The sequence below is a fragment of the Myotis yumanensis genome, unplaced genomic scaffold (assembly GCF_028538775.1).
Source record: "Myotis yumanensis isolate MYYU_CA2020_CCGP unplaced genomic scaffold, mMyoYum1.0.hap1 SCAF_1, whole genome shotgun sequence".
NCBI lineage: Eukaryota > Metazoa > Chordata > Mammalia > Chiroptera > Vespertilionidae > Myotis > Myotis yumanensis.
The window spans coordinates 141,022,880-141,133,950 of record NW_027223752.1 but is presented as its reverse complement, the minus strand read 5'-3'; the positions used below and the strand labels follow the sequence as shown (position 1 = coordinate 141,133,950).

Genomic DNA, 111,071 nt, shown 5'->3' with positions numbered 1-111,071 from the left:
CCTGGTACTTCAATTCTTTATTTTTTCTTACACACTAATTGCTATTTATTTATTTTTATACCTTATTGTTATTTTGCTGGTCAGGAAACTAACATGGCAATATAAACCTATTATCGGGATTAACACGGAGTTAAGAGCTATTTACATCTAGCCCAAAAGCACATCACATGCTTAAAATACAATTGTTTCCCTGAATATCCTTGCGTAGCACCTGTGACGAGCACTTTGCTAGGTGCTGGGGTGTGAGGATGAATGAGTGACAGAGGTTCCTGCCCTGAAAATGCTCACAGTCCGCAGGAGGAAACAAACCCCTGAGCAACAAAAAGTAACTGAGTCAGAATCATAAGCTAAATGCTATGGTAACACAGCAGAGAACTTCCTCTTTGGGCTGTGGGAAGGGGAGGGAACGAGAAGGACGAGGAGGATGGGGAGTAGGCATTGGGTGGCAGTGGCATTTCAGGCAGCAAAAAGGAGCCAGGAGGCTGGAATGGGTTACAGAGTCCAGTGTGGCGGCAGGAAACGGGAAGGTGATGTTAGAAAAGTCAGCTGGGGTCAGAACGTAAATGTCCCATAAAGGATTGTGTGTGTGTGTGTGTGTGTGTGTGTGTGTGTGTGTAGGCAATTGTTTCTGAAGAGGAGTCACTGAATCACCTGGAAAGGGGAGGGCGTGCAGGTGTGGAGGAAGGGCGGGGGCGACACTAATCTGGAGGCAGGAAGCCAGCTGGGAGCAATGGAGGAGGAGCGGGGGTGCTGAGAGGAGCTGCACCACAGACACGCACTCGAATCCTCCCACATGCTTGCTCTTCAGACGGCCCTGTGCGCCTGCTGTCAGCCTGGTGCAGCCGATATTCCTCTGGGCTCCTCTGTCCCAAGGCCCTTTGCAGAAGGGGCCCTGCACTGTCTGGCTGTCCGGGTGGACCCGGGCTCTGGTGCTGGCTCTGAGGAGTAGCACCTGCTGCCCTCCCGCTGCAGGACTGGTCAGCCAGTGCCTCAAGCTATCTCGTATTTTATTTGAACTTGAAGTTTGAATTCCCTGACGTTTGGCAGAAGTCCTCTCAAAGAAAAGAAGAGATGTGGAGGAATGGTGACGAGGATATGGAAGGATGGGGCAGGAAGACATCTGAGCAGCAGTTCTGCGGCCAGCTCTTTCCAATATCATGTAACTGACATTAATGCTCTATATCATCCCTAACAAAAATGTGCTTTAAAAGATGCTAGTGACAGTGGCGAGGGCGTGGGCCCCCAAACTGAAGGGTTGCAGGTCCATCACTGGCCCAGTCCAGGAGCCTGTGGAGATACCAATTGATGTGCCTCTCTCACCTCTCTCTCCTCTCCTCTCTCTCCTCTCTCTCTCTCTCCCTCTCCCCCCGCCCCTTCCTTCTTTTCTCCCTCCCTCCCTCCCTTCCACTCTCTCTGAAAAATCAATGGAAAAAAATATCCTCAGGTGAGGACTAACATAAAAATAAATTATACTAGTTACAAATTATGTTAACCTACTAAACCTCTGTCTTGAGTCATCAATGCTATATTGTATTACAATTTCTTATACACACTTTATGTATTAATAGGAATTGTGACCTGATCATTTGAAGACAGTTGCTGAATAAAAATATCCTGGCTCCAGGGAAAAGAAACCTTGCCCAGGTCTGTAATTACATACTAAATGCTTACATTTTATTTCCATGTATGGGAATTAACAGTGACACTCACTTTATATTTCTTACCTATAAATCCTCCTCTGGTTCCTGATCTCTCTCCACCTTTCCCTTCAAAGACCACCCAAGAGTGTGAGCATTCCTGTGATGAGATCTGCTGCTCTCCGCCACGCGGGGTGCTGTGAAAACTAGCTGTGCTTTCTCTGAGTGGGAGAGAGGTTTGAGTCTCCCCCACTGCCCGCCATGAGCCCAACTCCATGTAAAGGGAAGACTTGTTAACATTGTTCTTTGAAAAGTAATTGTGTGCAGGTCATGGTAGCCACACAGTTAGTATTGACTTCCACTCTGGGTGGGGAGATGACACAAATGCACAGATCAGGCCTGAGAACATTTACCGAGTGAGCCGGACAGGTTAGGTCTGTGAAGGGCTTTCTCCAGCCACATCAGGATGAACAGGCTCTGGGCCACAGAATGTCCGGACATCTAAGTACGGCCTAGCATAAACTGGGCCAATCGCTTTCCCTTAGGAATTTGAACTAAGAAACATGGGGAGAATTTAATAAGTGGAATTAAAAGAGGCCATGACTTTGATCGAGTTAGGATTAGAACAGCCCAAACTATATGTGCTAGAACCACTTCCAGCATGCCAATGACACTTGGTAACTACTTGCTAACTGAATGAATGAAGCAATGAATGAATGAATGAATGAATGAATGAACAAGTGGAAGCCAAATGGTGAGGGAATAGAAGAGTTGGTAGACAGAAAGACAACTGGAACAAATCAACAGGGAGATGCAAGAAAGACCAGTCCCTCAGCTGAACTTTCCAGTTCACATGCATTCTTACAAAACGGGGACTTTGCTCTTTGCAACCAAAAGAGCTTCAGTATAAGACAAAAGAATATGTTTACAAGCAGGGGGCAGGTATCATATGGAAACTATATGCAAAACTACTGATGATTCAGAGGAGAGGACTGACCAAAAAAATCCAAATACAGTTGATCAGAGAAGGCCTCTGGCGGAGGGGACCTTATGGTGTGCTTTATTTTTTTGTTACCTCTCCTCCACTAATTTGTTTTACCTAACCTCTCAGTAGAAGCAAAAGAAACAAATTCCACTTCCACTTTCTCTCTTTAAGGGCGTACTAAAGAGCAGTGAAATAGCCAGGGGCAAACGGAAGAGGGGAGAAGGCCTGGAGGAACCCTTTCCTGGCTGGGCATTTGGGTGTGAGTTTGCCTTCTGCTCTCACCCGAGAGGGTGAAGGAGAGCCTTCGCCCTCAGTCCTCAGTTAAACCCGGTATGAATCCTCTCCTTGCTCGCCCTCTCCCAGCAGAAGTGAGCATTTCCTCCTTTATGTCCACACATCTGCTGAATACTCTGTATCTTTCAGGCTTCTGCTGCAACGCTTCCCTCCCTGTTGTTTGCGCACTGGGTCCCCTGCAAAACCCAATGCTCTTGGAAGGCAGAGAACATCTGCTTTCAACTGCGTGTCCTTCTGTCTCCGCACAATGCCTACCACCAAAGCATACCTGTGGGAGGAAGGAGTAGATGGAGGATAAGAGGAGTGGTGGGCAGTGGGTCTGTGTTAGGCTTTGATAGTGGCTAACTCATCTATTCCAAAGGAATGCTGTCCCTTTCAGAAGGAAATCACATACAACCTGTCACAAGACAATCTGTTCATTTGGGAGCTTCAGTTTCCCTGCGTGGTCCCGATTCCAGCCCCCATGCCTCCTTCCTCCGTGGCCATGGCTTCTTAGAGTCTCTCTAGAGAAGAGAGGAAAGAAAAGCCCCCAGGGGTGGCAGTTTCTTACTCGCATCATGCGTGTTAGGAAAAGACCATGCCCCTTTGCACTCACAAAGACTTGAGGAGTCCCCGTGTTACAGTATCTTCCCCAACCTTTCAACCCACGTGTCCTCAAAAAGGCGTGTTCAGTAATGGATCGATCCAAAGGCCGCTGGAGCGGACTGTCTAGTATTTGTCCGGTTCAAGGTACAGCCTTCAGTTATTTTGGTCCTCAGTCCTTCTGGTGTCATTTGTCGACACTTTCCATAACAGATGCGAGGCAGGGAAGGTTTCTTCCTGAGGGATAGAGGAATACGCTAGCTTGGCAAAGGGAAAGACTGCCATTGCGCCATCATGCCAACATTACACTCCTGGGAGGAAATCATGCCAGACCCTAGACGTGGAGACAAAGGCCAGGGGAGAAGAAAGAGGGTTTAAAATCACCTACCCTTCAGTTTATGCCAATCCCGATTCTTTCCCTTCTAAGTCCCCTGACGAGTCCACCATGCAATTACACCTCCAATAATTGGAAGGACATGAAGGGGGACATTTTCAAACCACCCTGATTCTTTACTTAGACTCATCCAAGACTGACTCAGAAAAATTGTGCCCCTCGTCTGCTCTGCAATGCTGGGTTTAACAACTTCCTGGTAGGAAGCATAGCTGGCTTTCTGAAGCTGGGCCTGTGCTGGAAAGACTGAGTCTTGCGGTTAGCGTGCACTTCCATGTGGGAGTGTTGATGCAGTGCTTTTTATTTTAGTAAGCAGAAGATATGCTGTCCAGGGAACACCTGTTCCCCACACTCCCAGCTGTCATTTCCTTCCTGCGGGCAGGAAGTCAAAATTGAAAGTCTGAAACTGTTAGCAAGACCATTTGTAATCTCAAAGTTTGTTCATTGTTTTCGGTGTAGCGTCTGTGAAACAAAATGTACAAACTTCCAGGAATGTCCTGGCATATTCGCGGTTTGTTTCCTGTGATCCTTTGGGGTTGATGTGCAAAGAGGCAGGAGACGGTGGCAGCGAGACTGCTCTGAGGATCAGGCTGGGGAAGAGGTGACAGTGTGTCCCTGGGCCTAATTTACTGGTTATTTACAATTTCCAAAATATATCACTGATTCTCACAGGCAGGTGTCACCAAATAACTCCCTTGAAGTGAATTTGGTAAGATTACTTCACCATTTGATACAGGCCCCTTTTACCAATTTATGTTATCATAGTCCAGACTACACTAAATTTATATTATATCATCTCTCTGGCTATTAAATACATTTGTAAGATCAAAGGTGTCACTTTTGAAACCCTTTTAATATCCTGTACTTATCTAGGGATTCTATTCTTGAATTTAACAAAATGTAAAGAGTGTCTTTACTTTTTAAAAATAATAATGCTCCCTTATATATGCTTTTCTATTATAATTGTTCAGATCTGAAATGGAAGGAAGGGAGAGAGGAAGGAAAAAAAGAAAAGAGAAGAAAGAATTAAGACTTCCCATCATACCACATAGCCATCATACAAATTGTGTGTAGTGGTTATCAATGAATGAGAGCTGAGAATTAGAAATAAAATTTTTAAAGGAGCATTTAAGATCTTGCTTCTCAGCATGTCATAAGTTTGGCTCAAATAAAACCTAATTTAAATAGAAATAGAGTATTAAAGAAAAGAGTGACTTCATTTGGTACAACAATTCTCAGATTTTATTTTTCAGGAGATTATAATAATCCAACTATCCCAAAGTAACAAATTTAAGAAAAAAAATAAGATCTACTTAAATATAGATACAGTCCTAATTATTCAGTGTACATTCATCCCAAAGTTCACAAAAATGATTTAACCTAAACTTCCTGAATCTGCACTGTTAAGAATTTTATATGTCTGCAGCACTTCAATTTTTTCCTTACTTAACATAAAATAACTTGATATTAATAGTTGTGCCCATATCCTCACAAAGCACTCAAAAATTACAGCTATCCAGTTATTTTGGTTAATGTAGATAAAAACATTTCCAAGTGGTTTACTAACTGCAATGCTCCCTAACTCCACTGGGTGGTGCAGATTTTGCTTTACTGGCAGTTTTTAAGTGAATATTTTAAAAGATATTGAGGGTATAGAATCTCCTAACCTGAATTACCCTTTTAAAACTTAGACTCTCAAGGTATATAAGTAATATGTCTTCTTATACTATGTATATTTGACCCACTTTGTTTTACAAACATTGAATAAGTACGGTCAACTTTTCTCTTCTCTGTCAAAAGACCCCAGTGGCTTCCCATCTCATTTAGAGTAAACGACCAAGGCTTTCCCAGAATTTTCAATATTCCACACAATATCTCCCCCACCACCGCTCTCTCCAACTTTTTGTCCTATTACTCTCACTCTCATTGCCCTCCTCAATATTCTTTAAACACACATTCTTTACCCCAGCCTCTGGCCTACTGTTCTTTTCCCCAGATATCCAAAAAGCCAACTACTTTCTTAGGGTTTTATGTAATGACTTTCTCAGTAAGACTGCTTACCCCAAATTTCCTATCCTTCTCTCTGATTTATTTTCTTCTTATTACTTAACAATAAAAAAAAATGTCTATTTGACATATTTATTACATTAATTGTCTGCTTCTCCAACTAGAATATCAGTTTTTTTTATGGCAAGAATTTTTACCAGTTTTTATATCTGTTTCCTATGATCCTATGGGGTCATATTTAGTGCTCAAAACAGAGTAAGATCTCAATAAATACTTGCTGACTGAAGGAGTGACAGATGAATTCACAAATGAACTGAGTAGACTCTATCCTAGCTACTATGCTAAGGATTGGGTGAAAAAAAAATGACCAATACACTCTCTCTGCCTTTACAGGCTTACAGTCTAGTGGATATTTCCATTAGTAATTCCAAAAAAAGCACAATGAGAGATGTATGCCCAAATCATTTGGGGAGCAAAGAAGAGAGGCATATGATCAACCTAAAGGTTCAGATAAAGTTTCCTGAACAGCAAAAAAGGCCCATTCGCTGTGCTCAAGACACGAGTCTAGGTAGCCAACTATAATATTCAAATATAAGAATCAAAAGAGAAATTAAAAAATATCTTAAGACAAATGAAAACAAAAACATGACATACCAAAGTTTATGGGATTCAGGGGAATTTATAGTGATGCACAACTACATTGAAATAGATCTTCAAGATTCAACCTAACTTTATATAACTCGAGTAACTAGAAAAAGAACAATAAGCCCAAAGATAGCAGAGGAAAGAATATAATGAAGATTAGAGAAGAAAAAAATGAAATAAAAATAGAAAAACACTGAAAAAATAACAGGTTTTGTAAAATACAAACAAAATGAACAAACCCTTAGCTAGACTTACTATGAAAAAATAGTGAGAAGACCCAAATAAATAGAATCAGAAATGAGAGAGGAGATTTTACAACTGATGCCACAGAAATAAAAAAGATCACAAGGAACTGTTATAAACAATGACACACCAACAAATTGAACAACTTAGAAGGAACAGATAAATTCCTAGAAACACAAAACCTACCAAGACTAAATCAAGAAGAAATAGAAGGACTGAACAGATTGATAACAAATGAGATTGAGTCAGTAATTAAGGACCTCCCAACAAAGAAAAGCCCAGGACCAGGTGGCCTCACAGGTGAATTTTATCAAACACTTAAATATTAATACCAATTCTTTTTAAACTCTTCCAAAAAAATAGAAGAGGGAAAACTTCCAAACTTATTTTATGAGACCAGCATCACCCTGATATCAACACCAGACAAAATTACAAGAAAACTACAAGCCAATATCTCTGATGAACATGGATGTAAAAATCATCAACAAAATATTAGCAAACTTAATTCATCAGCACATTGAAAGCATTATATATCATGGCCAAGGGGAATTTATCATTGGGAGGCAAGGATGGTTCAGCATACATAAATCATTCAACGTGACACACCACGTTAACAGAATGAAGGGAAAAAATCACAAGATCTGTTCAATAAATGCAGAAAAAAAGCATTTGATGAAATTCAGCACCTTGTCGTGACACTCCCCCACAAAAAAAAAAAGTATAGAAGGAACTTTCCTCAACTCAATAAAGGCCACATATGAAAAGCCTATAGCTAGCATCGTACGAGATGGTGAAAAACCAAAACCTTCCCCCCCTAAAATCAGAAACAAGACAACATCTGTTCGGATGCCTATTTTATACATATTGTTTAGGATGGACATGGAGAAATTGGGACATCTGTACACTACTCCTGGTCATGGTCCAGCTGCTATGGAAAAACAGTATGGGGTTCCTTAAATATTAAAAATAGGACCACCATATAATCTAGCAACCTGCTTCTGGGTATACATCCAAATGAATTGAAATCAGGATATTGAAGAGATTATTGACTCCCATGTTCATCACAGCATTATTCACAACAGCCAAGATATGAAAATACCCCAAAATGCCCATAATAGATGAATGGATATAGAAATTGTGGTATATACATACAATGGAATATTAGTCAACCTTAAAAAAAAAAAAAGGAAATCCTACTACTTGCAACAACATGGTGGACCTGGAAGACATGCCAAGTTGAAATGCCAGTCACAGGACAAATATGACATGTTCATTTCACATGAGGCATCTAAAATAGTCAAATGTATGGAAGTAGGCAATGGTGGGTATCAGGGGATGGAGGGAACTAGGAGGAGTTATTGTTCAATGGGTAGAAAGTTATAGTTACACAAGATGAGTAAGTTCCAGACAGCTGCTGTACAACATTATGCCAATAGTCAACAAGATATTGTACACTTAAAAATTTGTTAAGATGACAGATCTCATGTTAGATATTCTTACTACAAAAACAAAACAAAACACAAGAAACTTTTGGAAGTGATTGATATGTTTATTAACTTGACTGTGGTGATGGTAACATGAGTGTGTACATATGTCCACACTCACAAAATTTTAGACATTGTGTGCAATTTTATATACCAACTAGAGGCCCAGTGCACAAAATTTGTACGGGGGGGGGGGGGGGGGTGGTCCCTCAGCCCGGCCTGCACCCTCCCGCAATCCGGGACCACTGGCTCCTAACTGCTCACCTGCCTGCCTGCCTGATGGCCCCTAACCACTTGCCTGCCTGCCTGATTGCCCCTAACGACCCTGCCTATCTGCCTGATCACCCCTAACCACTCACCTGCCTGCCTGATTGCCCCTAACTGCCTCTGTCTTGGCCCCTGCTGCCACAGCTTCATCCAGATGGACGTCCAGAATGACATCCGGAAGGTCATTCAGCTGTCTGGTCTAATTAGCATATTATGCTTTAATTATTATAGATTATTTCAACAAAGTTGCCCCATTGAAATGACTAAAGGCTATATCAAACTTCCCAGCTGTGAGCAACATTAGTCCCCACCTCTTCTTATAGTACTTAATATGATACTGTACTAAATCCTACCCTGTGCTGTACTTTTAAATGTAGATGTTTTTATTCCTCACACAGCTATGACTTCCTTAAAGGCAGTGACAGTATCTTGCTGTGTTGCAGAAACCCCAACACCCCCACTCTAGTTTTGATGATTCACCAGCAGGACCCACAGGGCTCAGCGTACCGTACTCCTGGATATGATTTATTACACCAAAAGGACACCACACGAAATCAGCAAAGGGAGAAAGTGCATGAGGTAAAGTCCAGGGGAAACCAGGTACAAGCTTCCAAAAGTCTTCTCCCAATAGAGTGACGCAGGCTGCGTTTAATTTCCCTAGCAACAAGCTGTGACATGTGACATGTTGCCAACCAGGAAAGTTCATTAGACTTAGTGCCTGGGGCTTTTATTGACCATGTAAGCACTCTTTGCCTGTCAGGTACCCAAATTCCACACTCCCTGAAGGAAACCAGGTGTTCAGGATAAACCACATTGTTTGTGCAAACAGTTTGGACACAGTGAGCCACTCTTATCAGTGCTGGGAATGGTGGAACCCTCCCAAAATCCAAGTTCCCAAATGCCAGCCAAAGGCCAATCTTGTCAACATGACTTTCAAAAACAGCAGTCAGGCCTGCTATGCATGCCCTTTCCTGTCCACTTAGTCACTACGAGAGCTACTAGTGCTCAAACACCGGCTGCATCCATTGTCAACTACGTGCTATTGCTAAACTGCGACACCGGGAATGAAATAAAAATGTTTACAGCTGAAACTGACTGCGGGTGTTTCCAAAACCATGTGGATTCCTGGCAGGTGTGGCTCAGTGCCCGGCAGGTATGGATTGCCCCGCAGGTGTGGCTCACGAACCAGGAAATCAGGACACATGTCCAGGTTTCAGGCTCGATCCCCAAAAGGGGGCATGCAGGAGGCAGCTGATCAATAATTCTTTCTCATCGTTGATGTTTCTCTCTCTTCCTCTCTCTGAAATCAATAAAAACATATTTTTAAAAACCACATGTGTCTTGTCACTTTATGAGTTATTTTTCCTATATTACTTAAGCTTGGATCAATCAATTTCATGTAAATAGCTAATCACTACACTAAATACAGAAGTAAACAAAATGTAACGGTTAAATCACCCCCACAGAGGTAATGGGCTAGATATGACTTCTGTTTTTAACATCTATTTAGGATCTGACCTCAGGTATTTCATTTCATCTCTATGACCTTCTTTTGTAATACTTTGAACTTACATTACAGTCATTATCAAACTGCTGATAAACCAACTCAGTCTAGTAACAAACCTATTACTTTCAGTCATTAAAAACCTTTGAGCCCTGGCCAGGTGGCTAGGCTGGTTGAACCATCATTATATACACCAAGAGGTGGGGCAGGTTCAATTCCCAGTAGGGCACATACCTGGGTTTCGGGTTCAGTCCTTGGTAGGGGCACATATGGGAGGCAACTGATTGATGTTTCTCTCTTACATCGATGTCTCTCTCTCTCCCCTCCCCCTTCATCCCTCCCTTCTTCTAATATCAATAAAAAACAAACAAAAACACCTTTGAGTGACTTAACAATATACCTGCTGGTGGAATCAGGCCTGATGCTGAAGGATGTTTTTCTGGAAGGCTGTGAGCTCCCGTGCTGCAGGAGTGACGTTTAATGTGGTATAATATACCCCAAACGAGAGGCTTAGCTTTGAAAATAAAATAAATTTAAACACACACCTTGACAGATCAATACAGTCTACTTTTGTTTTTTTCTGGAAGATGCCAATGACCTCAAACTATGAAATTTTGTCTGAGCATTTTCTTAAACTATATTCTGTGTTGTTAAGAACTCATACAGGTCCCTGGATTTTATTTTTTTATGTGTCCAGGAATATGAATGGTAATATCTATTCATCTCCATAGCTCCTGACTATGATGGGCATAGTGGACAAAGACTTGATCAAGGGTGGACCAAGGTTATGAGGACATGCCCGGCCAGTGTGGCTCAGTGGTTGAACTTCAACCCATGTACCAAGAGGTCCATGGTTCAATTCCCCGTCAGTGCACATGCCTGGGTTACAAGTTTAATTCCCAACAGGGGGCACGTAGGAGGCAGCCGATCGAATGATTCTCTCATCATTGATGTTTCTATCTCTCCCTCTCCCTTGTTCTCTCTCTAAAATCAATAAAAACATTTTTTAAAAGATTATGAAGACTTAAAATGTAGGCTTGGCAGTTTCAAATTGATTCAATAGGACAGGGGTTCGTGAGCTAGGATACCAAAGAGTCTCTAAAGCGCCCAAAATTACATGTAAAACTCTGTGTAGGAACATATTTCTGCGGGGAGGGCCCGTGCCATTCTTCACCTTTGCAAAGGTGAGTGTGACTCCAGAAGGCGAGGGCCAAGTGCTTATGGAAACTTAGATCAAAAGGAAGTTGCACAGTATCACCGTTTCCCAAACTAATGTGACCATGCGGATCACTTGGGGTACTTGTTAAATTAAAGATTTCCTGTCCTGTCCCAGAGCAACAGAATCAGAAATGGCCTGGGGGTCTGTATTCTACCAGTTAACCCCGTGATGTAATTTGGGGGACAGAAGACTGAAGCATCATTACAGTCCATGCTAGGTTAGATATTTTTAAATGCCATGATTTTTATGGGCCTATTACGATCTCTGTTTGCTGGGGTTTTACAGGAAAGTGGTACCTCCCAGTGTCATCAAGTCATTGCTCATTTTTGTCTCATGAGATGATGCTAACAGAATATAAAGCTGTGAAGTTCCTTGCAAGTAGTTCTCTTCTCCAGGAAATGGAATCACTTTTGAAATCTCGACACATGCCCATGATTTACTACCTATATCTCTAAAAGTTAATTAGAGCAAGAAGGCAATAGTCACCCTCCCAATACAGCATGTCAGAAAATTGTCCATAATATATTCTATAGCAGGCCCATCTTTCCGATTCTGTAAAGATACATCAGTTGCTGCTGCTTTGATTGTTGGGCAAGTCCAGAATATTCCATCTATTAAGTAAATCAAAACTGTAAAAAGTAATGCTTTACAAATGTCACGAAAAACAGTGAGTTATAAATTGACTACCCTATTTTTCCCAAATGACCTGTCTGAATCCTACGAAATCTTCAGTTAAATATCTATTTTAGATTTTTCAGGATTTAATCTCAGCAGCACCACCTACTGATAATTTTAATTCAGTACTTTATGTAAATTCTTAGTCATGTTAATATTAAGCAATTCACTTGAAAACACCTAGAACATGTTGGCTTTTCATAAAATATGCATATTTGATAGAGGAAGATTTTAGTTACATTTGCAGGTGGCAAATCAAATTGCATTAGATGACAGTACATGCTGCAGTCCTGCTACAGAATGAATGTTTGTGCCCCCCCCCCCCCCCCCCCCAATTCATGCTGAAACCTAACCACCACTGTGACAGTGGAGCTCTGGGGAGGTGCCTTTATAAAAGAGGCCCAGAGCATTGCCTACCGCGTCATTCTGCCACGTAAGGTTTACAAACCAGGAAGTTTGGCTTCTCACCAGACACTAGAACTGCCAGCACCTTGATCTTGGGCCTCTAGGCTTCCAGAATGGTGAGAAATAAATTTCTGTTGGTCATAAGTCAGCCAGTCTATGGTATTGTTTAGTAGCCTGGACTAAGACATGTCCAGATATTGTCCTAGGATACTGGCTCTTTTCCTTTTGTCCCACTACCCCTAGATGCATTCTCCATCACTTGGTATTTCAGTTGGGTTCATCCAATGAGAGGATTGGCAGCAGGAGACCCTGAGATATTTGTTCCCTTGTCCCTTTGTCCTGCCTGCTGTGCTAGTTCTGTCACTCTGTCCCTCTCCATAAACCCCAGCTCCCACTGGGCTCCAAGCAGTTGCTGTGTAACTCTAAACAGCTGCCCCTTAGGCCTGGGAGTCATGACAGTCGCGGGTGTTCGTCCCTTTAGTCCTCAGGAAATAGTTCTTTCACGAAAGTGTGTTCAGGTGAACCTCCTGAGTGTAATTCTGCTTCCTGCCAGGGCCCTGACAGATACATAGAGCTCTGTGGAGAATCATCTTGCATACAATAAAGCTGAATTGATCATTCACTCAACACTTACTAATAAGTGAATACATTGAAAAAATATTATTCTAGGACAATACAGATACAAATATGAAAAATATCCCATTATTATCTTCAAGAAGCTCACATAGATAAGGAGATTTGAGTTGAGTAGAAGTTTTCATGAAAATGATTCAGTATAACTATTTAATTTCTGGAATTTTATTAACCTTGGGCATCAATTAGGTAACCCTTTGGCTAAGTATGTCTCCATAGTCCCCAGATTAGAATGTTAAGGTTTATTTAAATAATTTAAATCAGTTAAAAACCTGGAACCAATTGCTTAACCTGAAAGCGTATGCTTTTGTATTCCCACGCACGAATGATTACCTGGGAGTCCTTCTGCGGAAAGACACACACACAGGAGCACAAAATTCTCCTAGTGTGAAGATTCTGGAGAGCAGGCACCTGCCTCATTCCCATTCTTCCCTGTGGCTTCCAGCATTCTCAGGTAGGGAGGGAATCATTTCCCAATGACAAGCAGAGAGCAGTACAGCAGAGCGGGTGAGAACATGAACTTTACCTAGACATGAACCCAGCTCCGCCACTTTCTAGCTGGATGACCTTGGCAAGTTTTTAAACTCTCTGCCTCTTTTTTCCTCTCCTATAACATCACCCTGGTTTGAGTGAGTTATTTGAAAAGCATTTAGAGTGGTATCTGTCTCACAGTAAGTACAATGTCCCTGTTAATACACCAAGTTGAAGTGGTGTTTTCACATTGCCTGCAAGTGCTGTAGCTGCAAATGACATTAATTCTTTCATTTTATAGATGATACTAGAGGCCCAATGCACGAAATTCATGTAAGGGGCTTGGCCCTTGCAGCCGCTGAGGCTTGCCTCAGCCCTTGCAACCCCAGCTTCATCTGGAAGGTCGTCCAGAAGGATGTCCAGAAGGTTGTTCAGCTGTCCGGTCTAATTAGCATATTACGCTTTTAGTATTATGGATAACTGAAGCCCAGGAGAAGTTAATGCAATAAGCTAGTGTAGAAGGTGTCACTGCCCCAGATAACCTCACTCCTAGGAAGATCTACTCACTGACACAGGATGCTTCGGAAAGAAATGGCGTGATCTTATCCAACAAAATAAACACATCTTTTTCTCTCGGAGTAGAAAAACACATGGGCACCAATCCATTCTGGAAAAGGTTTGGTCACAAATGGATTAATTTCTATTCCACTAGAAATGTCTTAACTTTATTATTATCCAATGCAAGTGTCAGTCACATGAAGACTCTGAGATTTTACCTTACTTGCAAGCTAACAGTGAGCCCTGCACGATTCCATGAATGCTGACAGAGATACAGGATGCATGGGTCCAAAACTAAGGGCTGTATTATTTATAGCATTAGCAGTAGCTAAAATATCAGCATTTTCTTGTGCCAGTTCCCTGAGCACAGGAATGTAAGAAGACAGTCAGCTGACACCTGCACATGAGTGAGTTGCAAAACAAGAGAAACCCTGAGATTAAGGAACCCCAATATTTTACACCGGTGAGCTTGCCTGCACTTTGCTCTAAACGGAGACACCACCTCTGTCTTCTGAGGCTGTGTGCAATATAAACATCCTTGAAAAGGTAGTTTAGAAAAAAGTCAGTGTCTCTGCTTGCTAGATATGCAGAAATAGGAATTATCTTTAAACTAGAGGCCCAGTGCACGAATTCATGCATGGGTGGGGTCCCCCAGGGTGGCCTGTGGGGATTAGGACGAAACCCGAAGTCCAACACTGCCTGCGGCTCCTACCTGCCATTCCCACTCATCCTGGCCCCACTGCACCTGCCTTGGGCTCATGCCCAATCAGTCCTGATCAGGGAGAGGCTTGCACCGCCACAGCAGTGCTCACCAGCCGTGAGCCCTGCGTCTGGCGCCCTCCCTAGGGGAGTGGCTTGCGGGATCAAGCCGAAACCGACTCTCTGACGTCTCTCGAGGGGTCCTGGATTGCAAGAGGGCACAGACCAGGCCGAGGGACCCCACTGGTGCACGATCAGGGCTGGGGAGGAACCGAGGGGGGGTTCCAGGTCGTGTCTGGCCCACCCTGCTAAGTTCTGATTGGCTGGACCCCAGCAGCAAGCTAACCTACCGGTCAAAGCATCTGCCCCCTGGTGGGCAGTGCACGTCAGGGCAACTGGTTGACCAGTCAACTGTCTGCCCCCTGGTGGGCAGTGCATGTCATAGCGAGTAGTTGAGCAGCCTTAGCATATCAGTAGCATATTATGCTTTGATTGGTTGAACAGTCGACCGGTCACTGGATGACCGGACACTTAGCGTACTAGGCTTTTATTATATAGGACTAGAGGCCTGGTGCACAAAAATTTGTGCACTCGGGGGTCCCTCAGCCTAGCCTATGCCCTCTCACAGTCTGGGACTCCTCGGGGGATGTCCACCTGCTGGCCAGCACAAACGGAGACATAGCATCAAGTCCCCCTGCACCAGAAGACCCAGAGTCAAGTCCCCACCCATCTGCATGTGCCCCCTGGACGCAGCAGTCAGCCTCATGGAGGGGCTGACAGGCCCGGACACTGCAGGGGTTGCGGCAGAGCAGCGAGGCTACATCGGCCTGCCACAGTGGCTGCGTCATGCCTTCCTGCTTGCCCCTGTGGCCCCCGGCCGGGTCCACAGGCCCGGACACTGCTGCGATTGGCCCACCAGAGTGGTGACAGGCCTTGACACTTCAGCGGCGGGGCTGAGGGGACTGGGTGCCGCCATCTTTGTGACTGCATGACAGAGTGATGAAGTGACAGTTAATTTCCATACTGCTCTTTTATTAAATAGGATAATTTCCAGCCTTTATTTCTACACCATCTTAGTTTTTGGCAAATTTTCATGAATATTAACATTCCATCGATCACTATGGTTAATGTGCCTGACAGAAGCTGGGATCAATCTGTTTGCCTCATGCCGCATTTAATTAAAACTATAGTCAGCAGGAACCAGGCAGCAGGATGAGGCCAATTACAACCAGGTCCCAAGAGCCTGCGGTCAGTTAAACAAATTCTGCAAACTGGAGCTTCACCGCCAAAAGTCTGATGAACCTGAACTTCCTCTCCCTGAAGGGGGCCTACACCGGGAGCAAGTAATAATCAACAAATTGTTCTGTGCACATGAAACCAAAACAAGGCAGGTAAGCTAACCTGAACCAAACCTTATGCACGACCAGAAGAACAGTTTAGTTAAGGGGCTAGGACACTCCAAATATCTGACTAAGCTTCACTCTTCCCAATAGATTCCTCCTGCTAGGCTTCCATAGTTCCACAGGGCCCCCTACTTTCCCAGGCTCTGTTTCCCATTACTGAGTAACAAATTAAAGCGAATTTAATGGCTTAGGGCAGTGGTTGGCAAACTGCGGCTTGCGAGCCACATGCGGCTCTTTGGCTCCTTGAGTGTGGCTCTTCCACAAAATACCAGGTGCAGGCGCGCATGTACAGTGCGATTGAAAGATCATGGCCCATGCGCAGAAGTCAGTATTTTGTGGAAGAGCCACACTCAAGGGGCCAAAGAGCCACATGTGGCTTGTGAGCCGCAGTTTGCCGACCACTGGCTTAGGACAACACACAGTATTATCTCAGTCTCTGTGGGTGAGGACCCTGGTACAGCTGAGCAGGGTCCTCTACCCGCTGCACAGGAGATGGTGGCCGGAGCCAGGTTATACTCCAGAGACGCACGTCAGGAAGGGTCTGCTCCCAAGCTCCACCACCTAGCAAGACGGACTCTACATAGCGCACACACAGGAACAATAGTCCATAGCAAGTTTTGAGTCCTGTCCGCATTTAAAGGAACAGGATTAAACAAAGGCATGAACATCAGCAGGATGAGATCATGGGAGATCCTCACTCGAGTCTATCTGCCACATCGCACCAGGCACCTTCTTGAGAATTATATGGTCAGGTCCTGGAGGCCTTACATCAGCACTGTCCAATCGGAATAGAATGTGAAGCACATGTGTGATGTTGTTTTCTAATTGCTACATTAACAAAATTTAAATGCACACATAATACTAATTTATGTGATACAATAGCTGCAGTGAAATATAGTCTTACCAAAATGATAGTTAACAGAAAAACTATTTTCACACTGCTTCAGGTTTTAAATTTAATTTAAGTTAAATCAGATTTATAATCCAGTTCTTTAATTGATATTCCACTACAAGTCCTCAACAGTCCAATGGGACGGTGCTTTGGATTCCCCAGGTCAGTGGTCAGCAAACTGCGGCTCGCAGGCCACATGCGGCTCTTTGGCCTCTTGAGTGTGGCTCTTCCTAAGCCTTAGGAGTACCCTAATTAAGTTAACAACAATGTACCTACCTATATAGTTTAAGTTTAAAAAATTTGGCTCTCAAAAGAAATTTCAATCGTTGTACTGTTGATATTTGGCTCTGTTGACTAATGAGTTTCCCAACCACTGCCCTAGGTGAATATACAAGGTGTAGCCTCTCTATGAAATAAAGGTAAACAAATTTAAGCATCATGTTGAACAGACATCAAACTAGCCTGCCTGGGGCCTCTGTTCCAGTTCAGCCTTGGTGCTTCTGGCTGCAATCGGAAAACTACTTAAAAAGGTGCTTTGGAGCGAGGGAGGAGCTGTGAGACATTAGTCCTCCAATAGGTCAGGTTAAGAGAAAATGTGACCTGGAGCTGCAAGTTGTACGAATGGGGGAAGACAGGTAGATTCATCTCTGCGACTCTCCAAAAGAACAGGAGAGCAAATGGGGCATTCTGAGGGCTGGAATGAGGTAAGCCCCACTGCTTATGAGCCAATGAAGTCTCAGAACCCACCAACGGGAAGTAGGAGATATGCTCCAGGCAATCTAAATTCAGACTGAGTGTCTTCCTATAAAGCAACCATCTATAATAATAAAAGGATAATATGCTAATTAGACCGGATATCCTTCCGGATGAAGCCAGGGCTGGAGGGAAGCCCAGGTCCTGGGTGCCTGCCAGCAGCCGGAGGGAAGCAAGCCCGGATCCCAGGTGCTAGAGGGAAGCCGGTGCTGGCAGCCAGGGAAAGGCCTACTCTTGCTTGAATTTCATGCATCAGGCCTCTAGTCCTATGTAATAAAAGCCTAATATGCTAAGTGTCCAGTCGACCAGTTGGCCGTTCAACCAATCAAAGCATAATATGCTATGATATGCTAAGGCCTCTCAACCACTCGCTATGATGTACACTGACCACCAGGGGGCAGACAGTCGACAGGTTGCTATGATGTGCACTGACCACTAGGCAGCAGATGCTCTGACTGGTAGGTTAGCTTGCTGCTGGGATCCAGCCTATCAGGACTGAGCGAGACAGGCCAGACATGCCCTGGAGCCCTCCTGTGGTCCATCCCTGGCTGGCCAACCTCCCCATCCCCTATCATGCACCAGTGGGGTCCCTCAGCCTGGTCTGCGCCCTCACAATCTGGGACCCCTCAGGGGATGTCGGAGAGCCAGTTTCAGCCCAATCCCGCAGGCCAGGTCGAGGGACCCCACTGGTGCACGAATTCATGCACCAGGCCTCTAGTGATAAATAAATTCAATACACCATTAACAAAATGCTGCACTTTGGTTAGGTTTAGGTATTAGCCTGTCATTCTAATCACTGGTTCAACATTGTCACTCAAATGCTTCTCAGTACTAGGTTACAAATAAACTCAGGAAACATAAATTAGGTAAGACGTGTAAAAGACCTCATAACATACCTATATCAAATTTTGTCAAGACTGGGCACATTTAGTATGTGTCTTTATTGTTTCTTAGTAAGTTTATCTATTGATATCAAAACAAATTTGTAAATAAACTGCATTCATATTTTCTGATTTATAAAGGTATTTAAATAAATACCTATAATATTTATTTTATGACATGTAAAAATTTTGAAAGCAATTAGTAAACCTTGAAAATCTGGTATACACTCAAAAGTCAAGCAAATTAAAGAATAAATCAATAGTTAAATAAAAATCAATGAAAATAATGATGTAATATCTATGCCCACTTAACTCAGAAAATTATTATCATTAATTTTGCTCTTTACTTTTTTAGGAGGGTGGGGAGAGGGCAGGATTTTAAGGCATAATTTCTCACAGGCTGTATTTAAGCAAAATATACAATTCTTTGAATGTGCTCACCTGTTTAATTGGGATATTTTCAGATCTGATAAGAGGGAGGTTTTATATTCTAGATGTCCTTAATTCTTATCAATTGCTTAAAATTAAAAAAGGTATTTTTCTAAAGTTAGAAACAAATGGTGAGTAGCAACTCATTCTCCATCTCTAAATAACTTTTAGAGTCAGTTTTTATATATTTGTTTGGAAAACACAAACATGTTGCAGATTGATATGCTAGGAAACATCAGTAAAATGCAAATTTCAGTTTGTGCAAGATTTTGTCCAGAAGAAACATTAAGTGAAATGTAAAAAACCGTATGTAGCTGAAATGAGCTGTGCAGGAACACACAAAACACAACACACACACACACCAACTCCCACCAGCACCAGTATCCTCAGTTCACTGCCAAGGTTGAATAAACCTCACTCACATCCAGTGTCACAACCTGACCTCCAATTTCAGCAGTCCTTCCTCCCACCTTCACAATAACTCATGAGTTACAACTTTTCAGGACCCATTTCACTAGGCACACTTCAGGTCTTTTACAAGGTCAAGTGTCATATTTATTACTAGAGGCCCTGTGCACGAATTCGTGCACCAGTGTGGTCCCTTGGCCTGGCCTGTGGGATTGGGCTCAAATCGGTTCTCCGACATCCCCTGAGGGGTCCTGGATTGCGAGAGGGTGCAGGCCAGGCTGAGGGACCCCACCAGTGCACAATCGGGGCCAAGGAGTGACATGGGAGGTTGGCCAGCCAGGGAGGGACCATGGGAGGGCTCCAGGGAATGTCCGGCCCAACTCACTCAGTCACGATCAGTCGGACCCCAGCAGCAAGCTAATCTACCAGTCGGAGTGTCTGTCCCCTGGTGGTCGGTGCACGTCATAATGAGAGGTTGAGTGGCCTTAGCATATTGTTAGCATATTATGCTTTGATTGGTTGAACGGATGACTGGATGACTGAACACTTAGCACATTAGGCTTTTATTATATAGGATAATACTAGAGGCCCGGTGCAAGAAATTTGTCCACTCGGGGGAGGGTCCAACTGATGGCTGTCTAATATCCTTAGCATTGCCGCAGAGTTGAGAGGTGAGAGAGGCTCCCACCACCACCGCTGTGCTCACCAGCAGTGAGCCCGGCTTCTGGCTGAGCTGCACTCCCTCCTGACACCCGCCCCCGTGGGAGTAAACTGACCACCAGGGGGCAGCTCCTGCATTGAGCGCCTGCCCCCTGGTGGTCAGTGCACATTATAGCAAGCAGTTGAGCAGCCTTAGCATATTACTCTTTGATTGATTGAACAGCCGACAGGATGACCAGACACTTAGCATATTAGGCTTTTATTATATAGGATTCATGTATTTATTAACACATTGGATACGGGAAACGTATTCATACGTTTTACGTTGACTGGTAAACACAATTTTCCAGTGAGTTTTCCAGTATTTGTCTGTTTAAAATTTAAGAAAAATAATTCAGTATACATTTTATAGTAAATCACAAAAAGTTTCATTGAAAAAAAATATGTAAAACTAAAGTTATCGTAATTTTACTGAATGTTGCCATTTGCGCAAAAAATTAAGCAAAAACGGCCCGCATACAATGTGTTAACCATCTAAGATGTGTAAAACTGTGCTTTTTATTAGGTACTGATCTTTATTGTTAAGTGTGTCATTGATGAAATTTTGATATTGTGCCTCCATACCTGTTGTCCCCATAAGCCTTAAGGTTTTTTTAATTTCACAACTATGCACAACACAGTGATATTTAGAACACAGAAATATCACTTTCAACAGACATTAAACACAGTAATTTAGATCAGGCTACTTAATTTTAATTTAGTGATACTTACCTCCTAGTCAAAAATGGAAAATAGCACTTCAGAGTTTCTAATCTCAGTTTTCCTTTTAAAAAACTGCTAAAATATATTATTACCTAAACACAGCTCCTTTAACTATTAACCTATCCTCTTTGGCTTATGTTTTGAGAAATAAGCAAAAGCACAATAATTTAACTTACAGCCTAATTTCATTTCATTCCAGATACCAGAAGTCTTCATATTTCAAATACATATTTAATTTAACCTGAAGAGAATCCACTGGTGTGGCTATACCACCCCTCCCCCCACCAAGTAAACCAGTATTTGGCAACGACCTGAATAAAATTATCCTGATGTTTTGATATTAAAACATTTCACTAAGACCAATTAGAATCTAAGTAATCTTTTAAGAAGAACATTAACTGTAGAAGCACAAAATTGTTCTTTACTATGACATAAAAAACATTTTTTTTTCTGGAGAGGGGTTGTAAAACCCAACCAGGATTCATTCCTAGAATTATTCTTTAAAAATTTATTATGAGATAGCAAAAAAGATTCTAAGGAAGTGACTATCCCACTTACACAGGGAGAACATAACACAACCAGTGATAATTAGAAAACAATTTGTCTTTCCCCCTCTACTAAAAAAGCTTACTTTAGTCAATACCTGATAAAGCCTTCTTTATAAGATTCCATTACATAACAAAGTAATTTAGGAAACTATTTTTATTTTTATTTTTTTTACTGCAAGCACGGTATCTAATTTTCTAAAGTAAAACAAGAAAATTAAAAACAAACATTTTATTCTGGTAATTATTTTATATAAAAACTAGAGGCCCGATGCACGAAATTCGTGCAAGGGGCTTGGCCCCTGCCACCGAGGCAGCTGCCTCAGCCTCAGCCCCCGCCCGCCGTAGCTCCATCCAGAAGGATGTCCGGAAGGATGTCCGGTCTAATTAGCATATTACGCTTTTATTATTATAGATGTAAAATAATAAATACATGTAACTAACATGTAAGAAAAAAAGTTGTTGGTTAGGAAAAAACTAACCTTTCTTTAGCTAGTTAATGTTTACTTATATTAGTAACTTTTAACTAGCCAACATTTAATGGCATTTTTTCTAAGCCAAATATTTGTGATGAAAAAAATGCCAATGCTGACTTTGCACCTTCTTTGGAATATTACAGAAAGACTCTCATAGCCAGTACCAAAGATGGAAATTGCTGGTTTCCACGGTTTTCTAACACCTCAGGCAATCCAGATTGCCTGAGGTGTTAGAAAACTGTGGATGGCTGTAGTGTGGTGCCTCTATCACCATTATCAGGTCAATAAGACCAAGAGTACTTCTTTGCCTGCAAGAAATCAAGAACAATAAAATTTCACATAGTCTGTATATTGCTTGAAGCAATATACAAAAACATAACAGCTTCAGAGCTGTAATTATTTGTTTCTCCCAAATCAGCACCAAAAAAGTGAAAGCATTATCAAATTTGTATTTGTACCTTAAATGCAGATGTTCCTGATAGGATCAAACCTAAACGAAAGGCTTGAGAGATTACTATTGAAAATAAACTACCTTTGGATTACTTGTAGGAGGTTGGCTAGAAATCACAAGTTTCAGTACCAGAGTCCTCAACCCCATTCCCATGCCTTTTCCTCCTCTAAGCTACGAGAGTAAGTTCAGTGGCATCAGTCAGCTATTCAGGCTGAACGGCACAGATATTCATGGTACACAGAGGCAGAGGATCTGAAGCACAGAATTTCTGCAAGCTAGGAAAGATCATGTAGTTACACTGACGACATCAGTTTATAACTAAGTAGAAGGCCCAGTGAAATTGATGGGCCTGCTCAAGATCATACATTAGCAAGATATTTTTTTGACAAAACATATATCTGGGCTAAAACCCAGTTCTCTGCCTTGACCAGGTATCTCAGGTGGTTGCAGCATCATCCCGTGCATCAAAAGGTTGTGGGTTCAATCCCCAGTTGAGGCACGTGCAAAAGGCAACCGGTCAATGTTTCTTTCTCCTTGTCCCTTACTCTCTTCTCTGGAAATCAATGAAAATTTATCCTCAGGGTGGTTTGTTCTGTGGTGCAGTTTAAATTAAGAGCCATACAACACTTACAAACTAAGGAAAGCCTATTGAGAACAACAGGGTTTGTCATGAGGCAGGTCAGATTCCCATTTGACGGGCAGCCAATCAATGAAACAGACACACCTGCACAGTTGGAAATGGAGGAAGAAGATACAATTGATGTGTCCCAGCAGCAGACAGGAGGGGGTCTACTAAAAATGAACCTATTTTACTCCAGAACTCTGTGCCTCCAGACCAAGAAGACATTCTCAATTAGAAAACTGCAATTTGGTTTCAACACTTCTGACTGCTAGAGTATAGTTTTCTCTATTCTTTCATTTTCCCCTTTCCCATTCCTTTATCGTACATAAAGTAACTGATGTACATGCACAAGCATTTGCATTTTTTTTAACTAGATGGGCAATGGTATGTTTTGATTGACATCAAATGGAGATGGGATGGGAAAAACACTGGTTCTGTGAAACACCCCCTTTCTCCATTAGTGGCATGATCATTCAGCTCTTATCTTTATATTACAGTAAGTTATTTTGCTCTCAGTTTAATAAAAAAAAGATCATAAAAATTCTTGCATACCTGGTTTGGAGAATTTTAATGCTTTTCATTTATCATTGTTAAAACCACGAACAATTTTATAACTTTTTTGTATGTAGCTGTTAAATGTAGAGCAATCTGTCTTTAAGTAGGGATAAATTACTCTAAAAAATTAATCCTAGTCTTCCCTTCAAGTCAAGTGTCATGTTGTTTAAATAAACTTGTTTAAAAAAAATTAACATGATTTTTTAAGAGTCTCTGATCACCAAATGATCATTAAAACCAGTACTTTTTGCTTTTGTTCAGGAGTTTGTTGATTCTTATTAATTTAATATGTAATCCTTATCAGAAACTCTCTGCATCTATAAGAAGCAGCAAACAGACAATAATGGTAGTGAGAAGTATAAGCATAAGCTAGAACCTGAAAATCATCTAAATTCAGTATGACCACAAGTTATTGCCAATAAAATGTTGTATTTTGTTCAGCAAGGAAATAGATTTTAAATATTTAAATAGATTTTAAATCTTGCATGTGCCTCAAGATTTTAAATATTGAGATTTAAAATGCTCTAGAACATCATAAGAAAAAATATACTGTGGAAGCTAGGAAAGCTTCAGAAAAAATTTACTAAGTTTTGTAATTTTAAAGAAAGATCATACTAAGAAAATATATATAAAACTCAGACAGCTTTGCTTAAAAACCAGGAGGCATATGTCATTACATATAGGATAGAAAATAATCTAGATACTTGACAAGAACATTTAATCAAGTCATGATTCTAAAATAAAAGATGAGATTCTTATAGGAGTATGTCATAGGCCTTTAAGATTTAGGTAAGTTTCTCCTATATATTTTATTCAAAGGGGTATAAGCAGTTAATCACCCAAAGAATTAAAACAAACAAAAAAAACACAAAAATGATACAAGAGTGAAAATTTTAAACTATAGTTCATAGTTTATCATGAACAGGGCAATAATGTGTCTTACATAAACTTGAAGCTTTGGACTAAAGATATTCTCAAGCTGAATTATATATGTCATATATGAAAGCTATATCAAAAATAATACTAGTTGTCAAGTATTTTAAATACAAAAATTAAGAGGTATAGAAACAAAGCTCCAGAAGTTTTTAATAAAAAGAAGGAAATGTCTAGGCACATAAAAAGATCCCTCACTGAGGAGAGACAGGTAAGTGGAAGAGGACCACAGAATTAGAAACGACTGTCAAATCACAGCATTGCTCCTAGGCTAAGGGCAATGCTCTGTTATGACATCCTATTGACCATGGGGTTTGTTGGCTATTTATGCTAGATAGTAAATGAACTTGAATATTTCCAACTAGATGTCACTGGTTTATAGAAGATACACACTCAAACTTTATAAAGAAAATAAACTAAGACGTCAAACTTGCTTCACAGAAATTCACATTTTAATTAGTTCATTTTATAAATAATTGCATTCCTTAAAAAAAAAGACTGTCATATTTTAAAGGAATATATTTTTAAGTACAGCTCGTACACTAGTTTCAGAACAAATCACTGTGCTAACTGGTCCTTTCCTATTTCTGCTCTTGCCATGTCATCAAAAAGAAGAAAACCCAGTGGTTCCTTGTCATTGGAATTTTTCCATCTGGTATTAAAAGCACAAACTGATGTGTCAGTTTTAAGTATTCATCATTAAAACCTTTATAAACACACTAATATAATAGGTATGCATTGTAATAAGGGTCTTTTTTTTCATTTTACCATTCTTTTGACTTTTACAGGGCAAAAAGCAAATAAGAGAATATGTAATTGATCTTACACCGTGAAGAATATCAAAATAAAATGGGGAAATGATACATTTGCCATTGGTAAACAGAAATTTATCAAAAGACAAAGAGAAAAATATAGTATGATAGGGGAAAGTATATCAGTTAAACTAGAATATTCAAAATGAAATAAAGATTATGATTTGACAACGCCGGTCAAAAAATAATATAATAAATTTTTTAATCTAAAGGTTGAATTCAAATTTTAAAATTTCTATTCGAGGGCGACATATTCTAAAGTCAAGAAAACACAACACCAGGTAAAACACTTACGTTGAAGACAGCGCTTTAAATTTGAAACTATAATTAGATCACCATTAAGTTTTCTTGCCAAAGATGGAATCATTTGTCCAAAGGGAAAGGAACAAGTTATCTGATTATAATAGTCTTAGAAAATTCAAATTAAATTTTCATTTATGGTATGAAATTTGTTAAATCAACTCATTTAATATGATGCTGAGCTCAATGTTTCAGTTGTTTAAATAATAGTGTTAAATAATAGTACAGCACAACCAAGAAAATTGTAACTATTTAAGAAGATTTAAATGTCAGTTGAAAACATATTTCATGTAGATTAAAAAAAAAAGTGTTCACTGAAAAATTCCTGAATAGGAAGCCAATATAATTCTATTAGAACTTCATAAAGAGAGAACAAACCCATAACCCAGTTTGAAAGATAAGAATAAACATGCAAACTGTTAAGCAAAGTCAGGAATATTGATTACTTTGAAACATCTGCTAATATCCATTTTAATGAAGAATTAAGGAATACAATGCGTTAAAGACATATTTAAAAGACTAGTAGTGAGATAAGGCAAATGAATCAATTTTTTAATATCCTAAATAATTACAAGAGACTTTGAGAATGTAGTGTTATTTATGGTTTCTTTCCAGTTTACAAATTTCTATCCACTGCCTCTATCTTTGGTGTCACTGCCACCAATAAACACAGTATACAGTTTATAAACCTAATTACTATCTTCAACTAGGAAAAAGTAAATCAACATTATTTCTTTAAAAATAAGATATAAAGAACATGATCCTAACTTAATTTTGTGTCATGGTCCCACAATATTCTGAAATATCATGCCAAAATGTAAAAGTTTCAAAGGGAACATTATTTGTTATAACTGCACCAAAAATTTAGCTACTGTATGCTGGTGTGATGACAGCTAGTAGTATGCAGAGGCTACAGAAAGACATAATGTACATATGTTTAATTCACAATCAGTAAAAGGAAAGTTCAGTTTAATGTAAAACCAAAACACTAATATAATACTTTCATGTAAATATGCTACAACTTTGTTCTCTTACACTTTAAAAGGATAGTGTAATTACCTTAAATTTACACAAAACATTATGAAACATGGTAGTTGTTCATGATTAAAATAAAATAGCAATGTAAATTAATTTAACAGTGTTAAATATATTCACATGATCACCACTGTGATTCAAAAATGGCCACTAATGAAGTTACACAGCAATATATGTACATAATATTTGCCACAACAATTTTTGTTAAGTTTGACTTCTTGCAGACCAGGTAATTTTATGAGACAAATAATCTTATATCAATTCTTTCATATGATGAAAAGAATTAAATGTTGTAAGTAGTTTCATTCCTTTGGGAGAGAGGGGGGGTTGGAGAACCTCTGAAAAGTCAATGCAAACTGAAGAGAGTTCTACCTTCTTGACAACATAATCTTGAATATTTGAACTTGTTGACCACGACAGATTCCTATAAGCTGAGGATAAACAAACCTTAAGATATCAAAAGAATCTCTAACATTGTCAGCGGCATTTAGCAGATCAAAGAGGAATCCCAAATCCTATAGCAGAGCCTTCTGAGAATATGGTTGCTGTGGCTGAGGTGGCTGTTGACTGCCTCCTGGTTGAGGCAGTGCTGATGATGTTAAACTATAGTTTGGCACATGGGACATATTAGTTCCTGCATTCTGGTATATAGTGACATCAGCAGTAGCAGCAGCAGGAGGAGGACTATATACTGACGCCTGGCTGGGATATGTATTTCCTTGAACAGAACTGACCATTGAGCTGTGGAAGGGAAAAAACACTCAAATCAATATTGACTAACTTACCCATTTAGAGATAAACAGGAAGCTATTCATTAAATACCCATTCAGTAAATATTTATTAAATACCCATAATGTGTCAAATATTATGTGTCAAATGTGCTATTTTAGGCACTGGGATATAATAAAAAAAAGTGGGGGGAGGGAAAAAAATTCCCACCATCATGAAGTTACATTCTAATTCTAGTAGGAGAAAAAAAGATAAACTAATTTATAATATGTCAAGTGGTAATAACTGGTATGAAGAAAAATAAAGCATATTAGGAGGACCAAGAGTTCCTGAGAGAAGAGATGCTGGCTTTTACAGTGTGGTAGGGGAAGGCATTTCAGATAAGGGAAAAATTTAAGCAGAGACCTGAAAGAAGTGAGAGAGGGAGTCATGCTGATTATATAGGAATATAAGCTGATCAAGCGAAAAGAATGGCAAGCACAGAATCCTTTGAGAAAACGAAATGCCAGGAATGTTCAAGGACCAGAAAGGAGGCCATGCTGGCAGAAGCAGAGTGAGAAAGGAGGAAAGTCGCATAAGATGATAAAGTGGCAGAATTAATGGGGAGAGGAGCCTTAGATATACAGTGCCTTGGAGGCCATACTAAGGATTCTGGATTATATTTGAGTGAGATGGAAAGACACTGATTCTGGACAGAAGAATGATGTGATTTGACTTAGGTTTTAACAGACTCACTGTGGGCCAAGGATATGCAAGGATATCTGACTGAAGGCTTTTACAATTGTCCAGGTAAGAGCTGACAGGTGGCTAGTGCCATGATAGACTTGGTGAAAAGAAGAAATGTATGATTTTGAAGGCATTACCATCAATGCTAATTGGCAGAGTGGCCAAGAATGCCTGAGGTTTTAGAACTGAATGACTGGAGGAAATAACTGGTAGAGTGGCCATTCACTAAAAAGACGACAGATGGCAGATAAGGACTACAATAAATTTGGGGAAGGAGAATCAAAGTACATTTTGGACATGTAAAGTGAGATATCTAGGAAGATATTCCATGGTCAGCTACTCAAGTCTAGAGACCAGTGAAAAGTTAGGAATAGAAATACATATTTGGGGGTCATCATCATACACCTGGTGTTCAGAGTTGTGGGCCTGAATAAGACCCCCTAGGGAAAGACTACAGAGAAAAAAGCAGTCCATATTTTGAGTCCTACTCTAGAAGTCAAGAAGACAGAGAAACACTAGGCAAAGAAGACTGAGGAGAGGCAATAAGTTGGAATGGTCAAAGTCAAGTGAAGAAAGTGTTTCAAAAAGGAAGTGAGTGACCACTGGATCTGGAAATATGGAAATCATCAGTCCTTGACAAGAGGTGGACTAGGAAAGATGAAAGCTTCATAACCTTGCTTCTATTATTGCCCTGAAAATGAAAAGCAAATAAAAGAGACCTTCCACCTACTCCCACCATCACATCCATCAGCTATCTGTTCCTACACCCATTCATTGCTGTGCCCTCTCTCCTGCTAAAACTCATTGGCTGTCAGTGCTCCCTTGCAAGGTGCCCTCCACTTGGGCACTGCTCTCATTCCACCAAAAACATTCCTTCAGGGCTGTCTTTATTCACTGTCTCTGCTTTCTCTCTTCCCATTTCCGGTCTGATATTGGAGTTTTTCCCATATATAGGACACTAGCATAGCTATATAAAGAGAAATACTAACAGCTTTAACATTGAGATCCCCCCCCGCCCCCCCCCACACACACATTTCTGTTAAAAATGTAAAAACAGCCGAAACTGGTTTGGCTCAGTGGATAGAGCGCCGGCCTGCAGACTGAAAGGTCCCAGGTTCGATTCCGGTCAAGGGCATGTACCTGGGTTGCGGGCACATCCCCAGTGGGGGATGTGCAGGAGGCAGCTGATCGATGTTTCTCTCTCATCGATGTTTCTAGCTCTCTATCTCTCTCCCTTCCTCTCTGTAAAAAATCAATAAAATATATTTTTTTAAAAATGTAAAAACAAATTATAAATTGGGCAATTTTCAAAATATTGCCTATTTCTAAACTCTTCAATTGCTAGATTGTTTATAAATCAATTGCTGGTAAACTCAATGTTCTTGCACTCTGCACAGATTAAACAATTCGTTATTAAAGTTGACAGTCTTTTAGTGCTACATTTCCCCCCACTAATGTAGCCCCTTAAGTACAATAAACCCTCAATTTTGAGGATCTCGATTTAATGAACTTTGGATTTAATGGACAAAATTTCCAGTCTGTATGTATGTCATATGTGAAAATTAACACCCAGTTAATTTTAAAATTGTAAACCAAGATTTGCTTATAATTAAATTAACAACTTAGAGTTAACAACTTATTTTATGTTGTTAATTCACTGTTATTTTTAACAAATTTTAGTTAACAGGTCCTATGTTCAGAAACACTAGTAATTTCACCGACATAAACAAATATTACATAATTACAGTCTACATATTTAAATCCAAGAGTTAGCGCTGGCAAACATGTTCGGGACTGATCAGCACATGATCACACTGCACAGTAACTGGTTCTGTTGTCACCTGGCCTGACTTTCTGCAGCAATTCCGATGGGAGCTAAGCCGCGCCCCAGCCATGTGCATCTGTTTATTCACGGTGACTGGTGAACGCAAGCTTTTACTAGATGTATTCAGCATAAATTTAAAATTACAGAAATACATACAGAAAGCTTTTGTGTGAAATTAAACTTTCCATACATATTAAATTTTAATTACACAATCATGTCTACATAAGTAAAAACAGGTAAACTAATTTGACAATTTTTTTACATATACATTTGGAAAACCTACTTCATTATATAATGGACTTGGGCTCTAACGGACACCCCCTCGCCTGTATTAGTCCATTATATCGAGGTTTTACTGTAATGCTGAAAGGCATCACTCATTATCATTCTATATGTGTTACTTTGTGAGATAAAAAGTATTACAAGAAGTCAGATTTTATGTTCTTATTTACATCAATAAGGACCACAATACAGCTACAATATAATGTTGTGACAAAGTGCTAAGCTCTGGAGCCAAAATGCCTGATTTTGTATCTTGGCAAAGTGGAACCTTAGTCCTCCCTCCATACTCAGTTTTCCCACCTAATAACATGGGACATCCCAATAAATGTTCGCCATTACTATAATTATTCACGCTTTGTACTATATTCTTATCTCAACCTACAGTCCCACCATTCACCCAGTTGCCCAAGGGCAAAACCCAGCAATTCACCACTACTCTTCCTTATATCTGCTCTGCACTATCGCCCCAGCTTGTCATCTACATGCAATCATTTGCTAATCTCCTAAATTACTCTTTTTTCATCTCTATCGTTATGTCTTGCAGTTAGAACTCGTGATTTCTTGTCTAATATACAAAGTCTCCCAGCTTCTAACGCAGCAACTATGAATTCACCAATCTTATTGCCATTTAAATCCCCCTGGAGGCTTTTCCAAGACCCAAGCTCCTTAACATGATATCTAGGACCAGTCATTATCTTTGACAATAACTGCAAGTACATCTCTCACATCTTCCACCATAGACTTTAATCCAGTGATTCCCAAAGTGGGCGCTACCGCCCCCTGGTGGGCGCTGCAGCGATCCAGGGGAGCGGTGATGGCCACAGATGCATTTGTTTTAACTTTTTTTGTATTACCTTTCTATTCTGAGTTCAATAAATAGTTTCATAATTTCAAACTTCAATGTTTCTAATTTACACCTTTCTTTACTATATTTTACGAAAAAGGTAGAAACATTAATACATATATCTTTCTGTTTAATTGCTATTAAAATTTTTAAAAAATTAATTTCCAGGGGCGCTGAGTAATATTTTTTCTGGAAAGGGGGTGGTAGGCCAAATAAGTTTGGGAACCACTGCTTTAATCCTTTGGTAATATGTATTTTCACAACACCCCATTCCATAGTACCTTGCCATTTCATGCTGCTATATATTTGCTCATGATTGAAAACCTTTCTTACTTTTTCCTCCACGCTAAGAATAACATAACTTGAGAATATGCTCTTCGAAACCTTCCCTAGATCTTGAAGTTCCTAAAGCACCCTGCATGTACCTTTATTTGTAATTTATATTTTCATTGCAATTTCTTTGTATGGTTGCCTCTACTAACCAGTAAGTACACAGAGGCTAAGAAACTCTAAGTCAGTGGTCAACTAATATGACCAGGGAGCCAGGAATACTCAGTAGAGAATGAATAGTCTCTTCCACAAGTGGCACTGGAAGAACTAGATAACCACATGCAGAATGAAATTGAAGGCCTGTCTTGCACCACTCACAAAAAGAAGAACTTGAAGTGGATTAAAGACCTTAATTTAAGACTGGAAACCATAAAATCCCTACTCGAAAACATAGGGAAAAGGCTCCTTGACAATCGTCTCAGCAGCAATTTTCCTGGATGTGACAGCAAAGGCACAGGAAATGAAAGCAAAAGTCAACAACTGGGATTACATCAAACTAAAAAGTTTTTGAACAGCAAAAGAAACAATCAACAAGATATTAAAACACAACCAATGAATAAAAGAAAATATCTGTAAGTCATATATCTAATGAGGGGTTAATACCAAAAATATATAAAGAACTCATACAACTCAATAGTAAAGAAACTAACTACTAGATAAAAAATAGGCAAAGGAAATGAATACAGTTTTCCAAAGAAGACACACAAAAGGCCAATAGGTACAAGAAAAGGTGCTCAACGAAATAAGCCAGTCACAGGGGGATAAGTATCACATGATCTCACTCATTTGTGGAATATAATGAACAACATAAACTGATGAACAAAAATAGAACCAGAGACACAGAAGCATCGAATAGACTGTCCAACCTATGAGGGAAGGCAGGGGAAGAGGAGGAGGAGTAAGAGAGCAACCAAAGGACTTGTATGCATGCATATGAGCATAACCAATGGACAGAGACAGTAGGGGGGTGAGGGAATGTGCTGGGGGGTGGAGGTGGCCGGGGAGAGGTCAATGGTGGAAAAAGGAGACTCACGTAATAATTTAAACAATAAAGAATTTAAATTAAAAAAAGAAAAGAAAATGTGCTCAATATCACTAATCATCAGGGAAATGTAAATCAAAACCAAAATGAGATATTACCTCACACCTGTTAGAATGGCTATTATCAAAGACAAAAGATAACAAGTGTTGGCAAGGATTTAGAGAAAGGGAACCCTTATGCCAGTGATGACGAACCTATGACACGCGTGTCAGAGGTGACACGCGAACTCATTTTTTTGGTTGATTTTTCTTTGATAAATGGCATTTAAATATATAAAGTAAATATCAAAAATGTAAGTCCTTGTTTTACTATGGTTGCAAATATCAAAAAATTTCTATATGTGACACGGCACCAGAGTTAACTTAGGGTTTTTCAAAATGCTGGCATGCCGAGCTCAAAAGGTTCGCCATCACTGCCTTATGCAGTACTGGTGGGAATGTAAACTGGTGCAGCCACTTGGAAAACAGTACGGAGGTTCCTCAAAAAATTAAAAATTAGCCCAACCTGTGTGGCTCAATGATTGAGCATCAACCCTTGAAAGAAGAGGTCAACAGTTTGATTCCTGGTCAGGGTACATGCCTGGGGTTGCAGGCTTGATCCCCAGTAGGGGGCGTTGCAGGAGGCAGCCGAACCATGTTTCTCTCTTATCAATGTTTCTATCTCTCTAAAATCAATAAAAATATATTTTTAAAAAATGAAAGTACCATATGACTCAGCAGTCCCATTTATGAGTATATATCCCAAAGAACTGAAATCAGGATCTTTAGGAAATCTGCACCCCCATGTTCACTGCAACATTACTTAAAACAGCCAAAATATGGAATCAACCTGAGCATCCACCAACAGATGAATGAGTAAAGAAGATGCAGTGTAAGTGTACGTGTTTTCTCTCTCTCTCTCTCTCTCTCTCTCTCTCTCTCTCTCTATCTATCTCTCTCCCCTCCCTCCCTCCCTCCCTCCCGCCCTCCTTCCCTCCCTCCCTCCCTCTCTCCCCTCCCCCTCTCTGGAATATTATTCAGCCACAAGAAAAAAGAAAATTCTGCCATTTGTACAACTTGGATGAGACTTGAGGGCATTATGCTAAGTAAAATAGAGAAAGAAATACTATATAACCTCATATGTGGAATCTAAAAAAGACAAATAGTAGAATGTTGGTTAGAGAGTGGGGAAAATGGGGAGATACTAGACAAAGGGTACAAACTTCCATTTATAAGATGAAAAAGTTTAGGAATCTAATGTACAGCATAGTGATTTTCCCTAATAATACTATTATCATATACTTGAATGTTGCTCAGAATAAACCTTAAATGTTCTCACCACAAAAAAAAAAAAAAAGAAATAGTAACTACATGACAGGATGAAAGTGTTAGCTAATGCTATGGTGATAATCATTTTACAATATAGAAATGTATCAAATCAACAAGTTGTACATCTTAAATTTTCATAATGTTTTATGTCAGTTGTGTCCGTGGGAAGAGGAAGAAACACACACTTGTATGTCAAGTGTCTAGCATAGCGTCTGGCACAGACTAAATGTTCAATAAACACCTTTTTAACAGAGTAATCTGAAATAATAGACAAGTAAGTACATAGCTTTGGTCCCCTGAGTACTACCATCATCACCATTCTAGGTGAGTTTAGGAAACTGCATCCATTCTACCTTCCCTAATTATCAGTAAGATCATACTAAGGTTATTACATAGTCTGGAAAAGTAAGAACCCTAGAACCAAAATTATATGTAAAAGAATAAGAAATTGCCTCCTAGATATGAACGAGGGCCACTAAAAAAAAAAACTGCCCACCAAAATGGGGAAAAAATTCCTCATTGACCTGGATCTGCAATTAGAAAGCTTGAGTCAAATATAGCTGTTGGTATGGAAAATAATACAATAATTAATAAATAATAATATAAGAATAAAATCTGTATTTTGTATAGTCACAATTGTAAATCTATTTTTGCCCCACCCTGTTCATATATATTATGTTATACATTTATATGTTTTTAAAAACTGCCTCAAAGCCTTTGTGAAGCCTCTGTAAATAATTTAAAAATATATCTCACTGGCCCAACACAGCACTTCAAATTCCTATCTTAAACATTTATTTATCAAGTATTTACTGAGTTCTTATCAAGTATAAAACTCTGTTATACAATAGATATAAAGGTTAAAGAAACTTGATGCCACCTCTCAAGATATGATAGCTTAGTGGGGATACAGACTAGTCTAAAGGTGATGACAAGACAGTACACAGTAGGCTGGGGTCCTGTGACAGCAAGAGAGCAGGAACAGTGTTTGGAGTGTGGGAAGGTGTTCTAGTAAAGAGAAAGCTAGGAACTGATAAATAGGAATTAGCCAGACAAAGAGGGCTAAAGATGTCAAGGAAAAAGCATCTGCTGAAGTGCACATGTGTTTCTTGAGAGGTAACGTTAATAGCCACACAGGATCAGTAGAGTTAGGCCCTGGACTACAGTGCATGCCCCGCATCAGATATTTCACATCCAAGCTATGGAAGCAGACAGAACAATGCCCAGAAAACAGCAACAAGGTGTTACAGCTATCATTTACAAGGAAATTTCTCAAGGCCCTGAACTAAGAATGGGTCTCAAGGAACAAGGAACAAGGCAGCTACAGCAGCATGCGACACAGTAACAGAGGACCAGCTGGGAAAGAGGCAGCATTTCTGGATGACACTAAAATACCTAAGAGATTCGTACATAACTCATGCACACTGGCTGATTTCTCAACAATACCTACCTCTACTCACTTTGTATCTGGTTTTTAAGACAGTATGCTAACAATAGCTGCTCCCTACCTGTTTGCTTCTTTTCCATGTAAGTGTATTCGTTTCACCAAATTTCAGCTTAAAAAAAAAGTCCTGGGGCAGAAAGAGTTATACCTAACATTTTTTTTCTGAGCTACTTTCCTCACTCTGAGATTACTAGAGGTGACCAGCAAATAATGCTTGTGAATCCCTAAGCATCCCTAGAGTGTGACTCTTTTGAGAATGAGTAATACAACAGTAAGGACAGTATAGGAGCATTCACGGGCAACCCCGATATTGAAGAAAAGTTTTCTAGAAATTGCACCTGTGCCACCAAGATACTTCTAATGTGAGTCAAAATAACATGACTTCTAGAATTACAAATTGATGAACTCTAAAATCTACCTTTTATTTGTTTTGAGGGAAAGACTTCAGCTTAGATTCACACAGAAGCAGAAAAAGACATTTATGTAATTATAAATTACATAATATATAATCATTTAACTGTGTGATAGAGGATATTATAAGTAAATGGCCAAAACAATGAGCCAATCATTTTATATTCAGATATTTGCTCCATGGACCACAGGGGCAAAAAAACCCATCTCTTTTCAAATGATATATCTTGCTGTGGTATACACTAAATTCCAACACAGGTCAAAAAGAAGGAAACATGTGTCTTTCTGACATAAATTCTGAAACAATAATGATAAAAAATATTTAGATTTTTATGAAATTTGTGAAAAACAATATATAGTTATCAAATCTAAGTTTCATTAAAATCCTTAGCAAATACCACCACGGACTCAAATAAAAACAAATTATGACAAAGTTAGAATCAGAATACAGCAGTTCAGTGAGGCAGTAAGAGAGAGAACTGGCTTGCTGGCTATTGCTGCAATACTGCAGGGGTTCCTGTAGAACTCACTTATCACCACAGAGGTAACCATCTGGTATCAGTGATGGCATCTTTTCCGGAGTTTCTTATCCAGTTCTGGTTACAGATGATCACGGGCACTTAAGAATTTTGCCCTGACCAGTGTGGCTCAAACCTGAAAGGTCTGATTCCTGGTCATGGCACATGCCCAGGTTTTGGGTTTAATCCACGGTTCGGGTACTTACTGGAGGCAACGGATCGATGTTTCTCTCTCAGCTTTCTCTCTCTGGTACTTATGGAAGGCAATAGATCGATCTCTCTCTCACACCTCTCATCTCTCTCTCTCTTTTCTCCTCTAAAATTTAAAAAAATTTTTAAAGATATTACAAAAAAAGAATTTTAATAGCATTAACTCCAAGTAACAGTCAATAATCAAATTACCTAGGGTAAGAAGCCTGAGTCTGCTGAGCAGGAAGGGCAGGGTTTGCAGAGGGTTGAACTGCTCCTTGGCTGAGGGAAGACAATTGCTCTGGAGGAAGACTATAGCTCTGGAGATGGCTCATCTGGGCATTCCCTGCAAGCAGGTAAGTACCACTTTGAGGCCCTGGATATACCTAGAACAGTTCATGATAACATATTAGATTTTCTAAGATTTTAGTAAGCATGCCAAACCTTTTGTAGAGACATTCAGTTAACAAAAAGAACAATTATATCCCTGAAATCTTTTTTCATAGTTACTTCAGTTAACAGGCATTTAAAAAATATTTTTCAGTGAAGTTGGCTTCTGATTATTTTAATTCTTAGGTAAACATTGGCTAAACTCATGTTTACCTCTATCCAAAAGTAGTAAAGGAACTTAACCTGAAACTTTATACTAATATAGTCTCTTTTTCCATGTTGATATTTTAAGTTCTTCCCTAAAAGGATTTCCAAAGGATGTCTAAGAAGTGTCTTTGAATTGACTGTTTGTATCAATAGACTGCATTTGCTTATAGATACATTTTATATGTTTTAAATTACAGTTTACTGAACACAGAAAAAACTAACTTTCTAAAGTAGGGTTAGTCAGCAAACATTTTTGTAAAAGTTCTGATAGTAGATATTTTAGGCTTTGTAGGCCATATGGTTTCTGTCACAACTACTGAATTTGACCCATATAGAAAGTAGCCAGAAACAATTAATAAACAAAAGAGAATGGCTGCGTTTCAATAAAAGCTTATTTAAACAGATGGGAGGCTGGATTTGGCCCTTGGGCCATTGTTTGCCTACTATAGTTTTTGCATCCAAAAACTGTACTTGTCTGAATCGAAAGAGATTGAAGCCTTAAATTCCAAAAGTCTTAAAATACACAATATTCTAGTTTTCTGTAGTATTCTTTAAATCCTTCCATTTCATAAGTTTGATAACAGAATGCCACAATCTATGTAGTAAGGCTTTTTTACCAGTTGTAAAGATAGTAACACAACCATCAGGAGACAAGGCTCAATCATCTCAGCACGTCTCTTAAGTCCTAACACACTTCCCATGCATCAGAATCCAAAGGTCTTCATTGTAAACACAGGTATTCTGGTCCTCATGAGTGCGTTTTTTTGTACTTTTCAAACTGAACATGAAAGGTTTTTGGGGGGTTTCTTTGGCTCAAATTGATATCAACACCTGTGAGTAGGAATCATCTAGCCACATGTTACTCAGGCATGGCTACACATCTCCAGGGTTGTGGCCCCTCATTTAAGAGAAAATTGACTATTCTAAAAACAAAAATTAATCTATATAATGTTTATACCACTCTACATGGATAAAATGAAGTGCCTGGCGAATTATTTCCTATACCCTGAACTTACTGAGTTTGTGGAAAAAGAACTCTTCAAATAGTTATTTGAGGTGAAAAGAGGGAAAGGGCCCTGGCCTGTATTGCTGGGTGGATAAAGCATCGGCCTGTGCACCAAAGGGTCATGGGTTCAATTCCCAGTTAAAGGCATGTTAGTGGGTTGCAGGTTCGATCCCCAGCCCTGGTCAGGGCACAAGCAGGAAGCAACCAATTGATGTGTCTCTCTGACATCGATATTTCTCTCTATCTCCCCCCTCTCCTTTATATTCTCTCTAAAAATCATGGGGAAAATATCCTTGGGTGAAGATTACCAAAAAAGAAAAAGAGGGAAAGGGCTCTGTATTGCATTACATGTGTTATGTAAAGGAATGGAGTGAGATACAGATTAAAGCAGCTCACTATAAAAGTGAACACTGTACATATTCAGAAGAATTTAGTAATAATTAGAAATTTTACTGAGACAAAAAAACTGCAGTTCTTAACCAGATAATTACATATAAAGCTTTAAAAATATGCACACATTGGGACCTCCCTCCTGAAGATTCTGCTTCAACAAGTCTGGATAGAATCAAAGCATCTGTACTTTTTCAAAAAGTTTGATGGGTGATTCTGATGGATATTCCTACAGAAAAATAATTTTTTTAAAAAGAACTATTGGGCATGGCTGGCATGGCTTAGTGGCTGAGCATCAACCTATGAACCAGCAAGTCACAGTTTGATTTCCTGGTCAGAGCACATGCCCAGGTTGCAGGCTCAATCTCCGATGTGGGGCATGCAAGAGAAATATCATCATTGATATTTCTATCTCTCTCCCCTTCTCCCTTCCACTCTCTGAAATCAATAAAAATATATTTAAAGTAAACCACTGGTATAATGGTATAGTATACACTATATTTGTCACGTAAAAATTTCTTTTAAAATTTATTTTACATTACTTTTAGAAAGTTTCAAATTTTATAAAAACACAGCTATTCCAAATACTCTCAAATATTTGAGAATATAAAATGATATACTTGAGTTTTTAAAAGCTTACCTGAGAGGCAGAAACACCAGATGACTGCATATAATACTGCTGATTCTGTAATTTTGCATACATGGAATACATTGGATCTTCATTCATTAACTTGGTATACAATGAAAGTGCCTCCATCACTTTAACATTAAGTTCTGAGAGTTCTGAATGTTTTCTGAAATATTATACAATAATTTGAAACATAATTGCTATTTAAATAGTACAATGTTCTAAATAATAAGGCATATCAAAATAGCAGAAAGTGATATAGACATTATTAAAAATTTACCTTGTGATAGAAAATATCCTGTATTTTAGCTCCAAGGCAATCAAAACTCAGATTTAGGTACTGTGCTGGGAGAGCTTATTGTAGTTGACTTTACTTTGAAATATCTAGGTTTCTCGAGATTATAATAGATGGGTTATTTGGGCTCTGGTAATGTCACTCATGATTATAATAGTTAACCCTTATTTTTAAAAAAGACTAATATAGTGAAGGTCAAATAAACCCTCACCTTAAACAAAAATAAAAAAAGAGGAGAGTTGGGTCTAATTCAAATTCCCACATTTAGTAGAAAATAAGTAAATGGGGACTGGTTCCTTTGGCATATAAAAATAGAAAATATTAAAAAATAAAAATGAAAAATTCAAATGAAATAAGATAGAAAAACTAAAATATAAAATATAACACGATAGAAATAAATAAATAAACAAAACTAGTAATAAAATAAATTATAATGGCAGCTCTATCCTAGTAGGTAGTTTACAGAGAGCTTCAGGGAAGAAGGTACACAATATAGAGGGCACATGCTCTTTTACCTATCAATATCTTCCAGCTTTTCATCAATAAGAGGTCCCATCTGGTGACACATTGCTAAGGTGAGAAGATTTGAAGAAATATAAGAAAACACAACAAAAGAAAGCAAATCTCTGATGAATATTCATATAAGAAATACAAGATGTAATTTGGAGTAATAAAAATGATATTAATTAAGAGACCCCATGATTTATTTTCTTGATCTCAAAAATATTAAAATACCAATATTTATTTTACAACATTCTAAAATGTTGAATAAAATATTTGAGTATTTTAAATAAAATATTTAATTTCTATAGAAATGTGTAAGAATGTAAATTCTGCCCTGACCGGTTTGGCTCAGTGGATGGAGCTTCAGCCTGCAGACTCAAGGGTCCCAGGTTCGATTCTGGTCAAGGGCATGTGCCTTGGTTGCGGGCACATCCCCAGTGGGGGGTGTGCAGGAGGCAGCTGATCGATGTTTCTCTCTCATCGATGTTTCTGGCTCTCTATCCCTCTCCCTTCCTTTATGTAAAAAATCAACAAAAATATATATATTTAAAAAAGAATGTGAATTCTATCAAAGTTTTAAATAGCATATAAACGTGAGACTGGGTCACAGAAGAGTGAAGAATATGAACATGTTTTGTATCATTCTCAATTTTATTTAAATATGAACCATTCTGTAACAGAACAGTAGATATAACCTCTAATTATCCTTTATTTGGAAGATAAATGAAAAACAAGGTTTACCTTCAAGATGAAGTAACTCCGGAAGATCTGGCTGATCATCACTGGGATCTGTACTTTGCAACATCTGTAGCAATTGGTCCATTTTGTCCTACAGGAATTAAATAGTTAATATAAAAAGCAACTAGTCATTACGAAACAATATGTTTGCACTTTGTTAATTAGATAATGGATACAGAACTTTTGTAATTCAGATATGTAGACTCCAATTTTGTTTTTATGTGGTTAATATCTGTGTACTCTCTTTAAGTACCATGTGAAGTCAGAGCCTCGAAAGCTCTACCTACTTATTTTTTAGTCCTCAATGATTCTCTTAAAGAGAATAGAGCCACATTTAAACTTACAATATGTGAGCTCTTCAATCTAATTTCATGGTAGTGAATTTCACTCTGTTTTGAAGCAGCCTAGCCTTGACATGCTGACAGGTGTAACCTCTCTCTCAGGATGGCATTACTTATGACTAACAACTCAGTTATTACTTCTCCCCCAGGGTGAATACAACAGCTGCTTTAGAAAGGCATAGCTCAGCTATATTACAGCTGTTCTCTTTCTAAGTAGGGCCATAAAGACTTAGTCTACATTTTCTTGCTACCAATGTTTCAGTTTGTGGTCTCTCTATTCTTCTACGTGGGAAAGGCTGGAAGGCATCTCAAGGCAGTGACTTACACATATTTTAGAATCTTTTGTTTTAATCACCAATGGGACTAATGAAACCATCTTTACATTAGTACCTCTATACATTATATAAGTACATATGTATTTATATGTAGGTTTTTAAAAAACAAAATATAAATTTTACATAGCATACCAATGAATACTACTATAATAATTACAAGCTTTTCCCCATGCATGGTTTTTACAGGGTTATACTATTAAACATATGTACATTAGGTAAATAATGTAAAGACGACCAATTCAAAGCATAGCAGTTATATAAACAAAAACTCTGCATTATATATAGAAGAACAGTTTGAGAGATGGATTAATTATTAGAGAGTAAAAGTGACACAGCATATAAGAAACTTCTGAAGGCAAAAGAATTTTATGTTTTGAAATGAGTACTATTTTTCATTGTAAAAGATTCAACTTTCATTTCAAGCAGTCCAGAAAAGAAGGCACATGTCAGTAAAGTTTTCCTACAGCAAAAAAAAAAAAAGGGGGGGAGAAGGGTGGAGGGAGGTGGTTATAGTTGGTAAGGGTGAGAGCCACTAATACCTGGATAATTTTTGTTGTGTTTACAGAATACTATACTCTATCTGAAATTACCTACTATCAGAGAAATAAGGTTTCTAGAGAGATCCCTCACTGATTCTACACATATTTCTTATGTAATGCAATCAGCTAATTAATTTTCCCTAATCCAGTTGGATTCCTTGTCTCCTAGCAGTCTTCTACAATCTATTTCTGTAAAAGAACACTCTTCAAACTTTCTGCTCTGGCTCCCCTAAAAGAAGGCTAAAAACTTATTAATCCCTTCACATATTTTAAAGATAACTTCTCATTTTTCATCATAAGTTTAAAATGTTACCAAGAATATAATTTCCAGAGCATTAAGTACAAACATTTTAAAATAAAACAATTACACATTATTTGAAATATATTTTTAAAATCTCGTAATAGTGTTCATAATAGCAAAAAAAAAAAACACCAGGAAAAAACTAAAAACAAACTCACTGTCCAAAAACAGAATTAAAAAATCATTATATATCCATTCTGTAAAACTTAAGCAGAAATCTACACTAATAAAAGACAAAGATGCTAATTGACCATACCTTTGCTAGGCCCTAAGCCACGTCCACCAGCCAATCAGAGCAACTATATGCAAATTAACCCAACCAAGATGGCAGCCGGCAGCCATGGAGCTGGAGCAAGCAGGAGGCTTGGTTGCCCGGGCAATGGAGGAAGCCAAGCTTCCCGCCTGCTCAGCAGCGCTAAGGATGTCTGACTGCAGCTTAGGCCTGCTTCCCGCTGGCAAGTGGACATCCCCCGAGGGCTGCCGGGCTGCCAGAGGGATGTCTGACTGCCAGCTTAGGCCCAATCCCCCCGGGGAGCGGGCCTAAGCCAGCAGGTGGTCATCCCCTGAGGGGTCCCAGACTGTGAGAGGGCACAGGCTGGGCTGAGGGACCCCACCCAAGTGTACAAATTTTTTTGCACCGGGCCTATAGTTTAAAACAATGAGGTATATGGAAATCACTTACTTCATCAATAAAGGCTTGTTCCTCCGGCTCTGGCTCTATTGTTTCTACCTGAACATCATCACTAAATTGTACCGTCTTCTTCTCTGTTTTTACTGTAAAACATGCAATATTTATCTTAGAATACATTTAAAATTCTATTTGAGAACACTTTAAGTTACAAGAGAGAATTTGAATTTTTTAAATATTTCCTTAAACTGAGAGACTCAATTTAAAGAATAATCAGGTTGCAGATTTAGGCAATAATGACTAAACATTACTTCATGTCAAGATTTCTTCATTTTCTCCTCTAAAGATTTTACATTTTCCATAAAAGACACATTACTAAAAATAAGAGGTGTATTTCTGAAACAAAGATTAATCACCTACTATACATGAGTTTAGTAAATTGGTGAAAAAGAGCAAAATTTTACAATGGCATGAATGAACTCTGAAATTTAGAAAAATCTCATTTGATAGACCATGCTATTTCAATGCAATGAATTGGAAAGTTAGCTATATGTTCTCCAGCATGCCACTCAGACATTTGACTGAGAGAACGACATCCAAGCCAATGGAAATTTTACAAATAGCTCTGGCAGGGATCTGCCACTACATCAGCCTATACATTTTAGTTACATTGTTCTTTGCATTAAAAAATGATTATTAAGGGATCCACAAACCATTGGCCAGAAGCACATATTTCTCTTGCTCAATAAAGAAAACTTTAAAAATCTAATCAATATAACATTAACTAGTACATATAAAGATATGATTAACATAGCAATTAACCTTCTCCAAAAGAATATCAAGGCACATACAGCTTAAAAGAAATGAATTTCAACCCAACTGACATGGCACAGTGGTTGAGCATCGACATAATGAATCAGGAGGTTATGGTTCAAGATTCCTGGTCAGGGCACTGGCCTGGATTGCGGCTTGATTCCCAGTGGGAGCATGCAGGAGGCAGCCAATCAATGATTCTCTCTCATCATTGGTGTTTCTATCTCTCTCTCCTTCTTCTTTCCTCTCTGAACTTAATAAAAAGAAAAAAAAAATTAATTTCCTCTCTGAATTTTCCATCCTTGTATCCACGTGGTCTATCATTATTCATAAAAAATATTAAGAATCAAGAGGAAAGGGAGGTGGGTAAAAGGTAGAATTAAGTAAGGGAAATATCTACTAAGTTATTAAATGTGCTTAATGGAATACATATTACATTTCCTCCAAAGAATCTACAATACAATCCTATGAGATAGGCCCATTTCACAAATAAGGTTAACAAGGGCTTAGAAAGATTATAAATTCTTGCATAGGTGAAAGTTAATAAATGGCAAAGCCTGGATTTAAATGCCAATCTATCTGGTTCTACCAGCCCACACAACTGGAATCTGGCCTATGATTTTACTCTGAGAATAAGAAGTCACATCACTTAGTATTCTGTGTTATGTGATTCCATAGAAAATGGAAATAGTTTAATTCATCCCATTCAAGTCACCATGAAGCAAAATTCTACACACACACACACAGTTTCAGCTGATTTCATTTTCCCATGGAGGAAATGGAGACATATGCTATATATGTTGCTTTTTACATCTTGAGCTATTAACAAGTAAAAAACTAGGAGAGCACTGTATTATCTGCTATCCGTAAGGGACACATGGTAGACTTCATATCCTGTCAGCTGATTGTGCACAAACTTAGTGCTTTTTCTCATAGGAACCAATACTATTACTATGTACACATGTGTATTGTGTAGTACAGTATGTTTGTGAATATACATACAAAATGTTTATATATGTAAAAAATGCTTTCACAATATCTAACTGTGTCTACCAATATCTAACAAGCTAAGGCGGCCAGGTATTTCTATTTGACACATTAAGTGGGTTTCTGCTTCCTCATAAAGAATGAGGCTATGAGGATCACACTAGCACTCATCTTCCAAACTCGAGGACTACATCACGTTAAGTTCTGCTGCTCCTGTTTCTCTTTTAGGTGGTCCAGACGAAAACATATGAGTTGGAATACTAATTTTAAAGTGCAATGCTATATAATGGGAAAAAAGATGAGATGGCTATATGATTTATATGAGCTCTTAGATCTCACTGTGAACAGAAGTTCGAGGCTATTCTACCCATTCCAACAATTGATTCAGGACAACCCAAACTCCCAATAACAAACAAACAAAAAACACCACCCTCGGCCGAGGTTAAAAGTGAGCACAGTATGCACTCCCATTCAAACAAGGTTCTACAACATGTTTTGTTTTTTAGTTCTAATAAAAAAAAAGAATTCAATTAAAGAAATAGGTATCAGGAATTTGTTTATAAAAATGACAAAAGAACAACCTGGCATAACTATGAGAGGGCATTATCTTCTCAAGATTCATAATGTCTGGTTTGTTGTGAAAGCCTTCTCTTGAAAACATAAGTGTACTTATGTTTCTAAAGAAAAGTATATCTCTATATATACACTTATGTATTATTTATTGCATTAATATTTATATATGTCTAGTCTGTATTCTGGATTTAGTACTTGGTGCTACTGAAAATAAAAAGATGACTAAGACAAAGATCCATTCTTAGAATTCTTGTAAACTACAAAAAAGCTAAGCATCTTGCAGTTTATAACGTTAATTCCTTCTAGCTGTTATATAGACAGGTGAGCTGAGATGAGATATTCTGCCAGATAACTGTGGCTTACAACTTACATGCAAAAATTATCTTTAAATTCTAAAAATGTCAATCACTAGTAGAAATCTTTCTAGACTAGAACATATTACTGTTTCCTCAAACAAAGGGAGGTTATGATTTAATCTTGGTGACTCAAACTCCTCATTGTGAAGATTCATTAAAGTACAGTATTATGAAAAAATATAGTCAACTGTCTATCAACATTTTGATAGGCTACCACCAGTTACATCTCCTGCAACTATTATGCCTATAATATCACTACCTCTTTGGCCCCACTTTTTAGTTTATTTCTCCTAGTCAGCAAAGATTTGGCAATAAAACAAAAAAAAACTATTTATATGATTAGTTATGGCCGCTTCTGAATATCTAACAAGAAGGTTTAGCCAAAACCAGTTTGGCTCAGTGGATAGAGCGTCGGCCTGCAGACTGAAAGGTCCCAGGTTCGATTCCGGTCAAGGGCATGTACCTTGGTTGCGGGCACATCCCCAGTAGGAGATGTGCAGGAGGCAGCTGATCGATGTTTCTCTCTCATTGATGTTTCTAACTCTCTATCTCTCTGCCTTCCTCTCTGTAAAAAATCAATAAAATATATTTTTTAAAAAATAAATAAATAAAGAAGGTTTAGAAAAGCCATTACTGTTGCTTAGAGACCACAGCTTCCAAATTTGAGGTTAGAACACTAGAGAAATGGTCTCAACCTTTGAAAAGGAAGAATTGTTTATGAGGTTGCACTGCATTTGTCACACTTTTATCAACTGATGATAATGAAAATACATAATGCATAAATTCCATCAACACTTTTTAGTATGCATTTTTACACTAGCACATATATACATATATGAGTGTGAATATCTACACTAATAAAAGAGAAACATGGTAATTGGCGTACAACCGCTACCCTTCCCATTGGCTAATCAGCGTATCCTTATGCAAATTAACTGTCAGCCAAGATGGCGGCCGGCAGCCAGGCAGCTGGAAGCGAACATGAGGCTTGCTTGCTCCAGTGACTGCAGACTGCAACGTTACCCGCCTGACTTGCCGGTCTCTGAGCTACAACTCTAAGAAACTATGTTGCAAAACGAAACCCCAGAAACCATCTTTCAGCCAGCCGGGATCTCAGAGCTAGAGTTATACATTGTTTCGATTATAGATAGCAGCGGAAGCCTCAGAGCTAGAGCCAGAGCTAAAGCTGGCCCAGAATAAAAAATAAAAAAAAAAAAAGAAAGAAAGAAAGAAAACAAGGAGTGGTTGGGAGCTTCAGTCAATTGCCAGCCTGAAAGCAGCCCTCAGCTCCTCACCCAGACTGGCCAGGCACCCCAGTGGGGACCCCCACCCTGATCCAGGACATCCTTCAGGGCAAACCAGCCGGCCCCCAGGCCTCTATCCTATATAGTAAAAGGGTAATATGCCTCCCAGCACCGGGATCAGCAGAGCCACGAGGCCTCCTGGCACCGGGTCAGCATGACAGGGGGCAGCGCCCAAACCCCCTGATCACCCTGCGGCTCTGTGTGTGACAGGGGGTGGGGCCACAACCTCCCTATACGCCCTGCTCTGTTCGTGACAGGGGAAGGCGCCCCAAACCTCTGATCAGCCCTGCTCTGTGCCTAATAGGGGGGAGCTCCCTAACCCCCTGATCGCCCTGCAGCTCTGTGTGTGACAGGGTGTGGTGCCCCAACCTCCCCCGCCCCCACAGGCCCTGCTCTGTGTGTGACAGGGTAGAGCCATAACCTCCCCATCAGCCCTGACCTGGGTGTGACAGTGGCTGCGCCCCAACCCCCTAATCAGCCCTGCTCTGTGGGTGATAGAGGGCGGCGCCCCAACCCCCCCCCCCCCCAACAGGCCCTGCTCTGTGTGTGACAGGGTAGAGCCATAACCTCCCCATCAGCCCTGCCCTGAGTGTGACAGTGGCGGCGCCCCAACCCCCTGATCTGCCCTGCTCTGTGGGTGACAGGGGGCAGTGCCCTAACTCCCCTATCGGCCCTACTCTGTGAGTGACAGGGGGGAGCTCCTCAACCCCCTGATAGGCCCTGCTCTGTGCATGACAGGGGGCAGCGCCCAACCCCCTGATTGGCCCTGCTCTGTGCGTGACAGGGTACGGAGCCCCAACCCCCCTGATGGGCCCTGCTCTGTGCATGACAGGGGGCAGCGCCCCAACCCCCTGATTGGCCCTGCTCTGTGCGTGACAGGGGGTGGCACTGCTACCTCCCCATCGACCCTGCCTTGAGTGTGACAGGGGGCGGTGCCCCAACCCCCCAATCGGCCCCACCCTGAGCATGACTGAGGGTGGCATCGCAACCTCCCCATCCGCCCTGCTCTGTGCATGACGGGGCGGCACCCCAACTCCCCAATCAGCCCTGCACTGAGCCCGACCAGGGGCTGCACCTAGGGATTGGGCCTGCCCTCTGCCACCCAGGAGCAGGCCTAAGCCAGCAGGTCGTTATCTCCTGAGGGGTCCCAGACTGTGAGAGGGCACAGGCCGGGCTGAGCCCGCCCCCCCCCCCCCCCCCAGTGCACAAATTTTTGTGCACCGGGCCTCTAGTACATATATATATACACACACACATACATACATACATATATATGTATTTATAGGTATAGGTAGATATAGATATTTTTTAAAGAAAAAATCCATACTCTCTCTAAAGATAATCTTGGTAGACAAATGACTGCAATTCTTAGATGATGGTAAATAATCTACTGACCAGGCAGCTGCATTTTTAATAAACACCTTGAAAACACTACCATTTGAAAGTACCTGCTCCAAAAAGTTGAATTTACTCAGCCTTCATTAAGAGGATTAATGATTATCATCCATTGGCAGACTGGAAAATACTTACTCATTTCTGGTTCAGCAGTGAGATCTGCAGTTACAAAATTAGAGGGAAATAACCCCATGCCTTGATGGGTTTCACCTTTCCACCAGTTGGGATCACTATGAGGAACAAAAAAGAATATTTGACTATAATAAAGATTTTTATTTCTATACAACTTTCCCTTTTATAGTGTTTAATTTACATTAATACCAGATTTGAAACCCACATCAATCCAGTGAAGAATAAAATGAATGTATCATTATTATAAATAAGAGATGAGGCCTCAAAGAAAATAAGTTATTAAACACATAGTGCTTTCTCTTTTGGAAGGCTGGTGAATGCTTAAAGGATTTACTATTAAGACACTAAACTCTCCCCTCATAAAAAAGGTCCACGTACTTAAGAATTGTCAAGTTCAGGTGGTTTTAAGGCTCCACTGTAAGAATCCTTTGTAATCTCCTATAATAATAAAAGCATAATATGCTAATTAGACCGGACGTCCTTCAGGACAAAGCTAGGGCTGTGAGGGAAGCCCGGGTCTCGGGTGCCTGCCAGCAGCCGGAGGGAAGCCTGGGTCTCAGGTGCCAGAGGGAAGCCGATGACGGCAGCCAGGGGAAGGAAGGCCTACTATCTCACGAATTTCGTGCATTGGGCCTCTAGTCCTATATAATAAAAGCGTAATATGCAAATCACCCAAACAGTGGAACAACCAATCGCTATGACGTGCACTGACCATAAGGAGGCAGATGCTCAATGCAGGAGCTTCCCCCTGGTGGTCACTGCGCTCCCATAGGGGGAGTGCTGCTCAGCCACAAGCAGCAGTGCTAAGGATGTCCGTCAGTCGGACATCCTCCAAGGGCTCCCAGACTGCTAAAGGGTGCAGGCCGGGCTGAGGGGGACCCACCCCCGCCATGCACCGGCCTGTAGTATGATATATAGCAGGATCTTAAGATGTCCATTCTTGTGCTCTATCTAAAACGTATCAGCAAATTTTTCCCCACAAGAAAACACATATGACAGAGACACTGTTTATAGCATAAAATGTTCACAAGGAACACACTTCAAAGTGCATACTGTATATTTACTGTATCTGTATCTAGTCTAAGAAAAGCTAGCAAGCTCCCAAGTATTTTTGAATAAATGATCAAGGTTTTGTGCAATTTCCAATAAAACAGCTCAAACGTAACTTCATTATTTTCCACTCAAGAAATCATCCCGTATAATAAAAGCCTAATATGCTAAGTGTCCAGTCTTCCAGTGGGCCATTCAACCAATCGAAGGGTAATATGCTAATGATATGCTAAGGCCACTCAACCACTATGACGTGCACTGACTACCAAGGGGCAGACAGTCAACTGACTGACCAGTCACTATGACGTGCACTGACCACCAGGGTGCAGATAGTCAACTGGTCAACCAGTCGCTATGAGGTGCATGACCACCAGGGGGCAGATGCTCCAACGGGTAGGTTAGCTTGCTGCTGGGGTCCGGCCAATTGGGACTGAGTGAGAAGGGCCGGACGCGCCCTGGAGCCCTCCCTCGATCCCTGTCCAGCTGGCCAAACTCCTGCATTCCTCCTCAGCCCCAATCGTGCACCAGTGGGGTCCCTTGACCTAGCCCAGTGATGGCGAACCTATGACATGCGAACTCATTTTTTTGGTTGATTTTTCTTTGTTAAATGGCATTTAAATATATAAAATAAATATCAAAAATATAAATCTTTGTTTTACCATGGTTGCAAATATCAAAAAATTTCTATATGTGACACGGCACCAGAGTTAAGTTAGGGTTTTTCAAAATGCTGACACGCTGAGCTCAAAAGGTTCGCCATCACTGACCTAGCCTGTGCCCTCTCACAATCTGGGAACACTCAGGGTATGTCAGAGAGCTGGTTTTGGCCTGATTCCACAGGCATAAGGCTAATATGCCAATCGACCAAACAGTGGAACGACCTGTCGCTATGATGCACGCTGACCACCAGGGGGTAGATGCTCAATGCAGGAGCTGCCCCGTGGTAGTCAGTGCGCTCCCACGGGGGGAGCGCAGCTCAGCCAGAAGCCAGGCTCATGGCTGGCAAGTGAAGCAGCAGCGCTAAGGATGTCCGACTGACAGTTTAGGCCCAATCCCGGCGGGGAGCGAACCTAAGCCAGCAGTCAGACTTCCCCCAAGGGCTTCCAGACTGTGAGAGGGCACAGGCTAGGCCGTGGGACCCCCGCCCTCCGAGGGCAAGAATTTCATGCACCGGGTCTCTAGTATTATAGTATGTACTAGAGGCCCAGCCCACAAAATTCGTGCATGGGTAGGGTCCCTAGGCCTGGCCTGTGGTCAGGGCCAATCTTCCCCGGCTGCCAGCAGCCAGCCCTGCCCCCTGCTGCTGCCATTGGTCGCCTTCTGTGTGTGGGGCAACTGGCAGGGCAATCAGGGCCCGGTCACCACCCACATTCGCCACCACCCACCCCCTGTTCCCCGTTCCTCATCGGGCGATCGGAGCCTGCTGGCCGGAGGCGGGGGGGGGGGGGGGCAAAGAGGTTGACCAGCAGGCTCCAATCAGGTGATCAGGGCCTGCAGGCTGAGGCAGCTCCTGCGTTGAGCGTCTGTCCCCTGGTGGTCAGTGCATGTCATAGCTGACCAGTTGTTCCGCCGTCCGGTTGATTTGCGTATTATGCTTTTATATATATAGGTTATAGAAATAACCTTAAATCTATTTGAATTTATTTTTAAAACCACTTATTTGCCAAGTTTAGAACTTCATTATCAGTAACAATTTTCATAAACATAAAGCTGTAGTAAGAGACAAATGCACTGAATCACCCCTCCTATGATAATGTAAATCCATATAATTCCACGTAAAATTAATTTGTTCCAAATACACTAAATAATAAACACACTATACTCTGTATTATAAATTTCATAAATACACATACACACATATATTTGGTATTTTTTCTAAAATCTTAACTTTTTTACTAATTTAACAATCTATATTATTAGATGGAACCAAAAATGAATAGATTAAACTAAGCCTTCCCCCCAAAAATTAAAACTAGTTAAATAGATAAGAAAAAAATTAAACTTCAAAATAAGAATCCAGCCATTATATCATAAGCAAAGCAACCATCAGACAAAGAAAATAGCTGGATCAGTATTTTTTAATTGCATTTGGTGATAGCATCCAACAGGAGTAATATGAAACACAGAAGTAATATGTTATACATTTTTCACATGAAAGTTCCATCACCTGTCATCAAGAACAGTAATAATTTCTCCAGCTTTAAAAGTAAGTTCATTATCTTCAGCAGCTTCAAAGTCATATATAGCACGAACTTTTCGGCCTTCGTGTTGGTGGTTAGTTAAGAGGTTGGATGTACTTGGATACAAAGTGGAAAGGGTGGTGGACTGCTGTTTTTGTTCCTTCAGGGACAACTCAATGGCTAGAAAATAATGGGTTTAAAAAGACCCAAAATGTTAACATGTCCAATAATCCAAAGAAGTATAAAAATATATCTGAAGGTAAAAAGTATTCTTCTCTCAGTAGCGTAGCTGGAAACTAGGACAATAAAAATCATTTCATCAATTTTATTCATTCATTCACAACTGAAAGTTCAAAAAATAACAAAAAAAATGAACAGCATGATGACTATTTTTTACTGAACAAGACAATTAAAATAATTCTGGGTAATTAAAAGACATAAACTTAGATCCATTTTAAAAATTTTAGTTGCAGATATATTTTCTTTTGTCTTTTCAATGTATTCCTATAGCCTAAGTTCCCGAAATGATAAAATCACTAGGGAAATAGTCTCAAGCCTCACTGGGGACTTACTGATTACTGAGACCCTATATTTTATTGCTCCAAAGATAATTCTTTTATAATCAGTCTAAGGATTGGAATTTAGAAATAACTACAATAAAGTCTCACCTAACAAATTACCCAAAATAGATTTCAAATGTGTCTCCTCTATCTCCATCCTCCTCTCCCCATGTAGGCCATCACTATGGGATTGATTACCTTGGTTTTTCAAATCAACCCAAACCTCTTCTTCCTTTCCACCTCTGTTCTAGATCAATAAAAGACCTAATGAGAAAATAAAACTTTAAAACTATCCTAAGAAAATATAGGAAAATGTCTTTTAGGATGTTAGAGTAGGAAAAGAACAACTTAAGACATAAAAAAGCAAAAATAACAGAAAAGCAAAAATGTTGACTACATCAAAATTTAAAACTTGTTTGATAAAACACACCATTATCAAAGTTAAAGTATAAGCCAAAAATCAAGAAAAGAATAGATACCTACTATAGATAAAACAGGCAAAGGTTAGCATGCAAAATAAAGACTTTCTACATATCATTATGTTTTTTAAAAAGAAACTCAATAAAAAAAGAGAAAGTCAGAATGCAAATAAGCATACAAAAAAGGACTCAACCTCACTGGTAGTAAAAGAAATAAAATTTAAAATAATGGGACATCATTTTGAATCTATCATATTCATAAAACTTAAACAGTGACAAGACCAAATGCTGTCAGAAAAGTTAAAAATAGTAATAGCTTTCATACACTGATGATGGAAAATAAAATAAAACTATTACCAAAACTGAAGAAATGCCTGCCCCATAAGCCAACACTTCACTCTTAGTCACACAAAATACACACACACACACACACACACACACACACACACGGGAACACATACAGGTATATTCAATGCAGCATATTTATTATAGTAAAAATAAAAAACAGAAAACCCAAATGTCCATCAGTAGGAGGATAAATTACAGTATGTATTTATTAGTACACTGGCATATTATACAGCAGTTAAAAAAAGTAAATTTGATTCATGTCTAATCATGAATAGATCTCAAAACGTTGCATGAAAAATACAGTTGCAAACAGATGTATACTATTTACAAAAAATTTTTATTGGACACAAAGTATTTGGTACTGTTTATGGATATTTATGGGTAAATTGTGTAGTAAAAATACTGATCAGTAAGACATACATGATAGTCGCATTGGGAGAGAAGAGGAAGAAGTGATATTGAGGGAAACAAAGTAGATTTCAGCTATTTTTTTTATTTTAAAATATTTCAGGAAAAAAAATATTAAGTAAGCAACCCATCTTTTTGCCACCATCAGGGACTTAAAAACATACCTTTGGCTAAATCTTCTTCTTCTTTTTTGTTAGTCACAGTACCAGGATCCTTGGCTACCAGAGCTGGGCTTGCTTTTGCTTGTTCTGCAGCCTAACACACACAAAAAGGAACACAGTATTTGAGGGTCGATCTCAAATACTCCTACCCCACCTAATCTATAAAGGTGCAAGATCCTCTTGTCAATCTAAAACTTCTGAAGAATAAAGAAATCCAACTGGAGCAGCCTGAAAAGGAGAAGAGTTAGAACTGGAGAAAACAGACTGAGAGCAGCTGGATACTTAGAGCCAACAGCCTAAATAACACTGTTGCAGATTTGTGTAAAGAGGTTAAACTAAAAGCAGACAGTACGCAAACCAAAGGGAAAAAAAAAACTAGAGATTTAAAAATGTTTAGAAAAATAAAACTGGAAAAGGGGTTGAGAGAGGGAGGAAGATGACTATTTTAAAAACAGATAGCTTCAAAAATTTTTAAGTATGTATTTAAGGATTCTATTTTATTGCTTGCTTCCAGATTAAAAGTCAGGATGTTCTCTTTAGGGACCCAGATTTATATATAACAATATAAATGCTCATAAAATTATACTATTTGGTAAAACAAAATACATGTAGTTAATTCTGGGAATATATTGCTGTCCATCTTAAGTATATTTTATAAATAAGGTAGTTTACAAGTAAATTAATACATAAATTGATTCACACTTATGGAATTAGAAGCTTCTAAGCCTCAATGGCTTCTTGGTTTTTCCATGGCAGTGAAGGCAATTCAGACTCCAGCCTATCTTACCAGTCTTATTTTCAACCATTCTATCAGTGACCAGAAACTGCTAGCCTATATACAGATATATTATATGTATATAATATATACACACATATGTACATGTATACATATACTAGAGGCCTGATGCACAAAATTTGTGCAAGAGTAGACCTTCCTTCCCCCGGCTGTTGGCACCGGCTTCCCTCCAGCCCTGCTTCGTCTGGAAGGAAGTCTGGTCTAATGAGCATATTACCCTTTTATTATTATAGATACCCATACTGGTATTTCTACACCTGACACACATTTGCTTTACTTATAATGTCCTCCCCTCTGGCTCTGTTTTCTCCATCCATATTTTTCCCTGTTGAATTGCAACTCATCAGTGGGTAAACAGCTAAAATATCACTTTCTCAGTGAAACATCCCTAAGCCTCTTAATAAAGCATTCCCTCTTCCATGTTCCTCTGATAATACTTTCAAACAAGGTGCTATGACATGGGTAGTTAAGAATGGGTAGTCAGGCAAACACGGGATCAAACTATAAATCCATGCACTTTGTGTCTCAAGTCCCTCATCTACAAAATGAGAATAATAATATCACCTACACACTACAGGATATAAAGAGGATTAAATTAACACATGTAGCTTCTAAAATCAGATAAAATGGGGGCCCTTCAAGGTTTAAACAGAAAGTATAACACTGTCTCCTGGGATTTATAATGTATGTAGGAGAATATATGTCATATGTAAGATGACTATAGCATAAAGGATGCTGAAGTGGGGAGTAGACAAACCCTATACTGTTGCAAGGTTTCTACATTTTACATGAAATAATATAGTATTAACTCAAAACAGATTTTTTAAAGTTACAAATGTATACTGTAATTCCCAGATAAATCAATAAAAAATGGAATTCTAATTTATAAATGATTGTTAAGCAGATGAAAGGCAAAATATTATAGTAACATACAGTTATATATTCTTCACTTAGTATATTTTATAATGTCAAACAAACACACAAGGCACTTATTTTTAGAAAAGCTGATTACAAAAAAGCTTTTTATAGTTCACTGCATAGAACTTTAAGTACCTTCAATTCTGATCCTTCTCTTGTTGCAGTATTTTAATCATTATACAACTGAAAATTGAAAGTCAGAGGTAATCTTTTTCATAACATATAAAAATTTTTCATAATCTGGTCAATTTCACAAAACAAATATGTTGATTTTTTGTGGTCTATGAAGAAATCTCTATTGGTGCAGAAGGAAGTGCAGAACATGCTGCATTAAGCCTGCATTCCTGAACTGCACACTTTTCAAAGTTCCTTTCTATCATTAGGTTCTAAGTGTAGCAATGACCTTGTCTTATTAACTAGCCAAATACAGGAGCAGTTTACCATTACTTTTATCTCTACATCGAAAGTTAGTACTAAAAAAATCACAGCAGCATAAAAATAAGTTAGGTAACTAAAGTATGACTTTTCTTATCATTTTTATTATTTTCTTCTGAACATGGGTAAAAAATAAACTTAAAAATCCTTATATTTTCATAGGCTTTTGTTAAGAATGCTAACAAAAATCTACTCTGACTAAATGTGATGACATACAACAAAGTGATTTCAAAATCTAGAGGGACTTCTACAGTTGATACTAGATGACACTTTTTTAAAAATAATTAGCTTTATTGTTCAAAGTATTACAGATCTTCCCTTTTTTCCCTAGATGACACATTTTCATTAAACATAAAGTTCTTTACAAACAAGGTTTTCAATGATACACTTTTCAGAAAGTAGTATTTAAAAAAACCATTCTATTTCATCTTATTGTACTTTATATGCATTTTATATATTTCCTGTGGCTAAATGATAGCAACTATAATAAAATTAGGTTTCATGTATTTTGTAACATCTAGATGAAAAGAAGAAAAGTAGCTCTTAACTTTAATGTTGCTGATCTATGTCCTGAGTCTTTTGAGCAGGAGAGTAACCTAACTTCTATGCCAATCGATCAATCAATCAAATCCTCTTGCCAGTGTTCACTCCACTTCTTATCCTTCGAAGCCTAGTCTGGACAGACACATCCACTAACTTCTATATCAACGGAAGGCAGAATGGTGTAGTGGAAAGAACACTGGACTGAAAGTCAGGAACCCTGTGTTCTCCTTCCAGCTCTGTCAACTACTCTTGCCCAAGTGTCCCTGGGCAAGTCACTTAATCATTCTGGGTCTCAGTTTCCTCATCTGTAAAATGAGGGGATAAGAGAATCCCTAAAGATGTCCCCACAACTGAGAGTCTAGGTTAACCAAAAAGTGCTATATATCAAACAGATCATTAATTCTTCCTTCTCTTATAGAAACAAGTCCCTTTGTGGACAGATATGCAGTTTTCACTTGCACTGAAAGCTGTATTTGAGAGCAGTGCTTCTCAAACTTCAATGTGTATACAGAATCATCCAGGATCTTAATCAAAGGAAGATAATAAATCCATGGATGCCGAATTTCTAACAACCTGATGATGATGATGGTCAATGAACCAAATTTTGAGTAACAAGCTCTAGAAAAGGTTTTTGAGGCATAGAAATTACAATTCCATTAAGCATCTACACTTTGGTTCTCTACAGAATCTACTTTGATAATTAAACATTGCTTCTATTGTCAAGAAACTTATAAGACTCTTGGATTATTCTGCATAAAGTTATTCTGTAATTATAGATTTAGAAATTATTCTGAGAGTAGTAAAAGCCAGCTGTCAGTCATGAATACTTCTAAAAGATATAATTTATCATTATAAAACTATTCAAAAGCCAAATTTTTTGAAGAAAGAAGTAAAATATCCTCCCTTCCTTACTCTCCTAAGTATATTTCTGTGTTTTTTTTTTACAGTTCAAAAGTACATAGATAAAGTAGAAGTGCCTTGGAGAAAGTCTAGATAAGTCTGGATGAATCAGTTCATGATTCCCTGAAGTGGTCAAAACCCCAAACTTGAATCCTTGACAGCTGAGATTTTCTGCTCATGCTTTTGTACCACTCATTACATTTTACTCCAATCCATACATTTTAAACCCTTTTCATTAGTTGGGCATGCTAAAGGATGGTTACCCAGAATAGAAAAAGAAATACCCTCCCTCCCTCCCTTTTCTTTTCTTCCTCTCCTTCCTTCCTTCCTTCCTTCCTTCCTTCCTTCCTTCCTTCCTTCCTTCCTCTCCTTCCCTTTCCCCTTCCCTTCCCTTCCCCCTTTCCCCTTCCCTTCCCTTCCCTTCCCCCTTCCCTTCCCCCTTCCCTTCCCTTCCCTTCCCCCTTCTCTTCCCCCTTCCCTTCCCTTCCCTTCCCCCTTCCCTTCCCCCTTCCCCCTTCCCTTCCCTTCCCCCTTCCCTTCCCTTCCCCCTTCCCTTCCCTTCCCTTCCCCCTTCCCCCTTCCCTTCCCCCTTCCCCCTTCCCCCTTCCCTTCCCCCTTCCCTTACCTTCCCTTCCCCCTTCCCTTCCCTTCCCTTCCCTTCCCTTCCCTTTCCTTCCTTCCTTCCTTCCTTAATCCTCACTTGAGGATAGGTTTATTGATTTGAGAGAGAGAGAGAAACACTGGTTGCGTCCTGTGGGGACTGCACCCACAACCTAGGTATGTGCCCTGACTGGGAATCGAACCCACAACCTTTTTGGTGTACCAGACAACACTCCAACCAACTGAGCCACCCAGCTGGGCCCCTTTCATTTTTTATATGACATTAATTAGACATCAGTCTCATTACATAATTTTTTAAAAAGGAAAGTTAAGCCTTTTGGTCAGTCATATTTATTAGGAGAAAGGAAAAAGATGAAGCCACTGGTCAGGTTTTATGAAGGGAAGAAATGCTTCATGTGCTTTTCTTCCCATTGACCCCTTTATATCTCCTTCCCACTTTTAATACAGGTATTCATAAATTTCATAATAAAAAAAACCTCTAAACTCATCTTTAAATTTTAAGGATATCCCTATTTTTGATGATAGCATTAAGAACATTTAATAAGACTTACTTGATGTAATAATTTTGTCTATATTAGAACTAAATTTTAAAAAATTTTAATTGCAAATGTTACAGCAAATTCATTTATTAAAAAAGGAGAAACAGTGGGAAAGTAGAAGTTAGAACACATTAATATTCCACGCTATTTTTATGGCACCTCGAAATGCAAGATTATTATTAACAAAAAAATCCTTCAAAGTAATAAAAGCTACTTGGGTTTGGAGGGGTGAAAAGTTCAAATAAATATGGCTACTTCAGAAAAACACCGTAGCACACATACAACTTTACAAAATACCTGAGAGCCAATAGCTGGAAACGTAACTCCTTGTTCTTTAAGGTTCTTAATCATTGCTGATATTAGACTGAGCTGTGGATCATTCTTAAATTCATCTGTCCATTCAACCATAAGGGCCTTTAATTTTTCACACACTTTAGGATGACCCTGGAAGTAGAGAAAATAATTAATAAGATTTTATCTGGAAATAGTCACTGGATAGAGAAATATATCTGGAAATAATCAGTTGATAGAGAATTATCAGTAAGACAAATCTGTTTGAATTGTAAGTCACTTTAAATGGTTTTGCTATTTAATTTTTGTATGGTTAATGTTTTCATTAAAGTTTTTCATACCAAAAATATTACTAAAAGTATACTAATTTCTGGCCAATGATTTAATATAGATATCTTAAATATAAGAATTCTGAAGTGTTATAATTTTCTTTTTAAATCACAAATTACCCCTAGCAAAAAGAAACAAAAAAGAGAGAGAGAGAAAACAAATTACCCCTAACTATAGACAATACATAAAACTACAGTGATTATTAAAAACTTGAGGCCCGATACATGAAATTCGTGCAAGGGTAGGCCTTTGCAGCCACGGATGCCTCGAGGCCCTGGCTGCCTCATGGCCCCGCTCCCCGCCTGCACCCACCCTGGCCTGGTGCTACCCATGTCTGCCACCACACCCCCCGGGCCTCCCTCTTTGGGGCAATCACGGAGCCCCTGATTGATTGCCCCACCAGCCAGTGGCCTGGGCCTCCCTCTTTGGTGCAATTGATCACGCCCCACAGAGGGAGGCCCCGCCCACGCACCACAGCCCGCCAGTTGGTGACCTGGGCCTCCCTCTTTGAGGCGATTGTGGAGCGCCCTCATTGATCACCCTGCTGGCAGGTGGCCTGGGCCTCCCTCTGCAGGGCGATCATGGGGCAATGGCCAGGCCCCCAACTAATCGCATGGCACCGCCTTGACTGGCCTAGCGCCAGCGGGTGTCATAACATGGTCATCTAGATGGTCATTCCACCATTCGGTCAATTTGCTTGTATTATTATAGACTAGAGGCCCGGTGCACGAAATTCATGCAGGGGGGGGCAGGGATGCCCCTCAGTACAGCCTGCACCCTCTCCAATCTGGGACCCCTTGAGGGATGTCCAACTGCCTGTTTAGGCTCGATCCCACCGGGACTGCTGGCTCCCAACCACTCGCCTGCCTGCCTGCCTGATTGCCCCTAACCACTTCTGCCTGCCAGCCTGATCACCCCCTAACAACTCCCCTGCCAGCCTGATCGACGCCTAACTGCTCCCCTGCTGGCCTATTGCCCTTAACTGCCCTCCCCTGCTGGCCTGGTCACCCCTAACTGCCCTCTCCTGCCAGCCTGGTCACCCTAACTACCCTCCCCTGCAGGCCTGGACCCTCCCAACTGCCCTCTCATGTTGGCCTAGTCACCCCCAACTGCCCCCGACTGCCGGCCTAGTTGCCCCCAAATGCCCCCCTACCAGCCTGGTTGCCCCTAACTGCCCACCCCTGCCGACTTGGTCACCCCATGCAGCCTACTGTTCAGTTGTTGGTTGTCCCTCACTAACCCCCACTGCCGGCCTGGTCACCCCACGCAGCCTGTTGTTTGGTCGTCCGTCCAGTTGTTTTGGTCGTGACGGCCCCTGGCTTTTTATATATTAGGATAGCATTATAGTCTCTTTATAAACAACTAGAGGCCTGGTGCACAAAAATTTGTGCACTCGGGGGGGGGGGGGGTCCCTCAGCCCGTCCTGTGCCCTCTCACAGTCTGGGACCCCTCAGGAGATAATGACCTGCTGGCTTAGGCCTGCTCCCAGGTGGCAGAGGGCAGGCCCAATCCCTAGGTGCAGCCCGTGGTCGGGCCCAGAGCAGGGCCGATTGGGGAGTTGGGGCGCAGCTCCGTCATGCACAGAGCAGGGCGGATCGGGAGGTTGCGATGCCACCCTTAGTCACGCTCAGGGTAGGGACGATTGGGGGGTTGGGGCACCGCCCCCTGTCACACTCAAGGCAGGGTCGATGGGGAGGTTATGGCTCTACCCTGTCACACACAGAGCAGGGCCGATCAGGGGGTTGGTGGGCCGAACCCTGTCAAACACAGAGCCACAGGGCAATCAGGGGATTGGGGAGCTCCCCCCTATCAGGCACAGAGCAGGGCTGATCAGGGGGTTGGGGCGCCTTCCCCTGTCACGAACAGAGCAGGGCAGATAGGGATGTTGTGGCCCCGCCCCCTGTCACACACAGAGCCACAGGGCGATCAGGGGATTGGGGAGCTCCCCCCTATCAGGCACAGAGCAGAGCTGATCAGGGGGTTTGGGCGCTGCCCCCTGTCATGCTGATCCCGGTGCCGGAAGCCTTGCTGCTCCGCTGATCCCAGTGCCGGGAGGCATATTACCCTTTTACTATATAGGATAGAGGCCTGGTGCATGGGTAGGGGCCGGCTGGTTTGCCCTGAAGGGTGTCCTGGATCAGGGTGGGGGTCCCCACTGGGGTGCCTGGCCAGTCTGAGTGAGGGGCTGAGGGCTGTTTTCCAGAAGCGGGTGACTGAAGCTCCCAACCGCTCCTTTTTTCTTTTTCTTTTTTTATTCTGGGCTAGCTTTAGCTCTGAGGCCTCGCTGCTGAAAACATCGATACAATGTTGCAGTCAGGCTGGCTGAACCTGGCTGACTGACAGCCGGTTTCTGGGGTTTTGTTTAGCTTCTTATTTGCAACATAGTATATAGTTGCTTAGAATTGCACCTCAGAGGCCGGCAAGTCAGGCGGGGAACGCTGGAGTCCTCCTTCACTGCAGCAAGCAAGCCTCATGTTCGCTTCCAGCTGCCTGGCTGCCGGCCGCCATCTTGGCTAACATTTAATTTGCATATACTCACTGATTAGCCAATGAAAAGGGTAGCGGTCGTACGCTAATTACCATGTTTCTCTTTTATTAGTGTAGATGATACATTTTGATGGATATCAGGACATTATAAGAATGGTTACTGCCCTGGCCAGAAGGCTCAGTTAGACTGCGATCCCATACAGCAATATCTGTGGGTTTGATTCCTGGTCAGGACACATACCTAGATTGCAGGTTTGATCCCCAGTCAGGGCTCATATGCACAAGACAATCAATTGATGTTTTTCTCTCACATTAACGTTTCTTTCTCTTTCTCTCCCCACCCCCACTCCTCTCTCTCTCTAAAAATCAGTAAAAACATATCCACAGGTGAGGATTAAAAGAGGAAAAAAAAAAGAATGGTTATTAATTATTAGAAAATATCTAAATACAACTTACTAAAGCAGAACAGGTAAAATATTTTTATGTAATCATGTTTGAAAAGTACAGAATTTTACATTTCTTATCTCATTTCTGTACTGTTTTCTACAAAAACGTAAAAATACTTATTTTGCCAAAAAAGGCATTTTTGCCTGGCCAGCATGACTCAGTGATTAAGCATTAGCCCATGAACCAAGAGGTCATGGTTAGCTTCCAATCAGGGTACATGGTCAGGGCATAGGCCCAGGTTGTGGGTGCGATCCCCAGTGAGGGGCATGCAGTAGGCAGCCAATCAATGTTTCTCTCTCATCGATGTTTCTCTCTCTCTAAACCTCTCCCTTCCTCTCTATAAAATCAATACAAAAATATATTTTTTAAAAAGGCATTTTCCCTTTTAACACTTAAAAAATTTCTTTGATATAATACATCCCCCATCCCCAACCCCACCCCAAAAAGCCAGAAATAATTACCTTTAGAATACAGATTTTTACTGGGAAAACTCACATATTACTTTGAAACTTACATTTTTTAAAGTCCTTAAATTTCAGGATTTGAATTCTTTATTCTGTACTCATTAAGTAAATATATAGTATTAAAATCCTATAATGGTCAAGCGGTAGCCTTATTCATATAAAGATGAAACTCAACAGTGCTATATTTTGGGAATATTTCTGAACAATTCTACATTGAGAAAATAATTCTGTGGCTACAAAATTATTCTGTGGTTAAAAAACCTGTGCCTAAAAATTGACTGGTATTATTTAATCAGAGAAATGCACATATTTACTTATCAGATGAAAGGAATGATAAAGAGGTTCAATATACTCTAATTTGGCTGGAAAAAAAACAACTCTCGAAATTATATAAATGTGTAGTCCCCTTAGCAAAACATAGTATCTACTTATATATTGGATAGAAAATAGCTTAGAAAGAGTTTTTTGTTTTGTTTTTGTTTTGTTTTTTTAAAAAAGGACAGACTAGTCCTTTGTGATTTAAAACAGCGGTCGACAACCGGTGTTTCGCAGACCACTGGTGGTCTTGAGGTCCGAAAGGTTGGCAACCACTGGTTTAAGGAAACCTTTGGAGCAGTGGTCACCAGTTGGTGGTCCGTGAGGTCCGAAAGGCTGGCAATCACTGATTTAAAATGTGAGGAACTGAACAATAAAATACATTTTTTTTTTAAAAATCACTGTCTTAATTCATTTCTGGGAATAATGCTCCTTACCTTGTTTAATACGTTGCTTACTTCACTAGCAAAATCTCTTGAACATACTTCTAAGTGAAAAATTTTGCCACAGTTTGATACACATGCTCCTAGAAGCTAAAAACATAAATTCCAAAGTTAAAAGGGCTCAATTTCAGCAGGTAATTTTGTGATAGAACCTAAAATCAAATCACTCACAGTCAGAGCTTGCATAGCAACATGAGGATCTTTATGGTTCACCCTCCTCATAATAGACCGAAGACAATCTTTAGGTCTAAAAAATGAGAAATGTAACACTCAATTAGTAGTACATCAGCCCCACCCCCCAACTATCATAGGCAATAGGGCGAATATGGTAAAGAAGTTTAATTTTTATTAATGGCACAACTGAAACATCATAGACAAGTTCCTTTAAATTTTTCAAACAAGATTAACAGACTCTCTTCCTTAGCAATCACAGATGAGGCATTTTAGGCTAATTCTGAGTGAAAAAAGTTTTGAAAATAAAATGATAAGACCAAGACTTTCACTTCTAGTCATGACAGAATAACTGGAACCAGACTTATACTTCTGCTATAAACAATTACAAAGCTAGAAAAACATATGTAAAATATACACTGAGGAAGCTGTTTAGTATGCAAGATCACAGGCAGTGCATAATGATGATCTCTAAGAAGGAAGACAAATTGAATAAGCTAGACTTTTGCCTCAATTTCTGCCTAGAGACATTTTCCAGATAGCAATACAAGCTTCCTGCATTAAAACAGTTTCTGGATCTCAGTAAAGAGAAGGTGATCCCAAGAAGAGAACATTATCTCACTGAGTTGAGAGGACAGAAATCAGAACTCAAAAGGCTGAGGGAGCTAAAATTTGCAAGACAGAGTAGAAGGAACTACTAGTATATGAAGAAAGGGTTCTATATACCAACATAAGGGTCCACTTCAATCTGCTGTGGGAAAATCCAGGCATACAAAGGTTAAAAACTCCACAAGGCTGGGCAAAAAATGTGATCTATGTGTTGAGGAGCCAAACACAAAAGGACAAATGTTGTATGACTCCACTTATATGAAGTACCTAAAACAAGCAAATACAGAGACAGAAAATAGAACAGGAGTCACCAGTGGCTAGGAGGAGGGGGGAATGAAGAGTTCTTATTAATGTAGACAGAGTTTGTTTGGGATTATTAAAAAAGTTTTGGAAATGAATAGTGGTGACAGAAGCACAGTATAGTAAGTGTACTGAATTACACTGAATTGTACACCTAAAAATTGTTAAAATAGTAAATTTCATGTTACTTGTATTTTGCCAAATAAAAGAGGGGGAGGAAGAGAATGAAGTACTGATATATACTACAACATGGATGAACATTATACTAAATGAAGCTGGTCACAAAAAAACAACAACACATATTTTATGATTCAACCACATAGTGTATGATTCCATTTATACAAAATGTCTAGAATAGGTAAGACCATATTGATGGGAAGTAAATTAGTGGTTTATAGGGCTGAGGAGAGATAGGAATGAAAGAAAGTGCTAAGGAATACAGGGTTTATTTTGGGGGTGATATTCTGAAATTAGATAGTAGTGACAGTTGCACAAACATCTGAATATACTAAAAACTAATGAATTGATAGATTTTATGGTTTGTGAAATAAATATGTAAATATAAATACACAAACAAAAGAAAAAACATTATCAAATGATTTGAATTCTAATGAGCCCTAGAAATTTTGACCAGTAAAAATAATTATCCTAGGAAAATTCTTTAAGAATGGAAAAAACAATTACCAAGCATTGTGATAAGAAGGGGAAAAAAACCCTTCTTAACAGAGAAAAATTAGAATGAAAAATAGAAACATCTGTTTCTAAAGATGTTTCATTGTCTGTTGGGAAGTTTTACTTGAAGAGCATGGGATAAGAGGAAAAATATAAATAAAAGAGGTAATGTTTATTGACTACTCATTATGTGTCAAGCATTCAACTATCAACGATCCTAAAGCAACTACTACTGCTCTTCAGTGACTGAAGGTAATACATTTCATTCTGCATATTGCGTAGAATAGTGCCGTCAGTATGGTTGATGCTCAATAAAAAGCTGTTGAAATATCAAGTTATACTCCAAAGCCACTGTAATCAAAACAGCTTGGTACTGGCATAAGAAGAGGCATATAGATCAATGGAACAAAACAGAGAACCCAGAAATCGACCCAAGCCATTATGCTCAATTAATATTTGAAAAAGGAGGCAAGAATATACAATGGAATCAAGATAGGCTCTTCAATAAATGGTGTTGGGAAAACAGGATAGGTACCTGCAAAAAAATGAAACTAGACCATCAACTTACACCATGCACAAAAATAAACTCAAAATGGATAAAAGACTTGAATGTAAGTTGTGAAACCATAAAAATCCTAAAAGAAACCATAGCAACAAAATCTCAGACATCTCTCATAGCAATATGTGTGTGGCTACATCTCCTAGGCCAAAGGAACAAATGAGAAATAAAAATAAACAAATGGGACTACATCAAAATAAAAAGGTTCTGCACAGCAAAAGAAACTATCAACAAAATGAAAAGGAATTCCACTGTATAGGGGGACATATTTGGCAATGATACATCTTAGAAGAGTTTAATTTCCAAAATATATGGAAGAATTCACACAACCTAACAACAACAACAAAAAGACAAACAATCCAATTAAAAAATGGCCAAAGGGCCTAAATAAACACTTCTCCAAAGTGGACATACAGAGGGCCAAGAGACATATGAAAAAATGTTCAAAGTCACTGATCATCAGAGAGATGCAAATTAAAATGACAATGAGGTATCATCTCAAACCTGTCAGAATGGCTACCATTAACAGATCAACAAATGACAAGTGCTGGCGAAGATGTGGAGAAAAGGGAACCCTAGTACACTGCTAGGGGAATGCAGACTGATGCAGCCACTATGGAAAACAGTGTGGAGTTTCCTCAAAAATTTCAAAATAGAACTGCCATTTGACCCAGTGATCCCACTTGTAGGAATTTGTCCTAAGAAACCTGAAACAACAATCAGAAAGAATGCATGCACCTTATGTTCATAGCAGCACAATTTACAATAGCTAAGATCTGAAAACAGCCCAAGTGACCATCAGTAGATGTGGATAAAAAAGCTGTGGTAAATCTACATCACAGAATACTATGAAGCTGTAAAAAGGAATGATCTCTTACTCTTTGAGACAGCATGGAGGGACCTGGAGAGTATTGTGCTAAATGAAATAAGCCAGTCAGAGAAAGACAAGTATCACATGATCTCACTTTTATGTGGACAAAATAGACCCAGAGACACAGAAGCATGGAACAGACTGATGAATCTCAGAGGGAAGGCAGGAGTTAGTGGGTGGGTGGGGAGAGATTAACCAAAAACTTACATGCATATATGCATAACCCATGGACACAGACAATAAGTGTTGTAGTGAAGGCCTTGGAGCTGGGGGCGCGGGTTCAGGATGGAGAGGGCAGAGGCCAATGGGAGAAAAAGGGAGACATCTGCAATACTTTCAACAATAAAGATAAATTTTAAAAAATCTATACTAATAAAAGGGCAATATGCTAATTAGACCAGACATCCTTCCGGACATCCTTCCAAACAAAGCCATGGTGGTGGGGGCCGAGGCAGAGGCAGTTAGGGGTGATCAGGCCAGCAGGGGAGAGCAGTAAGGGGCAATCAGGCAGGCAGGCGAGTGATTAGGAGCCAGTGGTCCCGAATTGGAGAGGGTGTAGGCCGGGGTGAGGGACACCCCCCCCCCCCTCCATGCACGAATTTCGTGCACCAGGCCAGGCCTCTAATAATATATTAAAAAATTAACATACCTATTTGAACCTTAAAAAGTAAAATAATTAAAAAATAAATAAAATAGCCCTGACTGGTTTGGCTCAGTGGATAGAGCGTCAGCCTGCGCACTGAAAGGTCCCAGGTTCGATTCCGGTCAAGGGCATGTACCTTGGTTGCGGGCACATCCCTAGTAGATGTGCAGGAGGCAGCTGATCGATGTTTCTCTCTCATCGATGTTTCTAACTCTCTATCCCTTTCTCTTCCTCTCTGTAAAAAATCAATAAAATGTATTTTAAAAATAAACAAATAAATAAATAAAATAAAAAGCTGTTGAGTTAAATATAGAAAAGACTACTTTTCACTGTTGTACCATAGTACTTAGAATTAAAGTCTCCCTTATACAGCCATTTATTAATTTCTGCATATTTTCCACTGAATTTGCTTTCTATGTGAAAAATGCACATACTTTCGTAAAATTTATTTCTTAGAATTATAATAAGACGATAAGGGAAAGATGAACAATAAGTAGTACTGGGAGGAACACAGCATGTGAGAAAAATGACATGGTAATAAACACAAATGAAGTATTTCCTAAAAATTCATGCTACAATAAAATCTGCATGTGCATTTAAGAGTCTATAACCTACCTTTGTAATGGTAATCAAATCCTCATTTCTCTCAAAAACTTGTCAAAACCTCATTTTGATATTTTAAAACTTTTTGTATGATATATTCTCTCCCTTATCTTGAGATGGGAAAACAAAATAAGAAGTAAAATACAAGCAAACAAAAAAACAAGAAAGGAGAATTCTCTCCCCCAATTTTCCAACCACAAAATAACTGTTTTTCTTCCATGTGATAAACGGAAATAGCATATATCACACTATTGTAAAATGTAATGAAATTGCACCATTCTTAGGGTTTGTTTGAAAACTCAAGATTATAAAGGAAAAACTGCAGTTCATCAACTGTTCTTGATTAGGGGACTATCTATTGGAGAACATACTCTGCCATCTCTCAATTATGCTCAATACAGGCAAATGTTCCTTAATTATTAAAGCAAAATGTTACTTTTAGCACCAGCTAAAGAAGTTAGCTTACATATAGGGCTATGTTGTTTAAAACGTGCATATTCTGAGCAAGGAATCACACTCACAGTGAGACATTCACAGTTTATAGAGAAATGGGGACTGTAATTGTGAGACAGCACATACAAGCTCACTAAATGAATACCAGGGACAAGTTTTTAGGAAAAGTAAAATGAGGGGTTACAAAAGAATACAGTTAAATACAATAAGTTAAACATGCCTATGATGGCAGCGATCCTGAGAAAGAACAAAGTAGGTGGGATCTCAATGCCAGATATCAAGCTGTATTACAAAGCCACTGTTCTCAAAACTGCCTGGTACTGGCACAAGAACAGACATATAGATCAATGGAATAGAATAGAGAGTCCAGAAATTAGCCCGAACCAATATGCTCAATTAATATTTGACAAAGGAGGCAAGAACATTACAATGGAGCCAAGATAGTCTCTTCAATAAATGGTGTTGGGAAAATTGGACAGATATATGCAAGAAAATGAAACTAGACCACCAACTTACAACATACACAAGAATAAACTCAAAATGGATAAAGGACTTAAATGTACACAGGAAACCATAAAAATTCTAGAAGAATCCAAAGGCAACAAAATCTCAGACATATGCAGAAGCAATTTCTTCACTGATACAGCTCCTAGGGCAGTTGAAACTAAAGAGAAAATGAACAAATGGGACTACATCAAAATAAAAAGCTTCTGCACAGCAAAAGAAACCATCAACAAAACAACAAGAAAACCCACTGTGTGGGAAAACATATTTGCCAACGTCATATCTGATAAGGGCCTAATCTCCAAAATTTATAGAGAACTCATACAACTTAACAAAAGAAGATAAACAATCCAATCAAAAAATGGGCAAAGGATCTAAATAGACACCTTTCAAAAGAGGACATTCAGAAAGCCAAGAGACATATGAAAATATGCTCAAAGTCACTAATCATCCGAGAGATGCAAATCAAAACAACAATGAGGTACCATCTCACACCTGTCAGACTGGCTATCATCAACAAATCAACAAACAACAAGTGCCGGAGAGGATGTGGGGAAAAAGGAACACTCGTGCACTGCTGGTGGGAATGCAGACTGGTGCAGTCACTATGGAAGACAGTATGGAGTTTCCTCAAAAAACTGGAAATGGAACTCCCATTTGACCCTGTGATCCCACTTTCTAGGAATATATCCCAAGAAACCAGAAACACCAATCAGAAAGGATATGTGCACCCATATGTTCATAGCAGCACAATTCACCATACTAAGATCTGGAAACAGCCTAAGTCCCATCAGTAGATGAATGGATTAGAAAACTTTGGTACATCTACACGATGGAATACTATGCTGCTGTAAAAAAGAAGGAACTCTGTACCCTTTGCAACAGCATGGATGGAGCTGGAGAGCATCATGCTAAGTGAAATAAGCCAGTCAATGAAGAAAAAATACCACATGATCTCACTCATTCATGGATAATAAAGACCATTACAAACTTTTGAACAATAATAGATACAGAGGCAGAGCTGCCTCAAACTGATTGTCAAACTGCAGTGGGAAGGCCAGGGAGGGTTGGGGGGCAGGAGGGAGGGAGGGTAAGAGATCAACCGAAGGACTTGTATGCATGCATATAAGCATAACTAATGGACATAAGACACTGGGGGGTAAGGGAGGCCAGGGGATTGTCAAGGGGCGGGGGGGCGGGGGGGCGGGTAGAGAAAGGACACATATGTAATACCCTTTGTAATACTTTAGCAATAAAACAAAACAAAACAAAACACAAACATGCATATGATGTAGTTCAAAATATATTGTCAGGGGGTCAAGGAAAACTAAAACTAATTTTGCAATCCTACAATTCTCTTTCAAAGAATAATGAAATTTCAAATCTCTTTGAATAGCTCCGAGTAAATTTCCAAAATTGTTACCACACATTACTTATAAATGTTTACCCCACTTATATCAGTTAATGAATGTGCTCACATAGTAATTAATCAACTATGAAATAGAACTTAAAAGTACAAAAAATATTAGTAATATGTTTCTAAACAGATGCACACCTGGTATTCGGAGGCAGAAAAATTATTTGTAGAGTAAGATGATCTGGCATATAATGCCCCTGGTTCCCCCTAATCAATGTCATTAGTAACCCCATGTCAGTGTGACAACCAAAGCCATCCCTAGTAGAGCAATACCACCAGGCTGAGAACCACTGCCAGACAAAAGCAGCACTGTGATACAGTATAAAAAGAGTTGTAACTTGACAGACCTCATCTATAATAGAGAATTATAATGCTTTCTTATCATTATGTTATTACAATACTAGACTGGTGCCAGGGACTTAGAGATACACTCAATAATGTTAGTTCTAGAAAGCACAAACATATCTTCTTCTATCAAGTTAGTTTTACAACTTTAGCTTCCAAAGCTATTTCAGAGTGAATTAAGTTTTACATTTTCATTTGACATGCTATAAAAAGTGCTTTACCTACAACAACATTCAAGAATATACAGTGGTGAGCAAACATAGATTTACAGTGGTGAGTAGGCAAAACAAAGTTAATATAAAGCAATTGTAATAATTATAACCTGCATGTCTTTTTTCATACAAACAACTTAAGCAAGATTTGGCAAATAATAAGTCAATAAATGTTGAGTATTGGTCTTAAAAAGGCATTTGAAAAAGACTTTGAAAATTAAGGCCTGGAAATTGGGGATATGATTGTAATAAAATATATACTGCAACAGAACTTTTTCTCTCCCTGATACCAGCCCTTCCAACTTGAAGACTTTAATTTTCCCTTAAAAAAACAGGAATATAGTATTCTATCAACCTCCAGTTGAAGGTCAGAAAAAGTCATAGCCCAGGTCCAGGACAGGACATTAGAGACCCAATGAAAAACATTTTTAACAAACTCCTTCCAAAAGACTTTTCACAAAATATTAGTAATGACTACTAGTTTATCCTTCTAATTCTGTTTGACTAAGTCAAAACTTACAACCTAAATTGAGCTCTTAGCCAAGTTAAAAAGAAAAGGTACATTTTCCACCTTCAGTCAACTATATCTTTAAACAAAGACAGTTAAGATACAAAATAGTAGCACAAATTAACCTGGCAGTCAATTACAGAACTTTAATTTTAACTCTGGTATGTTTAACCTATACTTATGCTCACATTTTTTACATATAATATAAACAAATCAATCAAAACTAACAGACAAAGCTATTTTTAGTATGTGAAGACATGTTAAAGAAAACTGCTTACTATCATTCTGAAAGTTCTCTTGATTCTAAACAGAGACTGTTCAGTCCATCATATGACCTCACTGGCTAGGCATTTTTCAGTACTTACTCATACACTGGAACTGTACACTAAAAATCATGTGAATATCTCAGGAAGTTAGAAAAAAATTTTCAGAATGTTTCTAAGGTTTTAAGTCCAGCATATTCAAACACTCCAGGCTTTTAAAAAACCTTATTATCTATATGAGGCAAACAGGAATTACATCTATTAGGTTTCCTGAAATTGATATATTTAAAATAATAATTTTAACTAATAATTATTAAAGTATGTTAAATATTCTACATGCCAGTAATCAAAACTAATGCTAAACTAGAAAATTATTTCTAAATTTTTCAATTTTTACAACCAATGTAATACTAATAGACATTAGAGGAAATACATTTTTAAGACTGATAGGATATATTAAGAAATTACAAATGTAGAATAGTGTATACAATATGCCGACAGTCTACGAATGGGGGAAATATAGTCACATGTGTGTAAAGAAACAATGAAATGATATGAAAGAAACAAAAGTGGTTACCTTAGAGGATTCGGGGGGGGGGGGGAGGATAGGAGTTTGTCAATGTTCATCTTTTAAGTTGTTTTAATTTTTGAGCCATGTGAATATGTTTCTATTTTAAAAGCAAAAAAAGTTCATTTTTATTATATATTTTTAAATCAACTAATACACATGGTGTGTGTGATTTAAAGAACAGAACAGCAAGATTTTTTTTAAGAGAGGAAGAATTAAGAAAAGATTTTCAACATCAGTGAACATTTTCCAAACTACCAGAGCTCCAAAACAGGTTACTATAACAAAAAGAAAGGAGTGGGCAGGGGAGGGGATGGGAGGGGATGGGAGGGGAGGAGAAGGGAGGGGAGGGGAGTGGAGGGGAGGGGAGGGGAGGGGAGGGGAGGGGAGGGGAGAGGAGAGGAGAGGAGGGGAGAGGAGAGGAGAGGAGGGGAGGGGAGAGGAGAGGAGAGGAGGGGAGAGGAGAGGAGAGGAGGAGGGAGGAGAAAAGAGGCCGAAGGATTTTTTAAAAATTATTTCCTTAGGGAAGAAAGACTTAAATCATTGTATTTATGCATTAAATAATTCTATAATATGTTGCTTGATACACATCATTTTTATTTTTAAAAATCTTACTTTACAAGAAATGTTTTTCCAAAAGTCCCCTTTATCATCCCTAAATCAGCCCTCTTAAATAGATCTATACATAATAATAAACATGGTAATTGACTGTACCTTTGCTACGCCTCCCATTGGTTAATCAGCATGATATGCAAATTAACCACCAACAAAGATGGCAGTTAATTTGCATACATAGGCTCCAAGCGGTGGAGCAAAGCCTGACGGCCCAGGGCCAGTGGAGCAGCAAGGCCTGACGTTTCCGGGGCCGGTGGAGCAACGAGGGTTGACGTTTCCGGGGCCAGCTCTGGCCAGAACTCGGCCAGAGCGAAGGCCTGGGCCCCAGGTGCTGGAGGCAAACTGGTGCCAGCAGCCAGGGGAAAGGAAGGCCTATTGCAGGAATCTCTTCGTGCAACAGGCCTCTAGTACATTTTATAAAGTTACAGATTAACACCAAATGGTAATACTTTTTTTAAAAAAATCTAAACTATTGCCTAAAAAAATAAACTTATTAATTGCATTGCAATCTATAACTTCCCTCTACATTAACCTACCCTTTCCTCTCTCACACCAATTACATGTCTTAATCTTCTTTAAAGCACACTAGGTATCTAGGATAACTCACTGACAACCTACAATATTGTTCAATATTCTTATGCTACCATCAGCAACCCATATCTAAACATACAGGGTGTCCCCACCAAAAAATGTATATGCACTTTGAATGACTATAAACTCAGTGTTTATTAACACACAGTTCATTTTCAAAATTTAAAAGAATCTACAGAAATGAACAATTTTTTTGTCAATGCCTGTTTTTAAACTGATAACCCATTCTGGTCCAAGCACTGCTGATAACGCAAAGCAATGGAACTGCAAACATCGATAATTTCTTTGGGTATATGTGCCTTCAATCCGTCAACTGTAGCCAGTTTTGTACCGTAAATTTTATCTTTTGTGTATATCCATTTTTTAAAAATCTAGTGGCACTTTAGGATAAATTTTCCTTGTTCAAAGCTTAGTCTGGCTTCACCCATTATTTCCTGAAAAGGAGTGAAAATTAAGTGAGTTATCAGCTGTTCAAATGTATATACATTTTGGGGGAGACATCTTATGAGTATATAGGTTCCTAGTAACATTAACCAGATAGATCTCCATAAGTTTTTCATATACATTAACTATAAAATGATTTAAAAGATTAAAAACAAACTACAAGTGGTTTTCAGGTGCTGGAGGAGGGGAGAATGGAAAGTTGTTTAACAGGTACAGAGATCAGTTGGGGATGATAAAAAACTCTAGAGCCAAGCTGGTTTGGCTCAGTGGATAGAGCGTCGGCCTGTGGACTGAAAGGTCCCAGGTTCGATTCCGGTCAAGGGCATGTACCTTGGTTGCGGGCACATCCCCAGTAGGAGGTGTGCAGGAGGCAGCTGGTCCATGTTTCTCTCTCATCGATGTTTCTAACTCTCTATCCCTCTCCCTTCCTCTCTGTAAAAAATCAATAAAATATATTTAAAAAAAAAACAACTCTAGAGCTGGGTGGCAGTGATGATTACACAACAATGCAAACATACCAAATGACATGAACCCATATATTTTACCAACATTCTGAGGGATATTATGGGGGCAATTTACAGAGTTGGGTAACAAAATAAATGTGGCAGGAACTAAGGTTTTAAGTACAAATTCAAGAATAATTTTTTCATTAACGGAAATAGGGAACAAAGGAGGGAAAGTAAGTTTAAAGATAAAAGAGACACAAAGCAGATTTACAGATGGAAAGATTAAGGTTTATACAGCATGACTATCCAGAAACTAGTGACCCGGTGCATGGATTCATGCAAATGAAAGAAAATTAATTAATTTCAGCTTTAGAAGCACGTTGTGCCAATAGTTGGTCTTCAGATACTTTCTGATATCATGTGTGATTGGTGTCAGCGAGAGCTTTATATCTATCGCACATGCAAGTCAACATTTATTTTTAAATTGCCAGTGCACATCAATTGCCAGTGCCCTCCGTGGACCTCTCCTTCCAGCCCTCGCAGCCCCTGAGCAAGTCCAGCTCCTCACCTGAACTGCAGACACTGCAGGACATCCTCGGGGACGCTGGGAACAAGGCTGATGTTGGCCGGCTGAGCCCTGAGGCTAAGGCTCGGTCACAGTCAGGGATCCTCGATGGGGAAGGCACTGCCTGGTCAGCTCCAGGCGAAGCCAGCCGGGGCCCCTCCCACGCCGAGGGTCCCATGCCTTCCAGCTGTCCCCACTCCCCCAGTGGCCTGCGGCCCCGAGGCTACACCATCTCTGATTCGGCCCCGTCACGCAGGGGCAAGAGGGTGGAGAGGGACTCCTTCAAAAGCAGAGAAGGAGCCTCCAATGCCGAGAAGGTGCCAGGTATCAATCCCAGCTTTGTGTTCCTACAGCTCTACCATTCGCCTTTCTTTAGTAACGAGTCCAACAAGCCAATCCTTTTGCCCAATGAGTCTTTCGAGTGGTCAGTGCAGCTCCTCGACCAGATCCCATCATATGACACGCACAAGATTGCCGTCCTGTACGTGGGAGAAGGCCAGAGCAATAGTGAACTCGCCATCCTGTCCAACGAACATGGCTCCTACAGGTACACAGAGTTCCTGACAAGCCTGGGCAAGCTCATTGAGCTCAAGGACTGTCAGCCGGATAAGGTGTACCTAGGTGGCCTGGATGTGTGTGGCGAGGACAGCCAGTTCACCTACTGCTGGCATGATGACATCATGCAAGCTGTCTTCCACACTGCCACCCTGATGCCCACCAAGGACGTGGACAAGCACCACTGTGACAAGAAGCGCCACCTGGGCAACGACTTTGTGCAGTGCAGGAAAGACATGGAGGGCCTTGTGGACACCAGCGTGGCCAAGATTGTGTCTGACCACAACCTACCCTTCATGGCCCGCCAGATGGCCCTACATGCAAATATGGCCTCACAGGTGCACCACAGCGGCTCCAACCCCACTGACATCTATCCCTCCAAGTGGATCGCCAGGCTCCGCCACCGGATCGGTGAGGAAGCCCACTACTCGAACCACAGCCTGCCCCTGATGCACCCCACGGGCCATGCCAAAGCCCCAGCGCAGGCCCCTGCCGAGCCCATGACCACCTATGAGATAGGCCAGCGGAAGCGCCTCATCTCCTCCGTGGATGACTTCACAGAGTTCGTGTGAGGCTGCAGCTGGGGCAGTGCCTGGTCCTGGGGGAGCACACAAAGATGATGAGGACATGCCCAGGGCTCCTTACAGCTGCCCTGCTAGACTCCCTGCCCCCTACAAGGCATTGGGCAGCATTTATTTGTGCAAATGAATAAAGTGGCCGTGTGTCGGCTCCAGCTGGTTGGTCGGACTGACGGTTAGTCACGTAGCCTTTTATATATATACTAGAGGCCCGGTGCACAAAAATTTGTGCACTCGGGGGGGGGGGGGGGGTCCCTCAGCCCCACTTGTGCCCTCTCACAGTCTGGGACCCATCGGGAGATAACCACCTGCTGGCTTAGGCCTGCTCCCGGGTGGCAGAGGGCAGGCCCAATCCCTAGGTGCCTGCCCCGCAACCCCTGGTCAGGCTCAGAGCAGGGCCGATTGAAGAGCTGGGGCGCCTCCCCCTGTCATGCACAGAGCAGGGAGGATCGGGAGGTTGCGATGCCACCCCCCGTCATGCTCAGGGTAGGGCCGATTGGGGGGTTGGGGCACCGCCCCATCACACCAAGGCAGGGTCGAAGGGGAGGCTGCGGCGCCACCCCTTGTCATGCACAGAGCAGGGAGGATCAGGGAGTTGTGGTGCCACCCGTCATATAGAGAGCCGGCCGATCAGGGAGTTGGGGCGCTGCCACCTGTCACCCACAGAGCAGGGCCCATCAGGGGGGTTGGGGCTCCGTACCCTGTCACACACACAGCAGGGCTGATGAGGGGGTTGGGGAGCTCCCCCGTCACGCACAGAGCAGGGCCAATCAGGGGGTTGGGGAGCTCCCCCGTGTCACGCACAGAGTAGGGCCGATAGGGGAATTGGGGCACCGCCCCCTGTCACACACAGAGCAGGGAGGATCAGGGGGTTGGGCGTCACCCCCTGTCACCCACAGAGCAGGGCCGATCAGGGGTTTGGGGCACTCCCCCCTGTCACACTCAGGGCAGGGCTGATGGGTAGGTTGCGGCTCCACCCCGTCACACACAGAGCAGGGCCCATGGGGGGAGTTAGGGCGCCGCACCCTGTCACACACAGAGCAGGGCCGATCAGGGGGTTGGGGAGCTCCCCCCATCAGGCACAGAGCAGGGCCGATCAGGGGGTTGGGGCGCCTTCCCCTGTCACGAACAGAGCAGGGCGGATAGGGAGGTGTGGCCCCGCCTCCTGTCACACACAGAGCCACAGGGCGATCAGGGGGTTTAGGCGCTGCCCCCTGTCACACTGCTCCAGGGACCAGGAGGCCTCGAGGCTCCGCTGATCCCGGTGCTGGGAGGCATATTACCCTTTTACTATATAGGATAGAGGCCTGGTATACGAGTGGGGGCCAGCTGGTTTGCCCTGAATGGTGTCCTGGATCAGGTGAGGGTCCCGCTTGGGTGCCTGGCCAGCCTGGATGAGGGGATGATGGCTGTTTGCAGCTGGTCACACCCCCTTCAGGGTGGGGGTCCCCACTGGGGTGCCTGGCCAGTCTAGGTGAGGGGCTGAGGGCCGTTTTCAGGCTGGCGGGTGACTGAAGCTCCCAACATCTCCTTTTTTTCTTTTTTCTTTTTATTCTGGGATTTATTTACCTTCTATGGCTGTCACTGGAGCTGAGAGCCGGCTTTAGCTCTGAGGTTCGGCTCCAGCTCTGAGACCTCGGCTGTTGAAAGCAGGTATCTGGGCTTTGTTTAGCTTCTATAATTGAAACACTGTTGCAACTCCAGCTCTGAGACCCAGCTGGCTGAAAGCAGGTTTCTGGGGAATGTTTAGCTTCTATAATTGCAACATAGTTGCTTAGACTGCAGCTCAGAGGCTGGCAGCGGCAGGCGGGGAACCTTGGCTTCCTCCATCACTGGAACAAGCAAGCCACCTGTTCGCTTCAGCTGCCTGGCTGCCGGCCGCCATCTTGGTTGGCAGTTAATTTGCATATCGCCCTGATTAGCCAATGGGAAGCATGTCAGAGGTATGGTTAATTACCATGTTTGTCTATTATTAGATAGGATATAGATAATGGTGTGTCTACAGAACTAGTGATTGGATACAAAATTAGAGCTGAAAATACACGTTACCTGGAAGTTGTCAGATTTTAAAAGAAAAAAATATTAGAAAAGAAAATGACGCTAAGGGAAAAAAATAAATCAAAATGTTTAAGGAACTATTTATATTTAGAAGGGAAAGAGCAACAGCCAAAAGTAGGTACATCAGAGATTAAGATCACCACCAGAAGAACCAAGTATAATTCAATAGTGCTCCCTAACATATTCCATATGAAAGTATATGAATAAGACAACGTGTTTGGGTAAGGCTGCTAATATCTGGACATTATTAACCCAGGAATTAAGGAAATCACTAATATATATATATATGATGGGTAGGTTGCGGCTCAACCTACCCATATATATATATGTTAATCTACTCACTTTACTGCTTAGAAAGCTAGATGTTTCCCAAAAGCCCATATACCAAAAAGTTTAAGGTTCTACTTCCCTAAAGTGCCTCTTTCAGTAGTCACTCATCAGTTGGGTGGTAGTAAGTTGCAGATGTGACAAAGAACAGAACGCAGAAATGACCATCAAACTTTGTAACTAAAAAATCCCTAATGACTTGAAAAATCAAGTGAAAAAAAACTAGATTTCAGGAGGAAAAGAGTGATTAAAGTGGCAACATTTTTACCAGTCATGTTACTATAACTGGTTATAAGAAGTAACCCAAATAGAATGATTCTTCAAATCCTTCTAGAAAAAACATTCCCTTTTAAAATAAATTATAATTGTAATATGTTCCACCTTATCTTTATTGTATTCATATTAATAAAAAGGACAAATGAATAAAAGTTCTTTGAAATTTTGCAATACTTACCCAGTGCGAGACTGACCGACTTTATCACAAATATCCAAAATGAGGCCCCAATCTTCAGCAGTATTCATCTCACTAGTTGCTTTCTCTGTATATTATAGAGAGAAATTGCAGAAATAGTATCTTTTAAAAACCTTTAAAGGGTAAATAATCAGATTCAAATCATCAAATCTAATCTAATAAAAGAGAAACATGCAAAGTGACCATACCTTTGCTAGGCCCCAAGCCACGCCCACCAGCCAATCAGAGTGACTATATGTAAATTAACCCAACCAAGATGGTGGCCGACAGCCACGGAGTTGGAGCAAGCAGGAAGCTTGGTTTCCCCGGTGATGGAGGAAGCCAAGCTTCCCGCCTGCCCTGGCTGGCTGTAGCCTCCGCTCAAGGCAAGAAAGTTTCAATTATAGCAGATAAATAAATCCCAGATACCTGCTTCCAGCCAACCTCCACTGGGAGCTTGGCTGGCTGGGGGCCGTGGCCAGCCTGCAAACAGCCATCAGCCCCTCACCCAGGCTGGCCCGGCACTCCAGTGGGGACCCCCACCCTGAAGAGGATGTGGCCAGTCTGAAAACGGCCCTCACCCAGGCTGGCCAGGCACCCCAGCAGGACCCCCACCTGATCCAGGACACCCTTCAGGGCAAACCAGCCAGCCCCAACCCATGCACCAGGCCTCTATCCTATATAATAAAAGGGGAATATGCAAATTAACCCAAACAGCAGAAAGACCGGGAATGACTGGTCACTATGACACACACTGACCACCAGGGGGCAGATGCACAATGCAGGAGTTGCACCCTGGTGGTCAGTGCACTCCCATGGGGGGAGCTCTGCTCAGCCACAAGCCAGGCTGATGGCTGCCAGTACAATGGTGGTGGTGGGAGCTTCTCCCGCCTCCTCAGCAGTGCTAAGGATGTCCAACTGCAGCTTAGACCTGCTTCCCGCTGGCAAGTGGACATCCCCCGAGGACTCCCGGGCTGCCAGAGGGATGTCTGACTGCCAGCTTAAGCCCAATCCCCCGGGGAGCGGGCCTAAGCCAGCAGGTGGTCATCCCCCGAGGGTCCCAGTCTGCTAGAGGGCACAGGTCGGACTGAGGGATTCCCCCCCCCCCCGCCCCAGTGCACAAATTTTTGTGCACCAGGCCTCTAGTTGTAGTATAATCAAGTATCAACAACAAATCATTAATAATTACCAGCAGTCTGATTAATGAGATGTTCAAGTCCATCTTTAAAAAGAAGGGCACCTTTATTACCTGTCACAATTATTTTCCCCAATCACATTTCAGTTGCTTTTACTTTCTATAAAAAATATGCCATTGATTTTTCTTTTTTTAAATAATTATATACAGGTCTATCTCTCCCTGCAGATATCAAGATAAAAATAAGAAATCATTTCATTATCAAATAATTCTTAGCTTTACTTGCCAGTGAAGGAAACTAGGCAAATCTCTATAAAATGTTTCAGGGAATTTAATTATTTAGTTTTGATTTTGGGTGCTGATAAGAAGAAACTGAACAAAAGAAAAACAAGCTTTAACTGAATATTTCTCTTAAATAAAAACTTGACAAATTAAAAATATCAAGAGAGGGAAAACATGAGAAGCAATAATAGCAACAATACCTCAAAAGCTATATAACAATGTAGAAGACCAAGAAAAGTGGATCCTATATTGGCAGTAAGAAAAAAAGTGTAAGAACCAGCATGTTTTACACCACTGAATTCTCAGAAAATTCAAATATTGGCAGCAAAAGGAAGTCTGAAATTGAGAGTGAAGAATAAAGAAGATTTAAAGTTTGATATAAATGGGTTAATGCTGTTTGAAATGTAGACAGGTCCCTACTTTGCCTTTTTTACTCAAGGGCTCTAGCAACCACCTCTACTCCACCTAAAAAAAAAAGTGAACGTTTGTTTTCTGCAGGTAAAGCAAAGATTTTCTAGACAAGGAAACACCAGACATAGTTAAGACACAGGCATCATCTTCTGGTTTCCTGTCCAACATGTCAGGGAGTTAGAAGTCATCACTCCATTCTAACAAGTAAAGCACTAAAAAAGTGGATAATAAACAACTTTTCATATATCTCTCAAAAGTGAAGTCATAGAGAAAATTGCTACCCCCCAAATTAGAAACACAGACAGGTGGATACACAGAATCACAACTTAGAGGAGAAACATCACCAGAAACCACTAGTGGCATGAAAATTTAAACTGTAACAAATTGCTGGGACTAAGTGTGGACAAGTCTGGGCCAAAACGCCAAAGGAGAACAGTAATTATTGTGAAAGACACAAGAGCATTCTCTTCTTAATAAGATCCACTACTCTCAAGAGAAACTATTTGCCAGCACCTAATCAACTAGGGTTTGGTCAGAGATTAACCCACCTAGGTAAGGGAAATACCCAACTCCAACCCACTGTTCCACCTGAGGGGTACAGGGGATACTGATCAGCATGTGAGAAATTCACACTCCAGAGGCAGAGGTTCACGACAAGACTGAGACCCAATCACAGGAATATAGAATGCTTTCCCACTGACACCTTACCACCAGACCACTAAGGGCTGGTGTTCATTTTATCTAGTTCATTATGTCTAACTTTCATTAATGCACACTTATAAAGCAAAAAAGTCTGAAAAGATGGAGCAAGTATCAGAACCAGACTCAGACATGGCAGGAATATTGGAATAATCAGACCAGGAATGTTTTAAACTATGATTAATATGCTACAAGTTCTAATGGAATAATGAGACAGCATGCAAGAACAAATGGGCAATGTAAGCAGAGATGAAAATTCTAAAAAATACTAGAGATGAAGAACAGAATAAAATTAAGAATACCATTGAAGAGCTCTACAGTAGACTGGACATGATAGAAATTATCTCTAAACTTGAGGATATGTCAATAGAAACTTCAAAAACTGAAAAGCAAAGAGAAAAAAAGGTGACTGAAAAAAACTGAAACAGATTATCCAAGAACTGTGGGAAACTACAAAAGGTGCAACACAGAGGCGAAAAAAACAAAAACAAAACACAAACAGAAGAAATATTTGAGACAATGATTCAGATCTTCCCCAAATTAGATGCCAAACCACAGGTCCTAGAAGAACTGAGGAAACCAAACACAATAAATGTCAAAATAACAACACCTAGTCATATCATATTCAAACTGCAAAAGATCAAAGATGAAGAATATATAGAAAAAGAAGCCAGCAGAAGGAAAAACAGAAACAAAAAACACAACACTGTACCTCAGTGGTTCTCAACCTTCCTAATGCCACGACCCTTTAATAGAGTTCCTCGTGATGTGGTGACCCCCAATTTCATTGTTACAAATTGAACATAAGTAAAGCATAGTGATTAATCACAAAAACCATATGTAATTATATATGTTTTCCAATGGTCCTAGGCGATCCCTGTGTAAGGGTTGTTCGACCCCCAAAGGGGTCACAACCCACAGGTTGAGAACCGCTGCTGTACCTATCCTATCTAATAAAAGAGAAACATGGTAATTAGCCGTACAGCCGCTACCCTTCCCATTGGCTAATCAGTGAGATATGCAAATTAACTGCCAGCCAAGATGGCGGCCGGCAGCCAGGCAGCTTAAAGCTAACAGGGAGGCTTCCTTGCTTCAGTGACGGAGGAAGCCAAGCTTCCCCGCCTGCGCTGCCGGCCTCTGAGCTTGCAGTTTGAAACATTGTAACAAATATAGAAGCTAACCAAAACCCCAGAAACAGGCTTTAGTCAGCCAGGCTTCAGCCAGCAAGACTGCAACATTGTATCAAATACAGAAGGTAAACAAAGGCCAGAAACCTGCTTTCAGCAGCTGAGCCTCAGAGAGAAAGCCGGCTCTCAGCTCCAGTGACAGGCATAGAAGGTAAATAAATGCCAGAATAAAAATGAAAAAAGAAAAAAAGGAGAGGTTTGGAGCTTCAGTCGCCCACCAGCCTGAAAACAGCCCTCAGCCCCTCACCCAGACTGGCCAAGCACCCCAGTGGGGACCCCCACCCTGAAGCAACAAGATGGCGGCTAATTTGCATACTGAAGGCAGGCGGCAGCAGGCAAGGCTGTCTGCCGTTTGGGACTCAGATCTGTGACCCTGCCAGGCAGAGGGCAGTGCTTGAGGCTGTCCGTGATCCCAGGACCCAGATCTGTGACCCTGCCAGACGGGGGACACCGCGGGAGGCTGTCTGCAGCCCAGGACTCGGATCTGTGACCCTGCCAGGCGGGGGACAGTGCTTGAGGCTGTCCGCTGTCCCGGGACCCAGATCCGTGATACTGCCGGGCGGGGGGCAGTGCTTGAGGCTGTCCTCGGTCTTGGTACCCGGATCCATGTCCTCGAGAGTGGGGCAGTGCTTGAGGCTGTCCGCGGTCCCAGGACCTGGATCTGTGACCCTGCTGGGCAGGGGGGTAGCACAGGAGGCTGTCTGCAGTCCGGGACCCAAATCTGTGACCCTGCTGGGTGGGGGTCAGTGCTTGAGGCTGTCCACGGGACCAAGACACGGATCTGTGACCCTGCCAGGCGGGGGGCAGCGCTTGAGGTTGTGCACGGTCCCAGGACTCGGATCTGTGACCCTTCACGGCGGGGAGGCAGCCATCAGTGCCCAGGAGTGACTGCGCAAGATCCGCCTCCTGGCCCAGAAGGTGCAGGATTGCAGGGACAGCCACCGTGGCGGGCCAGACTGACATCCTCCTGGCCGCACCATGGGGGTTTGCGGATCTGCAAAGCCAGAGGCCTCCGGTGTGCACACACCCCCCCCCCCCCCCCCGCATGCGAACATCCCCCAGCACACTGTCACCCTCCCGCGCCTGCAACAGTTGCAAACCAAGGCGTGCACAAGTTCCCCCTGCCTCTCTACCACACTTCCATCAACCCGGCATGCCTAACACCCCCACAGGATGTGCACACATCCCCTCTGATGCCCTCACATTCTTTGGAGAGTGTCTGGGTGTTCTGGGTGCTGAGACTGGGTGCCTGTGAGATGACAGTGAGAGGGCGGAGTAGTGATGCCCTGTCCCCACGGAGGCCAGTGCAGCTACGAGATCACCTCTGGGAGGTTAATGCAGGTGCTGAGGCGGGAGCAGGTGCAGACAGACACACCTGGTGGGCGCAGGCGGCCCTCTCTGAGGTGCCTTCGGTAAGCGTTCAAGATCAAGAGCCCAGAGGCAGAGAGGAATTCCATCCTCTCAGTGAAACAGTGGGATAGTCGGGGCGACTGTAGAGGAGGAATGTGCACTTTGGGTGCCAGCACCCATGAGTGAAGGCTGCCCTGACTGAGCCTCGCTTGCTTGGGCCTAGCACACTCCTGCCGGGCAACGGGTGACAGAACGTGCTTTTCCGAATTAATGAGAGAAAATGTTGATTCTCCTGCTGCCCACGAGGGTGGAAAGTGAAGTGGGGAGACATGTGGGGAATGAGCAAGGTTCCCTGTCTGGGGGTTCCAAATCTGCTGTTGGTTCCTTTCACCACTGACTAGAGATATACAGGGTGTCCCCCCAAAATGTATACACACTTTCAAAACCTACTAATTCCAATGGTTTTAAGCATAACAAAGGAACAACAATGGAGCTGTTATCTGTTAAAAGTGTGGGCACAAACAGGTAGTTGGACATTCCCTGAGGGGTCTCAGATTGGAGAGGGTGAAGGCCAGACTGAGGGGCCCCTTCTCACCTCCCCCACCCCAGTGCACGAATTTCGTGCACCGGGCTACTAGTATAGGAATAAACATAAGAATGACATCTGATGCCTCAGAAACCATGCAAACAGGAGAGGAAATGGCTATGTTGAGAGTAAATAACCACTAACCTAGGATTATGTACCCTGTGAAGTTATTCATCAAAAGAAAAGGAGAGCCCTAGCTGGTTTGGCTCAGTGGATAGAGCATCGGCCTGCAGACTTAAGGGTCCCGGGTTCAATTCCAGTCAGGGGCACATGCCTGAGTTGTGGGCTCGATCTCTACTGGCGGGCGTGCAGGAGGCAGCCGATCAATGATTCCCTCTCATCATTGATGTTTCTCTCTCTTTCTCTCCCCTCTCCCTTCCTCTCTGAAATCAATAAAAATTGTTAAAAAAAAAAAAAAGAGAGAGAGAGAGAGAAATAAAGACTTTCTCAAACAAAGAAACACTGAGGAAATTTATATCAATAGAATGGCCTTTGCAAGAAATGCTAAAAGAAGTTTTTCAAAGGGAGAGGTAAAGGATATTGTGTGTGTGTATGTGTGTGTGTGTGTGTGAAATGAAGATGAATACTATTCAGAAAACTAGTAATAAAAGAGAACTTCTTCAAAACTACAAAGAAAATCCACAAAAATCTAATATATTTAATGGTGAGAAATTGAAAGTTTTACTAAAAGGGTTAAAGAGAATAAAACAGGGCAAAGAAAATGTATTGTGCTTAGCAGGTATCTTGCAGAAAGCTTGCAGCCGAGTACTGCACAGCTTAGATAACCAGAAGATACCTGGCATCAGGAGGAACCAAGGACGGACCCGACCCTTACATCAGCAGAAGAGCTTGCAGCCAGCAAGGATTAATAAAAACCTGCCTCTCCTTTCCTTTTTCGGACTCAACCCACCTGCACCCAGGTGCCTGGAATAACAGCTTCTTTAGATACATTATGGCCTCATGTCATAGGTGCGCAACCCCGGCCCACTCGGAACCTTTCATTTACCACTGTGGCAAGGATATCCCCTATCACCACACCTTTTCTCCATCATATGGGAAGTCCTAGCTAATACAAAAAAAAACACAAGAAAATAATACAAAAGGCACACAGATAAAAGAATAAATAAAATTGTCTTTATTCACAGGTAACATAATTATCTACATGGAAAATCCAAAAGAATATTTTTTGTTGAAAAAGAAAAAAGCTGGAACTAACAAGTGATTATAGCAAGATTGCAGAATACAAGGTTAATTAATATACAAAAGTCAATTGCTAGGAGGGTAAGCCAGATGTTGTTTAAGGATATAAACTTGCAACAAGTAGTAAATAAGCTATAGAGATCTAATGCACAGTATAAGGAAAATATACAACAATATTATAGTATAACCATCAAACTTACTAAAGTAACATGTTGAATACCTTAAATTTACATAATGTTACTTGTCAAATATATTCACTAAAGACAAGTCAACTACTTTCCTATATAGACCAACAATGAACAAGTGGAATTTTAAGTTAAAAACACAAGGCCATTTAGCATTACATTAGCAATCAAAAAAAAATGCAATACCTAAGTATAAATCTAACAAAATATATACAGTACCTATATAAAGAAAACTACAAAACCCTGATGATGAAAGAAATCAAAGAAATGGTGAGTTATTCCATGTTCACTGATAGAAGACTCAATATTGTCAAGATATCAGTTTTCCCAACTCAAAATGGATCATAGGTTTAAATTTAAAACAACCTAAAAAACTCCTAGAGCCCGGCGGGTGTGGCTCAGTTGGTTGGATGTTATCCCGTGCACCAAAAAGTTGCCGGGTTGCAGGCTCTATCCCCAGTAGGGGGCATGCAGGAGGCAGCTGATCGATGTTTCACTCTCATATGGATGTTTCTCTTTATCCCTCTCCCTTCCTCTTTCTCTAAAAATCAACAAAAACTTGAAGAAAAAAAAAAACCCTCCTAAAAGGATAAAGTCTAGATGACCCAAGTATAGCAATGACTTTTTAGATCAAAAACCAAAGTCATGATCCATGAAGGAAATAATTGATAATATGAATTTCATTAAAATTAAAAACTTCTGTTGTCTGAAAGATGCTGTAAAGAAAATGAAACAATAAGCCACATGCTGGGAAGAATTATTTGCCAAACACATCTGATAAAGGACTGTGATCCAAATAATACAAAGAATTCTTAAAACTCAGTAACAAGAAAACAACCCAATTAAAAAACAGGAAAAAGACCTGAATAGGCACTTCACCAAAGAAGATCTATAGATATCAAATAAATATATGAAAAAATGCTCCACATCATATGTCATTAGGGAATTACAAATTAAAACAATAGGAAGATATCATTATATACCTATCAGAATGGCCAAAATCCAAAACACTAACATCAGCATATGCTGGTGAGAATATAGAGGAACAGGACTTCCACTCATTGCTGGTGAAAATGCAAAATGGTACAGATACTTTGGAAGATATTTTGACAATTTCTTACAAAACTAAACATACTCTTACCATACATCTTGTTATTTATTCAAAGAAGCTGAAAAATGTCCATACAAAAACCTACACATGGATATTTTTAGCAGTTTTATTCATAATTACCAAAACTTGGGAGCAAACAAGATGTCCTTCAGTAGGTAAATAGATAAAATTGTGGTAACATCAGGGCAATGAAATATTATTTAATGCTAAAAAGAAATGAGCTATCAAGCCAAGAAAAGACAAATTTTAAATGCATACTATTAAATAAAAGAAGGTAATCTGAAAAGATTACATAGTGCATGTTTCTAACTATATGACATTCTTAAAAAGGCAAAACTGCCGAAACCGGTTTGGCTCAGTGGATAGAGCGTCGGCCTGCGGACTGAAAGGTCCCAGGTTCGATTCCGGTCGAGGGCATGTACCTGGGTTGCGGGCACATCCCCAATAGAAGATGTGCAGGAGGCGGCTGATCGATGTTTCTCTCTCATCGATGTTTCTAACTCTCTATCTCTCCCCCTTCCTCTCTGTAAAAAATCAATAAAATATATTTAAAAAAAAAAAAAAAAAGGCAAAACTATGAAGACACTAAAAACGGATCAGAGGTTTCCAGGGGTTAGGGGGAGAGTGAGATGAATAGGTGGAACACAGAGTATCTGTAGGACAATGAAAGTACTCTGTATATTAAAATGTTGAATACATGTCATTAAACAGTTCTTTCTCCAAACCTTAGTGTGAACATTAGTATAAGCTATGGACTTTGAATATGAAGATGAATGTTGGTAGGTTCACAACTGTAACAAACGTACCACTCTGTTGCAGGACATTGATAGTGGTGGAGGCTGTGTGCAAGAGCTGGACTTTTAGAAAAAAAAAAAGACTCTATAGCCAGTATGTAAAAATGATTTGGTAGAGGGAAAGGAAGAAAACAAGAGAAACTAACTCTACTCTGAAAATTAAGTGTGTTACTTAGAAACCAAATGTTGAAACAGCGTTTAATTTTGTTCAGCAGGGGCCACTGATAACTGATTCAAATTTACCTGTTGCTATCCAAGCTTCAACAATATATTGTAAATCCCTTGAAAATAATAACAATTTCTGCTCTGGGTAATTCTTTCAATATCCATGCTTTCATTCTCTTGCTCAATAAATACTTAATCTAATCACATAACTGCAGTATGTAATTTAACCTAATTATGAATAACTGGAAAGGCGCAAAGGGAAGGACAAATAATATAGGCATGTCACTGTACAGCTTTGCCAGCAAGTTGAAGTTTAACACTCCCCAGATCTATTTCCCACAGATTGCTGGGAGAATAGACGCATGCCCAGTCAAGTCTGGATAACATAGGGAGGGTACTTATCGGTCAGTACACCCGGGAACAGGTCACTGGCTAGAAGAGGCATGGCCACTGCAAGCACAGGAAGATTTGAGATATTTAATCTCCTAAACGAAGTTCACTCTCTTGGCTCCTGGCCCTCTTGCTACAGATGACTGCAACTACCTAGTGCTGTACTGGACCCAATTCCAACATGGAAAGGAAACTTTGGATACTGGTTTTGCTTCTAGCTCTACTGAATTCCCAGCTGCACAACTTCCATGACTGGATTAAGGGAAAGAGGTCTTTGGAAACCCAAGGATGTAATTCCATGAAAATAAAGCTTTCTACCACATCTCACCCTCCAGTGGTATGCTCATTCCAGCAGTACCCAAGAACCCCACTCCCACTAGCAAATGAGAAAGGCCATCCATGCATTTCTCCAATAACCCCTCAGGTTCAATAAATCACTATATAACTCACAGAACTCAGGAAAGCACTTGCGATTAGTTTTATTAGAAAAGATGCAAATCTGAACCAGGCAATAAAGAGATGCATAGGGCTAGCTCTGGGAGGGTCCCAAATACAAAGAAAGCTTCTGAGCCCTCGGGATGCATCACCTTCCTGACACATCAATGTGTCACTGTAATAGGCAGTTAGACAGGCATGAGCAGAGTAGGAACAATAAAATGTAACCAAGATGGAAAGCCCTGGGTACCTAGCAAGTGGGAAAACAAGGACCCTTCCTCTCCTGGCATATGGCTGGTCATGCAGTTTAGACCCCTTGAACTTTCATATGACTGGTCAAGTGGTAAATAACCTGGTTATTTACCACAATGAACTGATGGACTGTGACTAGGCTGATGCTACACCAGACCCAGCTCCACCACAGAATGGAAACTCTGGACGCTGACTTTGCTTCTAGTTCCAGTCCTACATGATTCAGACCCTCCCCTGACCTTTCTTCCCCTAGCAGGTTGCTAGTCATGTAGTGAAATCCACAGAGGAAGAACAAAGGGGCTGGAGAACAACCTCATATGACTCCCATACAACCCTGGCATGACCACTCCCTTAAGCATTAAGCCCTCGGGACAATGAGGTTCTAGCCTAAATCAAATAATCTTAGGAACAAAGCCATGAGCCTGTGGCCCGCAGAGACAGAGTTTTGGTCAAACTAGAGATGACATTTAGGCCTCAGTTGTGTTTCAGATCCAAGCTCAGAAAACCAGCAAAACCAAACAGAGGGATACCATGGCTGATATCAGGACCAGATGCAATGACTAATGATCCCCTAGTGCCAACCAATCAGTGGACGCCACGGAACATGAAAGGACACACTTGAAAAGTTGATGAATATTCTATTGAGATCCTCCCCCTGAGATCTCCCCTGAAATCTCCACCCTTAAATGCCCTTGAGACAAAGGATCCAGTGCCCTCTTTCTTTCTCTCCCCTGCCTCATCCTCCCTCTCCCTCTCTCTTTCCCTCCCCCTTTCCCTCTAATGCCCCCATTTACCTCCCCCACACCCCACCTATACCTTCTTACTTTAGGCATGTCTCTGCTTTCTTTCTCCTAAGCTCCAAGGGCCCTTCTTTTGCCTGTAACTTGTTTTGAATCCATGCAACCCAGCTGGCTCACTTCTACCTCTGTGATTTTCTAAATAAACTAGAGGCCGGGTGCATGGATTTGTGCACTGGTGGGGTCCCTCAGCCTAACTTGTGCACTTTCACAATCCGTGACCCCTTGGGGGATGTCGGACTGCCAGTTTCGGCCCAATCTCCACAGGGATCAGGCTGAAACCTGAAACTGGCAGTCCGACATCCCCCGATGGATGTAGTAATGCACTAAGTGGCAGGCGGCCAGGGAGGAGCCCAGGCTGGGCGCACACCACTCCTGCTCATCCTGGCCTCACTATACCTGCCGCAGGCTCGTGCCCAGTTAGTCCCTATCAGGAGAGGTTCATGCCACTGCAACGGTGCTCACCAGCCATGAGCCCTGCCTCTGGCACCCGTTGGTCAGCTGAGCGGCGCTCCCACTGTGGGAGCACACTGACTACCAGGGGGCAGCTCCTGCGTTGAGCATCTGCCCCTTGGTGGTCAATGCACGTCATAGCAATAGGTCAACCAGTCATTTGGTCGCTTAGGCTTTTATATATATTTTTGCTTGTATTGGAATCTGAATTCTTTCTTAGCAAGACCTCAAGTACCGAGATTGCTGAATCAAGGTCCAATTGATACCACGGTAAATAATCTGGTTATTTACCACAATGGACTGATGGATTGTGACTAGCCTGTTGCTACACCAGACCCAGCTCCACCACGGACGGAAACTCTGGATGCTGGCTTTGCTTCCAGTTCCGCTAAATCCCCAGCTGCCCCTCTTCCAGGACTTGTTGAAGGGAAATGGGACTTTGCAAACCCAGGGATGTAATTCCACGCTAATAAAATTCACTCATCCTCCCATGCGAGTCTTAGAAATTTCTTTTTCTCAAGATATCGCAAGGACCCAACCCCAAGAACCCAGTGGGGAAAGGGATCCACCAGTGCACACCCTATTTCCACAGATAATAACACAATCGCTGATAACATTCTGGTGCAGTTTTGCTGCTAACATCACCAACCAGGAAGCTCAACTGAGCTTTTGTTTCCAGAGTTTTTATGGGAGTATCCTTATTAAGGTATGACGGAACATCTCTTGAAATTCTATTTCCAATCCCCTCCCTGCTTTCTGGCAGGGCTGCTATTATAAGACTCAAAGCCCCAACTATCTGATCACAAGGTATTCCTTCTGGAGTGGCCAGCCCCCATGCTCAGTGTATCTAAACTAAGGTGTAGTACCAGAAACCCACCATGGATAAGAAAGATGCTCCCCTCACTCAGGAAATTTTAAGGATTCAGAAGCTCCCTCCCAGGAAACAGAAACAAAGACTATTCAAACTTTTTATTATTTAGCACTCTTATAATGGAAAATCTTATCTTTTCTAATATATATATACACACACACACATACTAGTAGCCCAGTGCACAAAAATTTGTGCACTTGGGCGGGGGGGGGGGGGGTCTCTCAGTTATTAAACATTTATCGGCACAACACTGACCACATTGGTGGTGGTCTCGTCAGAATGTGTTATATTATGCAGATAAAAATATATTTAAGCAGATTTGATGGAGATATTTTCAAAGATGGAAGAATTGTCCCTGTCAACTATTTTAGTTGACTCATATCTTCACTAATTGTCATCATTGCAAAGTTTTCAGTCGCCATATGGATTGCTAGATATAATAGGTCATGCGCTGTCCCTGTCCTCTGTAGCCTTTGTTACCTTAAGGACTCTAGTTTTCCATTTATATATTTAAGTACCAACCTTACCGGCTTAAAAATGTAAGCTTTTAACACTGCTCTCTCTGTTCCGTATCCTTCCAATGAAAAGTAGAGTTGGGTTGCAGCACAGGAGAAAAATTCAGAAGGGGAATATTAAAGTAATGACTGCAGTAGGAGAAGAGGGAACCTATTTTCCTGGCCACAGGCACTGGCGCCCTGGACCACAGGGCTGGCAGCTTCTCCGGGTGGCTGCAGCCTGGGACCTCGGGGGGTGGCTTGTCCATCTCCTGGGCTGCAGCCAGGGCAGGCACTGGCACCTGGACCAAAGGTGAGCGGCTTCTTCTTCTGGTGGCTTCTTCTTCTTCTGTGCTTCCAGGTAGGGCAGTCAGTTATGTGTATATGTGTATGCATGCAAACTTAGGCGTGTACACGTGTGTATGTGGAAATCTGCTGGGCAAGTCAAAACCATAGAAGAGTTGCCCCCTATCTCTTGAATCTTCCAGAGATATCCCCCACTTTTTTATTCTATCACTACTGGAGAGTCAGTATTTGCAGCCAGCCAGCCAGTGACTCTCTCAGTGTCTATTTCTGACTTCTTCTTTCCCTGTCTGTCTTCCAACCCCTAATCATATTTCCAGCTGGATGCATCATTTTTACTCCCAATATGCTGTATAAAGAAGGAGTCAGGATGCTGTCTTCCCATGAATAGTACTCAGTAACAAACCAATTGCATTTTAGTTGGGCAATGCCCCTACCCACCCTTCAAATCCCTTCCACCATGCATTTCTGTTTCCCTTTTTGTTTGTTGGATTGTTCTGCTGCTCCTTCTCCTCATCCCACCACCCTTGGATCGTAATGTAAAATGCTTTACCATGTCAAGAAATTATTAAAAATACAGATACTTTGAAAAAAAAATACAGGTACTTCTCCGAACACCGGCCGGGAGGGGGGGGAGGGGGGCAGGGAAGAGGCGGCTGCCTCTTCCCTGCCCTGCCCGGCTTCTCCAATCAGCAATCACCAGCCGGGGGTGAGGGTGGGGGGGCAGGGAAGAGGCCTGCCCCACCCGGCTTCTTCAATCACCGCTCACTGGCCAGGCTGGGCAGGGAAGAGGCCGCTGATGGCGGCCGCCTCTTCCCTGCCCCACCTGGCTTCTCCGATCACCGGCTGGAGGGCGGGCAAAGGCGGCCCTGGTTCTCCAATCAAGGCTGGGGGGCAGGGCAAAGGCGGCCCCCAGGGCCGCCTTTGCCCTGCCACCCAGCTCTTGCCTGCCGCCTGGGTTTCCAATCACTGTCAGTGGCAGGCGGCTTCTTCCATCCTTCCCCTTTCGCCTCCCAGCATTGCGCCTACGTATGCAAATTAACCGCCATCTTTGTTGGCAGTTAATTTGCATATCACCCTGATTAGCCAATGGGAAGCGTAGTGAAGGTACGGTCAATTACCATGTTTGTCTATTATTAGATAGAATATCAACTCCAAATGAAATTGTTCTAATTGAGGAGTCTCATAGTCCTACCCCATTAACCCTCAGCCCCTCTGAAGCCCAAGAAGGCTCAGAGTGTCGTCCTAAACAATATCCTCCAGGCTAACATTTACTACTTCTTAGAAAAGGGAAGCAAGTTACTACTTTGATCTGTAATGCCTTTGTAATTAATTCATCATCCTACTGACTGGTAGCCAAGCAGACTTTTTTAAAAGCATAGTGCATTTTTTCAAAAAAGAACACACTTAAATCTTAAAACCCATCACTTTATTTAAAAGCATAACTGTTATGCTTATTAAAACTTAATATTAAAAAGGTAATAACTAGAAATTACAGAACTATGTCTGATCAAATATGTTACCTATTATCATAACTAAGTATGATCTTACTGTTCCCAAATTAGGTCATATTCAGGAGTGTCTAGTATAGTCATTAACAGATGATATGCTGAACACTCATGAACTATCTTCGTTATTTTCCTATGCATAAACAGTATCAGTATCCGACTCAAGCATACATATACAGACAGATCAGAAATGCAACCCATTCAGAGCTCTAAATCCATTCATATCATTTACTGATACTGCCTCAAGGTCAACAAGCAGAATTCTTCTCAGTGATAATACAAATATTTTTTAAACCAGAAGAATATAAACTACTTGCAGCAGTTCAACCTGGTTTTGTGAACAGCTAATGACGTCAAAACTATTTACTCTCTAAGACCCTCAAAACAGGATTTGTGGGAAAAGGAAAAGTGACAACAAAAACAGACTTGCTTCTAAAGAATTCAAAACTTCTTAATGATCCCATTTCATCCTCAGATTATCCTTACACAAATACTCAATAAGAGATTGATCAATTTGCCCAGCAATACCCAGAAGATAACATACACAGCCTCATTTAAATTTCAATAGCCTCAATGGATTGGAGAACTTTTTTCTGATAAGCAGCTTGCTTCTTTTGACTTTATCAAAATTTATGACTGTCAAAAGATTTAGGGAGGTGAGACATGCTTATAGGAAAAAGATTTTCAATCAGCTTAGAGATGCTTTTCAAAAATGATCAATGAAGAAAGCAAGTCTTAAACTGTCCTCTTTTTGGGATTATGAAAATCAATTTTTCAGAAATGTTTCAGCAAATTCCCTGTACCTCCTGACCACTGGAAATCGTATCTACAAAGAAAAGCAATCTGAAGCTCTACTAATCAGAAAGAGATAGGCATCAAAAGAGAAATGAAAGAGAAGAGCACAAAAGAGAAATGAAAACTTAAAAGCATTAGAAAGAATCGCTTACAGGAAAAGGGAAAATAGGAAAAGAAGAAACAATGAGGATAATTTCTTAACCCAGTGGATAGCAGAACTTTAACACATCTGTATGCTTAATTTTATCTGAGTATCTTTTTTTTATTCTCCTGAGTATATTTTGACAGCAACTGGTACCACCCCTCAGAATCCAAGTAGTATCCACAGACACCACAATTATTCCTAACTTTATAAGAGGAGCTAAAATGTAACTATTGATTATTATATGCCAGGTAATGTGCTAACTGCTTTACATGCAAAGGCCCCTTAAACTGACCCTAATAAAGACTAATTAAGAGAAGGGTTGTCAGGACAGAGGATCCACACCTGAAAAAACAATAGTATAAAGCCAACAAGGAAAGAACTACACCTTGAGGAAAAGTAGTGGAAGGTGAGGCTGATGAGGTAAAAAGGAGCCAATCTATTAGGAAGATAAAGCATCCAGACTACACACAGCAACGCCAGAATCCGTGAGGGCATATTCAGTGTGCCTGCCACACAGAAGACAGTATATACTTGTTGTTTAGAATGTAGAGAATTACAACTACAGAAGTCAAGAACAACCTGCAGATTCTTGACATATGTATCTGACTAAGTAAACTAAGGAACCAGTCATCAGAACAGAAAAGCACACTAGAGAAGAAAAGTTTAAGTATGATTTTGAGCATGCTGAATTTAAGATATTTGAAGCATACTCAATTCCAGTAAAGAGAATGTCAGTGTTTTTGTAAGTATTCCTCATAACAACTCCATGAGGTAAATATTTTTATCCCTATTTACAGAGGTGGAAAATGAACTCATGGGGTTCTATACTTGCCTAAGTCCATACTTTGCCCACTTACTAAGAGCAAATGCTTCAGCTGCAATTTAAACCCAATGCCATATAGATCAACTAGAGAGCCGCTGCACAAAATTCGTGCATTTGGGAGGGTGGGGCCTTTCAGCCTGCTCTGCACCCAGTCCAGGAGCCCTCAGGGAATGTCCAACTGACAGCTTAGGCCTGATCCACGGGGAGCGGGCATAAGCCGTCAGTTGGACATCCTCAGTGCTGCCTCGGAGGCAGGAGAGGCTCCCGCCACCGCTGCTGTGCTCGCCAGCCATGAGCCTGGCTTCTGGCTGAGGGGCACTCCCCCTGTGAGAGCACACTGACCACCAGGGGGCAGCTCCTGCATTGAGTGTTTGTCCCCTGGTGGTCAGTGCACGTCATGGCGACCAGTCATTCTGCAGTTCGGTCATTTGCATATTAGCCTTTTATTATATAGGATGGAAGAAAACAGAGAACCCAGAAATAGACCCAAGACATTACAGTCAACTAATATTTGACAAAGGAGGCAAGAGCATACAATGGAGTGAAGAAAGTCTCCAATAAATAGTGTTGGGAAAATTGGACAGATACATGCAAAAAAGTGAAACTAGACCACCACCTTACACCATACACAACAATAAACTCAAAACGACAATGAAGTATCACTTCACACCTGTCAGAATGGCTACCATCAACAGATCAACAAATGACAAGTGCTGGTGAGGATGTGTAGAAAAAAGAACCTTAGTACACTGCTGGTGGAAATGCAAACTGGTGCAGCCATTATAGAAAACAGTATGGAGTTTCCTCAAAAAATTACATATGGATCTGCCATTTAACCCAGTGATCACACTTCTAGGAATACATCCTAAGAAACTTGAACCACCAATCAGAAAGAATGTATGCACCCTTATGTTCATAGCAGCACAACTTACAACAGCTAAGATCTGGAAACAGCCCAAGTGCCCATCAGTAGATGAGTGGATAAAAGAGCTGTGGTACATTTATATCCTGGAATACTATGCAGCAGTAAAAAAGTAGAATCTCTTACTCTTTGAGATAGCATGGAGGGACCTGGAGAGTATCATGCTATGTGAAATAAGTCAGTCAGAGAAAAACAAGTATCACATGATTGCACTCGTATGTGGAACCTAAGTAAGAAAATAAACTGATGAACAGAGTGGATCCAGAGACATGGAAGCATGGAACAGAGTGCAGAATCTCAGAGGGAAGGTGAGGGAGGGTAGATGGGAGGGAGGTAATCAACCAAAGACCTGGTATGCATACATGCATAACCCATGGACACAGACAATAAGGTGCTGAAGGTCTGGGGCAGGGGGTGGGGGGAGGGAGATTGGAGGAGGCTAATGGGGGAAAAAGGAGGACATATGTAATACTGTCACCAATAAAGAATTATAAAAAAGAAAAAACAAAAACCCAAAGCCCAAGGTCCTTCCATTACACCATACTGCAAGAGAATGGGACATTAATATTTATGAAGATTAATCTGGCTGTGGTTTATGACAGAGTAGACTAAGCAAAACAAAGGAAAAACATGTCCAACTGTAGGATACGAACTGGTCCAAAATAATCTGACTAGTAATGCAAATGTACTATTATAAAAACAAAACTTGATGATTTAGCAGAAGCAGGGGAATGATTCAAAATGCCTCTTGGATTTCAAGTCAAACTAACTAGAACATTAAAAAACTACTAAATAATGGCGGAAGAACCAGACTAGGAAAGGTAAGTTCAATTTTCTGATAGATTTATATTTTTAGGTGATAACAAAACACTAAATAGAAATACAAGACTGGTGCCTGGCTGGTATGGCTCAGTGGTTGAGCAGGAACCTAGGCACCAAGAAGCTACCAGCTGGATTCCTGGTCAGGGCACATGCCCAGGGTTTCCGGCTTGATCCCGGCAGGGGGCATGCAGGAAGCAGCCAATCAATTAACACTTATGTTTCTAATGGCTATCCCTCTCTCTCTAAAATCAATTTTAAAAAAAAACAAACCACACATATTTAGAAATACGAGACTGCAGATCTATGATAAATAGTTATTGAGTGCTTACTATGTTCTGTCCCTAAGGTACTGGGCATAGAAATGAAAAGTCCTTAGAAGAGGATAAAGGGGGAATAAATGGTGATAGGAGGAGGCTTGACTTGGGGTGGTAAACACACAAATAATATACAGATAATGAACTACAGAATTGTACACCTGAAACCTGTATAATTTTATTAAACAATGTCACCTCAATAACTTCAATAAAAGGGTTAAAAAAAAGTTCTTATCCTTATAGGGTTTATATTCCATACAGTCAGTCAATCAATCAATCAATCAATGTAGTTGAATACTGCAAAATAATAAGATGGAACAAGAAAACAGTGAGTTGGTAAAGATTAATATTTTTTTGCAGAAGGCAGTTAGGGAAAGCCTCTCTTATAAACTGTTTTGAACAGTCTTGAATGATGTGATTGAAGACCTTCAAATACCTGAGGGAAGAATATCCCTGGGAAAGCACACAGCACAAGATAGATACAAAGACAGTAATGAGCTTAGAGTATTCAGACCCAAGAGGCTTAGATGAAAGTGAGTGTGCGGGGATCAAAATCACATCAGACAGAGGAAGGAGTCAGATTGGGTACCACAATAAGGAATTGCATTTCCTTGTAAGTGGGATGGGAAGCTACTGGAGAATGCTGAGCAGGTGACATTATCTGACATTTTTCAAAGATCACTGAGCTTTGTAGATGAGAACTGATTATATGGGGTAAGAGTGGTAGCAAAGAAAGCCTAATAAAAAGCTTTTGCCATAGTCTATGAAAGAAGTTATGATGACTGGAGTAAAATAATAGTGGTGAGGTAAGGAGAAGTGAGGAGATTCTGGATATATTTTAAAGTAGAGTCCAGGCCACTGTGGCTCAGTTGGATGGAGCATCGTCTCGACACCAAAAGGTCGTGGGCTTGATTCCAGGTCAGGATACTTACCCAGATTGGGGGTCAGGGTGTGTACAAGAGGCAACCAATGTTTCTCTTTCTCTCTCTCTCTCTCTCTCTCTCTCTCTCTCTCTCTCTCTCCCTTCCTCATCCCTCTCCCTTTCTCTCTAATAAAACAATTACAAAAAATATCCTCAGGTGATTTAAAAAAAAAAAAAAAGTTGCCCAGCCGGCGTAGCTCAGTGGTTGAGCATCAACCTAGAAACCAGGAGGTCACAGTTCAATTCCCAGTCAGGGCACATTGTCCTGATAGAATGGATGTGGAGTGTGAAAGAAAATGAAGAATCACTGATGACTCCTAGACAATAGAGATGAGTGACAGGAAATATCAATGATGCCATCTACTGAAATAGGTAATGATGAAAGAATGAGTAGAACTATTACTATCTCTATATTCCATATTAAAGAAAACTGAGGCACAGAGTATCTAAGCAACTAGACCAAAGTCACACCGTTGGTAAGCAGCAAACCTGGGAAATGAATTCAGGCAGTGTAGCTCCAGAATCTGAATTCTTAAAGCTAAGCTAAACTGCCTCCTAAGACTCTAAGGGAACAAAATTTGAAAGAAGGTCTAGATCTGAGCTCCAGGTTCAGTTCAACATTTGGAAGTCACAAAAAAGATAAGCCAAAAAAGTCTTAAAAAGGACTTAAAGCAGAAAATCAGAAAAAGTTTGGTGTACTGGAAACCAACTGAATAAAGTATATCAAAGAGGAATGCTAAGAGATAACAACAAAAAAATGGACTAGGAATTGACTGTTGACTATTGAATTTGGCAAGATGGAATGGAAGTCACTAGGGACTTGGAAATAAAAGCTTGATGGAATGAGTTATATTTATAATTCAAGAGTTGAACTTCACAAGAAATATCCAAAATGAGATCCACTTATTCAGTAACTGTTTACTGAATGTTTATTAGTATCAGACACACTGCATGCTGGGAATAACATAGTGAACAAAACAAAAATCCCTGTCCTCGTGGAGCTTACATTCTGATAACACATCTAGACATTTCTTCAATGGAAAAGCTATTGTCAGTATTTTGCTTCTTTATATAAAATGCTATATTACATAAATCGGTTCATGAATTCCTTATTCACCATTTCAGTTTATGAATAGGGTAGAAGATAATTTTTAAGTACAAATGTATACTAATGTTAAATGGTAAATAATTATATCAAGTGATTTAGTGAGAGGACTTTAATACCACTGACATACTCAGTTAAATGTATTCTACATACTATATTCTACATGCTATCCTAGTAAAATATTTAACATAGGAGTCTATAGGACTCTGTCCAAGGATTATTTACTGGGAGTCTCTGACAGGTCTTCTTAGATAACTTTCATGATATTTTGATACATGGATCATGAGAAGAGAATATGATCAAAATGCCCAAACCTGACTAACTTTAAAAAGTAAGCTTTTCTGGAGCAAAACAATGTTCCTATACTCAGGAAAGTTACTATCTGGCAAGCTCACATGACACGTTCTCAATTCAACAAATATTAAGCACTTATTATGTAATTAAATAATTAAGGAGCATAAAAAAGGATGCCAAATAATTTGGTAAAGATAAATGGTGTTGCAGGAGTTTTGAAGAGAGTGGAGATTATGGTGAGTTAGAGCAGTTCTCAACTGGGAGCTATTTTGTGGGCCTAAGGAACATTTAGCAATTTTCGGAAATCTTTTAAATCATGACTGGGGAAGGGAGGTGCCACTGGCATCTGGTGGGTATTTGTCGGGGATGCTTACATTGCGCAGGATAGAACAAACACATACACATACACCAAAGACATTTATCTGGTCCAAACCATCATACTGTTGCTACTGAAAAACCCTAGGATAGAGTTATCAAGAAACAATCCCTGAGCTGGCCTTTCATCACAAGGACATGTAGAAAGGTAGAAGAAATAAAAGACGCAAACATATAAAGGCAAGAAGGAGCCTGCTTTGAACTGGTGGCTGTAGATAGTGAGAAAGGTTTTGACATTAAGAAATTTATCTGATCGCAGTGAAAATGTGCATTAAAAGAGTCAGTAGGATATAAAAGTGAACTGGAAGCTAGATTATAAAACAACTAGACAAAGGTACTGGAAACGAAAGCAGCAGTTACTAAGAAATTGTTTTACTTGAAGCATTTGCCCTAGAAATTAATATAATAATTTGTAAAACTACTTAAAGGGAAGCAACCATGTCTTATCAGTACCTCAATTTCTTAAGTCACTGAAGAGTGTCCTGTAAATAGTGTGTGCTAAGTGCTTACTAGATTAAATGCAATTTTCCAATGAATTATTTACAAGTATTACTGGTGAACTCTAAAGTTCCATCCACTGTTATTTAGGACATTCATTTAAACTTGAACCAAAAAAAAAAAAAAGGCCATCATTTAGGTGACTACTATATAAAGGCACTGCAGTAGGCACTTAACACGTATTATTTAACCATGAAGAGAATGTGTTTTTCTCTCTTTAAAGATGAGGATACCGGGGCCCAAAGAGCTGAAGTGACTTGCCCTTGATTTCACGCAGCTAGGAAGTGGCAGATGTAAGATTTAACCCTCTTCTGGCCTTCCCCCAAACCTCCAAGCTTCAGTGATACGCTGTGAGGAAGGGTTAAAAAAGCAAAACCTGACACCCACCCTTCACCACGAAAATACAGAGGCAACTCCACTCACAGCTGTCCTTCACCTTTCTTTACTACAATAACTGCAGTCAGATCACCCCAAAATTCTCTCCTCGCAAACTCCAACTCGTGCAGTTAATGCCCTTAAGCCAGAAGAAGATAAACAAAAGCGAACCTGTTGAATCGGTATGGCCGGTCGGTACCTACTGCCAGTGATTCAGAAAAACAAAAGGGGGGAGGGGCGTTTTAAATCCCAAACAAACTGGCGCTCTCAGATCCACGGTCCGCGCCCCCACTTCCAGCAGCTCGGGTCCTCCATTCGGCCTCAGCTGTGGCCGAGAATCCCACTTGGAGCGCGGACTCAGCATCACCCCCGAGCCGAGGCGCCCCTCCCCGGCCCTCCCAGCTCGCTTCTCCCAGCAGCTCGGTCCCAGCACCAGATGCCGCGCCAGCTGTTCCTCCCGAGCTCTCTCCACCGAACCCTTCGGGCCAGTCTTTCCAAACCCACGGTCCCAGCTCAAGGCCCATTCCGCGGGCTCCCATCTTCTTTCAAAGAGGATGCGCCCAGCCCGCGACCTCCTCCGAACTCTTAAGGTTGGAGCCTCAGGTAAGGGGGACAGCCTGGCCTGGTCCCGGGGTCCAGAGTGTCCGCAGAGAGCGGGCAGAGTGGGGCTGCAGTCCGGGGGGCGGTGCGCCGGGAGCGGCAGAAGCACTTACCGACATCCTGATCGAAGGGATTAGTGGCAAAGAGAGGCATCTCCACTGCGTGCCGAGGTGTCCGCAGGGACTCCCCGTCGACACCACGGGAGTCAGGGTGCGGCGGAGGAAGGAGGACCCCTCAGGCAAAAACAGCGACTGACACGGACCCTACGGGGTCCGCGACAGGCTATCGTCTCACCGAACCCCAGCAACCGCGACGGCGGCAGCAGCGACAGCGGCGGCCACGGCTAAGGAGCCCAGAATGGCCCCCGCGTGGAGCCTGTCGGGAAGCGGGGTGGCCTCAGCGCTGCCTGACCAGAACCTGCCCAGAAACTGCCCCTCCAAAACAGGTCCAACCGAAGCGTCCCCTCCACCCGACTTCTCTTTTGATTAATCATACAAGAGAGTGGCAATAATGCCTGCGTTTTCTTCTTGTGCCTTGGCTGGCAGTCTGCGGGGGACGGGGTCCTCCAGGCTCGCGGAAGCCGACTAACCATCCCAGGAGTGACACGGGCTGGGAAAGAAAAGGGGTCGCGTTTGTGTTGAGCGAGACCCCTTTTCCCCCCTTCGGTTGGTGGTCCTAACTTTGTAGTTCCCTTTGGAGGGGGATGGGAACGCCTGCATTTGGAGTCAACAAGGTAGAGAGGCTATGAGTAATTTGCTGTCCGCGGTGACAAGCTTGCTTGGATGAAGTCATGTGAGCTGGACGGCTGGGCTGGAATCCCAGGAGAGGGGAGTGTCGGGCGCTCCCGGGAGAGGGCTGAGGTCTCGCTGGCACCTTCCCCAGAGTCTCCCTGAACGCCCGGCTGCAGAATCCCTGGAAAACGCTTCTAGTTGGGCGTGGGTGGGTGCTGACTAACTGTGCAGTCACTAGGCAGCTGTGCTGGTTGGAAAATAAGTGTCATAACCCAAGAATGCCCCCCTAAACCGAGCAAAAAAGAAAACTGAAAAATGGGACTAGAAATTGATTAGTGATTCCTAACCACTTAAAATGTTTACTTACTAATTTCACTAACGTTTATTTAACAAATGTCGAAATTTTAAGGAGCATCTGCTAGATGTTGCGTCCCATTTGGAACAAACAGCATCTTGCAGGAGAACTGAAATTAGGTAAATTATGTCCAAAAATAGAGCGCTTCCAAATGTAGCATGTAAACAAATGTTTGCAAAATGTCAGCAACAGTATTAGTAGTGGTGTACAAAGAGTGCTTACAAACATCCATTAAGAATGAAGTTCCATTTCTAAAAGTGAAAATGCAAATTAAAGTAGTATTTGGATACATTTTTGTCATTCAGACATAGAATTAGAAATGTGGAATCATACTTTCTCACTGTTGAATTAAGTGTAAATTAATATATTCTTCCTCAAGGAAATATTTGGAAGTATGTAACCAAAGCCTTTAAAAATGTGAACACCTTTGTACCCAGCAATTCTACTTTTTGAAATTTATCCTAAAGACATCCTTTAAGAACATGAGCAAAGATATTCATAACAACATTGCATATATTACCAAGCATTGATCACCACTAAAATGTCCAATATTAAGAGATCGGACAAATTGGATGTGAGGGCGATCTGGCTGCGACATCTGTCACCCCATTGATCGCCAGGGTTGATTCGGCTGATCTGGCTGGCTAGGCGGGTGTCCCCCTCCTCCCTCACCGATCCATGTGCGTCCCTCCCGAAGCTGCGCGCTCGGTCGAAGAGGACGACCTTCCCCCCCCCCCCCCCCCCCCGAGGAGAGGACCGGTCTTCGGTCAAGGGTATACGAGTAACTGCGCTCCCCTGCTAGAACCTCCAAACAAGCTCTCAAGAGATCGGACAAATTACTTCACTTCTTGGGGTCCCAGTTTCCTCTTCTTTAAGAAACAGGAGAAATAATAGGGTTGTGAAGATCAAGTGGATTAATACAAGTGAAACCCTTAGTTCATTAGCTTATAGTAAGCATTAAATAAGTATAAGCAATAATTATAATTAGTATTGGTCCAGTAAATACAGTAGACACGCTGTACTAGTAAAAACTCCACAGCTATTAAAGGTGATAATATAGATCTATCTTTACATAGAATGACATCTAAATACATAAGTTTTTAAAAGCAGGTTACAAAACCATGCAGAATTACAAAATAACCCAGATTTTTTAAGTCTGAAAGGAAATACATGAGAATATTATTACATGATCCTCTCTGAGTGGTAACATTTGGGTTGGTTTTTAGTTTTCTATGCAGTTTGTGTTTTTCAAATATTTTAATGATGAGCCAACTTTCAAAAGCAGAAAAAAATGAAAACATAATGTAAAAAAATGTGGTACATTTGTAACACTGGTTCTTAACATTTTGAGGAGCCAGTGCCAAAAGCTTACTTGTGTTTCATTCTGGCAGTATAAAATTCGTCCTAAACATCATTATTGGTGTGTGAACCAGAGCATTTTCTATCAAAAACCAGTTGTTGATTCCTGGGCTGACAGAATCAGGGGACAACTTGTCCGCTTCAAGTTTCTGAGCAGAGCTGGTGCACATTATTATAATCACTTTGTATCATAGCCAAATGTTTATGGAAATGCATTTGGATGTACTTTGTGGTTCAGTAATGAGACTGAATTATTCTGTTGCCAGCAATAATCTATGGATCAAATTGTTCAAGCCTTGATTATCAATATGTGAGCACTGGGAATAGTGAAGCACTGGGAATTGTTCATCTTGATAGCATTATCTATATATTCTGACTTAGAATATGACTTAGAAGGATGACTTTCGCTATTTGGGGCTTTTATGATTAATATGCTGTAAATAATAAACATTTTTAAATGTTAAGTTTTTAACATTATTATGTTTAACATAAAAGCCAAATATAAAAAAGTGAAATGAGTTTGTATTTTGAGGTTAGCTTTTCATTATTAGCCCTGAAAACATTGAAACTGCAGGAGTTTCATTTTTACTATAGTTTTAAAAACACTGTAGAAACTTTGTCAATTTCACATTCAAATATTTCTGTAATATGTGTTTACTAAATTCTGTGGTTAATTTAAAATGCTAAATCTTTTCTTTGGTATAATTTTGAAAATTCTTATACATTAAAAAAAGCAACATGCAATTGGAGCTACTTCAAGAAAAATCTATAAGTTTAATGTTTAGGGGGAAAATATCCTAGGAAAAATATTAACACTACTTTAGTTCACATCCTCATTATCTCTTAGATGAATGATTGCATTCACCTCCTACCGGGTTTTCTCCTTTCCTTATAGACTGAAGTGTGTTCGCCCAAAATTCATAGGTTGATATTCATAATGTCAATGTGGTACTATTTGGAGATGGGGACTTTGGTGGATGATTAAGTAATGATTAGGTTTAAATGAGATCATGAGGGTGAGGTCCTCTTGATGGGATTAGTAAGAAGAAACACCATGTAAGCACACAGTGAGAAGGCAGCTATGTCTGCAAGCCAGGACTAAACCCATACAGGCACCCTGATCTAGGATCCAGTCTCCAGAGCTATAAAATAAATAAATTTCTATTATTTAAGCCACACAGTCTGTGATGATTTCTTATGGCAGCCAAGCTAATACACCTGTCTATCTCCCAACCATTCTCCAAATCTCTACTAAAATTATTTTTCTAGCACACAAATCTGATCATATTCCTATGAAATTCTCACATGGTTCTTCAGCCACTCAGTCATTCAATACATATTTATTAACTCCTTATTTGTGCCAGGTACCGTTCTAGAAGCTGGAAATACCAGAGGGATAAAAGCTCTATGTGATATAACCATTTTCGGAGTATAATAACCTATGGCAAAGACAGTCATTAAATAAATGATACATTAACTGCATGATTCAAGCATGCAGATCAGCCTCCTGCCTTCAGGATTAAATCCTAATTCTTTAGTACTACATCGTTACTGAACTGGTCCCTGAATACCTCATCTCACAGTTTTTTGTTTTTTATCACATTTTCTAATTTTTTTAGTCTTTATTTATTTTTATTGATGAATGTATTATAGATGTTCACTTTTCCCCCCATTTATCCCCTCCATCCCTCCCACCCCTCCCTCAGGCTCCTCAAAGTTTATTCATATCCCCTACTTTAGTTTTTCTGATGCCCCCAGACTTTCCATGGCTTTAAACAAGCAATTCTTTTTGCCTTTCCTGCTCTGATTCTATACCTTCTGTAAACCTCCACACATATTTCATTTTTCAGAAGCCTTTCCTGATGCAGTACCTTACTGGAAATAGGCATGTAATAAATATTTGTTAATTTGATATTGGTCGCCTCTACCACAGCACTTAATGGTATTGTATTTGTTCCAGGTGTTTTTTACTATGTAAAAATTACCCCAAAGTTGGTATTTTAGGGCAACAATCATTATTTCTTTTGCTTGCAAATTGGAAATGTGGTCAGTGTTCCTCAAACACAGCTTTCCTGTCTCGCTCCCTATCAGCAGGGATGGCTCAAAGGGTGGGATGATGACACCTGGGGCTGTGATCTTTTGAAAACTTACACAATTAACGAGTCTAGCAGTTGATGCTGGCAGTTGGTTGGGTCATTGGGGTTGTTAGTCAGAACAACTACAGGGAACCTCCTATGTGACTGTTTGGTTCCTCCCAGAATATTGAACTGAACATTTTCAAGACTCAGGAAATGGAAACTATCACTTTCCTAAGACCTGAGTTAGGAAATGGGCATGGCATTATTTCAGTCATAGTGTACTGGAAAAGGAGCCACGGTGTCTCTACTCAAGGAGAAGAAATCTCACTTCTTGGTGGAAGGAATATTAAAGAATATGGGGCCACATTTGAAAGCTACCGCAATATTGTAACTTTTAGTCTGTGATTCATTTATCTTTGTATTTCTGGGCTTTTCATAGCAGGCGTTCCATAAATATGTGTTAAATGTAGTAAATAAAGGGTATGATTAAAATAGCATACTACCATTTCTAGCCACAAGGGATTAACAGGATCTGGACTTTTCATCATATCCAAATAGAACACTGGAAAAAAAGGAAACAATTTCAAACATGGGACAACAGACTCTGATCCCAAGGAGAACGGAAACAGGCAGTAAGCCCCATTATTGCTGTTGCATTAGGCCTACAAGTCATTTTATGAACTGTGCCATATGGATGGGAAACCCAAAAAGAACCAGAAGTTCTTATTGTATAAATCAGAGTTTGGGGAACCCAGGGGGCTAAAATTTGGAGGACAGAACACTGGGAGAGTGCTGTTATGAAGAGAAAAGACTCCATAAATCTGCACAGGAATTATCTTGAAACTCTGGCTGACTGCTAATCTAGTCATGGATATTGTAAATCTCTACAAGTCTGAGTAAAGAACTTTCAAGGTAAGGACTATTACCAAGGAAGCAAAATCTGAAAGATCCCAAGAATTCACACAAGGGCAATGTCCTAGTGCTAGGGAGTAGCCTGAGAGAGAAAGCTACTCTAGATTTGCTTTTTTAAAAAGCCTAAAAGTTAACTTTTAAAAAGATGAAGATGGATAACACATATAACTAACTTATAAAAAGGTCAGAACAAAGTAATAAATTTAAAAGGAATATTCCCCCATCCCACCCCCCCAAAAAATGCAGCTGTCAAGAATGTAAAATTCTACAAAGGCAAGACTCTAATAAAAAAGTTACTGAACACATGAAGGGCCAGGAAAATGACCAGTAACCAGTGGGGAGAAATCAGTCCTTAGAAATAAATCCAGAAATTAAAGAGATGATGGAACTAACACATAAGAATGTTTATTGGAACTATTATCTGTATACTCAAGGAAATTACAAACAGATGAACATAATGAAGAGAGAAATAAAAGATAAAAACAGATCTAGAGACAGAGAAGCATCGATCAGACCGTCAAACATCAGAGGGAAGGTTAGGGGAGGGTGGGGTAAGGGAGAGAGATCAACCAAAGGACTTATATGCATGCATATAGGCCTAACCAATGGATACAGACAACGGGGGGTGAGGGCATTAAGGGGGGGGGGGGGATAAGGACACATAGGTAATACCTTAATCAATAAAGAAAAAAATAATATACACCAAAAGGGAAAAAAAGATATAAAAAAGGAGCAAATGGAAATTCTAGAGATGAAAATATATCTAGGTGGAACTTTTGACCCTGTCTGGGTAGTTCAGTTGGTTAGAGTGTAGTCCTCATATGCCAAAGTTACAGGTTTGAGCTCCAGTCAGGGCACATGCAAGAATAAACCCATGAATGCATAAATAAGTGGAACAACAAATTGATCTCTCTCAAATAAAAAAATTAAAAAAATTTAACTGAAACTTTCACTAAATAGGATTAACAGATTAGACATTGCAGAAGAAATGATAAATAAACCTGAAGATATAGCAATGGGATGTCTACAAATTTAAGCACACAGAAGAAAAAAATTAACAGAACCTCAAAGACATGTAGGAAAAATAAAGCTGTCTAACATGTATGGAGTTTCACAGGAAGTGAAAAATGGAGTAAATGTATTTTTAAATGCCCAAATGTTCCCAAATTTAATAAAAACTATATTCCCACTGATGTAAGAATATAAATGAACCCTAACCATAATTAATAACACAGTAAAAAAATGATATCAAGGCACAGCGTCATCAAATTGCTGGAAGTCACTGATAAAGACAGTCTTAAAACATTCAGAAAACAAGACATTATAAACAGGAATAAAAATACAAATTATAGTAGACTTCTAATCAAACTATGCAAAATAAAAAATAACAGTGGAACAGTACCTTTAAAGTCCTAAACTTACAAATTGTCAACCTAGATTTCTCTATCAGCAAAAATATATTTCAAAAATGAAGATGATGTCCCTCTCCTGGGTAGAGTTGCGCCTGGATTGGTGAGGCTTGTCTCATATCAGCCAGGGACAAAGTAACTCTTTATTTATCCCAGCTTGGTTTTTGGTCTGTGCCTGTGCCTGGTTCATGCCCTGGACGCATCAGAAAACAAAACAAAAAAAGAAGGTGAAATCACAAATTACATACAAAAAATATCATCACCAGCAGACCTATTCACTGAGAAATGTTAAAACATACAAACTAAAGTAACTTCTTTAGATCAAAGCACTCCCTCCATGATATTACTCCTCACGTAGGCATGAAGAACATCAGCAGGATCATGAATTTCTACTCATTTTAAATTTCTTTAAAAACATTATTAAGAATATATTATGGGGCTGATAACATAGGGTAGAAGTAAAATACAGGAAAACAGTAACACAAAGGATGGAAGAAGGAAAATAGAAATACAGTGTTGGAAGAGTTCTTATATTACACATAAAGTGGTATAAATATTACTCAAAAGTAGTCTGATAAGTTTAAAATGTATACTGCAAGCCCTAGAGCAATACCCTTCCCCTCCCCCCAAAATCAAATAAAGGTGATAGGCAATGGTGGAAATAAATGGAATTTTAAAAAATTAAAACAATTCCATTTATTTCCACCATTAACTATCCTATCTAATAAAGAGGGAATATGCTAATTGACCCTCACACCATCACAAAGATGGTGGCACCCACAGCCAATAAGGAGGGGATATGCTAATTGACTTCCCTCAAAGATGGCGGCGCCCACAACCACAAGATGGAGGCGCCCAGTCCCCTCAGCCCCCCAACTGCCCAGGGCCGGCCTGAGGCGCAGGCAAGCCTCGGATGTCGGCTGCGTGGGGCGACCAGGCTGGTGGGGGGGGGGGGCCCATGAGGGGCGACCAGGCTGGCGGGGTGGGGGGCAGTTAGAGGGCAACTGGATGAGCAACACTCACCAGCTGGTCAGGGTTTGTGGTCATCCAGCTGTCTCAGTTTGCAGTTGGTACATCCTGAAGGATCTTTGAAAATGAAGACCTCACCAAGGAATCTACTTCTCCCCAACATTTGCCATTCAAAGACTTTTCAAAAGCTTTCATGGACATTAAAATAAGCCCAGATTTTCAAAACAGATAACTCCAATTTTGAAGGTAATTCAAAATTTCTGGGCAGAATGAAAGATGTATGAGCTTACTGTAGCAACATTTACAAGAAAAAAGGTCATCTTCATTCTCAGGTTCCCTGTATTACGTATGTGCCGATGTAGATGTTTCCCAAAGGAGCATTTAAAATGTTAATTTAAAATTTTTTATTGATTGATTGATTTTTAGAGAGAGAAACATTGATTTGTTGTTCCACTTATTTATGCATTCATTGGTTGATTCTTGTATGTGCCCTTACCGGAGATCGAACCCACAAGCTTAGCATATGAGGAGACTGCTCTAACCAACTGAGCTACCCAGTCAGAGCTAAAATATTAATTTTTATATTGTGCTTAGTCTAACATAATTAATGTTTATAATGGTATGTGTGCATGTTTTGTTTCATTTTCATGATCAATTTTGTAAGGTATGAAATGGTTCTCCAGGAATGAAGTTCTTACTTATAAAAATAATAATTCTATAGATTAGAAAGATTTTACTCATAAAGATTTGACTTTCAACTGCCAACCTAGAACCAAATTTGTATAAATGGATTCTGTTTTAGAGGAGATTCTAGATAAATTCAACCTGAGGACATTACTGTGACTCTGTTTCCACATCAATAAGAAATTGAATTAATTCTAATATTTTTTCCAAACCACAGTGCTCAACTTATCATTTTCTAGATTAATACCTCTGTTTAGAGGTTTCTCACTCTTCACATTTCAGTTCTCATTCTCTTTCTTTACTAGCCAATCAGAGGAGCCACCACTGCTGCGACCATTTACTTTTAATTGTATTCCATTACTTTTGCTGTATTTCACAAATGCTCTCCTCTGGAGTCCACCAGCTTTCTTCTCTCTCAATGGCATTACTTCATATTAATGATATTGTTGCTCTTATCCTGTTGAAATGACCACACCAAACCTGGTCAAGTTTCATCCCCATGTGCTAAAAGAATGCATTGACGGATTACTAACATCACTAACACTATCACTAACACAAGTCACTAAACCTATATAATTTCAAGATTTTTCATAAGAGTATGATAATCCAGATAGTATCGTACTGGTGTATAGACAAATAGATGAATAGAACAGAATAGATATTTCAGAAATACATCTATACATATATGGGCACTGATTTTTGACAAAGGTACAAAAGCAATTCAGTGAAGCCTTGTCAACAAATGTTCACAGATGCTTTATTTGTAACGGAAAAAACCCAATTGTCTAAATATGAATGAATAAACAAATTATGTGGTGAGTAGATAAATAAATTGTGGCATATCCATAGAATGGGGTACTTACTGCTCAGCAGTAAAGGGGAGTGAATTATTGATACACACCATAGCATGGATGAATCTCTAATTTGGGACCAGTTACATAATTTGTGAGACAAGGTGCAAAATAAAAATATGGGTCCCCTTGCTCATATATTATTAGGAATTTCAGAACAGTGACAATAGAGCATTACACTAAGTGCCAGGCCCTTGTAAGCACAGGATCCTGTGGGACTGCATAGGTCCCATGCCCATGAACCTGGACTTGCTCAAAATAATTATTTGAGGGAAATAAGCCAGACAAAAAAGAGTATATACGTATGACCTCATTTATATAAAATTATTGGAAATTGCAAACTAATCTGTAGTGATAAAAAGCTGGTCAGTGGTTGCCTGGGGACATTCAGAGGATGGAATGGGGCAGGAGAAAGAGATTAAAAAGTAGCACAGGGAGCCTGGCCTGTGTCGCTGGCGTGGCTTAGTGGTTGAGTGTCAACCTATGAACTAGGAGGTCAAGGTTTGATTCCTGGTCAGAGCACATGCTTAGGCTATGGGCTACTAGTATAGCCTCAGTGTGGGGTCTGCAGTAGGTAGCTGATCAATGATTCTCTCTCATCATTGATGTTCCTATCTCTCTCTCTCCCTCTCCCTTCCTCCCTGAAATCAATAAAAATATATTTTAAAAAATACAACATAAAAATAAAGTAGCACAGGGAAACTTTGGGGGATGATGGATATGTTCACTATTTTGATTGTGGAAGAGACTTCAGAGATGATACATATGTCAAAACTTATTAAATGGTGCCTTTAAAATACATGCATTTTACTGTATGTCAATTATCCCTCAACAGAGCTATTAAAATTGCAAAATATTGATTGACCTTTGAGAAGCCTTTTTCAAAATATAGACACGCTCTCTAATATGCAAGACTTCCCCACAGACAAAATATACACAAATGTACGTTAAGTAAAAGCAGAAGACAGTCTAGAATTAACTGCTAAAATGAATGACATTTTAACAATACAAACTGTT

General features: G+C 40.6%; 1 protein-coding gene, 1 non-coding gene and 1 pseudogene across 4 annotated transcripts; 2 read left to right on the top strand and 1 right to left on the bottom strand.

Annotated features, from left to right (window-relative positions):
• Positions 1 to 3,419: 3,419 nt before the first annotated feature.
• STAM (signal transducing adaptor molecule) lies at positions 3,420 to 101,043 on the bottom strand. 3 transcript variants are annotated; one of them, XM_070432408.1, is made up of 14 exons: positions 100,820 to 101,043; positions 78,112 to 78,196; positions 62,952 to 63,027; positions 62,775 to 62,870; positions 58,301 to 58,447; positions 53,255 to 53,345; positions 51,343 to 51,535; positions 48,129 to 48,223; positions 42,620 to 42,711; positions 40,425 to 40,512; positions 39,695 to 39,749; positions 38,897 to 39,050; positions 36,477 to 36,649; positions 3,420 to 3,832 (listed from the first exon to the last, which is right to left on the bottom strand). In XM_070432408.1, the coding sequence occupies exons 1-14, from the start codon at positions 100,857 to 100,859 to the stop codon at positions 3,802 to 3,804; spliced, it is 1,416 nt and encodes a 471-aa protein (XP_070288509.1). In that variant the 5' UTR covers positions 100,860 to 101,043; the 3' UTR covers positions 3,420 to 3,801. The 3 variants fall into 3 exon arrangements, with proteins under 3 accessions (XP_070288509.1, XP_070288499.1, XP_070288490.1); XM_070432398.1 differs by lacking the exon at positions 3,420 to 3,832 and adding an exon at positions 24,900 to 27,040; XM_070432389.1 differs by lacking the exon at positions 3,420 to 3,832 and adding an exon at positions 26,948 to 27,357.
• Positions 73,320 to 75,405, top strand: LOC138998869 (tuberin pseudogene; annotated as a pseudogene).
• A 6,576-nt stretch (positions 101,044 to 107,619) lies between the features above and the next one.
• Positions 107,620 to 107,755, top strand: LOC139001433 (small nucleolar RNA SNORA48). The gene has a single exon (XR_011470018.1). It is a non-coding gene; the product is annotated as a small nucleolar RNA SNORA48 (small nucleolar RNA).
• The last annotated feature ends 3,316 nt before the right edge of the window (positions 107,756 to 111,071 follow it).

Excerpts from the sequence above, each read along its gene's own strand:
- STAM (XM_070432389.1), bottom strand. The coding sequence starts at position 100,859 with ATGCCTCTCTTTGCCACTAATCCCTTCGATCAGGATGTCG. Across the intron at positions 51,536-53,254 it reads AGAAGAAGATTTAGCCAAAG|CCATTGAGTTGTCCCTGAAG; the intron begins GTATGTTTTTAA and ends ATTATTTTCTAG. Across the intron at positions 36,650-38,896 it reads CTGGTGTTTCTGCCTCTCAG|GTATATCCAGGGCCTCAAAG; the intron begins GTAAGCTTTTAA and ends GAACTGTTCTAG.